The sequence below is a fragment of the Phaseolus vulgaris genome, chromosome 9 (assembly GCF_051622355.1).
Source record: "Phaseolus vulgaris cultivar YP4 chromosome 9, ASM5162235v1, whole genome shotgun sequence".
NCBI lineage: Eukaryota > Viridiplantae > Streptophyta > Magnoliopsida > Fabales > Fabaceae > Phaseolus > Phaseolus vulgaris.
In genome coordinates this window covers 16,979,022-17,123,200 of record NC_143506.1, presented here as the reverse complement: position 1 = coordinate 17,123,200, position 144,179 = coordinate 16,979,022, and the positions used below count along the sequence as shown (strand labels likewise).

The 144,179-nt window shown below is 35.3% G+C and overlaps 9 protein-coding genes, 1 long non-coding RNA gene and 1 pseudogene across 15 annotated transcripts; 4 read left to right on the top strand and 7 right to left on the bottom strand.

Annotated features, from left to right (window-relative positions):
- The first annotated feature begins 62,460 nt into the window (after positions 1-62,460).
- Positions 62,461-67,637, top strand: LOC150025198 (uncharacterized; annotated as a pseudogene).
- Positions 67,638-82,026: 14,389 nt separating this feature from the next.
- Positions 82,027-87,877, bottom strand: LOC150025197 (uncharacterized). The gene is made up of 3 exons (XR_016515894.1): positions 86,857-87,877; positions 86,649-86,710; positions 82,027-86,324 (listed from the first exon to the last, which is right to left on the bottom strand). It is a non-coding gene; the product is annotated as an uncharacterized LOC150025197 (long non-coding RNA).
- Positions 87,878-88,295: 418 nt separating this feature from the next.
- LOC137822935 (UPF0481 protein At3g47200) lies at positions 88,296-90,097 on the bottom strand. The gene has a single exon (XM_068627961.2). The coding sequence runs from the start codon at positions 89,809-89,811 to the stop codon at positions 88,531-88,533; it is 1,281 nt and encodes a 426-aa protein (XP_068484062.1). The 5' UTR covers positions 89,812-90,097; the 3' UTR covers positions 88,296-88,530.
- A 2,080-nt stretch (positions 90,098-92,177) lies between these two features.
- LOC137822246 (UPF0481 protein At3g47200) lies at positions 92,178-98,707 on the bottom strand. Its single transcript, XM_090295663.1, has 3 exons — positions 98,646-98,707; positions 94,999-95,067; positions 92,178-93,303 (listed from the first exon to the last, which is right to left on the bottom strand). Exons 1-3 carry the CDS (start codon positions 98,705-98,707, stop codon positions 92,178-92,180), a joined length of 1,257 nt encoding a protein of 418 aa, XP_090151789.1.
- Positions 98,708-99,861: 1,154 nt separating this feature from the next.
- LOC150025196 (UPF0481 protein At3g47200-like) lies at positions 99,862-101,612 on the bottom strand. Its single transcript, XM_090295404.1, has one exon. The coding sequence runs from the start codon at positions 101,524-101,526 to the stop codon at positions 100,267-100,269; it is 1,260 nt and encodes a 419-aa protein (XP_090151530.1). The 5' UTR covers positions 101,527-101,612; the 3' UTR covers positions 99,862-100,266.
- Positions 101,613-106,396: 4,784 nt separating this feature from the next.
- Positions 106,397-108,092, bottom strand: LOC137822245 (UPF0481 protein At3g47200). 2 transcript variants are annotated; one of them, XM_090295971.1, is made up of 2 exons: positions 106,652-108,092; positions 106,397-106,568 (listed from the first exon to the last, which is right to left on the bottom strand). In XM_090295971.1, exon 1 carries the CDS (start codon positions 107,897-107,899, stop codon positions 106,661-106,663), a length of 1,239 nt encoding a protein of 412 aa, XP_090152097.1. In that variant the 5' UTR covers positions 107,900-108,092; the 3' UTR covers positions 106,397-106,568; positions 106,652-106,660. The 2 variants fall into 2 exon arrangements, with proteins under 2 accessions (XP_090152097.1, XP_090152096.1); XM_090295970.1 differs by having other exon boundaries at positions 106,397-106,545; positions 106,652-108,067.
- Positions 108,093-112,429: 4,337 nt separating this feature from the next.
- On the bottom strand, positions 112,430-114,853 carry LOC137820034 (tail fiber). Its single transcript, XM_068623808.2, has 3 exons — positions 114,720-114,853; positions 113,759-113,990; positions 112,430-113,066 (listed from the first exon to the last, which is right to left on the bottom strand). Exons 1-3 carry the CDS (start codon positions 114,818-114,820, stop codon positions 112,770-112,772), a joined length of 630 nt encoding a protein of 209 aa, XP_068479909.1. The 5' UTR covers positions 114,821-114,853; the 3' UTR covers positions 112,430-112,769.
- Positions 114,854-115,043: 190 nt separating this feature from the next.
- On the top strand, positions 115,044-118,568 carry OCP3 (overexpressor of cationic peroxidase 3). The gene is made up of 4 exons (XM_068623807.2): positions 115,044-115,530; positions 115,665-116,048; positions 117,154-117,462; positions 118,188-118,568. Exons 1-4 carry the CDS (start codon positions 115,351-115,353, stop codon positions 118,326-118,328), a joined length of 1,014 nt encoding a protein of 337 aa, XP_068479908.1. The 5' UTR covers positions 115,044-115,350; the 3' UTR covers positions 118,329-118,568.
- A 2,776-nt stretch (positions 118,569-121,344) lies between these two features.
- CESA1 (cellulose synthase 1) lies at positions 121,345-127,678 on the top strand. The gene is made up of 14 exons (XM_068623806.1): positions 121,345-121,811; positions 121,984-122,179; positions 122,271-122,449; positions 122,778-122,895; positions 122,982-123,171; positions 123,554-123,820; positions 123,924-124,269; positions 124,446-124,583; positions 124,666-124,791; positions 125,236-125,448; positions 125,564-125,828; positions 126,009-126,205; positions 126,325-126,675; positions 126,792-127,678. The coding sequence occupies exons 1-14, from the start codon at positions 121,728-121,730 to the stop codon at positions 127,374-127,376; spliced, it is 3,255 nt and encodes a 1,084-aa protein (XP_068479907.1). The 5' UTR covers positions 121,345-121,727; the 3' UTR covers positions 127,377-127,678.
- A 1,630-nt stretch (positions 127,679-129,308) lies between these two features.
- On the bottom strand, positions 129,309-133,093 carry LOC137820747 (adenine nucleotide transporter BT1, chloroplastic/mitochondrial). Of its 5 annotated transcripts, none has more exons than XR_016515512.1 (4): positions 132,195-133,093; positions 131,443-131,567; positions 130,110-130,271; positions 129,309-129,995 (listed from the first exon to the last, which is right to left on the bottom strand). XR_016515512.1 is itself a non-coding variant. In XM_090295158.1 (4 exons), exons 2-4 carry the CDS (start codon positions 131,446-131,448, stop codon positions 129,522-129,524), a joined length of 642 nt encoding a protein of 213 aa, XP_090151284.1. In that variant the 5' UTR covers positions 131,449-131,567; positions 132,195-133,035; the 3' UTR covers positions 129,309-129,521. The 5 variants fall into 5 exon arrangements, 3 of the variants coding, with proteins under 3 accessions (XP_090151284.1, XP_090151283.1, XP_068481084.1); XR_016515513.1 differs by having other exon boundaries at positions 131,443-131,561; positions 132,195-132,951; XM_090295158.1 differs by having other exon boundaries at positions 132,195-133,035.
- Positions 133,094-138,562: 5,469 nt separating this feature from the next.
- Positions 138,563-140,770, top strand: LOC137821350 (EG45-like domain containing protein 2). The gene is made up of 3 exons (XM_068625900.1): positions 138,563-138,840; positions 139,054-139,333; positions 140,489-140,770. The coding sequence occupies exons 1-3, from the start codon at positions 138,735-138,737 to the stop codon at positions 140,493-140,495; spliced, it is 393 nt and encodes a 130-aa protein (XP_068482001.1). The 5' UTR covers positions 138,563-138,734; the 3' UTR covers positions 140,496-140,770.
- Positions 140,771-144,179: the final 3,409 nt, after the last annotated feature.

Below are 144,179 nucleotides of genomic sequence, written 5' to 3'. Positions count from 1 at the left end.
AGAAGACATAAAATAAAGATGAGGCCCAAGCCCAAAGCCCAAGCCCAAGAAGGCCAAAGCCCAATAAGCCCAAGTCCATCCCATGAGGGGCAAGGCCAAGCATTAAATAAAAGAGCATCATTTGATTTACTCTTGTAAGAGGTGTGGATATTAAATAAAGAAGTGTGAAAATGTAAAATAAAGTCACATTATCCATGTGACTTAGGAGAGTAGGTGTAGGTGTAGTTTTTTTAGGAGGTGTCATAGTAGAAAAAGGTCACACCTCCCATGTGACTTGTTTTTGGTGGGAATTTCAAATGAGTTTTATTTGAATTTTCCCACCTATTTTCTAGCACCCTCACACTATAAATAGAGGTGTGGGCTCTTGTAAAATTCAGATTGGAAATTAGCAATAGAGAAACTCTACTCAATTTGAGAGAGAATTTGTGAGAGCTTGTCTTCTCCTACACCTTGTCTTATCTTGAGTGCATTTGGTTCTCTCAAGTGGCGGCACTAGCTCACTCATCTTGGAGCCTTCATCCTCTAAGTGGCGTGATCATCAAACCAAAGCATCCATCTCCATAAGTTCTTCTTTCTTTCATCTCCATTTTATATGAAGCTTAAACATGTCTTAGTTTCTTTTGTTCGGTTCATCTTCCTTTCCTTGCACTTTTGTTCGGCTGTTTTCATTTGATTCTGTTTTAATCCAGTTCAATAGCTTCTTTTCATAATTCTGTTCGGTTCATTTGCTTTCTTAAGAGTTTTAATCGGTGTCTTTACCTTTTTACACAATTTGTTCGATTCAATTGACAATAGATGGCTCCTCCATATGAGTTTGGTGTTTGGTGCAAGTCTTGGTGAGTTCTTGAAACATAGAACCTTGATCCAATTCTATTATAAGTGCCTAAGCTATCTCCAACTCAAGTTGAGTCCATAGAATGTCAAAGAATCATCTCTTCTTTGCTAGTGGATTCATATCATGTGGTAGCAGGTTGCAGGTAGTAGGTTGCAGGTAGCAGGTTGTAGATAGCAGGTAGGAGGTGGCAGATACAAGGATGCAGGTAGCAGGTTGCAGGTTTTAGGTAGCAGGTTGCATATAGCGGGTTGCAGGTAGCAGGTAGCCAGTTGCAGGTAGGAGGTAGCAGGTTACAGGTAGTAGGTTGTAGGTACCAAGTGGCAGATAGCAGGTAGCAGGTAGCAAATTGCAGGTAACAGGTAGTAGATAACAGATAGCAGGTGGCAGGTTGCAGGTAGCAGGTAGCAGGTTGCAAATAACAGGTTGCAGGTAGCAGGTTGCAGGTAACAGGTTGCAAGTAACAAGTAGCAGGTTGCAGGTAGAAGGTTATAGATAGCAGGTAAGAGGTGGCAAATACAAGGATGCAAGTAGCAGGTTGAAGGTTGTAGGTGGCAAGATGCATATAACAGGTTGCAGGTTGGAGGTAGCAGGTAGCACGTAGCCAGTTGGAGGTAGCAGGTAGCAAGTTACAGGTAGCAGGTGATAGATAGCAGGTTGCGGGTAGCAGGTAGCAGGTTGCAAATAGCAGGTAGCAGGTAGTAGATAGTAGGTGGCAAATAGTAGGTTGCAGGTAGGAGATAGCAGGTTGCAGGTAACAGATAGAAGATAACAGGTAGTAGGTGGCAGGTTGCAGGTAGCAGGTAGCAGGTTGTAGGTTGCAGGTTGCAAATAGCAGGTTGCAGGTAGTAGGTTGAAGGTAGCAGGTTGCAGGTTGCAGGTATTAGGTAGCAGGTAGCAGGTGGCAAATAGCAGGTTGCAGGTAGCATGTTGCAGGTTCTAGATAGCAGGAAGAAGGTGGCAGGTAGAAGGTTGTAGGTACCAGGTAGCAGGTTAAAAGTAGCAAGTTGCATTTAGGAGGTTGTAGGTAGCAGGTAGCAGGTAACTCATTGCAGGTTGCTGTTTCCAAAAAGCATATACCAAGTAGAAGGGTGCAGTTACAACACAACAAGTTGCAGGTAACACATTGCACGTAGCGGGTTGCAGGTAGCAGGTTTCAGGTAGCAGGTTGCGGGTAGCATGTATGAGGTATCAGGTATCAGGTAAAAGGTTGAAGGTAGCATATAGTAGGTAGAAGGTTGCAGGTAGCATATAGTAGGTAGCAGGTTATAGGTAGCAGGTAGCAAGTTGCAGGTAGCAAGTTGCAGGTAGCATTTTGCAGGTAGTAGGTAGCAGATTGAAGGTAGTAGGTAGCAGGTAACAGGTAGAAGGTTAAAGGTAGCAGGTTACAGGTTACAAGTAGAAGGTAGAAGGTTGCAGGTACCATGAAGTAGGTAGTAGGTAGGAGGTAGCAGGTAATAGGTAGCAGGATGCAGGTAGCAGGTTGCAGAGAGGAAGTTACAAGTAGCAGGTTAAAGGTATCACGGTGCAGGTAGCACGTAGCAGATTGCAGGTAACAAGTTGAAGGTTGCAGGTAGTAGGTTGCAGATTGCAGGTAGCAGGTAGCAGGTTGTAGATAGCAGGTAGGAGGTGGCAGATACAAGGATGCAGGTAGCAGGTTGCAGGTTGTAGGTAGCAGGTTACATGTAGCAGGTAGCCAGTTGCAGGTAGCAGGTTACAGGTAGTAGGAGGTCAGGTACCAGTTTGTAGATAGCAGGTTGCAGGTAGCAGTTTGCAGGTAGCAGGTTGCAGGTAGGAGGTTGCAGGTACCAGGTAACAGGTAGTAGATAGCAGGTAGCAGGTGGCAGATAGTAGGTTGCAGGTAGCAGGTAGAAGGTTGCAGGTAACAAGTAGTAGATAACAGGTAGCAGGTGGCAAGTTGCAGGTAGCAGGTTGCTGGTTGAAGGTAGCAGGTTGCAGGTATTAGGTAGCAGGTGGCCGATAGCAGGTTGGAGGTAGCAGGTAGCAGGTTGTAGATAACACGATGCAGGTGGCAGGTAGAAGGTTGCTGGTACCAGGTAGTAGGTTAAAAGTAGCAAGTTACATTTAGCAGGTTGCAGGTAGCAGGTACCAGGTAACTCGTTGCAGGTAGCAGGTTCCAAAAAGCATATACCTGGTAGTAGGTTGCAGTGTCAACATAACAAGTTGCAGGTAACACATTGCACGTAGCGGGTTGCAAGTAGCAAGTTTCAGGTAGCAGGTTGCAGGTAGCATGTGTGAGGTATCAGGTACCAGGTAAAAGGTTGAAGGTAGTATATAGTAGGTAGACGGTTGCATGTAGCATATCGTAGGTAGTAGGTTACAGGTAACAAGTTACAGGTAGCAAGTAGCAAGTTGCAGGTAGCAGGTAACAGATTGGAGGTAGTAGGTTACAGGTAGTAGGTAGTAGGTAGCAGGTAGAAGGTTGCAAGTAGCAAGTTGCAAGTAGCAGGTAGAAGGTAACAGGTAGCAGGACGTAGATAGCAAGAAACAGGTGACAGATAGAAGGTTGCAGGTAGTAGGTTACAGGTAACAAGTTGCAGGTATAAGGTAATAGGTATCAGTTGCAGGTAGCAGGTAGCACATAGCAAATTCCAAGTAACACATTGCAGGTTGCAGGTAACTCGTTGCAGGTAGCAAGTTGCAGGTACCACATAACAAGTTGCAGGTAACACATTGCAGGTAGCAGATTATAGGTAGCAAGATTCAGTTAGCAGGTAGCAGATTGTAGTAATAGGTAGCAAGTAGTAGGTTGCAGGTAACATGTATTAGGTAGCAGGTTACAGGTAGCATATAGTAGGTAGAAGGATGCATGTAGCATATAGAAGGTAGCAGGTTGCAAGTTACAGGTAGCAGATTGCATCTAGCATATAGAAGGTAGCAGGTTGCAAGTTACAGGTAGCAGATTGCATGTAGCAAGTTGCAGATACCAGGTTGCAGGAAGCAGGTAGTAGGTTGCAGGTAGCAGGTTGTAGATAGCAGGTTGTCGGTAACAAGTTGCAGGTAGTAGGTTGTAGATAGCAGGTAGCAGGTGGCAGATACCAAGTTGCAGGTAGCAGGTAGCTGTTTGCAGGTAGCAGGTTTCAAGTAGCAGCTTGTAGGTAGGAGGTTCCATGTTGCAGGTAGCAGGTAGAAGGTAGAAGATTGCACGTACCATGAAGTAGGTAGTAGGTAGCAGGTAGCAGGTGGCAGATACCAAGTTGCAGGTAGCAGGTAGTTGTTTGCAGGTAGCAGGTTTCAAGTAGCAGCTTGTAGGTAGGAGGTTCCATGTTGCAGGTAGCAGGTAGAAGGTAGAAGATTGCACGTACCATGAAGTAGGTAGTAGGTAGCAGGTAGCAGGTTAGAGGTTGCAGGTAATAGGTAACAGGTTGCAGGTAGCAGGTTGCAGAGAGCAAGTTAGAGGTAGCAGGTTGCAGGTAGAAGGTTGCAGGTAGCAGGTTACAGGTAGCAAGTTGCAGGTATCAGGTTGCAGGTAGCACGTAGTAGGTAACAGGTTGAAGGTAGCAGGTTGTTGATAGCAGGTAGGAGGTGGCAGATACAAGGATGCAGGTAGCAGGTTACAGGTTGTAGGTAGCAGGTAGCATATAGCAGGTTGCGGGTAACAGGTAGCAGATAGCAGGTAACCCGTTGGAGGTAGCAAGTAACAGGTTACAGGTAGTAGGTTGCAGGTAGCAGGTAGCAGATAGTAGGTTGCGGGTAGCAAGTTGCAGGTAGCAGGTTGCAAGTAGCAGGTAGTAGATAACAGGTACCAGGTGGCAGATAGCAGGTTGCATGTAACAAGTAGCAGGTTGCAGGTAACAAGTAGTAGAAAACAGGTAGCAGGTGGAAGGTTGCAGGTAGCAGGTAGCACGTAGTAGGTTGTAGGTAGCAAGTTGTAAATAGCAGGTTGCAGGTAGCAGGTTGCGGGTAGCAGGTTGAAGGTAACAGGTTGCAGGTAGCAGGTAGCAGGTAGCAGGTAGCAGGTTACAGGTAGTAGGTTGCAGGTATTAGATAGCCGGTAGCAAGTGGCAGGTAGCTGGTTGCAGGTTGTAGATAGTAGGAAGCAGGTGGTAAGTAGAAGGTTGCAGGTACCAGGTAGCAGGTTAAAAGTAGCTTGTAGGTAGTAGGTTGGAAGTAGCATGTAGCAAGTAGCAAGTAGAAGGTAACTCGTTGAAGGTAGTAGGTTGTAGGTAGCAGGTTACAGGTAGTAGGTTGCAGGTAGCAGGTGGTAGATAGTAGGTTGTGGGTAGCAGGTTGCAGGTATCAGGTTCCAAATAGTAGGTTGTAGATAGCAGGTTGCAGGTGGCAGATAGCAGGTTGCAGGTAGCAAGTAGCAGGTTGCAGGTAACAGGTAGTAGATAGAAAGTAGCAGGTGGCAGGTGGCAGGTTGCAGGTAGGAAGTTGCAAGTAGCAGGTAGGAGGTAACAGGTAGCAGGTCGTAGATAGAAGGAAGCATGTGATAGATAGAAGGTTGCAGGTAGCAGGTTACAGGTAGCATGTTGCAAGTATAAGGTAGCAGGTAGTAGGTTGTAGGTAGTAGGTTGTAGGTAGCAGGATTCAGTTAGCAGGTAGCAGACTGTAGTAACAAGTAGCAAGTAGGAGGTAGAAGGTTGTAGGTAGCATGTATGAGGTAGCAGGTAAAAGGTTACAGGTAACATATAGTAGATAGAAGGTTGCAGGTAGCGTATAGTAGGTAGCGTATAGTAGGTAGCATATAGTAGGTAGCAGGTAGCAAGTTACATGTAGCAGATTGAAGGTAGCAGGATGCAGATACCAGGTTGCAAAACGCAGGTAGTTGGTTGCAGGTAACAGGTTGAAGATAACAAGAGTCAGGTAGCAAGTTGTAGGTAGCAGGTAGTAGGTTGTAGATAGCAGGTAGCAGGTGGCAGATACCAAGTTGCAAGTAGCAGGTAGCAGGTAGCTGGTTGCGGGTAGAAGGTTCCAGGTAGCAAGTTGCAGGTAGCAGGTTCCAAGTAGCAGGTTGTACGTAGGAGGTTCTATGTTGTAGGTAGCAGGTAGAAGGGAGAAGCATGAAGTAGGTAGTAGGTAGCAGGTAGCAGGTTACAAGTAGGAGGTAATAGGTAGCAGGTTACAGGTAGTAGGTTGCAGAGAGCAGGTTACATGTAGCAGGTTGCAGGTAGAAGGTTGCAGGTAGCAGGTTACAGGTAACAAGTTGCAGGTATCAGGTTGCAGGTAGCACGTAGCAGGTAGCATATTGTAGGTAACAGGTTGCAACTAGCAGGTTGCAGGTAGCAGGTTGTAGATAGCATGTAGGAGATGACAAATACAAGAATGCAGGTAGCAGGTTGCAGGTAGCACGTAGCACGTAGCCAGTTGGAAGTAGCAGGTAGCAGGTAGCAGGTTACAAGTAGTAGGTGGCAGGTAGCAGGTAGTAGATAGCAGGTAGCAGGTGACAGGTTGCAGGTTACAGGTAGTAGGTTGCAGGTAGCATGTAGTAGATAGCAGGTAGCAGGTGGCAGGTTGCAGGTAACAGGTAGTAGGTTGCAGGAAGCAGGTTGTAAATAGCAGGTTGCAGGTAGCAGGTTGCAGATAACAGGTTTCACAAAGCAGGTTGTAAATAGCAGGTTGCAGGTAGGAGGTTAAAAGTAGCAAGTTGTAGGTAGTAGTTTGCAGGTAGCAGTTTGCAGGTAGCAGGTTGCAGTTACAATATAACTAGTTGCAGGTAACACATTGCACGTAGCGGGTTAGAAGTAGCAGGTTTCAGGTTGCAGGTAGTAGGTACCACGTAAAAAGTTGAAGGTAGCATATAGTAGGTAGAAGGTTGCAGGTAGCATATAGTAGGTAGTAGGTTATAGGTAGCAGGTTACACATAGTAGGTAACAAGTTGTAGGTAGCAGTTTGCAGGTAGCAGGTAGCAGATTGCAGGTAGAAGGTTGCAGGTAGAAAGTTGTATGTAGCAGGTAGAAGGTAACAGTAACAGGTTGTAGATAGCAAGAACCAGGTGACAGACAAAAGGTTGCGGGTAGCAGGTTACAGGTATAAGGTAGCAGGTAGCAGGTTGAAGGTGTAGAAGGTAGTACATAGCAAGTTCCAGGTAACACATTGCAGGTTGCAGGTAACTCGTTGCAGGTAACAGGTTGCAGTAACACATTGCAGGTAGCAGGTTGCATATACCAAGTTGCAGGAAGCAGGTAGTAGATTATAGTAACAGGTAGCAGGTAATAGGTAGAAGGTTGCAGGTAGCATATAGTAGGTAGAAGGTTGCAGGTAGCATATAGTAGGTAGCAGGTAGCAGGTTACAAGTTGCAGATTGTAGGTAGCAAGTTGCAGATACCAGGTTGTAGGAAGCAGGTAGTAGGTTGCTGGTAGCAGGTTGTCGGTAGCAAGTTGTAGGTAGCAGGTAGTAGGTTGTATATCAGGTGGCAGATACCAAGTTGCAGGTACCAGGTAGCATGTAGCAGGTAGCAGGTTACAGGTAGTATGTTACAAGTAGCAGGTAATAGGTAGCAGGTTACAGGTAGTAGGTTGCAGAGAGCAAGTTACATGTAACAGGTTGCAGGTAGACGGTTGCCTATTATTAAATTAAGTGCATATAATTGCGTACAATATCGTATAATAATTGCATAGAATAATTACGTATAATTTGATAATTATTATTTCCTTAATGAGACACTTTTGATTTATTTGCTATGTTGTTTGAAAATTTATACAATTATAATTTATTTATATATTTGTTATTGAATATAATAAAAATTATTATTTTAACATGAAATTATTGATCATAACATGTTTTTTTTTTTAATTTTTATCTTATGTAAAAAAATATTTCTTATTAATATATTTCTTATTGAATATAATAAAAAGTATTATTTTAAGATTAAATTATAGATAATATCATGTTTTTTTTTTAAGTTTTATCTTTGTAAAAAAATATGTAATAATTATTTGAATGCGTACAAATGTGCGTATGAATATTTTCATTATTGTATAGAAATGAAGATGAGACACAAATATATACAAGTGTATGGAGACTTTGTCTCTCCAAATTACAAGCTAATTAGGTAGAGATCCACTAAACTTGGGATTCTATCATTATTAATATAATTGCGTACATTATCGTATAATATCGTACAATAATTGAGTATATATTTTTTAATCATTATTTCCTTAATAAAACACTTTTGATTTATGTGCTATGTTGTTTCAAAATTTATGCAAATATAATTAATTTATATATTTATTATTGAATATAATAAAAAGTATTATTTTAACATCAAATTATTTATAATATTTCTAGTAACTCTTTTTATGCATTACCATATTTTGTAAAAAAAATATTTAATAAATTTTTGGATGCGTACAAATGTGAGTATGAATATTTTCATTATTGTATTGGAATGAAAATGAGACAAAAATATATACAAGTGTTTGGAGACTTTTCCGCTACAAATTACAAGCTAATTAGGTAGGGATCTAGTATTCATGAGAACGAATACAATATTAATTGCATATAATTGCAAACAATGATTGTGTATAATTTGATAATTATTATTTCCTTAATGAGAAACTATTGATTTATTTGGTATGTTGTTTCAAAAAATATCCAATTATAATTTATTTATATGTTTATTATTGAATATAATAAAAATTATTCTTTTAACATGAAATTATTGATATCATGATTTTTTTAATTTCTATCTTTTGTAAATATTTAATAAATATTGGAATGCGTACAAATGTGAGTATGAATATTTTTATTATTGTATTGGAATGAAAATGAGACAAAAATATATACAAGTGTATGGAAACTTTCTCTGTCCAAATTACAAGCTAATTAGGTAGAGAGCCACTAATAATGAGATTCTATCATTATTAAATTACTTGCATATAATTGCGTAGAATATCGTAAAATAATTGAATACTATAATTGCGTATAATTTGATAATTATTATATCCTTAATAAGCACTTTTGATTTATTTGCTATGTTGTTTTAATTTTTATTAAATTCAATAATAAATATATAAATAAATTATAATTGCATAAATTTTGAAACAACATCGCAAATAAATCAAATGTGTCTAATGAAGGAAAAAATAATTATCAAATTATACGCAATTATTATATGCAATTAGTGTACAATGTTGTACGCAATTATATGCTATTAATTTAATAATGATAAAATCTATTAATTACTTGATCCCTACCTAATTAGCTTGTAATTTGGGGAGAGAAAGTCTTCATACATTTGTAGGTATTTGTGTCTCATCTTCATTCCAAAGCAATAATGATAATATTCATACTCACATTTGTGCGCATCCTAATATTTATTAAATATTTTTTAAAAAAAATTTAAAAAATTTTAAAAAAACATGACATTATCAATAATTTGATGCTAAAAAATAATTTTTATTATATTCAATAATAAATATATTAATAAATAATAATTTCATCAATTTTGTTTCTTATCTTCATTATAATACAATAATAAAAGTATTGAGACTCACATTTGTACGAATCCAAATATTTATTAAATATTATTTTACAAAAGATAAAAATTAAATAAAAAACATGACATTATCAAAAGTGACTTATTAAGGAAATAATAATTATCAAATTATACACAATTATTGTATAAAATTATTTTACGATTTGTTTTATCAGCAATCATTTATTTTACGATATTGTACGTAATTATATACAACTTATTTAATAATGATAAAATTCTATGATTAGTGTATCTCTACGTAATTAGCTTGTAGTGTGGAGAGAGAAAGTCTCCACACACTTGTATATATTTGTGTCTCGTCTTCGTTTCAACACAATAATGAAAATATTCATACTCACATTTGTACGCATCCAAATATGTTTTAAATATTTTTTTAGAAAAGATAAAAACTTAAAAAAAATGATATTATCTATAGTTTGATATTAAAATAATACTTTTTATTTTATTCAATAATAAATATATAAATAAATTATAATTGTATAAATTTTGAAACAACATAGCAAATAAATCAAAAGTTTCTCATTAAGGAAATAATAATTATCAAATTATACGCAATGATTGTATGCAATTATTGTTTAATATTGTACGCAATTATATGCAATTAATTTAATAACGATTGAATTCCATGATTACAGCATCTCTACCTAATTAACTTGTAATTTGGAGAGAGAAAGTTTCCAAACACTTTTATATATTTTTGTCTTATCTTCATTCGAATACAATAATGAAAATATTCATACTTACGTTTGTACCGCATCCAAATATTTATTAAATACTTTTTTTACAAATGTAAAAAATTAAACAAAAAAACATGATATTATGAATAATTTGATGTTAAAATAATAAGTTTTTATTATATTCAATAATAAATATATAAATAAATTATAATTACATAAATTTTGAAACAACATAGCAAATAAATCAAAAATGTGTTATTAAGGAAATAATAATTATCAAAGAGCACATGCAAAAGGCTATGAGGTTAAGTAATTAGCAAATATGTTGTTTTGGTATCTAAATTTCTTCTCTATTTTGAAGTGAACCTTGAAGGTGAAACTTCTGAGTTGGTCAAGTCAACTCAAGAGTTGAACAATGGATCACTCAGCAAAATGGGTTTTACCAAAGTAGGTGGTAAATGGATTAGTAAGGATGGTGACCTTGGTGCCTCATCTAGTGGTGCTACTGATCTTGAACAAGATGAACCTGCTGACATGAATGTTCAACATGAAGATCCACCTGAAGATTATCAAGATGTTGGACCAAGTGCTGGTGTTGGAAATCAAGAAGAAAGGATGCAAACCATGTCTCCTTTTGAAAGACTCATGGTGAATAGGCTTGATAGCTTTGTTGAAAATCAAAGAAAGCTCCATGATCTCTGTGTTAGTATGTTCCAGAGGATTGACAACAGGTTTGACAACATGGATGCACGCTTCATGACTCTAGATGAACAGATTGAAGTTGTCCAGAATCAAATATTTGATCTTCAGTTTGTTGATGATGATGAATGAAGAAAAACAACCGGTTGATTTATCGGAACAACCGATTGTTTTTTGTGGTTATATCTGGTGTTTTAAATTTTCTTTCCTTCTACTGTTACTACTTTAATTTTGATGTCATCAAAACAATATATTGTTTTGTCTCTTCTCTTTATCTATTTGATATAGGGGGAGATATATGTTGTGTTTATTAAATTTCTGTTTTTTAGTTGTTAAAACAGTTTGGATGAGTAATATTTGTTTATGATATTTAGCTTTGATCTTTAAATCTTATATTTGTGCTAACCAAATATTAGAAGTTCTATGATTTGTTCAAAACTGTATCTTGCAGGAATTGCTTCAGATTCAATCAGGTACAACACAAGCATCAGGGATTTGTCTTCATCAAATAGGGGGAGATTGTTGAACCAAGTGGTGTTCAAGCTTTGAAGAATCCAAACCCTTTGAAGGATGTTGAAGCCTTGACTGTGCTTGTTGTTGCTGTGCTGGTTTAGTCTAGTTCTAGGGTAGTTTGAATGTTGTAATCCACCCCTTGATCGAATCTAAAGCATAGGCATTCTCAATCTTTGTGAAAGTAAAATGTTTTTAAACTAAGTTAAAACAACCGATTGTTTTGTCGAAACAACCGATTGTTTACACTTAGATGTTTTGAGAAAAGATTTGAAAACTGCTTTTCAGATGGTTAAGCTGTTAAAACCAAAACAACCGATTGATTCGAGGAAACAACCGATTGTTTGTTTTGGGACCATAACATAAAAACTGTTTTATCTTTGACTGAGCTTTAAATGATTTAACTGCTTACGCTTCAGTCATTAAATGCTTTGACCAAAATTTTTTAATGCAATTTAAGAGTTTGATAACAAACTACATCTTTGAGTAAATTCAGAAAAACAGATTTGAGAATCAATCTTTGACAAGATTTTTGCTAAGAGTTTTTGAGTTTTTCAAAGAGCTGAGATTGCTGAAAGTTTGTAATTGATCAAAGTTTGTGGAATAGGATTCTGTTTGTATTGATTTCAGATTATGTTCTGTAACAAGTGTAATCCTTGTACTGTGTGAAACAAGTTTCGTTTCTGTGTTTGCTGAGATTGGTTGTATGTTCTTGAGGGGATCAAGATCAGCAATCTTAGTGTTGGTGTGTTGGCCAAGAAGAGTGTGTGTCTTGAGGTGTTCAAGGTCACTTTCTTGGTTGTGGTGTAAGTGATCAAGTTGTGATTGCTTAGTGGATTTCCTCAGGGTTTCTGAGAAGATTGGATGTAGCTCTGGGTTTGGAGTGAACCAGTATAAACATCTGTGTGCAATCTCTCTTTCCCTAACTCTTTAAACTTATGTACAAATATATCACTATAGTGCCTGTTGACCCACCCATATAATATATTATCAGTATTCCTGTAGCAGACCTTACTAATCTTAGAGTACGCCCACTATAGTGCCTGTTGACCCACCCATATAATTCATTACATATAATTGCGTACAATATCGTACAATAATTGTGTATAATTTGATAATTATTATTTTCATAATAAGATACTTTTTTATTTATTTGATATGTTGTTTCATAATTTATGAAATTATAATTTATATATATTTATTATTGAATATAATAAAAAAGTATGATTTGAACATCAAATTATTGATAATATCATTCTTTTTTAATTTTTATGTTTTGTACAAAAAATATTTAAAAGTTATTTGGATGGGTACAAATGTAAGTAAAAATATTTTCATTATTGTATTGGAATGAATATGAAACACAAATATATACAAGTGTATGGAGACTTTCTCTCTCCAAATTAAGTAGAGATCTACTAATCATAGGAGTCAATGTTAAATTAATTGCATATAATTACGTACATTATCGTACAATAATTGTGTATAATTTTATAATAACACACTTTTTTGATTTATTTGCTATGTTATTTCCATATTTATGCAATTATAATTTATTTATATTTTTATTATTGAATATAATAAAATGTATTATTTTAACATCATATTATTGATAATATCATGTTTTTTTAAAAAAATTTATCTTTGTAAAAAAAATATTTAATAAGTATTTGGATGCGTACCAATATGAGTATAAATATTTTGATTATTTTATTGGAATAAAGATGAGACACAAATATATACAAGTTTGTATGGAGACTTTCTCTCTACAAATTACAAGCTAAATAGGTAGAGATCGACTAATAATGGTATTATATCATTATTAAATTAATTGCATTTAATTGCGTATAATATCATATAATAATTTCGTATAATTTGATCATTGTTATTTCCTTACTAAGACACTTTTAATTTATTTGGTATGTTGTTTCAAAATTTATACAATTATAATTTATTTATATATATATATATATATATTATTGAATATAATAAAAATTATTACTTTAACATCAAGTTATTGATAATATCATTTTTTTTAATTTTTATCTTTTGTGAAAAAAATATTTAGTAAATATATGGATGCAGACAAATGTGAGTATAAATATTTTAATTTTGGTGTCTGCAGTGTTGCTCCCACCCGGAAAACAATTCTTTTCCTGTCGAGCAAATGGAGTATAACTCTTCCGTAGTGTCATTGTTGCTGAAATACCTCCTTGAACTCTTATCGTATATTTGAAGTATATTAGTTCAGAATTGCCTTTTCTAAAAAGTTATGTGAAAATTTTTGGCTACCATGACTGACTCTCAGTTTTGCTAACAGAGTTGTGGCTTTTCCTCTTTTTGAACTAACAGGAAAGTCTCCCTCATAAATAAAATCATATACGTTATAATAAATAGAATAGTGGGTTTCATCCGGTGGATGTGGGTAAAATATGTGTACAAATATATCACTATAGTGCCTGTTGTCCCACTCATATAATATATTATTAGTATTCATGTAGTAGACCTTACTACTTTTCTTCCCCAATATTATAATGGTTGATCTTTGTCTAGATTTCAAAAGCACTACTCATTTTTTCTTCTTTTAAGGGTTGTTGTCTCATACATTCCTTGTGGCAAAAACTTCTGAAGTGATACATCTTCACCGAATTTTATGAAAAGACAACTACAAAAAAGCAACCCAATTTGTTTAAACTTGAGGCAACAATTAATCATGAGATTCTATCATTATTACATTAATTGCATATAATTGCGTAAAATATTGTACAATATTTTTAATTTGATATTATTATTTTCTTAATAAGACACTTTTGATTTATTTTCTATAGTGTTTCAAAATTTATGCAATTATAATTTATTTATATATTTATTATTAAATATAATAAAAATTATTGTTTTAACATCAAATTATTGATAATATCATGTTTATTTTTAAGTTTTATCTTTGTAAAAAAAATATTTAATGAACATTTGGATGCGTACAAATGTGAGAATGAATATTTTCATTCTGGTGTCTGCAGTGTCGCTCCCACCCGGAAAACAAATCTTTTCCTGACGAGAAAATGGAGTATAACTTTTCTCCAATGTCATTGCTGCCTAAATACCTCCATGAACTCTTATCTCATATCTGAAGTACATTACTTTAGAATCGCTTTTTCTAAAATGTTTAGGGGAAATTTTTTACTACCATATGACTGACTCTCAGTTGTGCTAACATAGTAGTGGATTTTCATCCTTTTTGAACTAAGGGGAAAACCACCCTCATATACAAAATCATATATGAGAATCTGGAATTTCACCCTGTGGATGTGGGTGAAACTTGTGTACAAATATATCACTATAGTGCCTGTTGTCCCACCCATATAATATATTATCAGTATTCCTGGAGTAGACCTTACTAATCTTAGACTTTTCTCCCCTAATGTTAAAATGGTTGATCTTCATCTTCGTCCAGATTTCAAAATCTATGTTAATTGGATCCTTACCTGATTAGATTGTAATTTGGAGAGAAAAAGTCTTCACACACTTGTATATATTTGTGTCTCACCTTCATTCCAATTCAATAATAAATATATTCATACTCGCATTTGTACGCATCCCAATATTTATTAAATATTTTTCTGACAAATGATAAAAAAAAACATGAAATTATCATTAAGTCTCCACACACTTTTATAAATTTGTGTCTCATCTTCATTCCAACACAATAATGAAAATATTGGTACTCACATATAATTGCGTATAATTTGATAATTATTATTTCCTTAATAAGACACTTTTGATTTATTTGCTATGGTTTTTCAAAATTTATGCAATTATAATTTATTTATACCTTTATTACTGAATATAATAAAAAGTATTATTTTAACATCAAATTATTGATAATATAATTTTTTTTAATTTTAATCTTTTGTAAAAAAAATATTTAGATGTGTACAAATGTGAATATAAATATTTTCATTATTGTATCGGAATGATAAGTAAACATAAATATATACAAGTGTATAGAGACTTTCTCTCTCCAAATTACGAGTTAATTAGGTAGCGATCCACTAATTATGAGATTCTATCATTATTAAGTTAATTGCATATAATTGTGTACAATATCGTACAATAATTGCGTATAATTTGATAATTATTATTTCCTTACTAAGACACTTTTGTTTTATTTGCTATTTTGTTTCAAAATTTATGCAATTATAATTTATTTACAAAAGTTTTATCTTTTGTAAAAAAAAAATTAATAAATATTTGAATGCATATAAATGTGAGTATGAATATTTTTATTTTGGTGTTTACAGTGTCGCTCCCACCCGGAAAACAGATCTTCCTGGCGAACAAATGGAATATAACTCTTTTCTAAAAAGTTTTGGGGATATTTTTGGCTACCATGAATGACTCTCAATTGTGCTAACATAGTAATGTCTTTTCCTCCTTTTTGAACTAAGAGGAAAGCCTCCTCATAAATAAAATCATATATCTTATAATAAATAGAATCTAGGGCTTCACTCTGTGGATGTGGGTGAAACCTATGTACAAATATATCATTATAGTGCCTGTTGTCTCACCCATATAATATATTATGAGTGTTCCTGTAGTAGACCTTACTAATTTCAAAAGCATTACTCAATTTTTATTCTTTTAAGGGTTGTTGTCCCATACATGCCTTGAGGCAAAATCTTCTCATGCATAGTATTCACATCTGTCACTAGTTCAGTTGTATAAGTTTAGAACCATGTGGTTTTGAAGGAACTATTGCCCTAAAAATTTCGTTTTCGTACTAAATAATAGTAAAATGATTTAGAATACAATTTGGGATAACAAAAAGTGGTACCCTTGATTTTGAGGCATATGGTTCATGAGAAAATAATGCATATGTGCAGAGTAATGCACCAAGAACATGTATTGGAATGAAGATAAGACAAAAATATATACAAGTGCATGGAGACTTTCTATCTCCAAATCAAAAGCTAATTAGGTAGGGATCCGCTAATCATGGGATTCTATCACTATTAAATTAATTGTATATAATTGCGTACAATATCATAGAATAATTAGGTATAAATTGATCATTATTATTTTCTTATTAAGACACTTTTGATTTATTTGCTATATTGTTTCAAAATTTATAGAATTATAATTTATTTATATATTTATTATTGAATATAATAAAAGTATTATTTTAACATTAAATTATTGAAAATATCATGTTTTTTTTTAATTTTATCTATGTAAAAAAAATATTTAATAAAGATATGGATGTGTACTAATGTGAGTATGAATATTTTTATTATAGTATTGGAATGAAGATAAAACACAAATATATTCAAGTTCTAGGGAAACCATATTTCTGGTAACCCTTTATATGCATTACCATATTTTGTAAAAAAATATTTAATAAATATTTGGATGCGTACAAATGTTAGTATAAATATTTTCATTATTGTATTGGAATGAAGATGAGACACAAATATATATAGAAGTGTTTGGAGACTTTCTCTTCCCAAATTACAAACTAATTAGGTATAGATCCACTAATCATGAGATTTTACTATTATTAAATTAATTGTATAAAATTACGTGCAACATCGAACAATAATTACATATAATTTGATAATTATGATCGTTTTAATAAGACATTTTTTATTTATTTTCTATGTTGGTTCAAATTTTAAGTAAATATAATTTATTTATATATATTTATTATTGAATATAATAAAGAATATTAATTTAATAAATATTTGGATGCGTTCTAATGTGAGTATGAATATTTTTATTATTGCATTGGAATGAAAAAAGACACAAATATATACAAGTTCTAAGGAAACCATATTTCTTTATAACCTTTATATGCATTGTCATATTTTGTAAAAATAATCTTTAATAAATATTTGGATGTGTACAAATGTGAGTATAAATATTTTAATTATTTTATTGGAATGAAGATGAAACACAAATATATACTAGTGTATGGACACTTTCTCTCTCCAAAATAAAAGCTAATTAGGTAGAGATACAATAATCATAGGAGTCTTTCATTATTAAATTAATTGCATATAATTGCGTATAATATCCTACAATAATTGCGTATATTTTGATAATTATTATTTTTATAATATCACACTTTTGATTTATTTGTAATGTTGTTTCAAAATTTATGCACTTATAATTTATTTATATATTTATTATTGAATATAATAAAATGTATTATTTTAACATCAAATTATTTATAAAATCATGTTCTTTTTTTAAAATATTATTATTATTGTATTGGAATGAAGAATAAAAATAAATACATACAAGTGTACGGAGACTTTCTCTCTCTAAAATAAAAGCTAATTAGGTAAAGATCCACTAATCACCGGAGTGTATCATTATTAAATTAATTGAAAATAATTGTATACCATATCCTACAATAATTGCATATAATTTTGTAATTATTATTCCCTTAATATGACACTTTTGATTTATTTGCTATGTTGTTTCCAAATTTATGAAATTATAATTTATTTATATAGTTATTATTGAATAAAATAAAAAATATTATTTTAAAATCAAATTATTGATAAAATCATGTTTTTTTTTAAGTTTTAACCTTGTAAAAAAAATATTTAATAAATATTTGGATGCGTACTAATGTGATTATGAATATTTTTATTATTGTATGAAAATGAAGATGAGACACAAATATATACAAGTTTTAAGGAAACCATATTTTTTGTAACCCTTTGTATGCATTATCATATTTTGTCAAAAAAATATTTAATAAATATTTGGATGTGTATGTGAGTATAAATATTTTAATTATTGTATTGGAATGAATATTAGACACAAATATATACAAGTGTATGGAGACTTTCTCTCTCCAAATTACAAGCTAATTAGGTAGAGATCCACTAATCATAAGATTCTATCATTTTTAAATTAATTACATATATTTGCGTATAATATCGTATAATATCGTACAATAATTGCATATAAATATTTTTATTGATAAAATAATATTTTTTGAAGTTTTATATTTGTAAAAAATATAATTAATAAATATTTCGATTTGTACAAATTTGAGTATGAATGCTTTTATTATTGTATTGTAAATGAAGATGAGACACAAATATATACAAGTTATAAGTAAACCATATTTCTTGTAACCCTTTATATGCATTACCATAAAAAAAAATATTTAATAAATATTTGGATGCGTACAAATGTGAGTATAAATATTTTTATTATTGTATGGCAGTGAACATGAGACACAAATATATACAAGTGCATAGAGACTTCCTCTCTCCAAATTACAGTTTAATTAGGTAGAGATCCACTAATCATAGGAGTCTATCATTATTAAATTAATTGATAATTGCATACAATATTGTACAATAATTGCGTATACTTTGATAATTATTTCCTTAATAACATAATTTTGATTTATTTGCTATGTTGCTTGATTTATTTTGATACAATAATTGCATACAATTTTGATTTATTTTGATTTATTTCTTTGATAATATTGTACAATTATAATGTATTTATATATTTATTATTTAATATAATAAAAAGTATTATTTTAACATCAAATTATTGTTAAAATCATGTTTTTTTTTAACTTTTATCTTTGGAAAAAAATATTTAATAAATATTAGAATGTGTAATAATGTGGGTATGAATATTTTTATTATTGTATTGGAAAGAAGATGGGACACAAATATATACAAGTTTTAAGGAAACCATATTTTTTGTAACCCTTTATATGCATTATCATATTTTGTAAAATAATATTTAATAAATATTTGGATGCATACAAATGTGGGTATAAATATTTTCATTATTGTATTGCAATGAAGATTAGACACAAATATATATAAGTGTATGGACACTTTCTCTCTCCAAAATAAAAGCTAATTAGGTAGAGATACACTAATCATAGGAGTCTTTTATTATTAAATTAATTGCATATAATTACATATAATATCCTACAATAATTGCGTATATTTTGATAATTATTATTTCTTTAATATCACACTTTTGATTTATTTGCAATGTTGTTTCAAAATTTATGCACTTATAATTTATTTATATATTTATTATTGAATATAATAAAATGTATTATTCTAACATCAAATTATTGATAAAATCATGTTCTTTTTTTTAAATATTATTATTATTGTATTGGAATGAAGAATAAAAATAAATACATACAAGTGTATAGAAACTTTCTCTCTCTAAAATAAAAGCTAATTAGGTAAAGATCTACTAATCACCGGAGTGTATCATTATTAAATTAATTATAAATAATTGTATACCATATCCTACAATAATTGCATATAATTTTGTAATTATTATTCCCTTAATATGACACTTCTGATTTATTTGCTATGTTGTTTCCAAAAAAAAAAATTTATCTTTGCAAAAAAATATTTAAGAAATATATGGATGCGTACACATGTGAGTATGAATATTTTTATTATTTTATTGGAATAAAGATGATACACAAATATATACAAGTTCTAAGAAACCACATTTCTTGTAACCCTTTATATGCATTACCATATTTTGTAAAAAAAATATTAAATAAATATTTGGATGCGTACAAATGTGAGTATAAATATTTTCATTATTGTATTGGAATGAAGATAATTATACGCAATTCTTGTACGATATTATAAGAAATTATATGTAATTAATTTAATAATTATAGAATTTCATGATTAAAGGATCTCTATCTAATTATTGATAATTGTAATTTGGAAAGAGAAAGTCCCCATACAAAATATGTTAATGCATATCAATTTATACGCAAATATTTTACGATATTTTACGCAATTATATGTAATTAATGTAATAATGATAAAATATCATGATTATTGGATCTTTACCTATTTAGCTTGTAATTTGGAGAGAGAAAGTCTCCATCAACTTGTATATATTTTGAAATCTAGACGAAGATTAACCATTTTAACATTGGGAAGAAAAGTGTAAGATTAGTAAGGTCTACTATAGCAATACTAATAATATATTATATGGGTGGGACAACAGGCACTGTAGTGATAAATTTGTACACAGGTTTTACCCAGGGTGAAACCCCAGATTCTATTTATTATTATTTCCTTAATAAGACACTTTTGATTTTTGTGCTACGTTGTTTCAAAATTTATGCAATTATAATTTATTTATATATTTATTATTAAATATAATAAAAAGTATTATTTTAAAATCAAATTATTGATAATATCATTTTTTTTAAGTTTTAGCTTTTGTTAAAAAACTATTTAATAAATATTTGGATGCATACAAATGTGACTATGAATATTTTCATTCTTGTGTCTGTAGTGTCGCTCCCTCCCCAAATCTCTTCCCCAATTTCATTGCTGTCGAAATACCTCCTTAAACTCTTATATCATATCTGATGTATATTAGTTTAGAATTGACTTTTCTAAAAAAAAATTTGGAAATGTTTGCTGCCATGACTGACTCTCAGTTGTGCTACAATAGTAATGGCTTTTCCTCCTTTTTAAACTAAAAAGAAAACCTCTTTCATAAATAAAATCATATATACTATAATAAATAGAATCTAGAGTTTCACACTGTAGATGTGGATGAAACTTATGTACAAATATATCACTATAGTGCCTGTTGACCCACCCATATAATATATTATCAGTATTCTTGTACCAGACCTTACTAATCTTAGACTTTTCTTTCCCAATGTTAAAATGGTTGATCTTCGTCCAAATTTCGAATTCTTGTACCAGACCTTACTAATCTTAGACTTTTCTTTCCCAATGTTAAAATGGTTGATCTTCGTCCAAATTTCGAAAGCACTACTCAATTTCTCTTCTTTTAAGGAATGTGGAAACAGTCCCATACATGTATTGTGTCAAAATAATATCATATTTAATAAATATTTGGATGTGTACTAATGTCAGTATGAATATTTTTATTATTGTATTGGAATGAAGGTGAGACACAAATATGTACAAGTCCTAAGGAAACCATATTTCTTGTAACCCTTTGTATGCATTACCATATTTAATAAATATTTGAATGCGTACAAATATGAGTATAAATATTTTCATTATTGTATTGGAATGAAGATGAGACACAAATATATACAAGTTTATGGAGACTTTGTCTCTACAAATTACAAGCTAATTAGTTAGAGATCCACTGATCATGGATTCTATCATTATTAAATTAATTACATATAATTGCGTATAATATCATATATTATTGTACAATAATAACGTATAATTTGATAATTATTATATATTTAATAAGACACTTTTGATTTATTTGCTATGTTGTATCAAAATATACGCAATTATAATATATTTATATAATTATTATTGAGTATAAAAAAAATATTATTTTAACATCAAAATATTAATCATATAATTTTTTTTTTTAATTATTATCTTCTGTAAAAAAAATATTTAATATATATTTTGAGGTGAACAAATGTGTGTAAAAATATTTTTATTATAGTATTGAAATGAAGATGAGACATAAATATATACAAGTTCTAAGGAAACCATATTTCTTGTAACCCTTTATATGCATTACCATATTTAGTAAAAAAAATATTTAATAAATATTTGGATGCGTACAAATGTAAGTATAAATATTTTCATTATTGTATTGGAATGAAGATGAGACACAAACATATAGAAGTTTAAGGAGACTTTCTCTCTCCAAATTACAATCTAATTAGTTAAAGATCCATTAATCATGAGATTATATTATTATTAAAATAATTACATATAATTGTGTACAATATTGTTCAATATTATGTAATTATTGTACGCAATTATATGCATTTAATTTAATAATGATAGAATCCCATGATTACTGTATCCCTACCTAATTAGCTTGTCATTTAGGGAGAGAAAGTCTCCATACACTTGTATATATTTTTGTCTCATTTTCATTCCAATACAATAATGAAAATATTCATACTCACATTTGTGCGCTTCCACATATTTATTAAATAGTTTTTTGCAAAACATAAAAATTAAAATAAACATGATATTATCCATAATTTTATGTTAAAATAATAATTTTTATTATATCAATAATAAACATATAAATAAATTATAATTGCATAAATTTTGAAACAACATTGCAAATAAATCAAAAGTGTCTTATTAAGGAAATAATAATTATCAAATTATACACAATATATTGTACGCAATTATACGTAATTAATTTAATAATGATTGACTTTTATGATTAGTGAATCTCTACCTAATTATAACTTACTTTAATTTTAATTATTGAATATAATAAAAATTATTATTTTAACATCAAATTATTGATAATATCATGTTTTTTTTATTATCCTCTTTTAAAAAAAAATATTTTATAAATATTTGGATGTGTTCAAATGTAAATATGATTATTTTCATTATTGTATTGGAATGAAGATAAGACACAAATATATACAAGTGTTTGGAGACTTTCTCTCTACCAATTAGAAGTTAATTAGTTTGGGATATAGTAATCATAGGAATCAATCATTATGAAATTAATTGCATATAATTGCGTAGTATATCGTACAATAATTGCATACAATGATTGCGTTTAATTTGATAATTAGTATTTCCTTAATGAGACACTTTTGATTTATTTGCTATGTTGTTTCAAAATTTATGCAATTATAATTTATTTATATATTTATTATTGAATATAATAAAAAGTATTATTTTACCATCAAATTATTGATAATATCATGTTTTTTTTTTAATTTTTATCTTTTGTTAAAAAATATTTAATACTAATTGGGCTGTTTAGTTTTAGTTGTCTTTTGATAAATTTCGGTGAAGATGTATCACTTCAAAAGATTTTGCTAGTAGACATGTATGGGATAGTTCCCACCGTCTTTAAAAGAAGAAATATTTATTAGCTCTTTTGAAATTTATACAAAGATCAACCATTTAAACATTGGGGAAGAAAAGTCTAAGGTTAGTAAGGTCTACTACAGGAATGGAATACTGATAATATATTATATGGGTGGGACAACACGCACTATAGTGAAACAACGGAGAGTCAGTCATGGCAACCAAAAATATCCCCAAATTTTTTTAGAAAAGGTTATTCTAAAACTAATATACTTCTTATGTGAGATAAGATTTCAATGAGGGGGGGTGAATTGACCTTTAAAACTTTCTCGCAGAAACAATGTTTAACCCAGTTTTACAGAAAATAAATCGATTTATGTGAAAATGAACAAATTTATTTCAGCACTGTTTTTCTGTTTGAAGCGCTTTTAATACAACAAGGTTAATCACAAGATTATGCAGTGAGAGTTTCCAGATGCACACACACAGATATCAGATTTGAAAAACAGTGAAACACAAAACAGCAAGCTTTAATTTCAAGCAAGTGATTAAGATTCAATTGATAGCATGCTAGTTAATTGAGTGACCTTTGCAAACAGCCTGTTCCAATGGCTTTTAATAGACTATGAGTGTTCTTCTTGATGTCAAGCAATTTTCCAGAAATTAAGAACAATGAATCACAGAACAGCAAGCTTCAACTTTAAGCAATTGTTTAAGGTTCAATTAATAACATTGACAGTTTCTTGAGCAGCCTATCACAGTCAATCTGTTCCAATGGCTTTTAGCAGATTTTATATGTTCTTATCAGATTAAAACAACTTTTTCAGAAATCAAGAACAGTATGCACAGTGCCCAGAAAGAACAGATTTATTTTCAATTGAACAGATTTATTTCTTTGCTGTTTTATCAATTATGCAGAAACGAAATTGCAGAGAGTGAGAGAGAATGAACACAAGCAATTATCCTGGTTCACTCAACCTGAGCTACATCCAGTCTTCACCAACAACAGGTGGAAATCACTAACACACAGTACAACCAAGTACAATTCCCACTGTTCTTGAAACCTACAAGAACTTAGGTACTCTTGCTGAAAAAACCTATTTCAGCATACACACACACCCACTCTTCAAGAACACCTATCAAGAAGAGTGTTCAACCAAACTATTACAAGAAAGAGATGTGAAACGACTACACCTGATTGAGGATACACAGATCTGCCTTAAACCAGTAGGCAAGATTGCTAGAACAGTAGCTGCACCTCACACCAAGCTTTTGGAACCAAACCAAGAACAAGCACTTTGTGATTTTTGAAATCTTTGAAGAAAAAATGCTAATCCTTTGAAAACACTTAACTCTCTGCTGTCAAAACTTGTTTTTGCAAATGTATGAATTGTTTGAATCGTTATTTAACTCAGAAAACAAGTTTTCATTTTATAGAAAACCAACTTATAACAGATTTTTGAAAAACAGTTAAAGCTGTTATAAAATGAACAGATTGAAAATAAAATGAACATTTATTTTCAAAAGCAGTTAGAGAATTTGTTAAGTGAGGAGACTTAGTCAACCATTCTGGTGCTGAGATAAAACTGAAAAACGTTTAAGCTTGACATGGCACCAGAGACAAAAAGAATCTATTCATTTACAGATGAACAGATTCATTTTTCAAAACGAAAACAGAGAAAGTTTAACTATTCAAAACTTAGTCGTTTTGAAAAGAAGAAGACTTAGTCAAAATACCTGATGCACAAAATCTAATTTTTACAAGACTTAGCCAAGGCATCAGTGAAAAAAATGAATCTGTTTATTTAGAAAAGAACAGATTTATTTTTATGCAGTAACCGTGTTTTTGTGTAAAACATGTGAAAAACAGTTTAAGAAAACTTATGCTTGTTCTTATCACATGGCCAGTGGTTATGAGGTGAGTTACTCAGCAAAAAGCCACTCTTAGACAACCTCTAAGCACTAACTAAGACATACTTACAGCAAAGCAAAAATACACATGAAATGTACATAGAAGTCTTCATCAAACACTACATATAGGTCTTCATCAAACACAATCTAGAAGGGGCAGCAACCATCTTCAACAATCTCCCCCTGTTTGATGGAGACAAATCCCCATAGCTAACCTCATAGCTTTGTTGCTTTAAGTACCTGCACTACACCAGATTTTAAGCCTGCACCAGATTTTAAACCAGAAAAAAAAACAGCAGTATTGCATAACATAGGTGCAGAATTAACTCCCTGTTTCTGCTAGCTTCACCTAGCATGGTGAGCTATTTTTCTCCCCCTTTGGATTCATCAAACAACATATAAGCATAGGGAATAAAGGGATATAAGGCAGAAACCACAATCATAATAGTTCAGAAACAGAAAACCAAATTGTTCAACATTACAGAAACTTTAAAACTGATAAAGAAAGCATTAAAAATAGAAAACTACTGATCCTTGTAGTAAAGCTCTGCAAGTTGTGCCTGAACCCCTTCAATCTGATTATCAAGGTGTTGGAACCTTGCATGAGTAGTCTCAAAGTGTGCCCTTTGTTCTGCAAACATGACATCAAGACGGTACAACACTTGCCTCTCAAACATAGACATTGGTTCTCCACGGTATTCTGGACTTTGATAGGCAACTATGGCATTTGCAGCAACTTCCTCATGTTCAGATTGGGCAGCAGGTGAGTCATCATCCATAGGAATAGCTTCATCCTCATCCTCATGTTCTGCTTGAGTGTCCTTCTCCTTGAGAACCACCCACTTGTTTTCAATTTTGTGAAAACCCATTTTGGTGAGAGTTGAAGTCTCAATCTCACTTACAGCTTTAATAGGGTCATTTCTGTCATTTGTAACATCAACACCAAAGTAATCAATTAATTTGGAAACAAGAATAGCATAGGGAAATCTGTAATCAGCCAACCTTTTTGACTTGAGCATGTGTTCATTGACAATGAACACCCAATTTACCTTAATCTGGTTCATGATGCAATATAGGAGAATGAGATCCTTTTCATGTAAGACAGCATGGTTTGTCCCTCTAGGAATCAGTTGCCAAGCTATGATGTATGCAACTAGACGTGGAGTGAGGTTCAAATGCCCTGCATGGAACCTGTTTATACTCTCTGTAGGATTCTTCATGCAACTCTTATAATATTGCAGCTTGTTGAATTCTGAAATTCCACTGGTATTTCCTTTCCCTACTTTTAGTCCAGTATATTTTATTCCAGCCACAGAATTCCACACCTCACTTGTGATCTTCATCTTGATTCCTTTCACATAAGAGACAACATTCTTCCCATCCAATGTGAGGTTAGTATAAAACACCTTAACCAAGTCAGGATAAACATTACCCGTTAATTCCAGCATCTTTTTCAGTTTCTGGTGCTTCAACACAGCCCTTGTTTCTACCAATTTTTCAGATTTCAGCCAGTTGAAATCTAGCACCTTGGGTATGTTGATCTGCTTCCTGCTTGTCTCGTGAATGTAGGCATTGATGCCTTCTTCATTTCCAGCGAACCAACCTTCTAGTACTCCTTGAGAAGTGGTTTGCTTTCCCTTGCTTTTCTGTTTTTGTCTTAAAGACGAAGCCATGTTTGAACCTGAATTCTTTTCTTGATTTCAAATGGTGAGAATAGAAAGAGAATGGCCAATGTGGGTAGCAAGTATTCACACAGATTTATAGCAGAATAAATGGATTGATATGGCAGTTATGAGTGGATATGCATGAAGATAATATGCTCTGAATTTGTGCAGAGAATCTTTGAAAATATGCACCAAATATTTAGGGTCACGATGCATACACTCAAATTCTTATTGAGCACCCAAACCATCAAATCGGTTACATAACCATGACCAAAACCGTCAAAGGTACAGAGGTTAATGCCCACTAAGTCAGTCAAGCAGTCAAAGATCAAAATTTCTCTTTCCTAGTCATCAATGCATATCAGTGCAGAAAATAAACACATTTAATTGCGAATAAACAGATTTAATTTTTTACTGCTAGGTACAATTGACACTTATAATACCCAATTCATTAAGCAGAAAATTAAACCTATCTTTGGCTAATGGTTTTGTGAACAAATCAGCAAGTTGTAAATCAGTACCAATGAACTTAATATCACATGTTCCATTAGATATGTGTTCCCTTAGAAAATGATGCCTAATTTCAATGTGTTTGGTTCTTGAATGCATGACAGGATTTTTGGTTAAGTTGATTGCACTTGTATTGTCACACAGCAGAGGTATATGGTTAAGTAAGATACCAAAATCATTCAATTGTTGTCTTAGCCATATAGTTTGAGCACAACAACTCCCTGCTGCAATGTATTCTGCTTCAGCAGTGGAAAGAGCTACACAAGCCTGCTTTTTGCATTGCCATGAGATCAAGCTTGATCCAAGCAAATGACAGGTTCCACTTGTGCTCTTCCTGTCAATTTTGCAACCTGCAAAATCTGAATCAAAATATCCAGTTAAGCTTAATGAAATTTTACCTGGATACCACAAGCCAACTTCTTTAGTTCCTTGCAAATACTTCAAAATCCTTTTGACAGCATTGTAGTGTGATTCTTTAGGAGCAGATTGAAACCTTGCACACATGCACACTGCAAACATTATATCTGGCCTGCTGGCAGTAAGATACAGCAGTGATCCTATGAGTCCTCTGTATTTGGTTTCATCAACAGAAATTCCAGCTTCATCATGATCCAAATGACAGCTTGTTGAGAAGGGTGTGCTGATTGGTTTACACTTGTCCATTTCAAATTTCTTCAGCAGATCCTTGCAATACTTAGCTTGACTTAGGAAAATGCCATCCTTGAGTTGTTTGACCTGCAAGCCTAGAAAATAGTTCAGCTCACCCATCATTGACATTTCAAACTCACTCTTCATGACTTTCACGAAAGCTTCACACAATTCTCCATTGATGTCATCCACATATACTTGTACTAGAATTGAGTCATCTCCTTTCTTCTTAATGAACAAGGTCTTATCTGATGTGCCTCTGTCATAGCCTTGTGAGGTGAGAAAATCACTTAGCCTCTCATACCATTGCCTAGGAGCTTGCTTGAGTCCATAGAGAGCCTTTTGGAGTTTGAACACATATTCTGGATGTTGATGGTCTTCAAAACCTAGTGGTTGTGAAACAAATACTTCTTCATTTATATAGCCATTTAGAAAGGCGCTTTTCACATCCATTTGAAATAGCTTGAACCCTTTGATGCAGGAAAAGGCAAGCAGCAGTCTAACAGCTTCTAACCGAGCCACTGGTGCATATGTCTCATCATAGTCTATTCCTTCTTCTTGATTGTACCCTTTAGCTACAAGCCTAGCCTTGTTTCTGGTGATCACTCCATGCTCATCCATCTTGTTTCTAAATACCCATTTTGTTCCAATTACATTCATCTCTGGTATTCTAGGAACAAGAGTCCAGACCTCATTAAGAGCAAACTGATTCAGTTCCTCTTGCATAGCTAAAATCCAGTTGTTGTCCTTGAGGGCTTCATTCAAATTCTTGGGTTCAACTTGAGATACAAAGGCCATTGCTTCACAGAAATTGTTCAAGGATTTTCTAGTTGACACTCCTTTCTCAATGTTCCCAATGACATTATCAAGTGTTAAATCTCTTGGGGTTTTCCACTCTTTTGGCAAACCTGCAGCTGCAGTAGATTCTTGTATAGCATGTGTATCAGTAGTATCAAAATGAATTGATTCATTTTGATTTAAAACAGATTTAAATTCATTACTGTCAAGGTCATCAGCAGTTTTAGATAGGCTATGATCAGTTTCATCAAAAACAACATGCATTGATTCTTCTACTATAAGCAACCTTTTATTGAAGACTCTATATGCATGACCATTCAAAGCATAACCAATGTGTACACCTTCATCAGATTTAGCATCAAACTTACCAAGATTTTCTTTGCCATTACTCAATACAAAACATTTACACCCAAATACTCTAAGGTGGCTTACACTAGGTTTTCTGCCCTTATACAGTTCATATGGGGTTTTCTTAAGAATTGGTCTTATTAAGGTTCTATTTAAGACATAACCTGCAGTATAAACAGCATCAGCCCAAAAATACTTAGGAAGCTTAGATTCATTTAACATAGTTCTAGCTAGTTCTTCTAGTGATCTATTTTTCCTTTCAACTACACCATTTTGTTGGGGTGTCCTAGGGGTTGAAAAGGTGTGAGCTATCCCATGCTTCTCACAGAACCTCTCAAACTTAGCATTTTGAAACTCTCCCTCATGATCACTTCGAATAGATTTTATGCAGCAACCATTTTCATTTTGCAGAATTTTTGCTAATCTCTTAAAGGCAGAATAAGCATCATGTTTATGTGCAAGAAATAGAGTCCATGTAAATCTAGAGAAATCATCCACAACAACTAAAGCATACAAATTTCCAGCCAAGCTAGCAACTCTAGATGGACCAAATAAGTCCATATGTAACACATCCAATGGATTTTTTGTAGAGACAATATCCTTTAACTTGAAAGAGGATTTGATTTGTTTACCTTTCACACAAGCATCACAAAGCCTGTTATCCTGAAATTTAATGTTAGGTAAACCAGAAACTAAATCTTTAGATTTCAATTTATTCAAGTGATTTGTGTGTATGTGAGCTAACCTATTGTGCCACAACCAAGACTCATCACTTCTGGACAGCAAACACTCATTTGAAGAGTTAGTTTCCATGATATTCAGCAGATATATGTTATTCACTCTCTTACCAGTAAACAGTACCTTACTAGATGAATTACTTGATATTGTGCAGCCTTTTGACTCAAAATTCACTTTGTATCCTTTGTCACAAAGCTGACTTATGCTGAGAAGACTATGCTTAAGTCCTTCTACATACAGCACATTCTCAATGGTTGTTGAGTTCCCTGTTCCAACAGTTCCTCTACCCAAAATCCTCCCTCGGTTATTATCACCATAGGTTACATGTCCTTCTGCTTTGAGCTTTAAGCTGGTGAACTTTGTAAGATCTCCAGTCATATGCTTGGAACAGCCACTGTCCAAGTACCACTGGTTTTTCTTGCTTCCAATCTGCAAAACAGAATAAAAAATATACAAATGGTACCCTTTTCAGTATAGGGTCCAGCACAGATTAACACCTTCTCTTTGGCAGCCATTTAGCTAAGTTCTTAGGAACAAGATGCTTTCTAGCAATGCAAGACCTAGATGTATGACCAGATTTCATGCAGTAAAAACAGGTTACATGAGATGCCTTTTTGCCACTGTTAAAAGCTGAAAAAACTGATTTTGCTGGAACAAAAAAACTTGAAAGCTTTTTGACATTGGTTGTATTTCCAGGGGTATAACCAAGTCCATTCTTATTGAAAACAGCATTCTGTGATCCAAGGAGAGACTCAAGGTTTTCTCTTCCCTTGGTGAAATTGGAAAGGGTTTTCAGCAAATATTCCACTTGTTTTTCCAATCTTTTGCAGTTTTCACAGTTTTTAATAGAGACATGCAAGCAAGTCAGTTCAAGGCTTACCAAATCTGTTTTGGCCTTATGCAATTCTTCCTCAAGTGTTTTTACTTTAGGTGCAAGCACATTATTTACCTTTTGCAGCTTATTACATATTACAGCTAGCCTATTTGCTTCATCATGTGTTTCCTTGAAGGCAGCAAGCAAATCATCATAGTTATCAGAATCAGCAGAAAAATTACTTACTGAATCAGAACTTGACTCCTCATCCTTCATCATGAAGCACAGATTGCTTTCCTCATTCTCAGTTGAAGAGCTGCTGGTTGAAGACACTTCATTTTCCTCCCATGAGATATAAGCTCTTCTTCCCTTGTTCCTTTCAAATTTCTTGCTGGCAGATTTGTCCCTTGTTTGATTGTCTGGACAATCTGTTTTGATATGCCCTGTTTTGCCACATCCAAAGCAAGTATATTTAGAGGAATTTGAATCATTGGGTTTAGGATACCTTCTTTTCTGCTGGTTCCTATTTTTGCTTTTCTTCCTCAGGAATTTGCTGAATCTTTTTGTAAGAAGGCTGATTGTATCATCATCTTCAGCATCTTCTTTTTCTTCCTTGATCTCATTCAGTTCAGTTGCTTTCAGTGCAAGGCCTTTGGGTTTTCTCTCTGTTGTTTCCTACTCTTTAAGTCTTTTAAGCTTTAGCTCATGCTCCATCAGCTTTCCAAACAGTGCAGCAGTTCCCAACTTTGACAGATCACGGCTTTCAGAGATAGCTGTCACCTTTGGTTGCCAGCTTCTGTCGAGGCACTTCAATATCTTTATGTTGAGTTCCTCTCTGTCAAACTCTTTTCCCAAGCCAGTGAGGTGATTCACAATATGGGTGAATCTTTTTTGCACATCAGCAATGCTCTCCTCGGGTTGCATTCTGAACAGTTCATATTCTTGGATGAGCGCATGTTTCCTTGACCTTTTCACATCTTCAGTGCCCTCATGAGTCACTTCTAAGACTTCCCACATCTCCTTAGCTGACTTACATTGAGATATCCTGAAGAACTCATCCATTGTCAATGCAGAGGTTATGATGTTCTTGGCCACAAGATCATGTTGAGCCTTCCTCCTTTCGGTCTCATTCCATTCTGATCTTGGCTTTACCTTTTCTTCATCCTTGACAACCTGCATTGGCACATAAGGTCCATTGACCACAGCTTCCCAAATTAATGCATCAATGGATTCCATGAAAATTCTCATTCTAACTTTCCAAAATGCATAATTCATTCCATTAAACATAGGTGGTCTATTTACAGCAGAACCTTCAGCAAAAAGCACATTGAACTCAGACATTATTACAAACAAACTTGATTAAAATACAAGTCCTAGCTCTTGATACCAATTGTTGGGTTTAATAGTGCCAAAGTTCAAGAGGGGGGGTGAATTGACCTTTTAAAACTTTCTCGCAGAAACAATGTTTAACCCAGTTTTACAGAAAATAAATCGATTTATGTGAAAATGAACAGATTTATTTCAGCACTGTTTTTCTGTTTGAAGCGCTTTTAATACAGCAAGGTTAATCACAAGATTATGCAGTGAGAGTTTCCAGATGCACACACACAGATATCAGATTTGAAAAACAGTGAAACACAAAACAGCAAGCTTTAATTTCAAGCAAGTGATTAAGATTCAATTGATAGCATGCTAGTTAATTGAGTGACCTTTGCAAACAGCCTGTTCCAATGGCTTTTAATAGACTATGAGTGTTCTTCTTGATGTCAAGCAATTTTCCAGAAATTAAGAACAATGAATCACAGAACAGCAAGCTTCAACTTTAAGCAATTGTTTAAGGTTCAATTAATAACATTGACAGTTTCTTGAGCAGCCTATCACAGTCAATCTGTTCCAATGGCTTTTAGCAGATTTTATATGTTCTTATCAGATTAAAACAACTTTTTCAGAAATCAAGAACAGTATGCACAGTGCCCAGAAAGAACAGATTTATTTTCAATTGAACAGATTTATTTCTTTGCTGTTTTATCAATTATGCAGAAACGAAATTGCAGAGAGTGAGAGAGAATGAACACAAGCAATTATCCTGGTTCACTCAACCTGAGCTACATCCAGTCTTCACCAACAACAGGTGGAAATCACTAACACACAGTACAACCAAGTACAATTCCCACTGTTCTTGAAACCTACAAGAACTTAGGTACTCTTGCTGAAAAAACCTATTTCAGCATACACACACACCCACTCTTCAAGAACACCTATAAAGAAGAGTGTTCAACCAAACTATTACAAGAAAGAGATGTGAAACGACTACACCTGATTGAGGATACACAGATCTGCCTTAAACCAGTAGGCAAGATTGCTAGAACAGTAGCTGCACCTCACACCAAGCTTTTGGAACCAAACCAAGAACAAGCACTTTGTGATTTTTGAAATCTTTGAAGAACAAATGCTAATCCTTTGAAAACACTTAACTCTCTGCTGTCAAAACTTGTTTTTGCAAATGTATGAATTGTTTGAATCGTTGTTTAACTCAGAAAACAAGTTTGCATTTTATAGAAAACCAACTTATAACAGATTTTTGAAAAACAGTTAAAGCTGTTATAAAATGAACAGATTGAAAATAAAATGAACAGATTTATTTTCAAAAGCAGTTAGAGAATTTGTTAAGTGAGGAGACTTAGTCAACCATTCTGGTGCTGAGATAAAACTGAAAAACTGATGTGATTCCAATAGCCACATAGAACAAGATTCTTGACACTTTGAGGAATCACCTTGAGCTGGAAAATGTAGAGGCACTTTCTTAGAAGTTGGATCATAGTTCTAAGATCAAGAACTCACCAAAACAAGTACCAAATCCCAAACTCATTTGGATGAACCAAATATTGTCAAATTGAATCAACAAAGGAGAAGGAAAAGAACAAACCGAACAGAATTGAACTTCAAAACAAAAGAACCGAACAGAATTTAAAAACTAAACAGAAAATAGGTGCTGGAAAATTAAAGGAACCGAAACAAAAACAACTCAAAACTCAAGGCAATAAGAACAAATTGAAGAAGAAGAAAGGAAGGAGAAGAGAATGCTCATGAAGATGGAGGAATGGTTGGATGATCACGCCACTAGAAGAATGGATGCTCCTAGATGAGTGTGGAAGCCGCCACTTGAGGAAACCATGGTCCTTCAAGATAAGACTAGAGAAGAAGCTCAAAGCTCTCCAAATGCTCACTCCAATTTTGAGTATAGTTTCTTTAGATAAAATTCAAATCTGAATTTTACAAAGGAAGCACCTCTATTTATAGCCTAAGGTGCTGAAAAATAGGTGGGAAATTTCAAATAAACTCATTTGAAATTCCCACCAAAAACAAGTCACATGGGAGGTGTGACCTTTTTCTACTATGACACCTCCCAAAAACTACACCTACACCTATCTACTAATACACCCCCCTAAAGGTCCTATTTAAAACCTAAAAGATGCTATAACAAAAGAGGTTTCTAAGGTTTCCCTCTAAGCACCTTCAACTAAAGACACTACAAAAAGAGAAAATAAATGTCCTCTTGCTCCCAAGGCTTTGAACATGCTTCTTGTAATCCTTTGAGGTGGACTTTGACCTCCATGGGCATCCTCCATTTGTGCCTCCACCTCTTCTTGAGCTTGATGAGTGGCCTCCATGTTCTCTTGGGCTTGATCTCCATCATACTCCCCGAGTTGGAGAGAATTCGACCACGAATTCTGGAGACCTACAGAAAAAGGAGTTAGATCGCTGACATTAAAAGTATGACTACCTAAGAATGTATCAGGCATATCTAACTCATAAGCATTGTCATTAATCCTCTTGAGGACTTGGAAAGGTCCATCCCCTCGAGGCATTAGTTTGGACTTCCTTTGAGTAGGAAAACGATCCTTCCTCAAGTGAAGCCAAACCCAATCGCCCTCATCAAACAACAATGCTTTTCTCCTCTTATTGGCAAGTTCAGCATACTTGCCAACCTTCTTCTCAATTCTCTTCTTGATGTCTTTATGCAAAGTTTTCACAAAAGAAGCCTTTTCATCCCCATCTTTGCACAAGACATCGTCAAGAAGGGGAATAGGAAGAAGATCAAGAGGTGTTAGGGGATTAAACCCATAGACCACCTCAAAAGGAGAATGGGAGGTGGTAGAATTTACTACTCGGTTATATGCAAACTCAACATGGGGTAGTAAATTCTCCCACACTCTAGGATTCCCCGAAATAAAGCATCTCAATAGTTGTCCCAAAGTTCTATTTACCACCTCGGTTTGACCATCGGTTTGTGGGTGGCAAGTGGTAGAAAATAAAAGCTTAGTTCCAAGCTTGCCCCACAAGGTCTTCCAAAAGTGACTCAAGAACTTAGGATCTCTATCGGACACTATAGACCTAGGAATCCCATGCAAGCGAACCACTTCTTGGAAGAAGAGGTTTGCAATGTGGCATGCATCATCCACTTTGTGGCAAGGAATAAAGTGAGCCATTTTTGAAAAACGATCCACTACCACAAAAATGGAGTCCTTTCCCTTTGATGTCTTGGGTAAGCCTAAGATGAAATCCATAGATATATCTACCCAAGGCATTGAAGGGATAGGAAGAGGAGTATAAAGACCATGGGGATGCATTTTAGATTTAGCTTTGCGGCAAGCTATGCATTTATCACACAAACTATGAACATGTTTATGCATATGAGGCCAAAAGAAATGTTCATGCAACACATCCAAAGTTTTAGCAACCCCAAAATGTCCCATTAAGCCCCCCTCATGAGCTTCTCTAACAAGAGATAATCTAATAGAGCATTGGGGAACACAAAGACGTTTTCCTTTAAAAAGAAAGCCATCTTGAATAAAAAAATCTTTGTGTCCTCCCTTAAGACACTCTTGATAGAGGAGAGAAAAATCAAGGTCATCATGATAAAGTTCCTTAATGTGATCAAAACCAAGATATTGAGAGGTTAAAAGATTTAGCAAGGTGTATCTTCTAGAAAGAGCATCCGCCACAATATTTATTTTGCCTTGCTTGTGTTTGATCACATAAGGAAATTGCTCAATGAATTCCACCCACTTAGCATGCCTCTTGTTAAGTTTGTTTTGGCTTTTCAAATATTTAAGAGATTCATGATCACTATGTATCACAAACTCTTTGGGAAAAAGATAGTGTTGCCAAGTAAACAAAGCCCTAACAAGTGCATATAATTCCTTATCATAGGTGGAATAGTTGAGATGACTTCCCTTCAATTTCTCACTAAAATAGGCTATGGGGTGGCCCTCTTGAAGGAGAACAGCCCCAATACCTATGCTTGAAGCATCACACTCAATCTCAAATGTCTTAGTGAAATTAGGAAGGGCCAAGATGGGAGCATTAGTCAATTTTTCTTTCAAAGTATCAAAAGCATTTTGTTGTGCTTCTCCCCAATGAAAGACCACATCCTTTTTCACTATGTCATTGAGTGGTGCGGCAATGGTACCAAAGTTTGGGACAAATATTCTATAGAAAGAAGCAAGCCCATGAAAACTTCGGACCTCATTCAAAGATTTCGGTGTAGGCCACTTTTGAATGGCCACCACCTTGGTTTTGTCCACATGGACCCCTTTACAACTCACAACAAACCCTAGGAATTCTATATGATCAAGAGCAAACATACATTTAGCAAGGTTAGCATACAAATGTTCCTTCCTAAGGGTTTCCAAAACTTGCCTAACATGCAACCTATGGTCATTCAAAGATAAGCTATAAATGAGAATGTCATCAAAGTAAACCACAACAAACTTACCAATGAAAGGTCTAAGAACATGATGCATGAGGCGCATGAAGGTACTTGGTGCATTAGTTAAACCAAAAGGCATAACTAACCACTCATATAAACCAAAGTTGGTCTTAAAAGCCGTCTTCCATTCATCACCCGGTTTGATACGGATTTGATTGTAGCCGCTTTTAAGATCAATCTTTGAAAAGATTTTTGAACCATGTAATTCATCCAACAAATCATCTAATCTAGGTATGGGATGCCTATACTTAATGGTTATGTTATTTATGGCCCTACAATCCGAACACATTCGCCATGTGCCATCCTTTTTTGGCACTAAGATGATAGGCATAGCACAAGGACTCATGCTATCTTGCACCCACCCTTTTTCAATCAAAGCCTCAACTTGTTGGCGAATTTCCTTGGTTTCACTTGGATTGGTCCTATATGCGGGACGATTTGGTAAAGAAGAGCCCGGTATCAAATCAATTTGGTGCTCAATCCCTCTCAAAGGTGGAAGGCCATTTGGAGGATCTTGAAACACATCTTTGAACTCTTCTACCAAATTTTCCAAGCAATGAGGACTATCAACAAGTGTTTCTATGCTAAGAGTTCTAGGGATGGCTAAAAAAAGAGGATGATGAGCCACTATTTCCCTTTCAATGTCACGCCTAGACACAAGGAGTGTAGGCTTAGAACTCTTATCTTTTTTATCTTTTTTATCTTTTTCACTCTCCCTCTTTTTCTTCATGATAACTTGGTCCTCATGGACTTCTCTTGGAGAGAGAGATTTTAAAGTAACCTTGTGACCATGGAATTCAAAAGATAATTTGTTGGTAAAGCCATCATGTAAAACTTTTCTATCAAATTGCCAAGGCCTTCCCAAAAGAACATGAGTGGCTTCCATGGGCACAACATCACATAATACCTCATCTTTGTATTTTCCAATGGAGAAATGGATGAGGACTTGTTTATTAACAATTATTTCTCCTACTTCACTAAGCCATTGTAATTTGTAGGGCTTTGTATGAGAGATAGTAGGCAATCCAAGCTTATCTACTACTCTTGTACTAGCCACATTTGCACAACTACCCCCATCCACTATCAAGGAACAAATGTTGTTTTGAATAAGACATCTTGTATGGAAAATATTTTCCCTTTGACTTTCATCAAAAGGTTGTGAAACTTGTCCAAGAAGTCTTCTCACAACTAACAAGTCCCCTTCAAGTGGACATTCACTCTCTTCCTCACTAGATGCATGAGAATGCAATGAATGCTTTGAAGAATCCGAATCATGCTCACTAACTACAATGCCCTCATGCATGTACATACTTCGTTTTGAAGGACAATTTGCAGCAATATGACCATAACCCATACATTTAAAGCATTTAGTGTTAGATGTTCTAGTGGGAGACTTAGGTCTAGATGTTGATGGCTTAGATTCCTTGGGTTTGAAAGAAGAATCTTTGGAAGGATGTTTTGAAAAAGAAGTTTTGTTTCTCCAAGACTTGGAGTAGTATCCATTATTGGAAGCATTTTTAAAAGAGTTTTTCTTAGCAAGTTGGGCTTCCACCTTCATTGCAAGATGAACTAAAGAGCCCAATGATGAATACTCTTGTAACTCAACAATGTCTTGGATATCCTTCCTAAGACCACTCACAAACCTAGCAACCATGGCTTCTTCACTTTCTTCTAATTCAATTTTAAGCACAAGCGTCTCAAGCTCCTTATAATATTCATCCACATTTAGCGTGCCTTGTTGAAACCGTTGGAGTCTCAACATGAGGTCTTTCCTAAAATGTGGGGGCACAAACCTAGCGCGCATATGATCCTTTAAAGAGTTCCAAGAGTCCACGGGAGGACCCTTGTGATAGATAATGTCCTTTACAATCCCATGCCACCATTTCATGGCATAATCACTAAACTCTAGGGTGGCTAGCTTGAGCTTATGCTCATCTTGGATCTCATGGATCTCAAAAATTTGTTCACACTTAGCCTCCCAATCTAAATACACATTTGGATCACTAGAACCATTAAAACAAGGTAGTTTGACCGAAGGAAGCTTGGACTTTGCATCATGGTAGAAGCCATTGCCGTAGTGAATTCTTTCCCCTTGGTGATGATGTCTTTGTCCATGGACTTGGGGTGGAGGTCTCCTTCTCCTATGCTCATCTTCACGGCCAACATCATTTGAAGAAGCTCTTGAAGATGGTCTATGAGAATGATGTCCATCATGGATAGAAGGAGATGGTCTAGTTTGTTTGACCTCCATCTTTTGCAATTTCTCTTCCAACCTTCTAATTGTTCTTTGAGCTTCATGTAATTCACCAAGAATTGAAGCTTTGGAAGGAGAATTCTGCTTGGAGGATGCATCACTTGAAGATCCAGCCATTTGTAATTAAAAAACAGCAAACACACAAAACAGCAAACAAGTTAAAAATTAGCAAAAACAGTGAGCTTTCCAATTGAAACTGCCGAAGTGAATTTAAGGCTGAAAAGATATCACTCTCAAAGAAATAATGTTCTTGCACCAATCTGATCTTGAGGCCTTGGAATCCTCAAATGAAATATGTCAAAGCAAGCACACCAATCTTAAGAGCAAACCACCACAAAACCAATGAAACAATAAAGACAAACAAGAAAAGGTATAAGCAAGGAAAGGTAATTGCAAAAGGAAAACTATGTGTAAGACAAACTCAAAGAGTAAGAATGAAAGACAATCAAGAAAATAAAGAACTCAATGAGAAAAGTAGGCACACAAAAGAATACCTAAGGAAAAGCACTAGAGTAGATGAAGAAAACAAAAAAAAAATTTAGCTACTGGAAATTTTTTTTTAATGCAAACTGTGTTTGATATTCACTGATTTAACTGGAACGTTGTAGAGCGAACTGGATTATGAAATTTATACCACAGAAACTTCAAGATGTTAACTCAAAAATGGCACTGGAATCAATTAAAAACAGTAAGCCAATTGAGAGAAATAAATTTTTTAAAATCACTGCCAGATTACCGTATTTTTTTCGGCAGGAATGTACACTTTTTTTATTTTATTTATCATTTTTTGTGTACTTCATATTTTTGAATGATTCTTTTTTCTATTCTTTTCTAACACTTTCAATATCTCAAATCCAGAATTTCAGAATTTTACAGTACGTAAATCAATTGCAATAAGGAAAAACAGTAAGCACTTTTTTCAGAAACAGAGGAATCCTAATAGGAATAAAAAAACAGGATGATGAACTAGCAAAGACATAATAGAAAATGATGTATTGGAACTTGTATAGGTCTAGAATACAAGTATGAACTCAATGCTAAAAAGAAAATGCTCAAAGGATCAACATCAATTCAGAAAAAATATATGACACCAAAGCAAGAAACAATCAAAACAATAAAAGTACTACTAGAAGTAATGACATATATGGAATAACATGACTAAGACAAAACTTAACAAGATTCAAAAATTAAAAGACACAACACAAATTGTAACAAGTGGAAGGAAGCTTAAGGTAAACTCTAGGAAGGATAATGCCATTCCAAAAGAGCAACCATACTCATAAGAATTATGAGTGCCATAAACCTTTCCACAAACACTTGGAGCAAAAGAAAAACAGCAAGAATACTCAATTAAAATTCTAAAACAGAAACTTAAATTGCAAGAAAAATTAAAGAGCTCTTGAAATAAAGTGCACACAACTCAACAATTAAACAAGAATGAACCTAAGACTCATGATACCACATGATGTGAATGTAACTACAAGAACACATGATTCTTGACATTCTTAGGAACAACTTGAGCTGGATTTGAAAGGCACTTTACTTTAGAATTGGATCAATGTTCTAAATTCAAGAACTCACCAAAACAAGTACCAAATCCCAAACTCATTTGGATGAACCAAATATTGTCAAATTGAATCAACAAAGGAGAAGGAAAAGAACAAACCGAACAGAATTGAACTTCAAAACAAAAGAACCGAACAGAATTTAAAAACTAAACAGAAAATAGGTGCTGGAAAATTAAAGGAACCGAAACAAAAACAACTCAAAACTCAAGGCAATAAGAACAAATTGAAGAAGAAGAAAGGAAGGAGAAGAGAATGCTCATGAAGATGGAGGAATGGTTGGATGATCACGCCACTAGAAGAATGGATGCTCCTAGATGAGTGTGGAAGCCGCCACTTGAGGAAACCATGGTCCTTCAAGATAAGACTAGAGAAGAAGCTCAAAGCTCTCCAAATGCTCACTCCAATTTTGAGTATAGTTTCTTTAGATAAAATTCAAATCTGAATTTTACAAAGGAAGCACCTCTATTTATAGCCTAAGGTGCTGAAAAATAGGTGGGAAATTTCAAATAAACTCATTTGAAATTCCCACCAAAAACAAGTCACATGGGAGGTGTGACCTTTTTCTACTATGACACCTCCCAAAAACTACACCTACACCTATCTACTAATACACCCCCCTAAAGGTCCTATTTAAAACCTAAAAGATGCTATAACAAAAGAGGTTTCTAAGGTTTCCCTCTAAGCACCTTCAACTAAAGACACTACAAAAAGAGAAAATAAATGTCCTCTTGCTCCCAAGGCTTTGAACATGCTTCTTGTAATCCTTTGAGGTGGACTTTGACCTCCATGGGCATCCTCCATTTGTGCCTCCACCTCTTCTTGAGCTTGATGAGTGGCCTCCATGTTCTCTTGGGCTTGATCTCCATCAAAAACGTTTAAGCTTGACATGGCACCAGAGACAAAAAGAATCTATTCATTTACAGATGAACAGATTCATTTTTCAAAACGAAAACAGAGAAAGTTTAACTATTCAAAACTTAGTTGTTTTGAAAAGAAGAAGACTTAGTCAAAATACCCGATGCACAAAATCTAATTTTTACAAGACTTAGCCAAGGCATCAGTGAAAAAAATGAATCTGTTTATTTAGAAAAGAACAGATTTATTTTTATGCAGTAACCGTGTTTTTGTGTAAAACATGTGAAAAACAGTTTAAGAAAACTTATGCTTGTTCTTATCACATGGCCAGTGGTTATGAGGTGAGTTACTCAGCAAAAAGCCACTCTTAGACAACCTCTAAGCACTAACTAAGACATACTTACAGCAAAGCAAAAATACACATGAAATGTACATAGAAGTCTTCATCAAACACTACATATAGGTCTTCATCAAACACAATCTTGAAGGGGCAGCAACCATCTTCAACAGCCGGTTGCAGGTAACAGGTTGCAGGTAGAAGATTGTAGGTTGCAGGTTGCAGATAACAGGTAAAAGGTAGGAGGTTGTAGATAACAGGTAGCAGTTTCAGATAGCAGATAGCAGGTTACAGGTAGCAGGTTGCAGGTAGCAAGTTCCATGTTGCAGGTACCAGGTACCAGGTTGTGGATAGTAGGTAGCAGGTAGCAGGTTGCAGGCTGCTAGTTGCAGGTAGCAGGTTGCAGGCAGCAGGTAGTAGGTTGTAGGTTGCTAGTTGCAGGTAGTAGGTTGCAGGTAGTAGTTTGCTGGTAGCAGGTTGCAGATAGCAGGTAGCAAGTTACAAATAGATAATAGCAGGTAGCAGGTTACAGGTAGCAGGTAGCAGGTTGCAAGGTACCAGGTTGCAGGTAGCAGGTTGTTGTTAGTAGGTAGCAGGCTGTAGGTAACAAGTTTCATATTGCAGGTAGCAGGTTGAAGGCAACAGGTTGCAGGTAGAAGGTTGCAGGTTGCAGGTAGCAGGTAGCCGGTTACGGGTAGCAAGTTGCAGGTAGCAGGTTGCAGGTAGCAGGTTGCAGGTAGCAAGTAGCAGATTGCATGTAGCAGGTAACAGGTTGCAGGTAGCATGTTTTAGGTTACAGGTAGTAGGTAGCAGGTGTCAGGTAGCAAGTTGCAGGTAGCAGGTAGCAAGTTGTTGGTAGCAGGTAGAAGGTAGCAGGTTGCAGAGAGCAAGTAGCAAGTTGGAGATAGCTGGTTGCAGATAGCAAGTAACAGGTTGTATATAGTAGGAAGCTGGTGGCAGATAGAAGGTTTTCGGTAGCAGGTAGCAGGTTAAAGGTAGCCAGTTGCAGTTAGCAGGTTGCAGGTAGCAGGTAACACATAACAAGTTGCAGCTAAAACATTGCAGGTAGTAGGTTGCAATTAGTAGGTTGCAGATTGCAAGTACCAGGTAGTAATTTGCAGTTACCACATAACAAGTTACAGGTAACACATTTCAGGTAACGGGTTGAAGGTAGCATGTTTCAGTAGTAGTTGCATGTAGTAGGTAGCAGATTGCAGGTAGTAGGTTGTAGGTTGTAGGTAGCAGGTAGCAGGTAGCAGGTTGCAGGTAGCAAGTAGCAAGTTGCAAGTTGCAGGTAGCAGGTTGTAGGTAGCAGATTCCGGTAGCAGAGTCAGGTAGCAGGTTGTAGATAGAAGGATGCAGGTACCAGGTAGCAGGTTGCAGATAGAAGGATACAGGTAGCAGGTTGCATGTATCAGGTTCAGGTAACAAGTTGCAGGTAGCAGGTAGCAGGTTGCAAATAACAGGTATCAGGTGGCAGATAGCAAATTACAGGTAGCAGGTAGCAGGTTGCATGTAGTAGGTTGCAGATAGTAGGTAGTAGGTTGCCGATAGAAGGAAGCAGGTGGCTGATAGTAGGTAGCAAGTTGAAGGTATCAGGTTGCAGGTAGCATGTAGCAGGTTGCAGATAGCAGGTAGCAGGTAGCAGGTAGCATGTAACAAGTTGTAGGTAACAGGTTGAAGATAACATGTAGCAGGTAGCAGGTGCAAATAGCAGGTAGTAGGTGGCAGATAGCAGGTATCAAGTAGCAGGTGGCAGATAGCAGGTGGCAGATAGTAGGTAGCAGGTAGCATGTAGCAAGTTGCAGGTAACAGGTTGCAGGTAGCAAGTAGCAGGTAGCAGGTTACAGGTTATAGGTAGCATGTAGCAGGTGGCAGATAGCAGGTAGCAGGTAGTATGTAGCAAATTGCAGGTAACAGGTTGCAGATAGCATGTAGCAGGTAGCAGGTAGCAGGTGGCAGATAGCAGGTAGCAGATAGCATGTAGCAAGTTGCAGGTTAGAGGTTGCAGGTAGCAGGTTACAGGTTATAGGTAGCAGGTAACAAGTTGCAAGTAGCAGGTTGTAGGTAGTATGATGCATGTAGCAGGTTTCATGTAGCAGGTAACAGGTAGCAGGTAGCAAGTAGCAGGTAACAGGTAACAGGTAACAGGTAGCACATAGCAAGTTGCAGGTAACACATTGCAGGTACCAGGTTGCAGGTAAATTGTTGCATGTAGCAGGTTGCATATAGCATGCAATTATCACATAACAAGTTGCAGGTAACACATTCAAGGTAGCAGGTTGCAAATAGCAGGTTTCAGGTAGCAGGTTTGATATGATTCCAATAACACAATAGGGATATTCTAAGGACATGTTATGGATTCAACCTGAGTTGGAATATGATTAGGCACTTTTTAAGAATTGGATCAATGTTCTTAACATTCAAAAACTCACCAAAACACAAGTACCCAAGCCTAACTCACATAGAAACTCAAGAACACAACATATAGCAATTATACCTATGGAGGATGTGACAAAAATAGCAAACCAATTTGCACCGATTAAAATTGAATATGGTTGTAGGTAGCAGGTTACAGGTAGCAAGTTGCAGGTAGCAAGTTGCAGGTAGCAAGTAGCAGATTGCAGGTAGTAGGTAGCAGGTTACAGATTATAGGTAACAGGTTGCAGGAATCAGGTGTCAGGTAGCAGGTAGCAGGTTGCAGGTAGCAGGTTACAAGTAGCAGGTTGTAGGTAGCAAGTTCCATGTTACTGGTAGCAGGTTGTAGGTTGCAGGTAGTGGATTATAGGTAGCAAGTAGCAGGTTGCAGGTAGCAAGTAGCAGGTAGCAGGTTACAGGTAGTAGGTTGTAAATAGCAAGTTGCAGGTAAAAGGTAGCAGGTAGAAGGTAGTAGGTAGCAGGTAGCAGGTAGCATGTTGCAGGTAGCAGGTTGCAAGTAGCAGGTTGCAGGTAGTAGGTAGAAGGTAGCAGGTTGCGGATAGTAGGTAGCAGGTTGCAGATAGCATATAACAGGTAGCAGGTTACAGGTAGTAGGTTGCAGGTAGGAAGTTCCATGTTGCCTGTAGCAGGTAGCAGGTTGTGGATAGCAGGTAGTAGGTTGCAGGTAGCAGGTTGGAGGTAGCAGGTTGCAGGTAGCAGGTAGCAGGTTGCAGGTTGCTGTTAGCAGGTAGCAGGCTGTAGGTAACAAGTTTCATGTTGCAGGTAGCAGGTTGAAGGGAGCAGGTTGCAGGTAGAAGGTTGCAGGTTGCAGGTAGCCGGTTACAGGTAGCAAGTAGCAGATTGGATGTAGCAGGTAGCAGGTTGCAGGTAGAATGTTATAGGTTACAGGTAGCAGGTGTCAGGTAGCAGGTTGCAGTAGCAGGTAGCAAGTTGTTGGTAGCAGGTAGTAGGTAGAAGGTAGCAGGTTGCAGAGAGCAAGTAGCAAGTTGGAGATAGCTGGTTGCAGATAGCAAGTAACAGGTTGTATATAGTAGGAAGCTGGTGGCAGATAGAAGGTTTTCGGTAGCAGGTAGCAGGTTAAAGGTAACCAATTGTAGTTAGCAGTTTGCAGGTAGCAGGTAGCACATAACAAGTTGCAACTAAAACATTGCAGGTAGCAGGTTGCAATTAGTAGGTTGCAGATAGCAAGTACCAGGTAGTAATTTGCAGTTACCACATAACAAGTTACAGGTAACACATTTCAGGTAACGGGTTGAAGGTAGCATGTTTCAGTAGTAGTTGCATGTAGTAGGTAGCAGATTGCAGGTAGTAGGTTGTAGGTTGTAGGTAGCAGGTAGCAGGTAGCAGATTGCAAGTTGCAGGTAGCAGGTTGTCGGTAGCAGGTTGTCGGTAGCAGATTCGGGTGGCAGAGTCAGGTAGCAGGTTGTAGATATAAGGATGCAGGTAGCAGGTAGCAGGTTGTAGATAGAAGGATACAGGTAGCAGGTTGCATGTATCAGGTTCAGGTAACAAGTTGCAGGTAGCAGGTAGCAGGTTGCAAATAGCAGGTAGCAGGTGGCAGATAGCAAATTACAGGTAGCAGGTAGCAAGTTGCATGTAGTAGGTTGCAGATAGCAGGTAGTAGGTTGCTGATAGAAGGAAGCAGGTGGCTGATAGCAGGATGCATGTAGCATGTAGCAAGTTGAAGGTATCAGGTTGCAGGTAGCATGTAGCAGGTAGCAGGTGGCAGATAGCAGGTAGCATGTGGCAGATAGCAGGTAGCATGTAGCAGGTGGCAGATAGCAGGTAGCAGGTAGCATGTAACAAGTTGCAGGTAACAGGTTGCAAATAACATGTAGCAGGTAGCAGGTAGCAAGTGGCAGATAGCAGGTAACAGGTGGCAGATAGCAGGTATCAGGTAGCAGGTGGCAGATAGCAGGTAGCAGGTAGCATGTAGCAAGTTGCAGGTAACAGGTTGCAGGTAGCAAGTAGCAGGTAGCAGGTTACAGGTTATAGGTAGCATGTCGCATGTGGCAGATAGCAGGTAGCAGGTAGTATGTCGCAAGTTGCAGGTAACAGGTTGCAGATAGCATGTAACAGGTAGCAGGTGGCAGATAGCAAGTAACAGGTGGCAGATAGCAGGTAGCAGGTGGCAGATAGCAGGTAGCAGGTAGCATGTAGCAAGTTGCAGGTTAGAGGTTGCAGGTAGCAGGTTACAGGTTATAGGTAACAGGTAACAAGTTGCAGGTAGCAGGTTGCAGGTAGTATGTTGCATGTAGCAGGTTTCATGTAGCAGGTAACAGGTAGCAGGTAGCAAGTAGCAGGTAACAGGTAGCAGGTAACAGGTAGCACATAGCAAGTTGCAGGTAACATATTGCAGGTACTAGGTTGCAGTTAACTCGTTGCATGTAGCAGGTTGCAGATAGCAACTACCAGGTAGTGGGTTGCAATTATCACATAACAAGTTGCAGGTAACACATTCAAGGTAACGGGTTGCAGGTAGCAGGTTTGATATGATTCCAATAACATAATAGGGATATTCTAAGGACGTGTTATGGATTCAACCTGAGTTGGAATATGATTAGGCACTTTTTAAGAATTGGATCAATGTTCTTAACATTCAAAAACTCACCAAAACACAAGTAACCAAGCCTAACTCACATAGAAACTCAAGAACACAACATATAGCAATTATACCTATGGAGGATGTGACAAAAATAGCAAGAACAACCAATTTGCACCGATTAAAATAGAATATGGTTGTAGGTAGCAGGTTACAGGTAGCAAGTAGCAGATTGCAGGTAGTAGGTAGCAGGTAGCAGGTTACAGATTATAGGTAACAGGTTGCAGAAATCAGGTGTCAGGTAGCAGGTTGCAGGTAGCAGGTAGCAGGTTACAGGTAGCAAGTTGTATGTAGCAAGTTCCATGTTACTGGTAGCAGGTTGTAGGTTGCAGGTAGTAGAGTACAGGTAGCAAGTAGCAGGTTGCAGGTAGGAAGTAGCAGGTAGCAGGTAGCAGGTTACAGGTAGCAAGTTGTAAATAGCAAGTTGCAGGTAAAAGGTAGCAGGTAGAAGGTAGTAGGTAGCAGGTAGCAGGTAAAAGGTAGCAGATACCAGGTTGCAGGTAGCAAGTCCATGTTGTAAGTAGCAGGTAGCATGTTGCAGGTAGCAGGTTGCAAGTAGCAGGTTGCACGTAGCAGGTTGCACGTAGCAGGTAGAAGGTAGCAGGTTGCAGATAATAGGTAGCAGGTTGCAGATAACATATAACAGGTAGCAGGTTACAGGTAGCAGGTTGCAGGTAGCAAGTTCCATGTTGCCTGTAGCAGGTAGCAGGTTGTGGATAGTAGGTAGTAGGTTGCTAGTTGCAGGCAACAAGTTGCAGATAGCAGGTTACAGATAGAAGGTTCCAGGTTACAAAGATAAAACTTAAAAAAAAAACATGATTTTATCAATAATTTGATGTTAAAATAATACTTTTTATTATATTCAATAATAAATATAAAAAAAATATAATTGCATAAATTTTGAAACAACATAGAAAATAAATCAAAAGTGTGTTATTAAGGAAATAATAATTATCAAATTATACGCAATTATTGTATGATATTAACATAGGGGAAGAAAAGTCTACGATTAGTAAGGTCTACTACAAGAATACTGATAATATATTATATGGGTGGGACAACAGACACTATAGTGATATATTTGTACACAGGTTTCACCCACATCCACAGGGTGAAACTCCAGATTCTATTTATTATAACATATATGATTTTATTTATGAGGGAGCTTTTCCTCTTTGTTCAAAAAGGAGGAAAAACACTACTACGTTAGCACAACTGAGAGTTAGTCATGGCAGTAAAAATATTTCTCCAAATTTTTTTAGAAAAGGTGATTCTAAACTAATATACTTCAGATATGAGATAAGTGTTCAAGGAGGTATTTCGACAGCAATGACATTGGGGAAGACTTATACTCCATTTGCTCTTCAGGAAGAGATATGTTTTTCGGGTGGAAGCGACACTGCAGGCACCAAACGAAAATATTTATTCTCAAATTTGTACGTTTCCAAATATTTATTAAATATTTTCAATAATTTGATGTTAAAATAATACTTTTTATTATATTCAATAATAAATATATAAATAAATTATAATTGCATAAATTTTGAAACAACATAGAAAATAAATCAAAAGTTTCTTATTAAGGAAATAATAATATCAAATTATACACAAATATTGTACGATATTTTACGCAATTATATGAAATTAATGTAATAATGATAGAATCTCAAGATTATTGGATCTCTGCCTAATTAACTTGTAATTTGGAGAGAGAAAATCTCCATAAACTTGTAAATATTTTGAAATCTGGACGAAGATCAACCATTTTAACATTGGGGAAGAAAAGTCTAAGATTAGTAAGGTCTACTACAGGAATATTAATAATATATTATATAGGTGGGACAACAAGCACTATAGTCGTATAGGCAGTATCAATATTTTCATTATTGTATCAATATTTTCATTATTTGCATCTAATTGCGTAAATTATCGTACAATAATTGCGTATAATTTGATAATTATTATTTCCTTAATGAGACACTTTAAATTTATTATAATTTATTTATATATTTATTATTTAATATAATAACAATTATTATTCTAACATGAAATTATTGACAATATCATGTTTTTTTTAATTTTTATCTTTTGTAAAAAAAATATTTAAAAAATATTTGGATAAGTACAAATTGGAGTATGAATATTTTCAATATTGTATTGGAATGAAGATGAGACAAAAATATATACAAGTAACAATTATTATTCTAACATGAAATTATTGACAATATCATGTTTTTTTTAATTTTTATCTTTTGTAAAAAAAATATTTAAAAAATATTTGGATAAGTACAAATTGGAGTATGAATATTTTCAATATTGTATTGGAATGAAGATGAGACAAAAATATATACAAGTGTATGAAGACTTTCTGTCTCCAGATTAGAAGGTAATTAGGTAGAGATTCACTAATTATGGGATTCTATCATTTTTAAATTAGTTGAATATAATTGCATACAATATCGTAAAATAATTGCATACAATATTAAGACAATTTTGATTTATTTGCTGTGTTGTTTCAAAAATTTATGCAATTATCATTTATTTTTATATTTATTATTGAATATAATAAAAAGTATAATTTTAACATCAAATTATTGATAATATCATTTTTTTTTAGTTTTTAACTTTTGTAAAAAAATATTTATTAAATATTTTGATGCGTAGAGATGTGAGTATGAATATATTCATTATTGTATATGAATAAAGAAAAGACACAAATGTATAAGAGTAGACGAAGACTTTCTCTTTCCAAATTACTAGCAAATTATGTAAGGATGCAATAATCATGAGATTCAATAATTATTAAATTAATTGCATATAATTGCATACAATATAGTACAATAAATGCATACAATATTTGCGTATAATTTGATAATTATTATTTCCTTAATAAAATACTTTTGATTTATTTGCTATGTTGTTTCAAAATTTATGCAATTATAATTTATTTATATATTTGTTATTGAACATAATAAAATTTATTATTTTAACATCAAATTATCCATAATATCATGTTTTTATTTTTATTTTTTACTTTTGTAAAAAAAAATATTTAGTAAATATATACAAGTTTTTGGAGACCTTATCTTTGCAAATTACAAGCTAATTAGGTAGGGATCATGTAATCATGAGACTCAATCATTATTAAATTAGTTGCATATTACGTTTAATTTGATAATTATTATTTACTTAATATCACACTTTTGATTTATTTGCTATGTGTTTCAAAATTTATGGGATTCTATCATTTTTAAAAAGCATATTAGTTCAAAATAGTCTTTTCTAAAAAGTTTTGGGGATATTTTTTACTACCATGACTGACTCTTAATTGTGCTAACATAATAGTTTCTTTTACTTTTTTTTGAACTAAGAGGAAAACATCCCTCATAAATAAAGTCATATATCTTATAATAAATAGAATCTAGGGTTTCATTCTTTGGATGTGGGTGAAACCTATGTACAAATATATCACTATAGTGCTATTGTTCCACCCATATAATATATTATCAGTATTCCTGTAGTAGACATTTCTAGTCTTAAACATTTCTTCTCCAATATTAAAATGGTTGATGTTCCTCCAGATTTCGAAAGCACTACTCAATTTTGCTTCTTTTTAGGGTTGTTGTCTAACACATGCCTTGTGGGAAAATCTTCTCATCCATAATATTTAAATTTGTCACTAGTTCAGTTGTATAAGTATTAAACCATGTGATTTTGAAGGAATTAGGTATGGATCCACTAATCATAAGATTCTAACATTATTAGATTAGTTGCATATAATTGCGTACAATATTGTACAATATCGTATGGTAAATGCATATAATAATTGCGTATAATTTGATAATTATTATTTTCTTAATAAGAGACTTTTGATTTATTTTCTATGTTGTTTCTAAATTTATGCAATTATAATTTACTTATATATTTATTATTGAATATAATAAAAATTATTTTTTTTAACATCAAATTATTGATAATATCATGTTTTTTTTTAAAGTTTGATCTTTGTAAAAAAATGATTAATAAATATTTGGATGCGTACTAATGTGAGCATTAAATTAATTGTATATAATTGCGTGCAATATCCTACAATAATTGCGTTTAATTTGATAATTATTATTTATTTAATATCACAGTTTTGATTTATTTGCTATGTTGTTTCAAAGTTTATGCACTTATAATTTATTTATATATTTAATATTGAATATAATAAAAGTATTATTTAATAAATATAAGGATGGGTACAAATGTCAGTAGAAATAATAATTAGGAAATTATACGGAATTATTGTACGGTATTTTTCACAATTATATGCCTTTAATTTAATAATGATAGATTGCTATGATTTGTGGATCTCTACCTAATTAGCTTGTAATTTATATATATTTGTGTCTCATCTTAATTCCAATACAATAATGAAAATATTGATACTCACATTTTTACGCACCAAGATATTTATTAAATATTTTTTTACAAAAGATATTTTTAAAAAAAAACATGATACTATCAATAATTTGATGTTAAAATAATAATTTATATTATATTCAATAATAAATATATAAATAAATTATAATTGCATAAATTTTGAAACAACATAGCAAATAAATCAAAAGTGTCTCATTAAGGAAATAATAATGATCAAATTATACGGAAACATTGTATGCAATGAATGTGTGATATACCCAATTATATGTAATTATTTTAAAAATGATTGAATCACATGATTATTGGATCACTGCCTTTCATATTCATACTTACATTTGTACGCATCCAAATATTTATTAAATTTTTTTTTTTTACAAATTATAAAGAAAAACATGATACTATCAATAATTTGATGTTAAAATAATAATTTTTATTATATTCAATAATAAATATATAAATAAATTATAATTGCATAAATTTTGAAACAACATAGCAAATAAATCAAAAGTGTCTCATTAAGGAAATAATAATGATCAAATTATACGGAAACATTGTATGCAATGAATGTGTGATATACCCAATTATATGTAATTATTTTAAAAATGATTGAATCACATGATTATTGGATCACTGCCTTTCATATTCATAGTTACATTTGTACGCATCCAAATATTTATTAAATTTTTTTTTTTACAAATTATAAAGAAAAACATGATACTATCAATAATTTCATGTTAAAATAATAATTTTTATTATATTCAATAATAAACCTATAAGTAAATTATAATTGCATAAATTTTGAAATAACGTAGCTAATAAATCAAAAGTGTCTCAATAGGGAAACAATAATTATAAAATTATACACAATCATTGTATGCAATTATTGTACAACATTGTACGCTATTATATGCAATAAATTTAATAATGATTGATTTCCATGATTACTATATCCCTACCTGATTAGCTTGTAATTTATATAGAAATAGTCTCTAAACACTTGTATATATTTTTATCTCATATTCATTCCAATACAATATTGAACATATTTATACTTACATTTGTACGCATCTAAATATTTATTAAATGTTCTTTCTACAAAAGAAAAAAAATTAAAAAAAAATAACATTATCAATAATTTCATGTTAAAATAATAATTTTTATGATATTCAATAATAAGTATATAAATAAATTATAATTACATAAATATTGAAACAACATAACAAAAAAATCAAAAGTGTCTTATTAAGGAAATAATAATTATCAAATTATACACAATTATTGTATAAAATTATTGGACGATATTCTACGGAAATATATGTAATTAATTTAAGAATGATAGAATCTCACGTTATATGTCATGTTTTTTTTTTAATTTTTATCTTTTTAAAAAAAAATATTTAATAAATATTTAGATGCGGACAAACGTGAGTTTGAATATTAAAATGAGACACAAATATATAAGTTATAAGGAAACCATATTTCTTGTAACCCTTTATATGCATTACCATCTTTTTCTATTTCTTTTTGTTTAAAATTATTATTTCTAATTAATAAATTTTCTCTTTCGATGTGCAGCTTTAACTAAAACTGCTTCTTTTCCTGCACAATAGAATTAATAGTTTATATTTAGTTATGAAAGTAATTATAAAATTTAATATTTCAAGAAATCAGAAAATGTAACCTAACCTTGAATTCTATTATTGGCCTGATTTTGGTGTCTGCAATGTCGCTCCCACCCGGAAATAAATCTCTTCCTGACGAGCAAATGGAGTATAACTCTTCCCATTGTCATTGCTGCTGAAATACTTCCTTGAAATCTTATCTCATATATGAAGTATATTAGTTTTAGAATAACCTTTTCTAAAAAAATTTGGGAAAACTTTTGGTTGTACAAATATATCACTATAGTGCGTGTTGTCTCACCCATATAATATATTATCAGTATTTCATTCCTGTACTAGACCTTACTAACCTTAGACCTTTCTTCTCCAATGTTTAAATAGTTAATAATTTTTTCTTTTTTAGAGGCCGTGGGAACTGTCCCATATATGTCTACTAGCAAAATCTTCCAAACACTTGTATATATTTGTGTCTTGTCCTCATTCCAATACAATAATGAAAATAATAATTTTTATTATATTAAAAAATAAATATATAAATAAATAATAATTGTATAAATTTTGAAAAAACATAGCAAATAAGTCAACAGTGTCTAATTAAGGAAATAATAATTATCAAATTATACGCAATTATTGTATGCAATTATTGTACGCAATTATATGCATTTAATTTAATAATGATAGAACCTCATGATTATAATTTATTTATATATTTATTATTGAATATAATAAAAATTATTATTTTAACATCAAATTATTGATAAAAGTTTTTTTTTTAAGTTTTATCTTTGTAAAAAAAATGTTTAATAAATATTTGGATGCGTACTAATGTGAGTATGAATATTTTTATTATTGTATTGGATTGAAGATGAAACACAAATATATACAAGTGTATGAAAACTTTCTCTCTCCATATTAGATATTAGAAGCTAATCAGGTAGAGATCCACTAATCATATGAGTATATTATTATTAAATTAATTGCATATAATTGCGTACAATATGTTACAATAATTACGTACAATAACCTACAATAATTGCGTTTAATTTGATAATTATTATTTTCTTAATAACACACTTTTGACTTGTTTACTATATTGTTTCAAAAGTTATGCAATTATAATTTATTTATATATTTATTATTGAATCTGATAAAATGTATTATTTATGTTTTATCTTTGTAAAAAAATATTTAATAAATACTTGGTGTGAACTAATGTGAGTATGAATATTTTTATTATTGTATTGGAATGAAGATGAGACACAAATATATACAAGTTATAGGAAAACCATATTTTTTGTAACCCTTTATATGCATTACCATATTTTGTAAAAAAAATATTTAATAATTATTTAGATCGGTAGAAATGTGAGTATAAATATTTTCATTATTGTATTGGAATGAAGATGAGACACAAATATATACAAGTGTATGGAGACTTTCCCTCTCCAAATTAGAAGTTTATTAGGTACAGATCCACAAATCATAGGAGTCTATCTCTATTAAATTAATTACATATAATTGTGTATCAAATCCTACAATAATTGTGTATAATTTGATAATTATTATTCCCTTAATATGACACTTTTGATATATTTTCTATGTTGTTTCCAAATTTATCCAATTATAATTTATATATTTATTATTGAATATAATAAAAAGAATTATTTTAACATCAAATTATTGATAAAATCATATTTTTTTTTAGTTCTGTCCTTGTTAAAAAATATTTAATAAATATTTGGATGCGTACTAATGTGAGTATGAATATTTTTATTATAGTATTGGGATGAAGATAAAACACAAATATATTCAAGTTCTAGGGAAACCATATTTCTGGTAACCCTTTATATGCATTACCATATTTTGCAAAAAAAATATTTAATAAATATTTCAATTCGTACAAATGTGAGTATAAATATTTTCATTATTGTATTGGAATGAAAATGAGACACAAATATATACAAGTGTATTGAGACTTTCTCTCTCGAATTTAGAAGCTAATTAAGATCCACTAATCATAAAAGTCTATCATTATTAAATTAATTGTATATAATTGCGTGCCAAATCATATAGTAATTGCGTATAATTTGATCATTATTATTCCTTTAATTTGATACTTTTGATTTATTTGTTATGTTGTTTCCAAATTTATGCAATTATAATTTATTTATATACTTATTATTGAATATAATAAAAAGTATTTTTTTAACATCAAATTATTGATAAAATCGTGTTTTTTTAAGTGTTATCCTTGTAAAAAAATATTTGGATGCTACTAATGTGAATATGAATAATTTTATTATTGTATTGGAATACAAGTTCTAAGGAAACCATATTTCTTGTAATCCTTTATCTGCATTACCATATTATGTAAAAAAAAACATTTACTAAATATTTTTGGATGCTTACAAATGTGAGTATAAATATTTTCATTATTGTATTGGTATGAAGATGAGACACAAATATATACAAGTATATGGACACTTTCTCTCTCCAAATTAGAAGATAATTAGGTAGCGATCCATTAATCTAAGGAGTCTATCATTATTAAATTTATTGCATATAATTGTGTACAATATTTCACAATAATTGCGTACAAAATTCTACAATAATTACGTATAATTTGATAATTATTATTTGCTTAATATGACACTTTTGATTTATTTGTTAGGTTGTTTCCAAATTTATTAATTTATAATTTATTTAAATACTTATTATTGAATATAATCAAAAGTATTATTTTAACATCAAATTATTGATAAAATCATATTTTTTTTTAGTTCTGTCCTTGTTAAAAAATATTTAATAAATATTTGGATGCGTACTAATGTGAGTATGAATATTTTTATTATAGTATTGGAATGAAGATAAAACACAAATATATTCAAGTTCTAGGGAAACCATATTTCTGGTAACCCTTTATATGCATTACCATATTTTGTAAAAATAATATTTAATAATTATTTGGATGGGTAAAAATGTGAGTATAAATATTTTCATTATTGTATTGGAATGAAGATGAAACACAAATACTTACAAGTGTATGAAGACTTTCTCTATACAAATTAGAAGCTAATTAGGTAAAGATCCACTAATCATAAGAGTCTATCATTATTAAATTAATTATATGTAATTGCATACCAAATCCTACAGTATTAATTATATATAATAAAAGGTATTATTTTAAGATCAAATTATTGATAAAATTAGTTCGAGCATGCGCTGCTCGACATCAGCCCGGGCCCGCTCGACTCAATACCAACTTTGGCCCACTCGGGTCGACATTGGCCCGGGCCTGGATGACTCGACATTGACCCGGGCCTGGATGACTCGACAATGGCTTGGGCCCGCTCTGCTCGACATCAGCCTTGGTCTGGTTGTCTGGATATCGGCCCGGGCACGCTCGACTCCATATCGAACCCGAAAGACTCATCTCGACATGGGCATGGACCGGCTCGAGTAGACATTGGCCCGGCCAACTCGGCTCGATATCGGACCCGGCTAACTCAATATCAGCCACTCAGCTCGACTTAGCCCAGGGTTGACTAGGCTCGACTTTGGTCTGAAACGACTTGGTCGACTTTGGCCCATACCGACTCGATTCGACTTGGGCCCTAACAACTCAGGTTTACGTGGACTTGGGCCGACTTGACTCAACCTGGGCCCGGATTGTCTTGGTTCAACCTGGATCGCGCCATGTCAAAATCCAACCCAGACGACTCGACATTTGCACGGGCCTGGACAACTCGACATCAGCCCGGGCCCGGACGACTCAACATCGGCCCAGGCCCGGACGACTCAACATTGATCTGGGCCCTCTCGGCTCGACATCGGCCCAGGCCTAGACGGCTACTCATCAGGCCCGGGACCATACAACTCTACATTGGCCCGGTCCCGTACGACTCAACATCGGTACGGGCCCGTACGACTAAACATCGGTACGGGCTCATACGACTCGACATCGGCCCGGGCCTGTACGACTCGACATCGGCCCAATCCCGTATGACTCAAAATCGTCTTGGGCCCGTACGACTCGATTACCTCCAGGCCCGTATGACTCGACATCGGCTTCCGCCCATTCGACTCGACATCGGCCCGGGACTGTAACACCCAACATCGGCCCAGGCCCGTACGACTCGTCATCAACACAGGCTCGTACGACAGGAGATCAGCCCGAGACCGTACGACTTGAAATCGACACGGGCCCGTATGACTCGAGATTGGCACGGGCCCGTACGACTCGACATCGGCCCGAGCCCGTACGACTCGCCATCGGCATGATCAGATTGACATTGGCCCGGGCCCGCTCGGCTAAATATCAACCTTGGCCCGCTCAAATATAAATCGCCTTCGGCCCGGGCCCATACACTCGACAACGACCCGAGCCCGATCGACTCGGCATCAATTCGGGCGTGCGCTGCTCGAAATCAGTTCGAGCGTGCGCTGCTCGACATCAGCCTGAGCCCGCTCGACTCAATATCAACTTTGGTTCGCTCGGCTAGACATTGGCCCGGGCCTGGACGACTCGACAATGGCTTGGGTCCGCTTTGCTCGACATCAGCCTTGGTCTGGTTGTCTGGATATCGGCCCGAGCACGCTCGACTCCATATCGAACCTGAAAGACTTATCTCGACATGGGCATGGACCGGCTCGAGTAGACATTGGCCCCGCCGACTCGGCTCGATATCGGACCCGACTAACTTAATATCGACCACTCAGCTCGACTTAGCCCAAAGTTGACTAGGCTCGACTTTGATCTGAAATGTCTTGGTCGACTTTGGCCCATACCGACTCGATTCGACTTGGGCCGACTTGACTCAACCTGGGCCCGGATTGTCTTGGTTCAACATGGATCGGGCCAGGTCAAAATCCAACCCAAACGACTCAACATTTGTGCGGGCCTGGACAACTCGACATCAGCCCGGGCCCGGACGACTCAACATCAGCCCAGGCCCGGACGACTCAACATTGATCTGGGCCCTCTCGGCTCGACATCGGCCCAGGCCTAGATGACTAGACATCAGGCCCGGGACCATGCAACTCTACATTGGCCCGGTCCCGTACGACTCAACATCGATACGGGCCCGTACGATTCGACATCGGCCCGGGCCTGTATGACTGGACATCGGCCCAGGCCCGTATGACTCAAAATCGTCCCAGGCCCGTACGACTCGATTACCTCCAAGCTAGTATGACTTGACATCGGCTTCCGCCCATTCGACTCGACATCGGCCCGTGACTGTAACACCCGACATCGGCCCAGGCCCGTACGACTCGTCATCAACACAGGCTCGTACGACAGGAGTTAAGCCCGAGACCGTACGACTTGAAATCGACACGGGCCCGTACGACTCGACATCGGCCCGGGCCCGTACGACTCGACATCGGCGTGATCAGATTGACATTGGCCCGGGCCCAAACACTCGACAACGACCCGAGCCCGATCGACTCGACATCAGTTCAGGCGTGCGCTGCTCAAAATCAGTTCGAGCGTGCGCTGCTCGACATCAGCTCGGGCCCGCTCGACTCAATATCAACTTTGGTTCGCTCGGCTCGACATTGGCCCGGGCCTGGACGACTCGACAATGGCTTGGGCCCGCTTTGCTCGACATCAGCCTTGGTCTAGTTGTCTGGATATCGGCCCAAGCACGCTCGACTCCATATCGAACCCGAAAGACTCATCTTGACATGGGCATGGACCGGCTCGAGTAGACATTGGCCCGGCCGACTCGACTCGATATAGGACCCGGCCAACTCAATATCGGCCACTCAGCTCGACTTAGCCCAAGGTTGACTAGGCTCGACTTTGATCTGAAATGTCTTGGTCGACTTTGGCCCATACCGATTCGATTCAACTTGGGCCCGGACGACTCAGGTTTACGTGGACTTGGGCCGACTTGACTCAACCTGGGCCCGGATTGTCTTGGTTCAACCTGGATCGGGCCAAGTCAAAATCCAACCCAGACGACTCGACATTTGCTCGGGCCTGGACAACTCGACATCAGCCCGGGCCCGGACGACTCGACATTGATCTAAGCCCTCTCGGCTCGACATCGGCCTAGGCCTAGACGACTAGACATCAGGCCCAGGACCATACAACTCTACATTGGCCTGGTCCCGTACGACTCAACATCGGTACGGGCCCGTACGACTCGACATCGGCCTGGGCCTGTACGACTCGACATCGGCTCAGGCCCGTACAACTCGACATCGAACTGGGCCTACTTGGATCGACATCGTCCCGAGCCCGCTCGGATCTTCATTGGCCTAGGCCCGCTCGACTCAACATCGGCCTGGACCCGCTCGGCTCGACATCAGTTTGGGTTCGCTCCGCATGACAATGGCTCGATCCCGCTCGATTTGACATCATCCCGGGCCTGCTCAACTTAACATCGACCCGTGCCCTCTCGGCTCAATATCGGCCTTGGCTCGCTCAGCTCGAAATCGGCCTTGGCTCGCTCAGCTCGAAATCGGCCTTGGCCCGGACGACTCGACATCGGCTTGGGCCCGGACACTCAACAACGACATGGGCCCGAACGACTCAAAATCAATTCGTACCTGCTCTGCTCGACATCGGCCCTGGCCTGCTCGGCTCAACATCTTCTCGGGCCCACTCAACTCAATATCGGCTTTGGCCCGCTTGGCTCGGCATTGGCCAAGGCCTGGACGGCTCAACAATGGCTTGGGCCTGCTCGGCTCGACATCAGCCTTGGCCTAGTCGTCTGAATATCGGCCCGAGCTCGCTCGACTCCATATCGAACCCGAAAGACTCAGCTCGACATGGACATGGACCGGCTCGAGTAGAAATTGGCCTGAGCCAACTTGGCTCGCAATCGGCTCCGACCGACTCGGATCGACTCAATATCGGCCACTCGGCTCGACTTGGCCCAGGGTTGACTCGGCTTGACTTTGGTCTGGAACGACTTGGTCGACTTTGGCCCATACCGACTCGATTCGACTTGGGCCCGTACGACTCAGGTTTACGTGGACTTGGGTCGACTTGACTCAACCTGGGCCCGGATTGTCTTGACTCAACCTGGATCGGGGCAAGTCAAAATCCAACCCAAAATGCAATTTAGATAATCCAATTCATATCTAATCCATATCCAATTAAGTTGATGAATTTAAAATCCAAAAATATGGATTTGAATTTGAGATAAATCCATTTAAAAACTAATATGGATTTAGATAATTAGTATTGGATTTTGTAATTTGGATTTTTTTTCCTACCTTACTCTTTGTATATGCTCCAGCAACCCCATGAAGTGGATCATAACTTCAATAAAGTTAAAGAAATTTACTATAATGTTTGGGATTAAAAAAGCTAAGAAAAGTTCTATATCACAGTTTTAAACATCATCCCCAAAATATACTACCAGAATGTGAATAGGGGAGAGGACTGCAGTGTCCTGATAGATTCAAAATCAACAGTTAACCTGCAAAATTTCAAGCATGGGGTAAGAAAGGATTGAATCAGTAGAAGCATGTATGAATATAGAACATTTAAATATCTTATTAAAATAAAAAAAATTGCGTGTTGTAAGAACAACTGCCTCATATGTTATACCTAACTGGATACTCAAAAAGGAAAAGGCAGGAAAATCTATTAAAAGAAACTTATACAGCTAGACGAATTTAAACATTTTCTTCTTTCAATGTTCTCCGGTTTTGCTACTCAATTGATAGTTGTCATCATGATATGACGTGACTTAAGAAATCCAACTGCATAAAAATTATTGGTATTGATGCAGAGTGTACAACGAAGTTGTAAAATCTTACTTCTATTTTATATAATCACTTGCTGAATCAAAAACCTCAACATCAAATGGTCCTTCAGGGCTTGTAAAATTTGTAACACCTGTTGTTGTGGTGATATCCACCAGGGTAAACAATCAGAGAATGGGAAAATTAGGTTAGATTGAACAAAAAAAAAATACCTTGATTAAAAACAAGGTGATATAAATAAAGAAAAGGGGAAAATTTGTAGCCAGGTCTTGAGCAGTACATCTGGAAGATATGCAGCAATCAGGTACTCCTTAATTGTTGTAGTGAATTCATATATCTTGTTAGTAATTCCCTCTGGTGCAGGTCCACCGTTTTCCATAATCCCAAAATCCTACAACATGGAAAAAAATGACAGTTACAATGTTAGGAAGAAAATAAGAATAGGAAAATGAAAGGAAAGGTGTACCATAGGAGAAACATTAGGAACCTTACATAGGAGAAACATTAGGAACCGTTAAGGGAGCGGTTAGTGGTTAGTGGGGGGTATGGTTGGTCTTTAAATAAAGACCAACAGGTTTTGGGAAAGGGGACTTTTGAGAGGATTAGATTGTGTCAACAGGAATAGTCCTGTGAGAAAGGGAAGTTGTTCCCTTTTTTGAAGGTTTGACTTCCTGTAACAGTGAATCTCAATGAACAGAGGAATTCTCAGCATCCTCTCTCTATCTTTGTGTGTCTCATTTTTTCTTTTTCTGGGTTCCTAACATACAATCATTTGGAGTTAATTTTACAACCAATTATATCTCAGTAGTATAATACCACCCAAGGGAGAAACTCCCTTCCACTCCTACAGTTACCTTTGGAAATATTGACCATGCTAACTTAATTATGTCTCGTTGATATCTAAGAAAAACTACAATTTTAAAACCACAAGACTATTTTTAGGAAGGGACAGTCTGGAATATTTTCATGGTTACATAAAACACTATGTTAATGCTCACATAGATGAAGCTTGTCACTGAACTCCTCCCTGCATTTTAAAAATAATAGTGTAATTACATGTTTCCCTGCTATTTCTTGCTTTTGGTTTTTGACTAATAACTAATCATTTTAGTTTCTAAAATTAATTTTTATCTGAATAAACTCACAAAATTAATGTTTTTTAAATTATAAATTTTGAATGTGTTAAGAAGACATTAAAGGCCAAAAAACACTTTTGAATCCTATACTATCTAATAAGTACTTTCATTATTTATTATAATTCTCCAATCTTGTTTTATTCCATGATATTTGTCTACTAGTATTTCCTAACTCACATCAAAATACATACTATAAAAAAATCTTATATACATGTGTGTAGTTTATCATTTCTATATAAATATAAACATCATCAACCTTCCAAGCCACACGTAATGAATTCATAGTTATAGCTATTTGCTTGAGTAGAACCTGCATAATCACCAACCTTCGCATCCACACGTGAGCGCATTCACTGAACTTCATGCACGCCCATCATTCCTCAGTGACGAGTAATCTTGGAAGAACTAAATTAGTAAGCCATTGAAACATTTTTCAGACAAAAGGAGTGCCTGCAATAGAAATTGAAAAGAATAACAAAAGATGAACTTACCAGGTCTTTGGGGGAGAAGATGGACACTCTATTTTTGTATTACTTGCAAGATAGAACAAACGGTTTGAACCAAAGAGAGAACAAGAATAACAATTGCTGCAATGGTAGCTACAATTTGCCAAGGACTTCTACAATAATCACGCCTCAGAGTTGACTTCAAATTATTCCAAGGATTTTTGTGAAAGGCACTCAAGTCTTGACAGATACGAAAGTAATCCAAACTGAGAGTTGATTCCGTTACATTTTGCATAAGAGCATTAAACCTTTTAGCCACAGAATAAGTATCTCCTAGCCAGTTAACCAGTACGATATTGTACGCAATTAATTTAATAATGATAGAATCTCATGATTACTAGATCCCAACCTAATTACTTGTAATTTAGGGAGAGATAGTCTCCATACACTTGTATATATTTGTGTCTCATCTTCATTCTAATAGAATAATGAAAATATTCATACTGACATTTGGAGGCATTCAAATATTTCTTAAATACTTTTTTTTATCCAAGGAAGAAGGTACGTCATTATCTACAGTATTCCAGCCAGCCGAATACGATACCCCACTAACTTGAGCGTTGGAGTGCCATCTGCAGGTACCCCACCCGCCTGAGGAGTCATCCTACGAGAAGAACCGAAGGAGGAAGTGAAGCACGACCGACCGAGTGACATCCGAAGACAATAGTTCTCCCAGTCCCCAACCTAGTTCGAGAACAATTGGCGCCCACCGTGGGGCCGAGGAGAGCCAGCAGCAACCACAACAGTAGATGGTATCAACCCGCAGCATGGCAAGCATGACCGAAGCAGATCAAACAGCAATGATGATGGCCCTTCAGAAGGAGCTAGCAGAGATGAAGAAGGCGCACGAGGAAACTGCTAAGAAGAATGAGGAGGAGATCAAAAACCTCCAAGAAGAGAACAAGCGGATGAAGAGACTGGTCGAGGGGGTGCCATCCCTCGCCATGACTAATCAGGCCGGCAGGTCCCATGCCACCGGGGCCGGCGTCCAGGCCGAGAAAGACACCAAGAATGACTTCACTCTGGAAATGGATGGGGAGTCCCATCCCAGCAAGACAATCAACACTACCGCTCCAGCGGGTCCGGACCGACGCCATCCATTCACCGACCGTGTCATGGAAACCCCCTTGCCAGACAAGTGGAAAGGCTTCAACAGGGATCGTTATGATGGGACGACCGACCCAGATGAACACGTGGACGCGTACACGACCCACATGAGCCTGTACACCACGGACGACGCAGTATTCTGTCGAGTCTTTCCAACCTCTCTAAAGGGCAGCGCTCTGAGCTGGTTCACCAAGCTCCCAGCACACTCTATAGACTGCTTCGAAACCCTGGTAGCCAAGTTCGACGTCCAGTTCGCAACAAGCCGCCCCCACCATCTGACATCCATAGCCCTGGTCAGCATTCGTCAAGAGAAGGGAGAGTCCCTCCGAACGTTCATTGACCGGTTCAGCAAGACCGCTATGAGCATTCGCAACCTCAGCCCTGAGGTGGCGATGCATCACATGCTGACCGCCCTCAGACCCGGCCCATTCGCCAACAGCCTGTGCATGCAGCCTGCTACCAACCTGGATGACCTTAGACGCCGAGCGGCCAAATTCATGCAGCTGGAGGAACTTCGTGAATTCAGAAACAACGCCCGAGCCGAGGCAAGCGGGGAAAAGAAAGAAGACAGAGAACGGCAAGGAAGGTCCCGAACCGGTCGGGACCAAAAAAGGGACAATCGCGGACCCCGCTTCTCCCGCTACACACCTTTGAACGCGGAGAGGAGCAAAATTTTGCAAGAGGCCCTGAGCGCCGAGCTAATACCACCGCCCCGAAGGGCCTTGAGCCCAGAAAATGCCGACCGCAACAAACGATGCCGGTACCATAAGAATACCGGCCACTCTACCGAAGAGTGCCAAGCCCTGAAGGACAAAATTGAGGAACTTATCCAAGCCGGGCACCTCAGACGCTTCGTGCGTGGGACCCGAGAAACGCGCCGCTCCCCATGCAAGGAGCAAACGGTTAGGAGAAGAGACCGAACTCCCCCAGGCCCACGAGAGGGCGACAGGCGGGGAGACCGACGGGGACGAAGAGACGACCCCCCACAAATCGACACTCGCAAAGGCCGAGAAGTGATTAACACCATAGCCGGAGGGTTCGGTGGCGGAGGCAGTACCAACAGCGCGCGCAAGAAGCACCTTCGCGCCGTCCACCAAGTAAATCTCGTCTCCGCCCGACCAAGGATGCCACCAATCACGTTCACAGACGAAGATTTCAAGGGGATAGACCCAACCCAGGACGACCCCATGGTGATATCGGTCGATATCGATAACTTCACGATCAAAAAGACCCTCGTGGACCAAGGGAGCTCGGTCGACATATTGTACTGGAAGACCTTCAAAGCCATGAGAATACCGGAGGAGGAAATGATGCCCTACAACGACCACGTAGTCGGCTTCTCAGGGGAACGCGTAGGGACGAGGGGTTACATAGAGCTGTACACAACGTTCGGCCTGGAAGGGGCCAGCAAAACCCTCAAGATCAGATACCTGGTCATAAACGCCAACACGTCCTACAACATCCTCCTCGGCAGGTCGTCCCTTAACAAACTTGGAGCGATCGTCTACACACCCCACCTAGCAATGAAGTTCCCTTCCCTCTCGGGCGACATCCTGACCATACATGTAGATCAAAAGGTCGCCCGAGAATGTTACGCCGAAAGCCTGCGAGTCGAGCCCACACAACAGGGGCCCAGCAGCAGCCGCTCGCCTAGGTGAAAGATAGCCGGTCGTGGAAGAAGCCCCGCCGGCACTCACCCCAACCAAAGAAGGGCATCACCATGGCAGATCTAGATCCCAGGGAAGTTGAGCCAAGACTTGAAGCCAAGGACAAGCTGCGTCAAGCCGAACTCGACGGGGAGGATCGGTATACAAGCATAGGCACGGCAATGGCCGCCGCCGATGCGGACTTCGTTCACCAAACCCTCAAAAGAAACGTGGACCTCTTTGCTTGGACGACGGCCGATGTACCAGGAGTCCATCCGGACATCATCACCCATCGCCTCTCGGTATATAAAGAAGCCCGCCCGGTCGCGCAAAAGAAGAGGAACCATGGAGAGGACAAGCGGCTGGCCGCCAGAAGTGAGGCCGAGAAGCTCTTGAAAGCCGGCTTCATAGCCGAGGCACGATACTCCACTTGGCTGGCCAACGTCGTAATGGTTAAAAAGTCAAGCGGCAAATGGCGGATGTGCGTAGACTACAAAGACCTCAACAAGGCGTGCCCCAAGGACTCATATCCCCTTCCCAACATCGACCGGCTCGTAGACGGAGCGGCCGGCCACAAGATATTGAGTTTCTTAGACGCCTACTCCGGCTACAACCAGATCAACATGCACCATAGCGATAGAGGTAAAACGGCCTTCAAGACGGACGGTGCAAACTACTTTTACAAGGTTATGCCGTTCGGCCTAAAGAACGCCGGGGCTACCTACCAGAGGCTCATGGACAAGATTTTCAAAGGGATGATTGGCCGAAGCGTAGAGGTGTACGTGGACGATATCGTGGTGAAGTCCGATTCGTGCGGCCAACACATCAAAGACCTGCAAGAAGTCTTCGACGCCTTAAGAAGGGTCAACATGCGCCTTAACCCCGAGAAGTGCGCGTTCGGCGTTGAAGGCGGCAAATTCCTCGGCTTTATGCTGACCCACATAGGAATCGAAGCGAACCCCGACAAGTGCAAGGCCATAACGGAGATGAGAAGCCCGAAAAACTTGAAAGAAATTCAACAACTGCTTGGCCGGCTGACAGCACTTTCCAGATTCGTACCCCGCCTAGCCGAACGGATCAGGCCGATAGCCACAATGCTCCACAAAACTTCTAAATTCAGCTGGAACGAGGAGTGCGAGCAAATCTTCGGTCAGCTCAAAGAATTCCTATCCTCGCCGACCGTCATCCAAAAGTCCCGCCTAGACCTACCCATAGTAGTCTACCTAGCAGTATCGGAGGAAGCGGTCAGTGCCGCCCTCGTCCAAGAGGTGGACCGCGAAGAACACCCGGTATACTTTGGCAGCCAGACGCTCCATGCAGCCGAGACCAGATACCAAATGATAGAGAAGGTGGCACTGGCCCTGGTGCTGACAGCAAGGAGAATGCGCCCATACTTCCAGAACCACGAAATCAGGGTAAGGACCAACTATCCCATATACAAAATTTTGTCTAAACCCGATCTTGCAGGACGAATGATAGGGTGGTCGGTCGAGCTTTCAGAGTTCGACATCAAGTACGAACCGAGGGGTGCCATTAAATCCCAATGCCTAGCGGATTTCACAGCCGAGCTCCCCAGGAACACAGAAACCTCAGCCAAATGGGTCCTTTACGTGGACGGCTCCTCCAATAAAACGGCCTGCGAAGCCGGGGTCGTCCTCGAAGGGCCTGGGGACTTGCTGATTGAGCAAGCCCTCCAGTTCTCCTTCAAAGCAACGAACAACCAGGCAGAATACGAGGTCATACTAGCCGGCCTCAACTTAGCGAATGACCTAGGCGCGCGAGAGGTCGCATGCAAGAGCGACTCCCAGTTGGTCGTCGGCCAAATCAAAGGAGAATTCGAAGTCAAGGAGCCCCTCCTCCAACGATACTACCACACTGTCCGTAACGTCATGACCAAATTCGACGCGGTGGCGGTCCAACACATACCACGGGAGGAAAACGAACGTGTCGATGCACTCTCTCGCCTGGCATCTACGAAAAAACAAAGCCACCACCGATCGGTCGTCCAGGTGCGACTAGCACAACCGAGTGTAGGTGACGCCGAGTGCATGACAATCACCGAGACCCACACATGGATGACCCCAATCACTCAGTACTTGGAGCACGGGACATGCCAACCGGGGGAAGAGAAGAACATCAGACGGCAGTGCGCCCGGTACACTATGATCGGTCAGGACCTATACCGAAGGGGGTACTCAACGCCACTCCTAAAGTGCCTCACCAACGAACAATCCCAATACGTGCTGCAAGAAATCCACGAAGGGGCGTGCGGAAGCCACTCCGGAGCCCGAACGATGGCAGCCAAAATAATCCGCGCAGGGTATTATTGGCCGACCATCCACGGAGACAGCGCTGACTACGTCAAGAAATGCCAAAAATGCCAAGAGTTTGGCCCCCTCCACCACCGAAAACCAGAAGAACTGCACAGCATGACATCACCCTGGCCGTTCGCCATGTGGGGAATGGACATCATCGGCCCATTCTCACCAGGCAAAGGCCAGACAAAGAATCTGCTGGTCGCGGTAGATTACTTCACCAAGTGGATCGAGGCCGAACCACTAGCCACAATCACCGCCCGAAACGTCCAAAACTTCGTGTGGAAAAACATAGTATGCCGGTTCGGCATACCACACTCAATAGTCTCTGATAACGGTCGGCAGTTCATCGATCAAGGCCTCATGACTTTCTACGACGACCTCGGCATCAAATCTCTCACAAGCTCCGTCGAGCATCCACAGACGAACGGACAAGCTGAAGCGGCCAACAAGGTTCTGTTGAACGAGCTAAGGAAGAGGCTCGGCACTGCCAAGGGAAGATGGACGGAGGAACTGCCCGAGGTCTTATGGGCATACCGCTGCACCCCACAATCCACCACACAAGAAACCCCTTACAGCCTCACGTACGGCACCGAGGCCATGATACCAGTAGAAGTCGGGAAGCCATCCATCCGACGCCAACTCTTCGACTTATCCCTCAACAAGGAAAGTCTGGCGGTCGGCCTCGACCTCTTGAACGAGCTTCGAGATAAGAGCAAGATACGAGAAGCGGCATGCAAGCTCCGAGCGGCAAGGAGATACAACTCAAAGGTCCAGCCCAGAAGCTTTCAACAAGGTGACCTCGTCTGGAGAATGCGCAGCAACGCTAGGAAGTCGGACGGCAAGTTCTCATCAAATTGGGAGGGACCATTCTGAATCCGAGAAGTGGGAGAAGGGGGAGCTTATCACTTAGAACACCTATCGGGAAAAATTGTACCTAGGACGTGGAATGCCACGCACCTAAAGTTTTATTTCAGCTAAAAACATGAATAAAATATACGCACTCTTTCCTCGCCCGGCCGGTCCATCGGTCAGAGAGGTTTTAACAAGGCGTTTCATACATAAGTGTATACAATGAACGACAAAAATGGTTCGGCCAGGATGTAGCCTTAATCGGCATACCCTCCCGTCACATGCACGGTTCGGCCAGGATGTAGCCTCAACCGGCATACCCTCCCGAACCCGTACCCACTCGGCCAGGACGTGGCCTTAATCGGCATACCCTCCCGTCACATGCACGGTTCGGCCAGGATGTAGCCTCAACCGGCATACCCTCCCGAACCCGTACCCACTCGGCCAGGACGTAGCCTTAATCGGCATACCCTCCCGTCACATGCACGGTTCGGCCAGGATGTAGCCTCAACCGGCATACCCTCCCGAACCCGTACCCACTCGGCCAGGACGTAGCCTTAACCGGCATACCCTCCCGAACCCACTCGGCCAGGACGTAGCCTTAATCGACATACCCCCCGAGACATACACAACGATCGGCACAAGTCCGCCTAAAATAAACGCCTAAATCGAATTCGCTAAAAGGACGGCCGACTTACCGAACTCCGTTACAATCACTTGGTTGATTTTAGTCATCACAAGTTACTCAATTTATTACATCTACCGACCGGTTGTTCCGTTCTTTTTACTTTGTTAATTTTACGATTTAAGTTTAACCATTCCAGCCCATTCGGCTCGTAAAGGCTCGATCGTCCAGAAAATGTAGAAACAATTAAAGAAGGAAACTTATATTAAATTGAAGATAGGTGGGGGCCACACCCCGGCCCCAAGGGTCCAAAATTAAAGCTGACCGCCTAATCTACGATATTCAACACCTCATTAGAGGGATCAGCTTCAACTTCTTCAACAGGAGGAGGACCGGCCGCTGCAGGGACCAAACGGCCATCCACAACTTCCATGTCTTGGTTAAATTGACCAGAAGGAGGTGGACCGCCATACAGCACCTCGGCCTGTCGGACGGCAAGATCAAAGCTCTGGCCGATGAGCACGATGGTGTCCTCCATGGTCTTCAGAACTTCAGCCTCCGCCGCCATCTTGGCCTCGCGCTCGGTCGCAGCTTCCTCCTCCCTTAGGGTGGCCCGACGGTCGGCCGCCTCCAATGCCTTGCGAAGGAGAATAACCTTCGCAGCTTTGTCGGCGTCGGCCTTCTCCAGCTCGGCCAACCTATTCTGGCGCAGCTCCAGCTCGGCCGCTTGCGCACACAACTTCTTTTCGTAAGTTGTGTTGGCCTCCACGGCCTGTTTTAGGTTGTGCCCGGCCTCCTGGAGATCGTGCTCGAGGCGCGATATGTCCTCGACCCGGTTCCTCCGAGCGTCCGCCCCCCGGCGGGCCAAAAATAGACCCCGGCAGATCATCTCGATGCCGCCGTCAAGGAGGTCGTCGTCGGGGACCGACCGGATCTCACCCTCGATGTTGGAGGGCAGTTTGAAGCTCACGGTCCTTGAGAAGGACCGGTCGTCCCCAACCAGCGCGAGCATTGATCCGCCCGCAGTGGCCAAAGGCACCGCCACCCCCGTCGGAATAGGGCGGTTAAAGTCGTCAGTAGGGGGGGCAGTCGGCCTAGAGGACCGCGCTGGAGGAGGAGTGGGCATCTGACCCACCGCCCGAACGGTTCGGGCAATATTGTCGCCATCGCGGCCACGCTTCTTGGAGGGGCCACCCTCCTCCGCCCGGGGCCTGGCACTGGTGGCCCCCCTCTTCTCGTTCAGCTTGTTCTTGAACGAGTGCAACATCCCAACGGCTTGGAGGATTTCTCTCTTTGCGATTTCTACAAACCAAACAGAGAACAGTCAGTCAGAACAAAGCGCAGAAAATAACAAGACTAAGTGCATGGAAAAGAGCATACCCTCGAAAGCCTCCGCGTGATCGGTCGCATTGTACAGCGACATGAGCGGTCGTGCGGGGAGCTTCCTGGGGAGACTATCAAATAAAGCAAAAACGAGCCGCTCATGCTCGCTCGGATGCACCGGCCTCGGCCAATCCGTTATCTTCGTCGGACTCCTCGACCAAAAAAGAGGGAAACGAGACCGATCAACCTCGTCAAAAAAATAACGTGTTCCGGCCGGCTCCACGTACACTTTAAAGAACTTCTCCTTGAAGTTCTTATAAGAGGCCGTGAAGGGCTTAAACAACACGTTTCCCGCCCGACTGACCAGCGATTGCCAACTGGCAAGCTTGGCCGGGTACGATGAATAAAAATGAAGAAAACAGGAGGGAAGAGGGCGCAACCCAAACGTCCGGCAAACAATGCGAAACGCTTGCATCGACGCCCACGAGTTGGGATGAAGCTGAGTCGGAGCCACGTTCAGCTCCTTCAGAACCCCGGCCGTAAAGGCATCAAAGGGGAGAGTGATGAGAATCAACTAAAGGTGGCTTTTTATAATGAAGAACAAGATCATTCGCCTTCACATTTAAAGTTTTTCTTGTTAATCTTTGCAAAAGATGAAGGCCAAAGCCCACAAAAGCCCAAAGACCATCCCATGAAGGGCAAGGCCAAGTTTTAAATAAATATTGTTTAGAAAGGTGCTTAGAGGGAAACATTAGAAACCTCTATTGTTAAAGCATCTTTTAGTCTTTAGTTAAGAGTCTTAGGGGGGGTGTATTAGTAGATAGGTGTAGGAGTAAATAAGGAGGTGCCAAAGTGAGAGAAAGGATCACACCTTCCTCATGCCTTGTTTTAGGCGCAAATTCTAGAAGCTTTTTGGGAGGGAGTTTTTTTTGAATTTGTGTAGCTTACATTTCAGCACCTTAGGCTATAAATAGAGGTGCTCTCTTTGTAAAATTCAGATTTGAATTTTATCTAAAGAAACTATACTCAAAATTGGAGTGAGCATTTGGAGAGCTTTGAGCTTCTTCTCTAGTCTTATCTTGAAGGACCATGGTTTCCTCAAGTGGCGGCTTCCACACTCATCTAGGAGCATCCATTCTTCTAGTGGCGTGATCATCCAACCATTCCTCCATCTTCATGAGCATTCTCTTCTCCTTCCTTTCTTCTTCTTCAATTTGTTCTTATTGCCTTGAGTTTTGAGTTGTTTTTGTTTCGGTTCCTTTAATTTTCCAGCACCTATTTTCTGTTTAGTTTTTAAATTCTGTTCGGTTCTTTTGTTTTGAAGTTCAATTCTGTTCGGTTTGTTCTTTTCCTTCTCCTTTGTTGATTCAATTTGACAATATTTGGTTCATCCAAATGAGTTTGGGATTTGGTACTTGTTTTGGTGAGTTCTTGATCTTAGAACTATGATCCAACTTCTAAGAAAGTGCCTCTACATTTTCCAGCTCAAGGTGATTCCTCAAAGTGTCAAGAATCTTGTTCTATGTGGCTATTGGAATCACATCATGTGGTATCATGAGTCTTAGGTTCATTCTTGTTTAATTGTTGAGTTGTGTGCACTTTAATTTCAAGAGCTCTTTAATTTCTTGCAATTTTAGTTGCTGTTTTAGAATTTTAATTGAGTATTCTTGCTGTTTTTCTTTTGCTCCAAGTGTTTGTGGAAAGGTTTATGGCACTCATAATTCTTATGAGTATGGTTGCTCTTTTGGAATGGCATTATCCTTCCTAGAGTTTACCTTAAGCTTCCTTTCATTTGTTACAATTTGTGTTGTGTCTTTTAATTTTTGAATCATGTCAAGTTGTGTCTTAGTCATGTTATTCCATATATGTCATTACTTCTAGTAGTACTTTTATTGTTTTGATTGTTTCTTGCTTTGGTGTCATATAATTTTCTGAATTGATGTTGATCCTTTGTGCATTTTCTTTTTAGAATTGAGTTCATACTTGTATTCTAGACCTATACAAGTTCCACTACATCATTTTCTATTATGTCTTTGCTAGTTCATCATTCTGTTTTTTTATTCCTATTAGGATTCCTCTGTTTCTGAAAAGAGTGCTTACTGTTTTTCCTTATTGCAACTGATTTACGTACTGTAAAATTCTGAAATTCTGGATTTGAGATATTCAAAGTGTTAGAAAAGAATAGAAAAAAGAATCATTCAAAAATATGAAGTACACAAAAAATGATAAATAAAATAAAAAAAGTGTACATTCCTGCCGAAAAAAATACGGTAATCTGGCAGTGATTTTAAAAACTTTATTTCTCTCAATTGGCTTACTGTTTTTAATTGATTCCAGTGCCATTATTGAGTTAACATCTTGAAGTTTCTGTGGTATAAATTTCATAATCCAGTTCGCTCTACAACGTTCCAGTTAAATCAGTGAATATCAAACACAGTTTGCATAAAAAAAAATTTTCCAGTAGCTAAATTTTTTTGTTTTCTTCATCTCCTCTAGTGCTTTTCCTTAGGTTTTCTTTTGTGTGCCTACTTTTCTCATTGAGTTCTTTATTTTCTTGATTGTCTTTCATTCTTACTCTTTGAGTTTGTCTTACATATAGTATTCCTTTTGCAATTACCTTTCCTTGCTTATACCTTTTCTTGTTTGTCTTTATTGTTTCTTTGGTTTTGTGGTGGTTTGCTCTTAAGATTGGTGTGCTTGCTTTGACATATTTCATTTGAGGATTCCAAGGCCTCAAGATCAGATTGGTGCAAGAACATTGTTTCTTTGAGAGTGATCTCTTTTTTTCAGCTTCATTTCACTTCGGCAGTTTCATTGCCAAAGCTCACTGTTTTTGCTAATTTTTAACTTGTTTGCTGTTTTTGTGTGTTTGCTGTTTTTTTAATTACAAATGGCTGGATTTTCAAGTGATGCATCCTACAAGCAAAATTCTCCTTCCAAAGCTTCAATCCTTGGTGAATTACATGAAGCTCAAAGAACCATTAGACGGTTGGAGGAGAAAATGCAAAAGATGGAGGTCCAACAAGCTAGACCATCTCCTTCTATCCATGATGGACATCATTCTCATAGACCATCTTCAAGAGCTTCTTCAAATGATGTTGGCCGTGAAGATGACCATAGGAGAAGGAGAACTCCACCCCAATTCCTTGGACATAGACATCACAACCAAGGGGAGAGACCTCACTATGGCAATGGCTACTACCAAGATGCAAAGGCTAGGCTACCTTCGGTCAAGCTTCCTTGTTTCAATGGCTCAAGTGATCCTAATGTATATTTAGATTGGGAGGCTAAGTGTGAACAAATATTTGAGATCCATGAGATCCAAGATGAGCATAAGCTTAAGCTAGCCACCCTAGAGTTTAGTGATTATGCCATGAAATGGTGGCATGGAATTGTAAAGGACATTATCTATCACAAGGGTCCTCCCGTGGACTCTTGGAACTCTTTAAAGGATCAAATGCGCGCTAGATTTGTGCCCCCACATTTTAGGAAAGACCTCATGTTAAGACTCCAACGGTTTCAACAAGGCACGCTAAATGTGGATGAATATTATAAAGAGCTAGAAACGCTTGTGCTTAAAATTGAATTAGAGGAAAGTGAGGAAGCTATGATTGCTAGGTTTGTGAGTGGTCTTAGGAAGGATATTCAAGACTTTGTTGAGTTACACGAGTATTCATCATTGGGCTCTTTAGTTCATCTTGCAATGAAGGTGGAAGCCCAACTTGCTAAGAAAAACTCTTTCAAAAATGCTTCCAATGATGGATACTACTCCAAGTCTTGGAGAACCAAAAATTCTTTTTCTAAACATCCTTCCAAAGATTCTTCTTTCAAACCCAAGGATCCTACGCCATCTACTTCTAGGCCTAAATCCCCAATTAAATCGTCTAGTCAAAAGTGTTTTAAATGTTTGGGATATGGTCACATTGCTGCTAATTGCCCTTCTAAAAGAAGTATGTACATGCATGAAGGCATTGTAGTTAGTGAGCATGATTCCACTTCACCTAGGCATTCTTCACCTTCTAGACCATCAAGTGAAAATGAGAGTGAAAGTCCTTGTGAAGGTGACTTATTGATGGTAAGACGTATGTTGGGCACAATTCCAAAATCTTTGAATGATACTCAAAGAGAAAATATTTTTCACACCCGATGTCTTATCAACAACAAGTTATGTTCCTTGATTATTGATGGGGGAAGTTGCACTAATGTGGCTAGTACAAGAGTTGTGGAGAAGTTAGCCTTACCCACTATCTCTCATACCAAGCCCTACAAATTACAATGGCTTAGTGAAGTAGGTGAAATCATGGTGAACAAACAAGTCCTCATTAACTTCGCTATAGGAAAGTATAAAGATGAGGTTTTATGTGATGTTGTGCCCATGGAAGCTTCTCATCTTCTTTTAGGAAGGCCTTGGCAATATGATAGACATATTTTACATGATGGCCTATCCAATACAATGTCTTTTTCCTTCCTAGGGCGCAAGGTTATATTAAAACCCCTCTCTCCCAAAGAGGTTCATGAGGACCAAATAAAAATGAAAACTAAAAGAGAAAATGAGAAAGAAAAAGAAGTAAGTACTACACCGAGTCACACCATTTTCTCCTCTAAATCCATCATGTTGACTCGTGCTATACCTCAAATGGACCCTCCAAGGTCTTCTTCTTCTTTATCTTTTTCATTACCCAAGGTTCCTATTTCAACACCACCTTGGTTAAAATATGTTAGGGATGATTTTTTCATACCTCCTAATGGGTTTCACCATTTAAGAGGTCTTTTTCCAAAAAATATCATCATTCCCAAACAAATTTTTCCAACTTGGTTGATTCATAGGACCTCCTTTTCTGCAATCCCTTTGATTCCCTCTACTCAGTCATGTATTCCTTTTTCTTACTCTTTTGATTGTAAAAGTGCACTGACTTTGTTATATGCAGGGATTCAGAATTCGTGGGCGAATTCTCTCCAACTCGGGGAGTATGATGAGAATCAACTAAAGGTGGCTTTTTATAATGAAGAACAAGATCATTCGCCTTCACATTTAAAGTTTTTCTTGTTAATCTTTGCAAAAGATGAAGGCCAAAGCCCACAAAAGCCCAAAGACCATCCCATGAAGGGCAAGGCCAAGTTTTAAATAAATATTGTTTAGAAAGGTGCTTAGAGGGAAACATTAGAAACCTCTATTGTTAAAGCATCTTTTAGTCTTTAGTTAAGAGTCTTAGGGGGGGTGTATTAGTAGATAGGTGTAGGAGTAAATAAGGAGGTGCCAAAGTGAGAGAAAGGATCACACCTTCCTCATGCCTTGTTTTAGGCGCAAATTCTAGAAGCTTTTTGGGAGGGAGTTTTTTTTGAATTTGTGTAGCTTACATTTCAGCACCTTAGGCTATAAATAGAGGTGCTCTCTTTGTAAAATTCAGATTTGAATTTTATCTAAAGAAACTATACTCAAAATTGGAGTGAGCATTTGGAGAGCTTTGAGCTTCTTCTCTAGTCTTATCTTGAAGGACCATGGTTTCCTCAAGTGGCGGCTTCCACACTCATCTAGGAGCATCCATTCTTCTAGTGGCGTGATCATCCAACCATTCCTCCATCTTCATGAGCATTCTCTTCTCCTTCCTTTCTTCTTCTTCAATTTGTTCTTATTGCCTTGAGTTTTGAGTTGTTTTTGTTTCGGTTCCTTTAATTTTCCAGCACCTATTTTCTGTTTAGTTTTTAAATTCTGTTCGGTTCTTTTGTTTTGAAGTTCAATTCTGTTCGGTTTGTTCTTTTCCTTCTCCTTTGTTGATTCAATTTGACAATATTTGGTTCATCCAAATGAGTTTGGGATTTGGTACTTGTTTTGGTGAGTTCTTGATCTTAGAACTATGATCCAACTTCTAAGAAAGTGCCTCTACATTTTCCAGCTCAAGGTGATTCCTCAAAGTGTCAAGAATCTTGTTCTATGTGGCTATTGGAATCACATCAGAGAGAGACATGCAGGTCCGCAAAAAGACAACCATACATGAAGAAAAAGGGGGGCTCGGTAGATGACCGCTCCCTATACACACGATCTTCCAAAGAGCAAGGGCCGAACGCCAACAGAGATTCCTCGGTCGAAGCCTTCAAAACAGGAACCTCGTCCAAAAACTCGGCGACAGAAGCGTCGGTAAGAAAAGAGGACGACACCTCACATACCCGGGGATCTACCCAGGCCGGCCCCACATGGGGTCGCGGCCCCTCAAAAGGGGACGAACGATCCAACGCGTTACCAGCGTCTTCCCTCACCAACCCTGGAGAAGGGACCCTCTCCACGTCCCCGACCGGGGAGGCCCGGCCGGAGGAAGAAGAAGAAGAAGAGGAAGAAGACGAACAAGCGGGGGGAGACTCGGCAAGAGCAGACATGACTAACCTTTGGACGAACGAAGAAGGCAACTGAGATCGGTCGGATTGATTCGAGGAGTCGGAGCTCAAGCAAAGATAAAGCGTAAAACATCACTGTTCCCAGCCCCTATTTATAGCCCGGGAGGACCTCGGAATCCCAAACGTCGCAAGAACCTCAACCGTTGGATTCGCTTGATCCAACGGTTCGCATCACTTGGCGCCCAGAAAAACCCCTCATTAATGCGCGTCACGTCAATCGCTCAGGCGCCCCCAAACATCACTTCACTCATCATTACACCGTCCGCCCGGGACCCATTCGTCAGACTCTTCGGCTGTACCACCTCTCGAGCCTGGGAGGCAACTGTACTGGGATGACCGACCGGTCATGTGACCCAGTCAACCCATGTGTCAAGACCATACTTTAAGGTACGAGGTCGACCATGTGTCACACGTGGCCGACCGACACAAGGTGCTCAAGTCAAAGGTTGACCCAATTAACGAAGGTTAACCTATGGTTAGGAAACGACCTAATCCAACCCTAATCGCTAAGTAACCCCCTAATCCGGCCCAACAGCGAGGGCCCATCAAGGTAATATAAATATCACGCATTTCAAGGAAGAAGGTGCGTCATTATCTACAGTATTCCAGCCAGCCGAATACGATACCCCACTGACTTAAGCGTTGGAGTGCCATCTGCAGGTACCCCACCCGCCTGAGGAGTCATCCTACGAGAAGAACCGAAGGAGGAAGTGAAGCACGACCGACCGAGTGACATCCGAAGACAATAGTTCTCCCAGTCCCCAACCTAGTTCGAGAACAAGAAACAATTAATTTACTTAATTCTCTTTAAATGAAAACAATTATAGTAACAAACCTTGGTCTCTACTCTTGAAAGCTAGGGTCCTTAAATCAAAATATGAGTTTCGAATGGTTTATAGATCGTCATCTCTTTGGCCTGGAATTAAGCAGTTTTATTCTACTATACTTGATTATACTTCTTGGACTGTTGGTACAAGTTCTCTTGTTAATTTTTGGAATGATAAATGGTGTGCTACTACTTCTTTAGCAAATATTGCAGGATTATCTGATGGTGCTAGTATTCCGGATACAGTCTCTCAGTTTTGGACAGGTAGTGATTGGAATATTCCATTGTCTTTACAGCAGATGCCTCATCTTTTTAGTCATATCATGGTTAGGGCGGTACAGGATATTCCTAATTGGATTCTAGATGAGTCTGGTCGTCTCACTCTTAAATCAACTAGGACTTTTTTCTTGGATCCAGGGGTTTCCTGTGGTTGGGGTAAATTTATTTGGTCTTCATATATTCCGCCTTCCAAAACTCTTGTCCTTTGGAAAGTTTTTCATGGGCGGCTTCCTACATATCAGCATATTCAAAATAAAGGTTTGCATATTTGTTCTATGTGTACGCTTTGTGAAAAACACGAGGAATCTATTCAACATTTATTTTTTGAATGTGCTAATGATTTGCGTATTTGGAGTTGGGTTCAACACATTTTTCCTACTTATCATTTCTCTAATATGGATGATCTTCTTTCTTTTATAAGAGTGATGGTAGTCCGTTGGTTAAATTAATTAAGCTAGTTGTGATAACTTTTTCTATTTGGATGATATGGCGTATGAGGAATTATGCTCGTTTTCAGGATAAGATTGAGGTTTCTAGGGCTATTTTGGTTATTAAAGACTTAACTTGTCTAGTGGTAATTCGTCCAAAGCTTCAATGAAGAATGATATGTTTGATTTCAATGTGCTAAAGTTTTTTGGTATTAACACTCATACTGGTAAAGTTCTACGTCCTCTTCCTGTTAGATGGGAGTTTCCTTCACCAGGCTGGGTAAAAATTAACACTGATGGGGCTACTAGGGGATATCCTGGTCTTGCTACTTGCGGAGGTATTTTTCGTGGGAGTATGGGGGAATTTATTAGAGCTTTTTCTGCGTTTCTTGAAGTTCAGACTGCTCTGGTTGCTGAGTTTTATGGGGTTATACATGCTACGGAGGAAGCTCAAAAGATGGGGCTTACTAATGTCTGGCTGGAATGTGATTCTGCTTTGGTTTGTGCTGCGTTTACTGCTAGGACAAATGTTCCTTGGATGCTTCGTAATCGATGGAATGCTTGTCTTAATTACTGTGGGAAAATTAGGTTTACAGTTACTCATATTTCGTGAAGGAAATACGTGTGCTGATAAGTTGGCTAATTTAGGATTTTTCATAGAGAACCTTTTCTTTGGTATAACAGGCTTCCACCTTGTCTGTTCTTATAATTCTTTATGAATAGGTATAGTCTACCTATGTATCGTTTTTGTTAACATATGGGTTTTGGTCTAGTCCCCCGTATTTTTGTATATATTTTTTTTTGTTTAATAATTTTTTTTCATGTGATGGTAAATGATTGTACTTGAAGTGTCAGCCTAGCTGAAATCTTAAGTGGCATAGTAATACCTAACATGAAAGCTTTTATTTTAAAAAAAAAATATTCTATCCACTGAGAAAAAAAGTGGGATGGCAGACATACCCACCTCACCCCACTTATGTAACTAACTCAAAAGATATAAAAAAAAAAATTAAAAGTTAACTTAAAGCTTTTTTTTTTCAAACATCATCATGAAGTGGTATAATTATGCATTGTTAATTCTAAAATTAAATAGACAAATCTAATTCCTAAGTGCATGTTTATATTAAAGTTGACAAACTCAAGTTTAGGGTAAACTTAATTTCGAAAACTGAATTTGCAGAAGCAACATGTGCTTTGCTTCTGAAGTTTTAAATTTCTACACAAAATTTTAACGTAAAAGTATATTTATTTAGCGTAGCAAAATACATCAGGGAACAAAAATTATTTTTCAAACTGATTTAAAAACTAAAAATTAAAGAAAAAATAAAATAATAACCGCTTTACTAATAGTTAATATATTTTATTAATTTTATATATCTCATGTGTAGAGAAAATAAATAAACAAGATAAAAGGGAGAAAAACATTTTAAAAAGAGTTATATTTTATTAATCAGATACCTATTACATACGAGTAATATTGAATTTACAAATTCTACATACGATTCTCTATATTTATGTGATAATTGTTTTTAGACTTATATGATAATGGTTTTAAACTTATATCTATAAGTATATATAAACCTATATATATAACAAATTTTCTATTATAACTACTTTTTTTTATATACAATTTTTTTTTTATTTTATCTTATTTAATATATTTTATTTTATTAATACAATAAAGTATTTTATCATTTAATATAAATTATTTAAAAAATATTTTTTTTTAATTTTTTAAATTAATATTAATATATGATTTTTATATAACTCCTCATTGTTTTCTTAATTCTTTATTTTTTAAAACAACAAAAGAATATACTCTCACACATTTTCGCACTAAATCTTACATATAAAATAAAATAGCATATACTTTTAATCACTTTTTGCACTCTATTGTTTGCTGCATGTAGGATATATTTCTATAATCGTAAAAATTGAGTAAAAGAGAAAAATATGGATATAGAAAGACGTTGATTTCCACTAGAAGTAAGTTACTGTGATTATATTCTGATCTCAATACTCAATACTCCCCTGCAAAAGCTTAAAGTGAAACTCTTACATAACTTGTTGGAAAAAAAAAATGGAATGATAACATAAACAAAATTGAAAAAAAATATATTGATAACTCTTAAATCACCTCACACTACCCTTCTAGTTGTTTTTAATGTTCTAGATGTTCTTGTTAGGAAGACATGTATATAGTGTAATTGTTAAACCACGTAAATATAACTATTTTCCTAACTTTTAAGTGTATAGAATGATAAAGCTCTTCTGTTGATTTCAGTTTAGATGCAGTAAAACCACAAAACAACAACGTTGTAGCTAAGCAATACATTAAATCTTAATTTGCAGCACAGACTAGTAGAACAACACTGAACTTCAGGAAAAGACTACAAGAATCTGTAGAACATCTAGATAAGAAAACCATCGAAACATTTTCAGAGAAAAGGAATCGAAATTCAAGAAAGGCGAGTGGAGAACAAAGCCTGGTTTGATAATATCATATCAAGAAGATTAGGTAATGGGGGCAAAAGTAAAATTCTAGTGGGATAAATAAGGTACATTCATAGACAGTTTCTTCAAATTGTATATAGGGTCAATACAACAACATGAAGTAAGTAACATGAGAAGTTGGGTGGGAGACTCATGGGAATGAAGAACATGTTGGTGTAGGGAGTTGTTTGCATAAGAAAATCCTCTCTTACAGTTGAGATGGTTGGATGAAGAAAAGGTACAAAACAATGTGGAGGAGGATAAATGGTGGTGGAGGGAGAAGCATAATGAAGTTTGAAACAGTTGAAAACAGGGAGACAGTGCTAACGTCCCTCTAAATATCATTTTCTTCACTTGGAGAATTATTAGGAATACTATCCACAAAAGTCAATTTGAGAAAAAGGAACATAATACAATTACAATCCGAGTAGTTTTGGTTGTTTTGTCAAAGAAAAAAAAAACATAATACGATACAAAATCCAATCCATAATTATCCAAATCTATATTAGTTTTAATCTATTTAAATAATTTATTTCAAATTCATATTCATATTTTTGGATTTTAAATCCAATCCATTTAATTGGATGTGGATTAGATATATATATTGGATACATTTTTGGATTATCCAAATTACATTTTGGGTTGGATTTTGACTTGACCCAATCCAGGTTGAGCCAAGACAATCCGGGCCTAGATTGCGCAAAGTCGACCCAAGTCCACGTCGAGACGAGTCGTCCGGGCCCAATTCGAATCGAGTTGGTATGGGCCAAAGTCGAACCAAGTCATTCTGAGTCAACCTTGGGCCAAGTCGAGTTGAGTGACCAATATTGAGTCGACCAGAGTCGGTCGGAGCTGATATCGAGCCAAGTTTTTTCAAGACCAATGTCTAATAGAGCCAATCTAGGCCCATGTCGAGTCATCTGGGCCTGGGCTGATGTCGAGTCGTCCGGGCCCGGGCCGATGTCGAGTCGTCCGGGTCCGGACCGATGTCGAGTCGTTTGGGCCCGAGTCGATGTCGAGTCATCCGGGCTCAGGCCGATGTCAAGTCGAGCAGGTCCAGGCCGATGTCGAGCCGAGCAGGCCAAGGTCAATATTGAGACGAGCGGGCTCGGTCCGATGTAGACCCGAACAAGCCCAGGCCGAAGTCGAGCCGAGTAGTCCAAGGTCGATGTCGAGCCGAGCAGGCTTGAGCCGAGCGAGACCAGGTCGATGTTGAGTTGAGCGAGCCCAGATCGATGTTGAGTCGTTCAGGCCTGAGCCGATGTCGAATCATCCGGGCACGGGCTGATGTCGAATCATCCGGGCACGGGCTGATGTCGAATCATCCGGGCACGGGCTGATGTCGAGTAGTTCGAGCCCGGGCCGATGTTGCGTTGAGCGGGCCAAGGCCGACAATGAGCCGAGCGGGCTCAGGCCGATGAGTCGAGCAGGTCCGGGAGCTAGCCCGGGCCGATGTTGAGTCGTTCGAGCCCATGTCGATGTCGAGCTGAGCGAGCCAAGGCTGATATTGAGTCGAGTGGGCCCAGACGGATGTTGAGCCGAGCGGGCCCGGGTTGATGTTGAGCCGAGCGGGTCCGGGCAGATGTCAAGCTGAGCGGGCCCAGGCTGATGTCGAGCCATTCGGGCCTGGGCCAACATTGAGTCATCCAGACCCAAGCGAATGTCAAATCGTCCAGTCCCAGGCTGATGTCGAGTCGTTCGGGCTCGAGCCGATGTCGAGCCGTCTGGGCTCGGGTCGATGTCGAGCCTTGCAGTCCCAGGCCAGTGTTGAGCCAAGCGGTCCCGAACCGATGTCGAACCAAGTGGGCTCGGACCGATGTCGAACCGAGTTGAATCGACTTAGGCCCAGTTAATTTGTAATTGACAAAGTGGATTTAATCTAATTAACAAAGTGAATTTAATTTAGATTTAATTCACTTTAAATGGATTTTAAAAAAATCCAAATAAATTTTGATATAGTTAAAATGGATATGGATTTTAAATCCAATCCATTTATTTGAATTTGATTGGATCTATATTGAATTTTGAAAAATTCAATCCATCCATGAGCACCCTAATGATAATGCAAATCTATGTTGAGAAAATAATGATACAACTTGGTGATGGTTGGAAATGTCCCTCTATAATTAAAAGAAACAATTTATATGGAATGAGAACTAAGAAGATGATTTATTCCATGGTCTTGAAATTATTTCTTTAACTCTTGGCTCTTGAGAACGTACACATTCATCTATGGAAAGATGAAGACCATTTAATATCTCCTTACATTTTTTATAGAAAAACCTCAATCTTATACTATAAATATGAGTTTGAGGTGGTAAGAAAGATATGTAAAAGTAGAGAAAACCAAGTTGTAAGTTGAACCGCGGTAAGACAAGGCAATGGCAAGAAAAAAAAAATTGTACCATTTGATTAAAGTAAACACAAGAAGCATATATATAAAATATATATAAAGACGATAACCATCTAATCTATAATTATTCATTATTTCTAACATCCTAAATTAATGGTTAGATTGACAACAAGAGAATAGGACCTTAGGTGTATAATTCAATAAAGAGCTTTCTTGTGCTCCAAGCTCATCCACAAAAAAGAGCGGGTCCGTACGACTCGACATCGATTCGGGCATGTACGACTTGAGATTGGTCCGGGCCTATACGATTCAAGATCAGCTTGGGCCTGTACGACTCGAAATATGCTCGGGACCGTACAACTCAAGATCGGTCCGGGCCAGTACGACTCGACCATTGGCCCGGGCACGCTCGGATCGACATCAGTCTCGGTCCGCTCGACTTAACATCGGTCCGAGCCCGCTCGACTCAACATCGACCCAATCCCAAACACTCGACAACGACCCAGGCTCGTACGACTCGACATCGGTCCTGCCCATATGACTCGACATCGACCCGGGACTGTAAGACTCGACATCGACCGGGCCCGTAAGACTCGACATCAACACGGGCCTGTACAACTCGAGATCGGCTCAGGACAGTACGACTTGAAATTGACACGTGCACGTACGACTTGTTTGGGCCAATACGACTCGATATTGGCCGGGCCTATACGACTCGACATCGGCCCGATCGGATCGACATTGGCCCGGGCCCGCTCGGCTCAATATCGGCCTTGGCCCGCTCAACTCGAAATCGCCTTCAGCCCGGGCCCAGACACTCGACAACGACTCGGGCCTGATCGACTCGACATCAGTTTGGGCCTGCTCTGCTCGACATCGACCTCAACCCAAACGACTCGACATCAGTTCGGGCCTGCTCGGCTCGACATCAACTTTGGCCTGGTCGTTCGGATATCGGCCCGGGTCTGCTCGACTCCATATCGAACCCGAAAGACTCAGCTTGACATGGGCATGGATCGACTCGAGTAGACATTGGCCTGGGCCAACTTGGCTCGATATCGGCCCCGGCCAACTCGGGTCGACTCAATATCGGCCACTTAGCTCGACTTGGCCGAGGGTTGACTAGGCTCGACTTTGGTCCGAAACGACTTAGTCGACATTGACCCATACCGACACGATTCGACTTGGGCCCAGACGACTCAGGTTTACGTGGACTTGGGCAGACTTGACTCAACCTGGGTCCGGATTGACTTGGCTCAACCTTGATCGGGCCATGTCAAAATCCAACCCGGACGACTCGACATTTGCTCGGGCCTGGACGACTAGACATCAGTCCGGGCCCAGACGACTCAACATCGCCCACTAAGCTCGACTTGGCCCAGGGTTGACTAGGATCGACTTTGGTCTGAAACGACTTAGTCGACATTGGCCCATACCGACACGATTCGACTTGGGCCTAGACGACTCAGGTTTACGTGTACTTGGTCCGACTTGACTCAACCTGGGCCCAGATTGTCTTGGCTAAACCTGTATCGAGCCAAGTCAAAATCCAACCCACACAACTCGACATCGGTACGGGCTCGTACGACTCAACATCGGTACGGGACCGTACGACTCGACATCGGCCCGGGCCTGTACGACATGATATTGACACGTACGACTCGAGATCGGCACGGGCCCGTATGACTCGAAATCCACCTAGGCTCGTACGACTCGACATCGACCCGGACCTATACGACATGATATCGGCCAGGGACCGTACGACTTGAAATCCACCCGGGCCCGTACGACTCGACATCGGCCTGGGCCCGGGCCCGCTCGGCTCAATATTGGCCTTGTCCCGCTGAGCTCGAAATCGGCTTCGGTCCAGATGACTCGACATCGGCCCGGGCCTAGACACTCAACAACGACCCGGAATCGAACGACTCGACATCAGTTCGGGCCTGCTCTAATCGACATCGGCCCGAACCCGCTCGGCTCATTATCGGCTTTGGCTCGCTCGACTCGACATCAGCCTTGGCCTGGTCGTCTGGATATCGGCCTGGGCCCGCTCGACTCCATATCGAACCCGAAAGACTCAGCTCGACATGCGCATGGACCGGCTCGAGTAGACATTGGTTTGGGCCAACTTGGCTCGATATCGGGCTCGGGCGACTCGGGTCGACTCAATATCGACCACTCAGCTCGACTTGGCCCGGGGCTGACTCGACACGACTATGGTCCGAAACGGCTTGGTCGACTTTGGCCCATACCGACACGATTCGACTTCGGCCCGGACGACTCAGGTTTACGTGGACATGGTCCGACTTGACTCAACCTGGGCCAGGATTGTCTTGGCTAAACCTGGATCGAGCCAAGTCAAAATCCAACCCGCACGACTCGACATCGGCCCGAGCCCGTACAACTCGACATCGGCCCGGGCCCGTACGACTCGATATTGGCTAAGGCCCGTACAACTCGAGTTCAGCTCGGCCACGTAAGACTCAAAATCGACCCAAGCCCGTACGACTCGAGATCGTCCGGACACGTACAACTTGAAATTGACCCGGGCTCGTACGACTTCAGATCGGCTTAGGCCCATACGACTCGACATCGACCCGAGATCATACGACTCGACATCGACCCGAGATCGTACGACTCGACATCTGCCCGGGCCCGGACGGCTCAGGTTTACGTGGACTTGGGTCGACTTGACTCAACCTGGGCCCGGATTGTCTTGGCCTAACTTGGATCGAGCCATGTCAAAATCTAACCCGGACGACTAGACATCGGCTCGGGCCTGGACGACTCGACATCAGCCTAGGCTCGAACAACTTAACATCGGCCCAGGTTCGGACGATTCGACATTGACCTCGATCCTCTCGGCTCGACATCGGCCCGGGTCCAACCAGCTAGACATCAGGCTCGAAACCGTACGACTAAACATCGGTACAGGCCCGTACGAATCGACATCGGCCCGGGCCCGTATGACTCGAGATTGGCCCAGGCCCTTATGACTCGAGATCAGCTCGGGCTCGTACTACTCAAAATCGACTTGGCCCGTACGACTCGAGATTGTTCGGGCCCGTACGACTCGACATCGGCCCGGACCTGTACGACTCCATATCAACTCGGGCCCATACGACTTGACATCGACCCGAGACTGTACGACTCGATATCGGCCCGGGCCCGTACGACTAGACATTGGCCCGGGCCCGTATCACTCGACATCGATCCTGGCCCGTACGATTCGACATCGAACTGGGCCTACTCGGATCGACATTGGTCTGAGCCCGCTCGGATCGACATTGGCCCAGACCCGCTTGACATCAGTTCGGGACTACTCTGCTCAACATTGGTTCGGGCCTGCTCGGCTCAACATCGGTTCGGGCCTGCTCGGCTCGACATCGGCCCGGGCCTGCTTGGCTCAATATCGGCTTTGGCCTGCTCTACTCGGTATTGGCCCGGGCCTGAACGGCTCGACAATGGCTTGAACCCGCTCAGCTCGACATCAACCTTGGCCTGGTCGTCCCCCGGCCCGCTCGACTCCATATCGAACCTGAAAGACTCAGCTCGACATGGGCATGGACTGGCTCGAGTAAACATTGGCCTGAGCCAACTTAGTTCGATATCGACCCCGACTCGGATCGACTCAATATCAACTTCTCAGCTCGACTTGACCCAAAGTTGACTCGGCTCGACTTTGATCCGAAACGACTTGGTCGACTTTGACCCATACCGAATCGATTCGACTTAGGCGCGAACATTTTCTTCTTTCAATGTTCTCCGGTTTTGCAACTCAATTGATAGTTGTCATCATGACGTGACTTAAGAAATCCAACTGCATAAAAATTATTGGTATTGATGCAGAGTGTACAACGAAGTTGTAAAATCTTACCTCATCTATTTTATATAATCACTTGCTGAATCAAAAACCTCAACATTAAATGGTTCTTCAGGGCTTGTAAAATTTGTAACACCTGTTGTGGTATTATATGTAACACCTTTTCATCTTCTGTAAAAAAAATAAAAATAGTTATTATATTATCACTTATCATTGGGTCATACAACATGAAAAAAATGAATAGGGTACAATTTTGTTTCAAGTCATTTGTAACTCCGTGAAACATAAATTATATTGATCTCAGCCAATGTAAGTCAACCTCAAACAAATCAAGTGGCCAAGCTACAGGCTAAATGTCAGTAATATTAGTTCATATTTCTGAAATAGAACGGGAGAGAGATCCACACATTAAATTACTATACTGGATATAATCATACTCATTAATATAATTTATCTCATCCAGAAATAATTAAAGTGACACAAAGTAATTCTCACCTCATCAGGACCACCGAGATTGTGACTTGCTGTCAGTATAAATGCATCTGTTGCCTTGGATCCTGTATAGAAAACAAAATTTAACCACTATTTTTACTTTAATTCAGCAGAAAAAATTTGTTACCAGATGTTCTTCCACTATGAATATCATGTACCATATTCAAAGAACCATAATAATGAGAACCAAACTGTAGAAAACATTACTCACATCAGCTCCAACTCTTTCACGTATGACAGCGGATACAGCAGGAGTTGAAAGCAATCCATTTTGACCAATTCAAACACGTCTTACACCATTTGCTGCTGACATTTAGTTATAATCTGCAGATTCATTAAGATCATTAGCGATGTGCAAGAACAATATTGACACTAGAAGACAAATATGTTCTTTAGCATGAAACCAATATCCACTCTGTGTCCTCCCATATAATAAAGTCGTAAGTCGAGAGTTATTGAACCAATGGTGTACTGAGTTAAAGAAACAAAATAAGTCTTTTCCAGAGTATAAAACTTTGAAGCTGGAAAATGATATTTTGATTTCTATCTCCTTGTTATCATAAGATCCGAACCTGTACACTTTCATTTGTTTAATTAAAAAAACTAGTATATTTCAAGGCCGAAATCATAAATTATATCCAAAAGACCAGAAGTGGTGAAGTCAGATTAGTCCAAATGCCTGCCTAGGTTAGATGTAGAACAAATCGAATTAAACCGAAAGAAAAAAAATCTCAATTTCATCGAAAAAAATTGTAAGGCTTCAAAGCAACGCAAATTAGAAGTTTTCCAAAGAAATGTTACCATTTTGCCAGCACTTATAAAGTAATTTGATAAACCAAATACTTCAGATACCAAGAAGACTACACTAAAAGCAACAAAATGGACAGTGGAAAAGTACCTGAATAGCTTCCTTTGAAAAATAATGACCATCACCAAATACAACTACTGTTGCATTGCACCGACAATAATGGAAGAAACAGCTCCCACAATCTTACAGTATAATGAAACAAGAAAAAGAAAAAGAAAACAGTTTCTGAAAATATGTGATGAATCCCTATCTTTTTTTGTCATGAGAAAAAGGCATATTCATTTCTGGCGCAGTAAAGCTGATAATAATATTTCACTACCGTGAGTTTGAAGCAAAGTAAAAAAATTGAAGGATTCCCACCTGACTTTTTTTCTCAGTTAATGCAGCACTCCGTTCGAAATTTGTATATAAAAATCCACACGTAACCCATGCTTTATATACTGTATGTAATTTTCGACAGATAGAAAAATGGTTATTTAAAATTTACTTGCATAACTAAATAATTATTATTGGAATTGGATGTAATAGATTTGAACTCAGAAGTATTTTGACGATATTCTATATATAATAATGTACTTCGTTGGATGTTTTCTCATGACGTGATAAGAGGTTGAAAATTTATTTTATGAATGACACAAAGCCATAAAATATAAGACACAGTGGGTTGCAGAGGAAACAAACCACCAAAGAAAAATGTTAATTTGATATTGCAGATCTCTTCATTAAAGTTTACATTTCAACAAAATTATTTAGCTTTTCAAGTTGTTATTTGGTGGAGGTTATCAATTTATCAGCACTCAAGAATGAAATTAAATTAACTATATCAGAACTCTGGAGTCCGATTGAGATTAATTACATCAGATTATATCATGTTCTGCATAATATACTTTAAGAGCATCACTAAGCAATCATAAGAATAATCAGTTACAACACTCAAATTGAGGAAACCATTGAAACATCTCCAGACAAATAAATGGAAACAGGAGAAATTGAAATGATAATAAATAAAACTCACAACAATTAGCATGCAACAGTAACTGAATTTACCAGGTCTTCCAGGGGAGGGGAGGCATAAATTTATTTCTGTGGTAGTACACTCAAAACAGAACAAACTGTTTGAATGACAGAGAGAATAAGGAGAACAATTGCAGCAGTGGTAGCAGCAGTTTGCCAAGGACTGTTACAATAATCACGTCTCAGAGTGGACTTCAACTTATTACAGATATTATCATAAAAATGGCTCAAGTCCTCGCTGAGGGTGTAGTAGTTACAATTGATGTCTGACTGTGAAATATTTTTGGCAAGACTATTGAAGAGATTAACCACAGTTTCAGTGTCCCCTGTCCAATTCACCAGTACTTTCTGTTGGACCAGTGTCTCCACATCTCTGCTGGTGTTTATAAGGAAGTCCAAAATAACAACGTAGTCTGTAATGAAGGATTCATGAGGATAGTGACACTGCTCCAGAGCCACCATATTCCGAAACAAAACTTCAGTGCGGTCTTCCACTTTCAACTGCGGCATTTGAAGAACCCCTCCTGAAAATTTCAAGTCTAGCAAACAGTCACTTTCAAGAACCTTAAATTTCACCCCTGCTTCTGACAATTCACTAGCAGTATGAACATGTTTCAGTAAGTCAAAAGTCCTTTCTGGTCGTCTCTCTGGAGGATGTTGCAAGTGGAAAGTTCTAACTAGATCCGTGAAGTGACTTATGCTAATACTATCATCACGGAAACTCAAGTTAGGACTGTTGTAAAAGCCAAAATATTTAAATGTAAGTTCAGAAAATGAAGGAATGTCATTGTTACCATCAGAAGAGGTAGTGGTGAAAGATTGAGTGAAAAGATGGTTAAGAACATAAAATGGAAGCTGGTTCTCAAATAACAACAAATCTACTGCTATAGTGTCCTCTATCAAGGGAATTGAAAGAAAGGTGCCCTTCTCTATCTCTTCATGATAGCCTTTCCAGAAAAGCTCAAATATAAAACCAGAATCCACCAAGATTATTTGGACCAGTTCCTCCTTCCTGAACTCAAGGGTGTCTGAATAACAGCGGCGAAAATCAGGCTCTATCTCTTCTATGTAGCGGATCCAGTTGTCCAAACTTGTTTTGGTTCGTTCAAGAAATGCCTTGCAATAAATAAGTTTGTGTCTTTCCATGCTTTGAAGGCGAGGATGGGTGTTGTGGTGAAGAGGGCCTATAGAAACAATCTTTGGGGTGTATGCATCTTCATTGTGTTTGCGGATATCAAAGGGCACTCTGTATATGCTACACCCTTCAGTTACTGCTGGCCCTACCCCCTCCAGCTTCTTCCTAATATCGATCACAACGTCCTTCTGCTCCTTGTTGTTCGTCATTCTGGTAACCTAATATGTCCACAAAAGAAAACCCTGGGGAAAATGCAGAAACCTTCCAATTTCTGGATATTACTCAAGATTCGATTTAACAGTAGTGATTGAGATATATGAGTGAAAAATATAAGCATGATAGATGATGTGTGATAGAAAAAGAGAACTAGAGAAATGGGTGATCGATGTGGTTGAAATGTGATGAGCAAAGATGGAATAATGTAATCCGATTCCTTTCTTTCCATGAAATTTCGAGTCTTTGCCACGAAAGTTCTTGTTCTTGCTTGTTGCGTTTCCTGAGAGAATCGGCATAATGAAACTCATTTTGTGAGGCAAGCTTGCTTATCACATACCAATATCTAATATACTTTTTCTATAATATTCGTAATTACACCAGCTTTCTAACTCCTTATTAGAAGTCATCCAAAAATTATATTAAAATAATTAAGTATTATTTAACTAAATTAAACACTATTTTATAAAATTAAAAATATTATTGATATTTAAAATAAAAATTTATAAAATAATTTTTATAAATTTTAAAGTTTTTGTTATTTATATTATAAATTAGTGTTTATTATTCTTTCATAAATTAATTTAAAATGTAGCTAAAATCTTCCTAACTAATTTAGATACCAATTTAGAAACTATTTTATAATTTTTTATTAATAATAGAAATCACTTTATATATGAATAATTTTTTAATTTCTAAAATAATACCTAATTTAGTTAATTTAGTGATTAATTATTTTTTGTCTCTAAACTTGGTTGTTATTTAATTATTTTATGGTAGTATTAGTTCAAAGGTTACCGTTACATACAGATGACAATGCGGGTTGGTCCGTTTCGTATAGACTCGTCCCGTATTTTTTCCACAAAATGCAAGCTGGGTTGGCCCCTGCCCCAGATAGAATATGCAAACTTTTTCTAACCCGTCCAACATAAGGGTTGGCCCACGAGCTTGCGGTTCAGCCTGCATAAGAAATATTTTTTTTAAATTAATAAAAAATAATTTTTTAAATAATTTTTTTGAATGAATTTAATTTTTTTATTTAGATGCATTAGGTAAATGATCTCATAATATTATTCTCATGACACATATATTATTAAAAATTTTTGGAATGTGAAATGTGAGGTTAGATGAAAAAAATATGGGAGTGCAGAAAAAAAAATTACATTTTTAAATTATGTGATTCATGCGGATTAGCTCGTCCTGCTATGCACTTGGTTCGCGTGGATTGTGGATTATGCAAGACGGGTCTATGCAAACCAATGGGTTAGAATAGACCGTCCACCCCGCATTTTTCTCAACGGGTCGTGTAGTGGCCCACACAACCCTCCCCGCTTTGTTATCCCCATATGTTTAACATCTTAGATTTTTATATAAAAATTAGAATTAAAATGATCTCATCCTTTATCTTTTTGTGTTTATTTTTAGGTGTTATTATATATTTTTTTATTAAAATATAAATTATGATTTTAATGGTTATAATATTTTTGGTTAAAATTATTATTAATTTTTTATTTATTATAAATCATATTTTTTTAAAGTAAAACTTGAATATAATAATTTGTCGTAACATATAATATAGTAAAACTTTAAGCTTCAAAATGTGACCTTTAATTAACTTATTTTTACTATCTTTTTTAATTTTTATCTTTCTTATTTTGAATGTTTGTCCTTGAAAAGACAAGCAAATGACATTGGCAATAGTTAAATTAAAAAAAAATATTTAAATTTTTGTAATTAAATCTTTATACAAAGATATACTAACTTAATATTAATTAAAGAATGATCTCTAATCAACTAATAACTAATTATTTTAGTTTTTAAAATTAATTCTTATATGAATAAACTCACAAAATTAATGTTTTTTAAATTATAAATTTTGAATGTGTTAAAGAAGATATTAAAGGGAAAAAAACACTTGTTAATCCTATACTATCTAATAAGTACTTTCATTATTTATTATAATTCTCGAATCTTGTTTTATTCCATGATATTTGTCTACTAGTATTTCCTAACTCATATAAACATACATACTATAAAAAGGGTCCTATATACATCCGTGTAGTTTATCATTTCTATATAAATATAAACATCATCAACCTTCCCAACCACACGTGATGAATACATAGTTATAGCTATTTGCTTGAGTAGAACCTGCATAATCACCAACCTTCGCAGCCACACGTGAGCGCATTCCCTGAACTTCATGCATGCCCATCATTCCTCAGTGAGGAGTAATCTTGGAAGAACTAAATTAGTAAGCCATTGAAACATTTTTCAAACAAAAGGAGTGCATGCAGTAGAAATTGAAAAGAATATAACAAAAGATGAATTTACCAGGTCTTTGGGGGAGAACATAAACACTTTATTTTTGTATTACTTGCAAGATAGAACAAACAGTTTGAACCAAAGAGAGAACAAGAATAACAATTGTTGCAATGGTAGTTGAAGTTTGCCAAGGACTTCTACAGTAATCACGCCTCAGAGTTGACTTCAAATTATTCCAAGGATTTATGTGAAAGGCACTCAAATCTTGACAGATATGAAAGTAATCCAAACTGAGAGTTGATTCCGTTACATTTTGCATAAGAGCATTAAACATTTTAGCCACAAAATCAGTATCTCCTAGCCAGTTAACCAGTACTCTCTTTCGAATCAGTACATCCACGTCTCTGCTGGTGTTTATAAGAACGTCCAAAACTTTAGCATAGTCTGTAATGTAGGATTCGCTAGGATAGTGACATTGCTCCAAAGCCACCATGTTGCGAAACAAAAGTTCAGTCAAATCATCCACATCCAATTGCGAGATTTCAAAAACCCCTCTTGAAAATCTCAACTCTAGTAAGCACTTACTTGTAGTCTTTACCTTAAACCTTACTCCTGCTTCTGATAACTCGGTAGCACTAGGACAGTTTTCAACTAGGTTGTCGATCCTGGACGGTCGATTTTCCTCAGGATGTTGCAAGTGAAAAGTTATGAGCAGATCCCTGAAGTGTCTTATTATGCTAACGTTTCCAGAACTCAACTTAGATGTATTGTAATAGCCAAAATAGTTAAACGTAAGCTGAATAAAGGAAGGGATGTTATTGGTAGTAGTAGAGAAGGAGAGACGGAAGAGGTTGTGAAGAACAGGAAAAGGAAGTTGGTTCTCAAGTAACAACAAATCTAGTCTTATATGAGTGCTCAACCAAGGTATTGAAAGAAACGTATCATCCTGAGACTTGTTATCATCATGGTATCTCCAAAAGAGCTCAAGTATAAAGCCGCAATCCACAAGAATGATCTTGACCAGTTCCTCTTTGTTGAACTCAATTGCTTCTGAATAACAGCAACGAAATTGAAGCTCCACTCCTTCTACGTAATGGATCCACCTCTCCAAACTTGTTTGTGTTCGTTCAAGAAAGGCTTTGCAATACATGAGTTTGTGTCTTTCCATGGTATGGAGACGAGGGTGGCGGTTGTGGTGAAAAGGACCTATATGATTTATTTTATTTAATTAAACAATGACTTAAGCCTGAGTTAGAATAATCCAACAATAATAAAAATCAAATAAAGGTGAATGTCGACTCGTTTGATGTGCAAGGAAATATTATGTTGAAAATTACATGGATTTGATCGATTCTAGATTTTCATTTGCGTTGATATCCTATTGAGTATTAATATTTTCATCAATATACTTGTTTATTTTCATTTTTCTCAAATAATTTGAAATATTTCCTTCTTTTTTTCAGAACAAACGCATGAGTTTATCTCTTTTCCTTTTTTTCCTCATTCTTCAGAGCAAAGTGTAGATTTTGTTTTTCGTTTATGTCCATGTAGATTTTGTTTTTCGTTTATGTCCATTTAAACGCGAGGTAAAACTTTCTCTTTTTTCTCTCTTTCTTTAAAGAAAACTATTATAGCAAGGATAACAATGATCACGGCCCACTAGACTTAAGACCCAACCAACATGGATGAAAGATTATATTATCTAAAAGGTTATGCTAGTTTTAATAATTTAAGTTTGTAATATGGAATCAGGGTCCAACTGCGTGTATCAGCCCAAACATAACCTATTTAGGTGCCAACCATAAATAATACATGAATGAAGTTTTCCCTTAACTCAAATAGTGTCTTTCCTAAGGATTCAGTATCACAAGCCTAACATTGGTGCTTTCATCGTCATTCCCCATGCCTCCCAAATCTCAATCTAAAGATCTTGATGAAATCTTCTAAGTCATCCAAGAACGGCTCTCACCTATGCAAGCTCAAATGGACGCCATCGAAACCCGACAAATGAATATCGAAGCCAAGAATGAATTCTTGCATTCATCACTCACATCCGTAATAGACAAGTTTCCTCTCTCCCACCTCCTAATATTCCCCACATAATTGTACACAGGATCAGTCCTACACTCAGTACCAAAACTAGCCTTGTCATTTTTGGAAATTGGGTTCCAGGATATTTATGGATTGATGGATTTGGAATGCATTTTTTTTTACTTGTGAATTGACGGATCCATAATGCATTTTTTTGACTTATGGATTAGTGAATCTGGAATGTATTTTTTGACTTATGGATTGTTGGATCCGGAATGCATTTTTAACTTTTGCAAACATCAAACATCAAAAGTCAAAAAATACATTATGGATCCACCAATCCACAAGTCAAAAAATACATTGTGGATCTACCCATTCATAAGTCAAAAAATGTATTCCAAATCCACTAATCCATAAGTTAAAAAATACATTATGTATCTACCAATTCATAGATTTCACAAAATCCACGTTTCAGAAACCTATAAACCCATAAAGGTGCCTTTTCAAACAAAAATAGCGTGATATTTTAAAAAATTAGAAATGCAAGAAGAAACATTTTTTTTAGCCATCTTAGCATGGGCAAAATCTAGTCAAACTAATAACATTTTTAACTTGGAAGTTTCTTCTTGCACCCTACATTTTTTTCCTGCACCTTACATTCTTTGAAATACCAAAATTACCCTTTCATAGTTTTATGTGATTCCAGCATAAGAATTTTGTAAGAAAAAGGAAATTCATAAAACAAAAAATCATTCCAAAATATCCTTTCCATAATAATTTTTTTTTTCATTTTCATATTGGTAAATCCATAATTAATAAAATGCGTTTGAGAAAAATATGTTCTGAAAATATTTTGAAAATAACAATCTAAAAATCATTTATTAAAAGGGGTAAAACAGTTTTTTTTTAAAATAATAAAATGAAAGAAGACATTTATTAAAGTGAAGAAGAAACAACTTTTATAAACCGAGAGTATTTTTTTTCCAATTTAGTATCGGTTTAACTAACAAAAACTTATTGTTTTTTTTTCTAATAACAATAGTGTTGTTGTGTTTGTCTAACTTTTGCATCCATTCTTGATTTTTTTGACACACGTTAATGTAGTGATCAATTTTTTTTTTTAAAACATTGAGTTTATTTTTAAAGTGTTACTGTCTTATATTTATTTTTATTAATTATAAAAAAATAATTTTATTTTTATTTTAACCTCTAAATTAATTATTGTAATTTTATATTATTATATAAATTGTTTTTTAAAGATGGTTCGTGTATCACACTGATTACATACTAGTTATATCAAAATCAAAATTAGTGCAGGGTTTACAAATTTTTAAATTACATTAGACAAATCTAATTCCTAAGTGCATGTTTATATTAAAGTTGATAAACTCAAGTTTAGGGTAAATTTAATTTCGAAAACTGAATTTGCAGAAGCAACATGTGCTTTGCTTCTGAAGTTTTAAATTTCTACACAAAATTTTAACGTAAAAGTATATTTATTTAGCGTAGCAAAATACATCAGGAAACAAAAATTATTTTTCAAACTGATTTAAAAACTAAAAATTAAAGAAAAAATAAAATAATAACCGCTTTACTAATAGTTAATATATTTTATTAATTTTATATATCTCATTTGTAGAGAAAATAAATAAACAAGATACAAGGGAGAAAAACATTTTAAAAAGAGTTATATTTTATTAATCAGATACCTATTATATACGAGTAATATTGAATTTACAAATTCTACATACTATTCTCTATATTTATGTGATAATTGTTTTTAGACTTATATGATAATGGTTTTAAACTTATATCTATAAGTATATATAAACCTATATATAAAACAAATTTTCCATTATAACTATTTTTTTATATACAAATTTTTCCTCATTTTATCAATAACTATTTAATATATTTTATTTTATTAATATAATGAAGTATTTTGTCATTTAATAAAAATTATTTAAATTTTTTTTTTAAATTAATATTAATATACGATTTTTATATAACTCCTCACTGTTTTTTTAATTCTTTATTTTTTAAAACAACAAAAGAATATACGCTCACACATTTTCACACCAAATCTTACATCTTAAATAAAATAACATCTACTTTTAATCACTTTCTGCACTCTATTGTTTGTTGTATGTAGGTTATATTTCTATAATCGTAAAAATTGAGTAAAAGAGAAAAAAGTGGATACAGAAATACGCTGATTTCCACTACAAGTAAAAGTAAGTTAGTGTGACTATATTCTGATCTCAATACTCAATCCTCCCCTGAAAAAGCTTAAAGTGAAACTCTTACATAACTTGTTGGAAAAAAAAATGGGATGATAACATAAATAAAATTGAAAAAAAAATATTGATAACTCTTAAATCACCTCACACTACCCTTCTAGTTGTTTTTAATGTTCTAGATGTTCTTGTTAGGAAGACATGTATATACTGTAATTGTTAAACCACGTAAATATAATTATTTTCCTATCTTTTTGTATAGAATGAAAAAGCTCTTCTGTTGATTTCAGTTTAGATGCAATAAAACCACAAAACAACAACACTATAGCTAAGCAATACATTAAATCTTAATTTGCAACAGAGACTAGTAGAACAACATTGAACTTCAGCAAAGGACTACATGAATATGTAGAACATCTAGATAAGAAAACCATCGAAACATTTTCAGAGAAAAGGAATCGAAATTCAAGAAAGGCGAGTGGAGGACAAAGCTTGGTTTGATAATATCATATCAACATCGTACGGGCCTGGACCGATCTTGAGTCGTACGGTCTCGGGCATATCTTGAGTCATACGGGTCCAGGCCGATGTCGAGTCGTATGGGCCCGGGCCAATCTCGAGTCGTACGTGTCCGGATTGATGTCGAATCGTACGGACCCGCTCTTTTTTTTGGATGAGCTTGGAGCACAAGAAAGCTCTTTATTGAACTGTACACCTAAGATCTTATTCTTTTGTCGTCAATCTAACCATTAGTTTAGGATGTTAGGAATAATGAATTATTTAGGGTTAAACGATTATATATATATATATATATATATATATATATATATATATTTCTTGTGTTTACCTTAATCAAATGGTACAATTCTTTTTATTTCTTGCCATTGCCTTGTCTTACCCGTGTTGAACTTATAACTTGGTTTTCTCTATTTTTACATATCTCTCTTACCACCTCAAGACTCATATTTATAGTATAAGGTTAAGGTTTTTCTATAAAAAATGTAAGGAGATATTAAATGGTCTTCATCTTTCCAAAGATGAATGTGTACGTTCTCAAGAGCCAAGAGTCAAAGAAATAATTTCAAGATCATGGAATAAATCTTCTTCTTATTTCTCATCCCATATAAATTGTTTCTCTTAATTATAGAGGGACATTTCCAACAATCACCAAGTTGTATCATTATTTTCCCAGCATAGATTTGCACATATTTGTTATCATTAGGGGTGCTCATGGATGGATTGAATTTTTCAAAATTCAATATAGATCCAATCAAATTCAAATAAATGGATTGAATTTAAAATTCATATCCATTTTAACTATATCAAATTTATTTGGATTTTTTTAAAATCCATTTAAAGTGGATTAAATCTAAATTAAATTCACTTTGTTAATTAGATTAAATTCACTTTGTCAATTACAGACTAACTGGGCCTAAGTCGACTCAACCTGGACGCGGACCAATCCGGTACAACATCGGTCCGAGTCCGCTTGGCTCGACATCGACCCGGGACCGCTTGGCTCAACATTGGCTTGGGACTGCAAGACTCGACATGGACTCGAGCCCAACCGGCTCGACATCGGCTCGGGCCCGAACGACTCGACATCGGCCTGGAACTGGACGATTTGACATCAGCCTAGGCTCGAACGACTCAATGTTGGCCTAAGCCCGGACAGCTTGTCATCTTCCTGGGCCCGCTCAGCTTGACATTTGCCCGGGCCCGCTCGGCTCAACATCCGTCCGGACCCACTCGACTCAATAGTCGTCTCTAAACTTGGTTGTTATTTAATTATTTTATTGTAGTTTTAGTCCAAAGATTACCATTACATACGGATAACCATGCGAGCTGGTCTGCCCCGTATAGGCTTGTCCCAAATTTGGCCCACAAAATGCAGGCTGGGTTGGCCCGCCTCATATAGAATATTCAGACTGACTTTTCTAACCCGTCTCGCATAAGGGTTGGCTCACGGGCTTGTGGGTCAGTCCGCATTTTTTTTTAAATTAATCAAAAATAATTTTTTAAATAGAAATTTTGAATGAATTTAATTTTTTTTATTTATATGCATTAGGTAAATGGTCTCATAATATTATTCTCATGACAGATATTATTAAAATTTTTGAAATGTGAAATGTGAGGTTGGATGAAGAAAATATGGGAGTGTAGAAAAAAAAATTCTACATTTTTAAATTATGTGGTTCATGCGGGTTAGCTCGTCTTGCTCCGCACTTGGTTCGCGTGGATTGTGGGTTATGCGAGACGGACCTATGCAGACCAATGAGTTAAAATAGACAGCTCACCCTGCATTTTTCTCAGTGGACCGTGGACTGCTATGCACAACCCTCCCCGTTTTGTTATCCATAGATGTTTAACATCTTATACTTTTTATAAAGTTTAGAATTAAAATGATCTCATCCTTTATCTTTTTGTGTTTATTTTTAGGTGTTATTATATTTTCTTATTAAAATATAAATTATGATTTTAATGGTTATAATGGTTATAATATTTTTGGTTAAAATTATTATTAATTTTTTATTTATAATAAATGTTAAATAATTTTTTTAAAGTAAAACTTTAATGTAATATATTTTGTAACATATAATATTGTAAAACTTTAAGTTTCAAAATGTGACCTTTAATTAACTTATTTTTACTATCTTTTTAATTTGAATGTTTGTCCTTGAAAAGACAAGCAAATGACATTGGCAATAGTTAAATTAAAAAAAAGAGTATTTAATGTTGTAATTAAAGCTTTATACAAAGATATACTAACTTAATATTAATTAAAGAAGATAGCTCAAGAAAATTCTTATTACTAATAATAATAATAATATTATTATTATTATTATTATTATTATTATTAATAAATTTGACTATAAGATATGTAAATTTAGAAGGTTATGAAGATTGTATCATAGTGTATGACTTTATCATTCAAATGCATTTATAGCTAATAAATCAATAATTATATACTAATACTACAATAAAATAACTAAATAGTAATCAAATTTAGAGATAATAAATAATTATTTAATATATTAACTGAATTATATACTAATTTAGAAAATAAAAAATTATTCATTTTTAAAAGAATTTGCATTATTAATAAAAAATTATAAAATAATTTATAAATTTGTATATAATTTAGCTACCTAAACTTTAAAGACTAATAATTTATATTATATTAGTCTTTTAGAGACTAATTTAAAATCTAAAATATTAATCACTAAAATTTTGATAGGTAATGGTTAGATATCAATTTAGAAATCATTTTATAAATTTGTATCAGTAATAAAAATTACTTTAAATATCAATATATTTCTTTTAGTTTATAGATTGATCTCTAATCTAATAAATTAATAACTAATTATTTTAGTTTCTAAATTTAATTTTTATCTGAATAAACTGACAAAATTAATGTTTTTTAAATTATAAATTTTGAATGTGTTAAGAAGACATTAAAGGCCAAAAACACTTGTTAATCCTATACTATCTAATAAGTACTTTCATTATTTATTATAATTCTCCAATCTTGTTCTATTCCATGATATTTGTCTACTAGTATTTCCTAACTCACATCAAAAATACATACTATAAAAAAGTCCTATATACATGCGAGTAATTTATCATTTCTATATAAATATATACATCATCAACCTTCCCAGCCACACATGATGAATTCATAGTTATAGATATTTGCTTGAGTAGAACCTGCATAATCACCAACTTTTGCAGCCACACGTGAACGCATTCACTGAACTTCATGCATGCCCATCATTCCTCAGTGAGGAGTAATCTTGGAAGAACTAAATTAGTAAGCCATTGAAACATTTTTCGGACAAAAGGAGTGCATGCAGTAGAAATTGAAAAGAATATAACAAAGATGAATTTACCAGGTCTTTGGGGGAGAAGATGGACACTCTATTTTTGTATTACTTGCAAGATAGAACAAATGGTTTGAACCAAAGAGAGAACAAGAATAACAATTGCTGCAATGGTAGCTGCAGTTTGCCAAGGACTTCTACAATAATCACGCCTTAGAGTTGACTTCAAATTATTCCAAGGATTTTTGTGAAAGGCACTCAAGTCTTGACAGATACGAAAGTAATCCAAACTGAGAGTTGATTCCGTTACATTTTGCATAAGAGCATTAAACATTTTAGCCACAGAATCAGTATCTCCTAGCCAGTTAACCAGTACTCTCTTTCGAATCAGTATATCCACGTCTCTGCTGGTGTTTATAAGAACGTCCAAAACTTTAGCATAGTCTGTAATGTAGGATTTGCTTGGATAGTAACACTGCTCCAAAGCCACCATGTTGCGAAACAAAAGTTCAGTCGAATCATCCACATCCAATTGCGGGATTTCAAAAACCCCTCCTGAAAATCTCAACTCTAGTAAGCACTTACTTGTAGTCTTTACCTTAAACCTTACTCCTGCTTCTGATAACTCGGTAGCACTAGGACAGTTTTCAACTGGGTTGTCGATCCTGGACGGTCGACTTTCCTCAGGATGTTGCAAGTGAAAAGTTCTGAGCAGATCCGTGAAGTGTCTTATTATGCTAACGTTTCCAGAACTCAACTTGGATGTATTGTAATAGCCAAAATAGTTAAACGTAAGCTGAATAAAGGAAGGGATGTTATTGGTAGTTGTAGAGAAGGAGAGACGGAAGAGGTTGTGAAGAATAAAGAAAGGAAGTTGGTTCTCAAGTAACAACAAATCTAGTCTTATATGAGTGCTCAACCAAGGTATTGAAAGAAACGTATCATCCTGAGACTTGTTATCATCATGGTATCTCCAAAAGAGCTCAAGTATAAAGCCGCAATCCACAAGAATGATCTTGACCAGTTCCTCTTTGTTGAACTCAATTGCTTCTGAATAACAACGACGAAATTGAAGCTCCGCTCCTTCTACGTAATGGATCCACCTCTCCAAACTTGTTTGTGTTCGTTCAAGAAAGGCTTTGCAATACATGAGTTTGTGTCTTTCCATGGTGTGGAGACGAGGGTGGCGATTATGGTGAAAAGGACCTATAGAAACAACTGTTGGGGTGTAGGCATCTTCCTTGAGTCTACGAATACAATAGGGCACTCTGTAGATGCAACACTCATCAGTTACGGGTGCCTCTGCCCCCTTCAGCATCTCCTTAAAATCCACCACAAAATCACTGTGGTTCATCATTCAAAGATATACATAAACCAAAACAAAGTTAAAGTGTGAAATTAAAGAGTTCAAAAAGGAGAAAAGATGAAATAGTATGTGAGGTGTTTGTTAAGCTTTTAACTTGTTAATGGTGAAATATTTAAGAACTTTTTAGATTAGTCAACTCTAATTAAGTAAGAACCAATTGATCAATTTTTTAATCACATGATATTATAATCTTACCAATTGGCCATTTTTTTTAATAGAAGATAGATAATGTATGTTACTAAAAACATTAACAAGTTATAATTGTTTAAATAGATTTTATATCTTCATTAATTTTGTGATCTTATCATGTACAAAAAAAAATCACTTACATATGAAAATTGTTAAAATGAGTATTTAACTTAATTTTGTGAATTCTATGACTAACTTTACAAGTTAATACTTTTGAAATATTTTATTAATAATTCTTAATTTCCTTCATGCTGAAATGAAGGAAACATAAGAAGAAAAAGTAGGAAAAAAAAGGAAACAAATAGGATAAAAGTATATATTGTTTGGTGAAAAGAAATGAAAAAAATAATTTTTAAAACTATTTCGTTTAGGAAAATATTATTGTTAGTAAGAATGAACAACAATAACATTTCTGTATAAATTCTTGCTCCAGGAAGAATGTTGTTACATGAGTCTAACAAATTTATAATATTTTTTTTACATTTCTACTTATCCAATTATTTAACATTTTTTTTTCTGATCCATCTTTTTATCTGATATCACCTTATTGTGCATTTTTTTATACTTAAGTCATTGATTAGGCTATTCTTGTGTTAGTCAAGTTGTACAGATTTAACAGTTAGTAATAGTTTAGGCATTTGTATTTTTAAATTATATATGTTAGACTATTATTTAGTATTTGCAATTTGATATTAATTGATAGTGATAATAGAAAGTCAATTGCTTCTAATAGTTTTATAATAATATTTTTATAATTTATTTTCTATCTACCGTATGCACGATTGATATAGTTGTGCAAAAATATTGTACATGTTGTGCTAGCGTTAAGGAATTTTTATTTTCTTCATATATCTAATCTCTATTGCTTTCACATTTTTAATATGATATTTTATGAATATTTTTTAACATAAAAAAAAAGGTTATGTGCTTTTGTTTCTTCTGTCTATAATTCTATCATAGTTTGCTTGAAAAATAAAAATAAGTTATTATCTATTAATAAATCATACTTTCAAAGTTCCATATTAAAACCAAAAAAAAAAGCATTTATATTTAAAAATAAATAAATTTTCATGGTGCCGCTTACATTGACATCCATCTTTTATGAGTAGCCAATTTGCACATTGCATATATAAAGTGAAGAAGTTCTGCAACTTAATTTTAAATTTAGTTTTTCGAAAACCGTTTTGAAATTATATGTTTGTCAGGGAATAATTATTCAGATTTCGAGTAAATTACACAACAAATTTTATGTCTCTCAGTAAATTTACTTATGCATCTATTGTTTTTTAAACATTATTAAGTAGACACAAGTCATCCGTTAAAATCTTATAATTTTATTGAGACTTCTAAATAATTAATTTATACTTATATCACTAAAAAAAAGTATGAGAATTAGCTGACGGGTAATGATTATCGAAGATTAGAGTGGTTAAGCCCACACTATCATCTTTCATAATAAAATATTACTAAAAGAAAATTTCATTCAATAAAAATAAAATATGACTTATTTTATTTAATTAAACAATGACTTAAGGTTGAGTTAGAATAATCCAACAATAATATTATGTTAAAAATTATATAAATTTGATCGATTCTAGAATTTCATTGTGTGAGTTGATATCCTGTTGATATCCTATTTTTTTTAAACAAACCCATGAGTTTATCTCTTTTCCATTTTTTTTCTCATTTATCAGAGCAAAGAATAGATTTTGTGTTTCGTTTGTGTCTAATTTACATGAGAGGTAAAATCTTTTCTATTTTTCCTCTTTCTTTAAAGAAAACTATTAAGACTCAACCAACATGGATGAAAGATTATATTGTCTAAAAGGTTATGTTAGTTTTAGTAATTTAAGTTTGTAATAGAGAATCAGGGTCCAGCTACGTGTATCAACCCAAACATCACCTATTTAGGTGATGCCAACCATAAATAATATATGAATGAAGTTTTCCCTTAACCCAGATAGTGTCTTTCATAAGGATTCAGTAGCGCAAGCCTAACATTGGTGTTATCGTCATTCCTCATGCCTCACAAACCTCAATCTAAAGATCTTGAGGAAATCTTCTAAGTCATCCAAGAATGACTCTCAGCTATGCAAGCTCAAATAGAGGCCACCGAAACCCGACAGATGAATATCGAAGCCAAGAATAAATTACTGCATTCATCAGTCACATCCGTAATAGACCAAGTTTCCTCTCTCCCACCTCCTAATATTCCCCACATAATTCCACACAGGATCAGTCCCACACTCAGTACCAAAACTAGCCTTGTCATTTTTGGAAATTGGGTTCCAGGATATTTATGAATTGGTGGATCTGGAATGCATTATTTTGACTTATGGATTTGTGAATCCGGAATGTATTTTTTGACTTATGGATTGTCGGATCCGGAATGCATTTTTTAACTTTTGCAAACATCAAACATCAAAAGTCAAAAAATACATTATGGATCCACCAATCCATAAGTCAAAAAATACATTATGGATCTACCAATTCATAAGTCAAAAAATGCATTCCAAATCTATCAATCTATAAGCTAAAAAAATACATTTTGGATCTACCAATTCATAAATTTCGCAGAATCCACATTTCAGAAACCTATAAACCCCATAAAGGTGTCTTTTCAAACATAAATAGCATGATATTTTAAAAAATTAGAGATGCAAGAAGAAACATCCCATTTTTTTAGCCATCTTAGCATGGACAAAATCCACTCAAACTAATAACATTTTTAACTTTGAAGTTTCTTCTTGCACCCCTACATTTTTTTTCCTACACCTACATTCTTTGAAATATCGAAATTACCCTTTCATAGTTTTATATGATTCCAAAATAGAGATTATGTAAGAAAAAATATTTTCGAAATAGAAAATTAAAAAAATAAATTATTCCAGAATATCCTTTCCATAATACATTTTTTTATTTATTTTCATATTGGTAAATCTATAATTAATAAAATGCGTTTCAAAAAATATGTTTTGGAAATATTTTTTGAAAAGAACAATTCAAAAATCATTTATTAAAAAGAGTAAAACTGTTTTTTTTTTAAATAATAAAATGAAGAATGACATTTATTAGAGTGCAAAAAAAACAACCTTTTATAAAATCATTTATTTTTTAATTAACATGGATTGAACTCACGTCATCTAACTAGTTCTAACTTTTTTTATCAATCTCATGTTAAGTTGTAGATGCAATTTGCTTTTAATAATCTTATAATGATGTTTTTATGATTTATTTTTTATCTGTGAATATGTATGGTGTAGTTAATTGTACTAAGTCATTGTACATTACACATGTAACTTTTTTTATTTACCTTTACCTATTGCTGTAATTTTAGGATAACTTCACATTCTCAGTTGACTAAATATTACGTGAATATCACTTTTTACTTATTGAATTTTACTATAATTTGATATTTTTTTAGAAAAATTAAAAGTAATATTAAATAAATATTAAAATAGTATATGAGAAACAATTAATTTACTTAATTCTCTTTAAATGAAAATATTCTATCCACTGAGAAAAAGTGGGATGGCAGACATACCCAACTCACCCCACTTATGGAAGTACTGACTAACTCAAAAGATATAAAATAAAAGTTAAAAAGTTAACTTAAAGCTTTTTTTTTCAAACATCATCATGAACTGGTATAATTATGCATTGTTAATTCTAAAAATATATAGACAAATCTAATTCCTAAGTGCATGTTCAGATTGAAGTTGACAAACTCAAGTTTAGGGTAAACTTAATTTCGAAAACTGAATTTGCAGAAGCAACATGTGCTTTGCTTCTGAAGTTTTAAATTTCTACACCAAAATTTTAACGTAAAAGTATATTTATTTAGAGTAACAAAATACATCAGGAAATTATTTTCCAAACTGATTTATAAACTAAAAATTAAAGAAAAAGGAAAATAATAACCACTTTACTAATAGTTAATATATTTTATTAATTTTATATATCTGATTTGTAGAGAAAATAAATAAACAAGATAAAAGGGAAGAAAAACATTTTAAAAAGAGTTATATTTTATTAATCAGATACCTATTACATACGAGTAATATTTGAATTTACAAATTCTACATACGATTCTCTATTTTTATGTGATAATTGTTTTAGACTTATATGATAATGGTTTTACATTTTATATTTATTCCTAAAAGGTCGATTACTCATTATAATTGTTTTTTTTAACAAAAATACTTTTCAATTTTACTCTTATTTAATATGTCTCATTTTATTAATATAATAAAATATTTTTTTTATTTTAAATTACTTAAAAAATAAAATTATTTTTAAATTTTTTAAATTAATATTAATATACAATTTTTATATAACTTTCCACACTCTTCCCTTAATTTTTTATTTTAAGAACATAAGATAAAAAATTTGCCATTTTCCACTAGTAGTAGTTAATGTGGTTGTCTCTCACAAGTTAGTGTGATTATATTGTGATGTCAATACTCAAACCTCCCTGGAAAAGGTTAAAGTGAAACTCTTACATAACTTATTGGAAAAAAAGGGATGAAAACATAAATAAAATTGATTTTTTTTTATTGATAACTCTTAAATCACCTCACATTACCCTTCTAGTTGTTTTTAATGTTCTAGATGTTCTTGTTAGAAAGACAAACCACTGTAAATATAACTATGTTCCTAACTTTTAAGTGTATAGAATGAAAAAGCTCTTCCGTAGATTTCAGTTTAGATGCAGTAAAACCACAAAACAACATCGCTGTAGCCAAGCAATACATTAAATCTTAATTTTCAGCATAGACTAGTAGAACAGCACTGAACTTCATGCATTTCCGTCATCCCATCCTGAAGAAGAAATCAGCAAAGGACTAAATGAATCTGTTAGAACATCAAGATAAGAAGACCATCGAAACATTTTCAGAGAAAAGGAATCAAAATTGAGAAGTCTTACTGTTCGGTGCTACAATGTTTGGAAGATAGAACAAACTGTTTCAATCAAAGAGAGAAAAAGGAGAAGAATTCCAGCAATGGAAACAGCAGTTTGCCAAGGAGTGTTACAATAATCCCGCCTCAGAGTGGACTGCAATTTGTTCAAAGGGTTTCCACAAAAAGCATTCAAGTCGCGGCAGAGAACAAAGTACTGAGAACTGAAATTTATATGTGTGATGTTTTTCCAAAGACTGTTAAACATGTTAGCCACAGAATCACTCTCCCCTAGCCAGTTAACCAGCACTCTCTTTCGAACAAGCAAGTCCACATCTCTGCTGGTGTTAACAAGAAAGTCCAACACAGCAACATAGTCTGTAATATAGGATTCTTCCGGATAATGACACTGCTCCAAAGCCACCATGTTCCGAAACAAACGTTCAGTCCAATCTTCCACTTTCAGCTGCGGGATTTCAAGAACCCCTCCACAAAATCTCAAGTCCAGTAAGCAGTCACTTTGGAGGTTCACCTTAAACTTCACACCTGCCTCTGACAACTCAGTGGCACTGGGAAAATGTATTATTGATTCATCAGCCTCAATCCGTGTTTGCAAAGGGTATTGCAGGTGAAATTTTCTTACCAGATCCGTGAAGTGCTTTATGCTAATATTTGAATATGCCAATCTGGATCTATTGTAATAGATGAAATAGTCAAAAGTTAACTCAAGAAATGAAGGGATAGGTGTGGAGGCGACGGAGAGATTGAAGAGGTTTTGAAGAAGAAAAAAAGGAAGTTGGTTCTCAAGAAGCAACAGATCTAATCTTATATTAGTGGTCAACCAAGGTTTCATGAGAAAGGTGTTGTTTTTCCCAGACCATTCATTGTAAAAGGTACACCAAAACAGCTCAAATATAAAACCAGAATCCACAAAGATGATCCTCACCAGTTCCTCCTTGGTGAAGTAAAGGGTCTCTGAATAACAGCTACGAAATCTGTGCTCCACTCCTTCTATGTACTGCACCCAGCTCTCCAAACTTATCTTGTATCGTTCAAGAAAAGCCTTGCAGTACATGAGTTTGTGTCTTTCCATGTTGTGGAGGCGAGGGCTATTGTGGTGAAAAGGGCCTATGGAAACAACCTTTGGAGTGTAGGCATCTTCGTTCAGCTCTCGGATATCGAAGGGGACTTTGTAGATGCAACACTCCTCTGTTACTGGAACCTTCGCTCCCTCCAGCATCGCCCTAATCGCCTTCACAACACCATCCTCGCCCATCCTTCTTCTACTAAGGTTAGATTCTGATACCAAAATCAACAAACTATTGCTATCAATTTTGCATCTGAAGGGAAATTATACCACCTATCACACAAATCCTCTCTTTCCATTCAATTTCCAACTCCCTTCACAGAAGTTTCATCCACTCTGCTTTACAGTAAAAATACAAATTTAACCTAAAAATATAATGGTTAAATAGTTCTGACTCTCCAACACATCGCGTTGAAAGCGTCAAGTACACTCAGAAAACATATTATAAGTGATCCGATAATGATCTGATAAATTCTAATAAATTCTTATTAGAATAGGCTAATATTTTATTAAAAAATGAATTTGTTTAACTTAACCTCATAAAATCAGTTTATAAGATGATATTTGCATTTACTTATATACATAAAATGTCTTCATATCTAATTGATGAGGGATCTCAAAACACTAGTTAAATGAACCACTTTATTCGATATTAAAAATTAATTAATAACATAAAATTAATGTATGAAGATAAAATAAGAAGATACACGAAAAATTAGTTAATATCATTTTAGTAATCATACAATAATTCATTACAAACACTATAATAAATATAATTATAAAAAATAAAGTATGTTTTTCTTTTAGTATATTAATCACACTTAAACATAACATTTACTTTCTTCATGAATAAAAAATGACAAATACGAGAAGAAAAAAAAAAGAAAAAAACATAACCTAGAAACAATCATCAGTTATTTAAATATTATTTATATCTGTATATTAATATTATGACTTTAGTACTTTATTTTTACTGAAGCTTGACTGTTTTGAGAAATGTGTTACTGGATACCCCCACACATTAGTGGAATAATGATATAATAAAGTCTGGCATCTAGTCGAGCTGATGTAGACATGTTGATGTTTTCTAAAACTTTTCACTCCAACTTATTTTATTATTTTTATATTTAATAATTTAATTTATATTTTATTTAAATAACTTGATTTGGTATATTATTATTATTTACGGTTGTAATAAGAATGTCAAATTAGAACAGTGGTGTCAAAACATTTTTACTGGGTAAGAGTAGAAAAAAAAAAAATAGACAGAAGAAGAGTAAAACAGAAGCTTCTTTCCAGAATACACAGATTTTCTGTAAAATGAAAGAATGAACTAAGAAATGGAATTAAAATTAGAATAAATTTTGTTTTACCGTCATTGTATATGTATATATCAGCGTCCTTCTTTTTCATAAGTTCTTTCGAACTCAAGTATATAAATAATGTTGCAAAATGTGTGGATAAGCTAAAAACAGTTATATTTATAGACAATTTTTGAGTTCCGTCATTTTATTTACCGAAATACAGTTGCTAACACTTGTTCTCTACAGTTCCAAAAACATTTGTTCTCTACCGTCAAATCAATGCAAAGCAAACCTATACTGTTAGAAGTTTGAGCCATGGGTGCCTCTGTGTTTCGTTTGGGCTTATGATCCAATGATGCTTCAGTAATGGTTGGATCACACAGCCCTCTAACATACGGCTTTTTCTTCCTGCACCTCCATATATTCTCCTTTCACCTCCTTAAATTTTCATATTTCCAAATACCTCTGTAATATTTTGGATTATATAATCTGAATTTTTTTTTTCAAATTTATAATTCGCTTTCGATTACATAATTCAGAAGTTTTTTTTCATATGCATAATTAGTTTCTGGATTATGTAATCTAAAAGTCTTTTTCAACTTCCGAATTACATAATCTTGAAGTTTTTTTTCAAATGCGTGTTTGGATTACATAATCCAAAAGCTCCTCTATAGGGATGACACAAGAAGGATAAAAAAGATATTTTCACGTTGGATATGGGGTGACAGAAGAACCTATGGAGGTGCAGGAAGAAAGTGTAAGGTACGAAACTTGTTTCCCTTAATACCTTATATATATTTTTATATCTTATGCTTCGCTTCGTAAATCATAAAAAGAATCAAATAGAGCAAGTAAAACAACAAGAGAGAAAGACAAAAAAAAGTATTAATGAAAAAAATATTTAGATAATAGATACTGTTGTTTAATCAACAATATCAAAGACAAACTCAAGAATATATGTAGACAATTACTTCCTCCACCCCCACAAAACTTGAACACGCGCCTGATTTTTATATGAAATGACAAAGATTTCCTTGAACAAAAGAGAGTAAAAATCCATATATATTATGGATTTATTTTTTTAATATATATTGGATTTTTATTTCTGAAATATTTTTTTTTAATTTTTGAGATTTATTTTCTAAAATATATTTCTAAATTTTGTTTTCTGAAATTTCTTTTTCCTACTGTATTTTTTTATTCCAGAATTGTTTTTCAGAATAGAATTTTCATTTTCCAATTCTATTCTTCTTTACTTTTCAGAATACAAAAATCTATTCTGAATTTACTTTTTTGAAATGTATTTTTTATTCTGAAATGGAGGGCAATTTTGACAATTTCAAGATGGATGGGTGTAGGTCACAATTTATAAGTTGCATAAAGAATTTGTCATATATATATATATATTTTAGCCCGCCATTCTGAGAATTAAATAGGGTTGATTAAGTTCAGGATTAATATGTCACTTCTCAATTTGGTCATCCAAAAACTTATTTGACATAAATAACCTTTTAGATGTCAAGATCCATAAACAAACTTAAATGAGTTCTAAATCTTGATATCGACACCATTTACAACACACCATTTTGAACATAAAAATTTAAAACTCATAACTCACTTCTAAAAATATTATCCAAAAACTTTAATAAAACATGAAAATCACCGTCTAGATATCTAAATTTAAAGTTTATAACCACTGGATTTCTACATCCGTTAGCTTGCAAATATGAAACTAAGAAGAATGTTGAATTTTAAATTTTATATTAGGTGATTATCTTAAATGATAAACAACAGCCATTAAATAGAAGTAAACTTCTTAGTGAGAATTAACATAATAAAAATTACGTAGCACACTGATATTTAACTTTCATGTGCATAAAAAATTAAAATATATAAACCCTATTTAATTATTTTCGGATGTCTGTGTGATACACATACACATCACAAATCAAGTTCACTATTCCACTTACTGGCATTTACAGCAGCTCTTACCGTCACTCTAGCAAGAGAATAATAAAGATAACAAGATTCGTCCAAATTTAATTTTATAGTTAGAAGTGTCAAATAGTGAAAATGAGTGAAGTGAATAATATAAAAAGAAAAATACCTGAAAATTTAGATTAAAATAATATTAAATTTTTGTATATATTAATACTCATCAGTTTTACATATTTCAAGTTAAATTCCGACTTTTTTTTATGTATCCACTAGAAAATGTTGATAGCTGTTTGCTATTAAATTACAACAGTTGTTGTATTATTTATTAAAAACTAGTACTCCTTCCGTTTTTTTTATAAGAAATAACTAATTTGTATTATTATTTAGCTAATTTGTGAATTTTTTCAATTATTATTATTATTAGTTGCTGAGGAAATATTCTCAAAAAAGGTGGAGGAATTGTTAAACTCCAACAACCTCAAGTTTCTCTTTCCTTGAACTTAATGTGGTATTCCACAATACACTGAATACAAAAACTACTACATAATTAGTTGCCTGTTGCTGATATGTTTATGCATCTATTTTATCGTTTAATCATAAAACAACAAAAATATGTACTGGAAACAGGAGGATGCCAAGTTGATGCTTGTCCTGGAGAATATTCAGTACTATTTGTTATGATATTTGCACACATACACACACAAAAGGAAGCAATCCATGTGCCTTAGAAAATATCATCATCCTCTGTATGTTTTTTATATTCTTTTTCTTTTCAATTATTTACCCAAATTCATTAAATTTAAGGCCATCATTGTCTTCTTGTTTTTGTTTGTTCAGCTACTTTTCATTTTTATTTTCTAGCAGGTGATTTTTATAATTCTATTTGTGATTCCTTTTGCTTCTGTGCTAGAGTATCTGTAGATGAGATATTTATTATATTATATCTGCTATCGAAGATTAAATGCAATCTTCAAGCTGCAGTTCACATTTGGCTTTGATTTCTATTGAGAAGTATACTTAATTTAGAGATAACCCTCGAGTGTAGGGCATGACTTTCTTCTAAACTTGGATTTAAATTACTGATTGTATTTGTTTTTCACTTGGACAATCTGATATTTCTTGGAAAAATTTTAAATACCATAAAACTTCTGTATGTCATAACTCGTGATCCTCATCAAATAAAAAACAAAAACATTTGTGTTTTACTATGTGAGATTATATAAGTAAATTTTATGTAGCTATACGTTTTCCATGGGAACAAACCCGAAATATTTGGTGGGGTGGCTTCAAAGTTACCAAATTGTAATTCGTTCCTTTTATGTGCTTCCACTTTAGTTATTTTGGTTGTTCATGTTCACGCCTCTGGTTTGCAAAAATATATCACTTCACTTTCATATACAAACAGAAACACATGAAATGGAATTACCAAAATGCTGCAAGGAATTGAAATTTATGGCATCACGAGATCAAACAAATCTTTGGAAGAATTCTGTATCTCTTTTTCAAAAACTACAACTACAATTCTCTCAAGACATTTCTTCCTATATCCACTCGTACAACAAACTATTCGCAGAAAAGACACTAAAAAATCACATCATTAGTTATTTATTCAAATAAAACAAACACTTGAATCAGTTGACTGATATCTATATTTATGAATAAGTTGCTAAGCCTCTTTCCCATCTACGGATCAACAAGCTCAATCAATTAAAAGGGTTATAGCAAAAAGAGTAATGATTCTGGAAAAACTGAACTAAAAGTTCCAAAATGAATTTGGTGGAAAGCGTACGATTTTAACTTGTCAACATGAGAATCGCCTATTTCAGCTTAGACTTGGATGATCTCTGAAGCGGTTTCGCAGACGACCTGACAGGGGCTGACCTAACAGCCTTCTTCACATCATACTTAACGGACGAGAAAGCACATAACAAAGCAATCACCATTGTTGGGTAGACGTACACAGCTTTTGAAGGATCAGAATTTACTGGTTTTCCTAAAATCCCTTCTTTGACCAATCCCCAAATTATAAGAAGGTTACCAAACATGCTCATTCTTCCAGGTTTCAAAAGACCCACAAGTGCTCCTGCCACTAAGAAATAGCTTCCCGCAAGAACCTGGAAAACAATTGATGTATATTTAGATGAAAAGTATCAACAGAAGCATAGAAACAGAAACCTAATGGAAATGGAATTGGGATACAAATCAAATAATTAAAAAATCCACACAGCATATGAAGGTATATCAAATTGCAAATAGACAAGAGTAACAAGGATCGATTATGGAGCACATTTAATGTGACTTTTAGGACCTAAAAGTATCAAAACAAACATAAAAACAGAAACCCAATGGAAAATGGACCCATGTACTACAATGAAATCAATTGATAAATCCACAAGGCAGATGAAGATATAACAATTTGCTAATAGACAAGAATAGCAAGAACAATGACGGCACACAATTTACATGACTTTTAGTAATAATGCCTCTTTAATTTATCAACAAAGTGTTCTCTTTAGCCAGAGTTTTTTTCATCTTCCTTGGATGGTAACTAAAACTTGAAATCTAATAATCAACTTTTATTTAGTGTTCAACTTAGCAAAGACATCTGTATTTCAATAGTAAATATTAACAAAGCCCACCAAAAATCCTTGACAAGAGTAACTCTCAAATTAGAAAAGATGGTCACAACTGGCAAGAACAAACAACTCCAGAAAATGAGAAAGTAGATTTAATTTAACTTTTAAGCCAAAACAAGATACCTCAACAACCAAAAGACAAAAGGTGTAGGGTGATTAAATTGTCTAACCTCCAAGCGTTGAAGATCAGTTACTGCAGAAGCTTCCTTCACACTGGTCAAATTATACAAGTCCAACAAACTGTCCCAACTTGGAACAGTCATGTTGTGGATGAGGCCGTTCACTGCAGCCCCTGGGTACAGAAGGCCCTTCACCACAACAGCAGGAAAGATTTCACTTGCAATTAACTGCGACGATGTGACATGCAAAGGGTTTGTACACATGCCAGATCTGCAACTCACCCTGTAAAAGGATAAATTTCAAACAAGCTCAGTGCCACAATTGTTTTTTACTAGTTTTTATATAAGAACTTCTAGAGCAAAAGAAAAGAAGAAAAATTGAAATTAGCTTCTTAATAGATTAAAATCAGTTTATGCATTTGTAGAAACTTTCTCATATAGTCACTAAATTCTAATTTTTAGCTTGTTTACAATCTAATCTTAGCTTCGCCTACCAAATTCAATTATCCACGTATTTACGAGTGTAAAGTTACTCCATCAACCAATTAGAAATCATTCACTATATCCCGATTAAAGTAAATTACACGATGATATTCGATCAGAGGATAGTGTAATAAAAACATTTTAGTACTAGTACATGCTAATTAAGCTATTTAACTGCCATATAACAACATAAATAACAAGGTTATTAGATCACAGAATAAACTAAGTAAAAATTTGGTGGCATGTGTGAAGATAACCAAAGTCAACCATCAAGCGATTAATGATTTTAGAGTTGATATTAACCTTTTAAGCACAAAGGCGGTTAGCATAAAGGGAAGAATCAATCAAATATCGATTTCTGTCTAATCGAACACAAACATTTTCCTTTTCTCTGTCTTTCCTAATCCCTCTTTCTAGTTTTTTTTTCTTGCGACGACCGTGGACAGAATTCAAGAGTTGGATGAAGATGATTTTGACAGTAAAGACAAAAATTGGGCATAACTTGGGAAGGAGTGGAGGTGGGGAGTACCTGAAAAGAGGGATCTGAAAGATGATGAGAAGGAACAAGATGCGAGCTGCTATTGTGGAAATGTTGTCGGTCCATTTCGACGATGCCGAGGGAGTTGCCATGGAGAGGGAGGATCTGAAGCTTCTAGACTTTGCGGAACCTCTTCCCCGTGGCAGCTATTAGCAACAGGGTATTCCTCTGTAATTTCCCCTCCTTTATGTGTTCTACTTCATTTTTTTTTCTTTTTTTTACGAAAATAAAATTATCAATTCCATTATTTATATCATTCAATCTGATTTACAACATTCCCACCTTTTTTATAATAATGATATTAGAATAATAATAATCACATAAGAGATAAGAATGAACTATACATCACTGGTCAAAATTTACTTATTAACATAAATTATAAAATGAAAATATATTATATTAGTATAATAATTCCAACATCATAAATTTAATGAAAAAAATATTTTGACTTGTTTTTTAAAAATATATCAAATTTGAAAATATCTAAAATAATGAGTAATAAATTAAAAAAATTATCGTTGGATAAAAAAATATTGAAAAAAGAAGATATATTCCAAAATAAAACTTGTAAAAAAATATGAAAGCCCTGGGAGGCAGTGGATAAACCCGGAAGAAGAGAAGGATGAGTGCGGCGTTTCAGTGTTTATGGGGTGCTCCGACTGAACCTTTCCTCGTACCTGTCCAATCCCTCACTCTTCCTTTCCATCGAAAACCATTTTTCTGCTCTGTTCCTCATTACTCTCCCGCTCGTAACCTCTCTTCTGTAATCGTTGCCGCTTCTTCCAAAAAGAAAAAAAACAAGGTCGTTTCAGCATCACAATATCTTTTCTGCTTCTGTATATTTCTCGTTTTTTTTTTTAATTCTCGATTCTAGCTTTTAGGTTTCTCTGTGCTCAGATTCACTGTCACTTAATTTTATCGCTTTATCTTTTGAAGAAAAAACTGTCTCGTCATCATGTCACTGAGGGCGGCGAGGAGGATATGGACGCGTTTGAGCTTCTCTTCAAGCAACTCGAACAAGATCTCAAACGCGGTGATTTGTCAGATGATGATGGCGAAGGTGGGATAACTGAAGAAGAGATGGCATTGCTTGAACGTGAGTTGGACAATGCCTTGGGGGACTTTGATTCAGAATTGTTGAACTCGGATGTAATCGACATTGAACTTGGTAGTGATCCAGAGAATGATGGTAATGGTGATGGTGGTGAGGGTGAGGGTGAGGGTGAGGGTGAAGATGGAGATGAAAAGCAACTGAACCTTAAGAATTGGCAGATGAAGAAATTGGCTAGAGCTTTGAAAGCCGGCCGCCGCAAAACAAGTGTAAGTGTTTGTTCACTATTTTAAGAAATTACCTTGTTCCAATTTCATTTTTAAGTGCTTAATTAGCTGACTATTAACCGATAAGGATGTGTTCTGGGGACCATAACTAAGGGTATATGGGATTGTTTTGGTTACCTTTGGCTGAGGTTAAGTGTTCTGATTTGTTCCCTACTTGAAGTGCTTCTATGATTTTTCATATGTGTTTAATAAATCACGATCAGTTTGGGAAAATGTCAATTATTTTATAAGCCTTTTATCCCAACATGGTCGCTAATAAGGTGCATCTGATTTTAGAGTCTCTTTTTAGTAGTCGGGGAAGGTAGAACTTAGAAGCTAACTATTGACTGATAAAGACGGGCCATGTCTGGTTGCTTGCTCCTTGAATGACCTGGATTATTCATTAAATGCACTTCATTCTAGTTACTGCTGAGGATATTAATTTAATTTGCAAACCCCTTAACTTCAGCCTGAAATTTTATTTTGCATTTTCATTGAAATATTCAGATTAAAATGGTGGGTTGAATTTTGCTAGAAAGGGAGCAAATTTGAAGGTAGTATATGTGTGTGTCCAAATGGTTAAGTTGTTGTGAAAATAGGAGAAAATCAGTAATCATAGGTGTGTCATGGACACTGTATTTAAGGATTATTTTGCCTTGGATAAATTTAATAATGCGAAAATGCCTTATGTTTTAATGGTGTTTTCTGGGAAATATCTTGGTTCACATGAAAAGTATTTCGTTAACCCAGTTTTCAAGGGGGAGGAGAAAGAAGAAAAAAGAAAAAAAAAATCATTTTCAGAACGCCCTCAAAACTTGTTGGGAAGACAAGTGAATAGGATTAATGGATCGGCCAAGACAGGATTAGACTAGATCAGTAAAATAAGGTTAGAGTATATTTGGTACAACCAAGTCAAAAGCTTACTCCTCCAAAGTTCTAGATACGATAATCTTTTCTTTGTTTTCTCGAGATCTTAAGGGTTAAGCGTACATGAGTGAATTCATTTTATTGTCATGCATACTTAACATGAAAGACACTGTTGCCGGAACCGTCCCTTATATCAATTTCAGGATTCCATCCCTCAAATTCACTTTTTGAATTACTGCAGATAAAAAATCTTGCTGCCGATCTTTGTCTTGATAGGGCCCTTGTTCTTCAATTACTTCGTGAACCTCCTCCAGATCTCTTAATGATGAGTCTAACTATACCTGATGAACCCACTACAACAGTAGTATCACTTGAAACTAAGCCCAGCGAGATTTTGCTTCAAGAAATAAGTATTGATCAAACTGAATCTGAACCCAAGGCTAATGTACCTATTCACACCTTGCAACGTAATTGGGATGCTCAAAAGCGATTGAAAAAGGCCCATGTTGACACTCTGGAGAGAGTTTATAGGAGATCAAAACGACCTACTGTAAGTAACTTTTATCATGCTTCTATATTATAAGTTTTGTGATATATGATGATCCATAACTACTTTTTTTCTGAGCTATTTTACTTCACTTTTCTCTTTTACTAGCAGTTATTCCCCTTGATTACAAAGTCTTAAGGGTGAAACTTCGAATAATACATGTTTACTAGTATATTGAGGTTTTATACAAAACAGTTAGATTGTATAAATTCAGTACCTTTGTGCTTTATGATTCTGTGTCATATTTTTTGTTTGAAAATCTCTGTGACATGTACTGCAACTACTAAAATGACAGTCAATAAATGACTCTAATTATCGGAGCTCAAGGTAAATGTTCCATTCATGTGAATATCTGAGAGATATAAACTTCATTCCTTCTCACACACACTGAAAGTCATTAAACACTACATATGCACAATTTCACTTGTTGTTACCTTTATTGGCACCAAATAAAGTAAAAAAAGGGGGCTGATGAAAAGAAAGAAAAGTCTTCCTAATCAAACTACTTTGTTTTCTAATTTTCATACTACGTACAAATATGATCTGCTGTCATTTGGTTTTGCATTAAAGTTTAACATAAAGGTGAATCTATTCTGACTAGAGGATAACATTAAAAACACCTAAACAATACACATAATTTTTTCATTATTGTAATCATTTCATAGTTTTCCTCAACGCATTTTGTTATATTTGATACCCTTATCTGTATGTCTTGAATCACAATGCAGGATGCAATGATCAGCAGCATTGTACATGTAACAAACATTCCTCGAAAAAGAGTTGTTAAGTGGTTTGAAGACAAGCGTGTTGAAGAGGGAGTTCCAGATCACCGTCTTCCTTACCAGCGCTCTGTTCCTGAAACTGCTTGAAGATTTTTGTCTTTGATTCTGTTTTTATGTTGCAAGATGTGTGACAAATCTTACAATTGTACAGAATATATATATTAGGTTTCACCAACTCTGGCAATGTTTTGGGATTTAGCCATGCGAGGATCAGGAATTAGAAATAGGACGAAAGTGACTGTTATAATACTGGCTATCGAGAATGGCGCTTCATTCCCACGTTGTCGTCCATTGCTTCCAATGTCAAATACTCAAAAGTTCAGAGAAGGGTTTCTCTGGTTCTGTTTTCTAATAGTCCTTTGAGAAAGATAATATAATTTCGGTAAATTACACAAACCTGAGGTAATCGAATTATGTCGAAATCCCAGTTTTTTTTTCTTACAATTTTACAGAGGTTACTTATTTGTATTAAAAGTATTACCTTTCTAATTTTTTTATATTTTACATGTAATCCTTAAATTTTAAAGACATCATAAATGAAGTTTTTAAATATGTTATAGGTGCAATTTCTTTTGAGGAAGAATTTTTAGAGAGTAATTTACTTTGATATGAAATGTTTTATAATAAAATATGTTGTGTTAGATGAATATTTTTTTTTAAAAGTTAAAGTAATTTTGATTATTTAAAATTAAAATATTTTAAATTTTACCTAAAAATTAAATATTTTAACTTTTTATAATTTTTATATCTTTAGTTTGACCTTATATGGGATATTGTCGGTTTGGTTTTTAGTATCAATGTCGTTTATCTCCAATGTTAATTCTTTTAAGTTAGTGTTATTCTTAGTTAGAAATTTTTTATATTAACAATGTTTTTTAACTATGTCAAATATATATATATATATTTTTAGATAACATTAAAAGGTTATTTTTAATCGATCTCATTCGAATTTTTTACCTACATTGATAAAAATGTAAATTAAAATTATTTTTCAACTAAAACATTATCAATGAGAGTTTTCTAGTCCAATAATTGTAGGAATGCAGTTAGGATTTGTTACCTACCAATAATTGTAGGAATATACCAGTTAGGATTTGTTACCTAGGCCAGTAAATTTATTTTTCTTTATTTTTTGGCTGATGTAAGTAAGAGTATGCAAGTAAGAGTTTTTTTTAGTCAATATGAAACTTTCCATAAATATTGACCAAATTATTTCAGTTAAAATATATAATAATAATTATTTTTCAATGTTTACATGATTTTTTTTTAATATTTTTACGTTGGAAAGTAATTAAAACACTGGATCCAAACCATTTAAATTAAATGTATTTAATTGTTTTTTTAAATTGTCAAAAATTCCATTTAGACACAATGTAGGTTTTGCATTAATTAACTTAAGGAAGTTTCACAATAGCTTTCACGTTTTCCAAGTCTAAGGGAGATTCTTTAATTTCTTCTTCAACTCAAAAATAAATTATTTACAAAACATATCAAAATAATTTATTTATTTCAATTTATATATAAATTCTTTTAAAAAAATTAATAGTTAAATTTTTAGATAATTATAATTCAAAAGCATGAAATATTTGTTGAATTAAAAACATGATTATCAATTACACATGTACTCTTTATAAGAAGACATTGTGATGATTAAAAAAATAAAATATATAAGTGTAATTTGAAAAATAAAAAAAGTCTAAAAAATAAATTTCTCATTGGATATATATAATCAAAGATCGTTTGAATCCTGAGGTTGTATCTAAAGTTTTATATTTATATTTTATTAAAAAACACTTTTTAACTTAATTCCTTTATTTTTTTTTTACTATATAAGGTCCTAAACATAATTGGATCGAGATAATAAATGAATATTTCAAGGCATAAATAAATATTTATTTATTAGAAGAAATTATTGATAACAATTATTAATCACAACTACTTTTTACTCATGTGATTTATAGTATTATTATAATCCTACATATGCTTCCAATGGACATATTTTTAAGGGTTTAAGTTCTTTGAATTAGTGTAAAGTGCAATTGCCAATAGAAATCCGAAAACAATGTTTTACCTAATGTTATGTAGAAACTCTAAAATTTTCAAGCAGCACTCGTTCAACACTCTAAAAATATGTATTTTTTTTTTAATTTTTTTTTTCAAACTTAAAATAAAACTGGTTTCAAATGGTTCGCAATTGGCTTTGTTAATAGCATTTTCTGACCACAACATGAATGGAACTATACACAAAAATATCAGTATTCGAAGTACACATTATGTGAAAATTTACTGTATACAAATATTTACTATTTATGCAAGTAACTTTTATTATTTAATTATGTTCCGATCTCAAGTCGGTTAATCGCTTTGGAGATTGGTGCTCCGTCACGGTCTTATCCTTAAAAGGCACTTCACTGGATTGAGGGGCTAAGGAGCCTCTTAAACCCCACGATGGATGCCAATGTTTCGACCTCAAGTCGGTTGGACAGCATCGCTAGATTCAATCACCGCATCCGAAGTATTATCTGGAGGTCGATGCTCTGTCATAGCTTTGTCTTTAAAAAGTGTTTCGGTGGGTTGAGAGAGGAGAAAGTATATAAACTGCCATTGACCTTGACTCTTGAGCAACGTGAGACTATATTGACGTACGAAACAAATTACATAAAAATGAAAATAATTTGGAGGTACCAGATTTTATTTATAAATATAAAAAAAAATAGGATATCAAATTTATAAAATATACTATTGTTTTAAAAAATATTTTTATTAATATATATATATATATTAGTAAATTAAGTTCTTTCGTATACTACTAAGCTCCGTCGTTAATAAAAATCGTAGAGATAAACATATATAATTTAATAAATTTATATATGAGAAAAGCGAATTGAAAATATAATTTCACTAGACACATTCTATTCTGTCGGTAGCTGATAATATTATTACAAGAAATTGAAAACAAAATAATGAGTGTTAGTTGTAACGGTCCAGTTATTATACATGTAACAGGGCATATCAGTAATTTGGTGGATGATGGAGGACATTTGTGAATGGCGTGGCACCGACAGCCGGTGAGAGGAAAACCGGAAGCACCCGGTAATAACTCGGACAGCCTGGTGCCACTTCAAGAAATATTCCACATGCCCAACTCCTCATCACTTCTTGTCTCTTTCCAGCGTTTAACACGTGTCTGCATGTGATTGGGTCTTTGAGAAGAAGCTAATGTTACGACTAAGCCGAAGCTCATAAGCCAGAGCTTAAGCGGCTTGGGAAGGCACCGGGAAAGGGTTCATCCGGTAGAGTAATAACCATAAAACAGAGAGTGAGAGCGTGTTGGAAGCTTAGCTAGCTGTAGTCTGCAAGTGAAGAGAGAGAGTGACAGAGATGGCGTATTGAATGGGCGAAGATTATCACGCTTTGCTTTTGCCTCCAAATTGATCTCTCTCTGCTCTGTCACGATCTTCGATCTGAAGCGCTTTCTCTGTGAAGATGGAAGCGAGTGCGGGAATGGTCGCAGGCTCGCACAAACGGAACGAGCTCGTTCGGATTCGCCACGATTCTTCTGACAGCGGGGTTAGTTAACTCCCACACTCTCGCTAACAATGTTGTTCTCGTTTTATGCTTCTGCATCAGATCTGATTTTCATTTGGAGTTCTTTGCCGTTCCTTAGTTCGATCTTCGAGTTTTATTTAATTAATTAAGAAATTGAATAATTCTCACTCAGTGTAACCCTCGTAATCTGCAGTCTAAACCCCTGAAGAGCTTGAATGGGCAAATCTGTCAAATATGCGGTGATACTGTTGGATTGACTGCGACTGGTGATGTGTTTGTTGCTTGCAACGAGTGCGCCTTTCCTGTGTGTCGTCCTTGTTATGAATACGAGCGAAAGGATGGGAACCAGTCTTGTCCACAGTGCAAGACTAGATACAAGAGGCACAGAGGTTTGTGAGCTTTTGTTTTGTTTTTTGTTTTTCGGTGACAGTGTTGTTGTGATTGAGTTCTGATTTGAATGAGTGATTGTGGAAATATCAGGTAGTCCTCGAGTAGAGGGAGATGAAGATGAAGAGGACTCTGATGACATAGAGAATGAGTTCAATTATGCCCCGGGAAAAGCCAAGGCCAGGCGGCAGTGGGAGGAAGATGCTGACCTTTCATCGTCTTCTAGACGTGAGTCTCAACAGCCAATTCCCCTCCTCACCAATGGTCAAACGGTAATAATACATTCCACTATTTTGTGGTTTCTATATGCCGATTGTACTTTAGATTTTGTCTGCATATTTATATTTTAGCTGGGTGCAACTGTGTGAGAAGTGAGAGAGATGCAGAAAAAGAAGGGTGGTAAGCAGAGATAGGATTTAGTGCTACGTTTTTTTAGCATTGTTGCCTGAACTTTGATCTCTCTTTTACTTGCTATAGTTACTTTTTCAAGTCTGTTGAATTGTCTGGTAATGCATTTGTTTTTATTTCTTCTGTTTTATTGATGGTCGGCGGAAGAGTAATGTAATCTTCTGATCACATTTTTTAACTTAATATGGTCAGATTTCCGGTGAGATTCCATGTGCCACACCCGATACTCAATCTGTGCGAACTACTTCAGGTCCTTTGGGCCCATCTGAAAAGGTTCACTCACTCCCCTATATTGATCCAAGGCAACCAGGTATAGAGTTAAAGAACCAATGCTACAATGCGATACTTAATGGTTACTATGAAATTTATATTCACCAACTCTTGTTATTACCACAGTTCCTGTAAGAATTGTGGACCCGTCAAAGGACTTAAATTCTTATGGTCTGGGAAATGTTGACTGGAAAGAAAGGGTTGAAGGTTGGAAGCTCAAGCAGGAGAAAAATATGGTTCAAATGACTGGTAGATATGCGGAAGGGAAAGGAGGAGATGTTGAAGGGACTGGTTCTAATGGAGAAGAACTCCAAATGTAAACAACTCGAACCATTTTCGTTGATGTTTAATGATTATAGATCATAACTTGGAAAGTATTGCAGAAATCTTTGCTAATGTAGGTTAGACACTTATTAATATTTCTTTGAATAACATTCAAGATCATTAAAAGGTGATTCACATTCTCTTCCTTAGGAAGATTGCATTTAGTTCCAGTCAGTATATAATAGATTAATAGTTTATTTGTGGTTGTGTCACAACATTTTGATTTTTTTAAAGTGTGTGTATGCTTGGGGCAAGATGGTTATAGATCTAGATTTTAAGTTCATGATTTGTGGGCAGAACATACAAGCTTTCAATATTTATGCAGTTTGGTTTCATTTCTTCTATTTTAAGTTAAATTTATTTTCTCCTGACAGGGTTGACGATGCTCGACAACCCATGAGTCGTGTGGTGCCAATTTCTTCATCTCAGCTGACACCTTATCGTGTTGTTATAGTACTCCGGTTGATTATTCTTGGCTTCTTCTTACAATATCGTGTAACACACCCTGTGAAAGATGCATACCCACTGTGGTTGACATCAGTTATTTGTGAGATTTGGTTTGCCTTATCCTGGATACTGGATCAGTTTCCAAAATGGTCTCCAATTAATCGTGAGACTTATCTTGAACGGCTTGCTTTAAGGTCAGGATGGCTCATTTTATTTGTCTTTTGTTGGTCTTTTTGCGTCTTGGTTTAACAATCATGTGGCTTTCTCTGTCACTAATCTTAGCATGCATTCTTTTAGATATGATCGTGAAGGAGAACCATCACAGCTAGATCCTGTTGATGTGTTTGTGAGTACAGTGGACCCCCTCAAAGAGCCACCTCTGGTAACTGCAAACACAGTGTTGTCTATACTTTCTGTTGATTACCCTGTGGACAAAGTTTCCTGCTACGTATCAGATGATGGTTCAGCTATGTTGACATTTGAAGCACTGTCAGAAACAGCTGAGTTTGCAAAGAAATGGGTGCCCTTCTGCAAAAAGCACAATATTGAACCAAGAGCCCCAGAGTTTTATTTTGCCCAGAAGATTGATTACTTGAAGGACAAGATTCAACCCTCATTTGTAAAGGAGCGACGAGCAATGAAGGTTGTTCTTTGAGTCAATTTTTTTCTGCTTCAAGTTAAATATTTATATCTAGACATTTTCATTGCACCAGCAAAGCACGTGGTTCTATAACTTGAGCATATACTCCCCTCCACCCGAGGCCTACGTTATGGTTCATGCGTTTTAGAAATTAAATATAAATATTTTTTTCTTATCAGAGAGAATATGAAGAATTCAAAGTACGGATCAATGCCCTTGTAGCCAAAGCTCAGAAGACGCCAGAGGAAGGTTGGACAATGCAGGATGGAACTCCTTGGCCTGGAAATAATCCCAGGGATCATCCTGGAATGATTCAGGTATTACCATTTTCTGCAAAGTGCATGTATAATCTTTTTTGCAGCTTTTATATTATCAAGCTGTAATATTTGTTATCTGCAGGTGTTTTTAGGTCATAGTGGAGGGCTGGATACAGATGGAAATGAGCTTCCTAGACTTGTTTATGTTTCTCGTGAGAAGCGACCAGGCTTCCAACATCACAAGAAGGCTGGAGCTATGAATGCATTGGTTTGTCATACTGAAGCTTCTTATTTTATGTTCTACGGATTTGCTGATTACTTTTATTAATGGCTTTCATCGACATCTTGTTTCACTCATTGAAGTTTATGGTTTTTATGTAAAGCAGTGAGTTTTACTTGTATGCTTGTGCCAGAACTAATATATGTTGAAAATAACCTACAAACTGTTGCTGTGATTCAACATGGCACAATGATACACTAACAACTGTGTGATAAGTTTTCTAATCTGCTTTAGGATGTGAACAATGTCGGTAGTTGATCATGTGGATTTTGTATGAGTTAATACAGGAAATTATTACTATTATTCCTTCTGCAAACCAGTTATACGTTTGATTTACTGTGTAATGCTTGGGTTGGTATGATATGGCTGAGGTTTTTATTTACTAGAAAAAATACGTTGAGCATATCTAACCTTGGTTTACATTGTGTGTAGATTCGCGTTTCTGCTGTCTTGACCAATGGTGCATATCTTCTGAATGTGGATTGTGATCATTATTTCAATAATAGCAAAGCTCTTAAAGAAGCCATGTGTTTCATGATGGATCCTGTTATTGGAAAGAAGACATGCTATGTGCAATTTCCTCAGAGGTTTGATGGCATTGATTTGCATGATCGATATGCCAATCGCAATATTGTGTTCTTTGATGTAAGTCTCACTTTAATTTGTGTAATTTTATTAGGTTTCAACAACGAAAATATTTTCTGCCTGCATTGCTGTCTAATGCCTTGGCTAAATTTCATTTCATTTTTGTACCTTTCAGATCAACATGAAAGGTCAGGATGGTGTTCAGGGTCCAGTCTATGTGGGAACTGGTTGTTGTTTCAACAGGCAGGCTTTGTATGGTTATGATCCTGTTCTGACCGAGGAAGATTTGGAACCTAACATTATTGTAAAGAGTTGTTGGGGTTCTAGAAAGAAGGGAAGGGGTGGGAATAAGAAGTACATTGACAAGAAGAGGGCGATGAACAGAACTGAATCTACAGTTCCCATATTTAATATGGAAGACATAGAGGAGGGTGTTGAAGGTATGCTACTATGGAAAAACTCTCTTGTTTATGCATGTTGATTTCATGTACTTTTATTGTCACCTGTATCCTATCGATTTTTATTGGTAATTTTCTCTAATTTGCTGTAGTTGCTCAATTATCTGAAAACAAGATAACAAATATCTTATCATTGGTAATATGTAATGTGTCCTTTTTCAGGTTATGACGATGAAAGGTCACTGCTTATGTCTCAAAAGAGCTTGGAGAAGCGTTTTGGTCAATCTCCGGTTTTTATTGCTGCCACTTTCATGGAGCAGGGTGGCATTCCACCTTCAACAAACCCTGCAACTCTTCTTAAGGAAGCAATCCACGTTATCAGCTGTGGTTATGAAGACAAGACTGAATGGGGCAAAGAGGTGAGCACGTCAATTTAGCATTGTGCTCTTAATTCCTGTCCTCTTGTATAGAGAAATGAGATGAAACATTAATGAGTAACTTGTTTAGATATTAATTAAACATTTTCTGGCTTCACCAGATTGGATGGATCTATGGTTCGGTGACAGAAGATATCTTGACTGGGTTTAAGATGCATGCTCGTGGTTGGATTTCCATCTATTGCATGCCACCTCGCCCAGCATTTAAGGGTTCTGCTCCTATCAATCTTTCAGATCGTCTCAATCAGGTGCTTCGGTGGGCATTGGGTTCAATTGAGATTTTCCTAAGCAGGCATTGTCCCTTGTGGTATGGCTACAATGGAAGGTTGAGGCCTCTGATGAGACTCGCTTATATTAACACCATTGTCTACCCCTTTACCTCACTCCCATTGATTGCTTACTGTACGCTTCCTGCGTTTTGTCTCCTCACAAATAAATTTATTATTCCTGAGGTAAACGATTTCTCTCATTTTTTGCTGATAAATTTATAATTCCTAATGGGATCTAATTGTGAATGTGAACCATATAAATTTTGGAAGTCCAATAACAATTGATTAATCTTTTGCAGATAAGCAACTTTGCCAGCATGTGGTTCATTCTTCTCTTCGTTTCCATTTTTACTACTTCAATTCTTGAGCTTAGGTGGAGTGGGGTCAGCATAGAAGACTGGTGGAGAAATGAACAATTCTGGGTTATCGGTGGGACATCTGCACATCTCTTTGCTGTGTTTCAGGGGCTTCTAAAAGTGCTTGCTGGGATAGATACAAATTTTACTGTTACATCAAAAGCAACGGATGAGGATGGGGACTTTGCCGAGCTTTATGTGTTTAAATGGACATCACTTCTCATCCCTCCTACAACGGTGCTTATTGTGAATTTGGTAGGGATTGTGGCTGGTGTGTCCTATGCCATAAACAGTGGTTACCAGTCTTGGGGTCCACTATTTGGCAAGCTGTTCTTTGCTATATGGGTCATTGCCCATCTTTACCCATTCTTGAAGGGTCTCTTGGGCAGGCAAAATCGTACCCCAACCATTGTTATTGTCTGGTCGGTTCTTCTTGCTTCAATATTCTCCTTGCTGTGGGTGAGGATTGATCCCTTCACCTCTGACTCCAACAGATTAACCAATGGTCAATGTGGCATCAACTGTTAGTTCTCTTACAAAGATTCATTTTGTGTTGGTATTCCCCTTTGGCTGGAGACACTCAAGGTTGCTGTCCGTGTATATAGCAAGAATTTTCAGCCTATCAAAGTTGTTTGGAGAATTGAACCCCTGAAATTGATGGGAATGTACCCTCTCTGTAGCATTCGTATTTCTATTGTTTATTTATCTACATGTTCCTTACAAGAATAGTAATGTTGAGGTGTGTGCATTATATTTTTTTTTTCCCACAAAATATAAATTGTTTATCGAATATTTATTGAAAGCGAACAAGGCGCTGTGTTTTTTGTTCATATACATGTCCTCTTATTTGTTGATTGTTCTCTATCTCCAAAAGCAGTACGAAGATATATGCAAACACATGGAAACCTCAGTTATTGTTTATATTCATTGTCTTCGGGATTGTAGTTAAAAGAATCAATGAATAAATGTTTATTGAAACTTACGATAGACATAATTAAGTATTATACTTTAATAAAAAAAATGCTTTAATTTTATAATCATAAATCCTCTATTCACTATTGCTTGCTGAAATTATTAAGAATAATAGATGTTGTCATGAATAGTGGGGTCGATTGTTAGAACCTGTGGCAATGAGAGGAAACAGTATAACAACCAGTTTGGAAAGTCAAGGTATATTGGCCGCTTTAAAATGTTTACTTTATGCCTTTGTTCTAAGGCTTTTAGCCTAACAAAAACCATTACCTTAGTTAGACTCGTTACGGTTAAAAATTGCTCGGGAAATCACGAGTTTTAAGAATGAGTGACTAAAGATGTAAACTAGTGAGTTTTCCTACTCCAAAGGAAGGACGGCACACTTTATATCTCGAGGGTTCATCGAGTAGTTGATGAAGATCACGAGCCAGAAGAATTATATAATGAGTATAAAAATGAATTAGAGAATTAAATCAGTATTACTTGTCAAATTAATTTGTAAACCTAGACTGAAATATTTTAATTTTTTTAAAATAAATAAAAGATGTAATTAATTATTGAATACTTTAATTAGTTAATATTTAACTATATTTGTGTAAAACATTAGATTTTTTAATACAGCAATATTTTTCTAAGAAAATAGTTTATGTGTATTTTTTTATTAGTAGATTAGTCTGAAAAAATTTAGATACTATTATGATAAAGTTGAAAAATAATTTCAACTTTTTTTAATACAAACAAAATTAATTAAATTATAAATTTGTTAAACAAATCAAACTCAAACTTAATGTTTTTTAAGAGATAAAACTCATGTTTTGAATTAAACTCGGTTAAATAAATGAGTGAAGTTTAAATCAAGTTATTTTACAATTCATGTCCAAGTTTCAAGAATTTAACTCAACTCGATGGGTTTCTAGCCTATTGATGACTACCAGTTCTAAAAATGCCTCAGGAGAATTTCATTGCCAGTATAATTTTATATTCTCAAGAATCATATTATTTGGAAAATATATTCAGAAATGATAAGCATTTATTTTGGTATTTAACAACTTTAGAAAAATTCATTTTAAAATTGAAAATTAAAATAAAATAAAAAAAGAAAGATGGAAGAATCATAGTTATTATATAGACACAGATATGTTAGCGAGAATTTAGCGAATAAAGGGAATCGCTTGCCGCAATCACAATTGGTCTAGGACTGCATAACGCGATTTTACTATTATTGGTTAACACTGTTCATGTTTAGACTACCTATTGCTTGCAGCTGGGAACTTTCCTATGCAACAAAGTAAATACATAAATTTGCACGAGTCAATTTTGTTTGACATTTAACTGCCAAAACTGAAATTGTCTTAGAATTCAGAGATTCTCGGAAATGGGAAGAAGAAAACATGCTGCATCAGAAGATGTCGCAGCTACGAAACATAGACCAGAAAAATAAAATGCTGCATATGCTAAAACAATTGATTTGATTAGAAGATGAACGCATTTAAATAGGTCAATAATCAGTTATTTGTAAAATTTCCAAGAATACACTACAACAGTTGTTTTTTATTTGACCATGAAGATGACAATAAAATGGGGAAAAAGTAAAAGGACAAAACCAATATTCCATTCTCAATTGCTTAAGTAAGCATGAACAGAGCAAAGCAGTTCCGGTTCTTGACCTCGATGGAAACAAAGTACTTAATTTGACAAATCCTAATCCTCCTCGTCGTTCTCTAGAAATACCCTCTTGCATGCTTCGTAGCACATGAAAGAGATTCCAGCGGCTGGTATCAACTTCATGCAACTAGGTACCAACCCTCTGTATAAACCTTGCATCCCTTCTTGTTCTAGTATGCATGCAAGGGCATGAAACACATCCTTGTAAACCTGCCTTCCACTGATGGTACCAAGCTGCATTTGCTTGCGAGCTACCTCCAATGGAAAAGTTGAACTACTTGAAATAGCACCAGCTACCGAACCGATCAAAAGGGTTTCAATATTCCCCACCTTCTCTTGTTTAAAAAATTTCTTGTATGCTTTCTTTAAAGTGTCATAGGCATAGTAATTGGCTGCAGCATAGGGGACAACTCCGATGAGACTGGCTGCAAGCCCACTGTAAAGTTCTGCAGGACCCTCTTCTCGAATTATTTTCACGAATGCATGAAGCAGACCATCATAAACATCTCTCTGCAAAATCATTAATCAAATTTTACTTTTTCTTTCATTTTCTCATAGGATGCTGAGATTCTAAAACACGTACATGGGAAAGCAAACATTTTTGTATCTTTTTTATGTACATACCTGGACAGTTAGTCGAGTCTTGACTAATTCAAGAGGATATGTACATATAGTTGAAGTCACTCCAGCACAGGCACCTGCAATCAATGATGCAGGAATTGGGAATTTCGACTTCTCCCCAGGCTTTGGGGATAGGTTCTTGTTCACTGTATCGAAAGTAAATAGCTGCAGCAATGGGTGAAAATATATTGAGATACATAAAAAACTATCATTTAGATTTGATAACTGATAGATTTTTAATGCTTTTGACATCTAGCAGTAAGATTTTTCCAACAGAAGATTAACAAGCAAAACAGGATTTATTTTTCTGTGCAAAATCAGATAGTATCATTGTCAGGTTCTTGTGCATGCAAAATCGAATCAGAGAAGGAAAGGTGAAGCAAATAAATGTTAAGTTTCTATGGTTTGGGAATTTTAAAATGTGATTTCAAGCCACTGTCGGATACTCCTTCAGTGCCAAAATGGATTTTGCACGAGTGTGGATTAGAAAATATTCCATGAAGAAACTAGTAACTTTAACTAAAAACCATGGTCATCAAAAGCCAAACTAATTGGCATCAATAGAACTGTTAAACATACAGATTCATGTGAATAAACGAAGAGGTAGAGACCTCATAGAAATCATTATGAGTGTGTTCGGACCGTTATGAAATGAAATCAATCTCATTTTCAAATGAAGTCCAAACATAAGATTGAATTTCTAGTAAATTAAAATCCCATATCTTTTATAAGGGTTTGGGAACAGAATTTGATTTCTAAATCAAATCAAAATCATACCATATTTTCAAATTCAGAAACAAGATGTATGGGAGTCAAAGTCCTTTGATTACAAGGGTTTGCCTGACTTCCAAAAGAATTGAATTCACAAGTTCACACGCTGAAATTTGCCAAAACTAAACTAAAGCATACTTGCACATTGAATTACCTGATGGGTCATTTAGCAACATAAATTGAGGCAAATTAAGTCACAGAACTGTTAGGGATTAAAAGGGTAAGGCAAATGTAAAAAATGCATTCGAATAAAACTTAAAAGTATTTGAATTCTGAGAGCAATAAACCACACTATTTTTCATGAAGATCACTCCAGAGAAAGAAACATGACCAAATGGTAGATTAAAACATCTAAAGAGAACTTGTCTCCAAAGTTCACAAGGGTGTATTCACCAGTGATTTAATTTATAGTAAATTGTAATCTTAACTCACCTAAAATTCAAGGTAAAACCATACTAGTTCACTTTACAGACATTGTCACTTTAGAGTAGCATTTTCAGTAAAGACTACATAAACAAATTATGTACAAGCAAAAATATTGGAGCGAACAGTTGAAGGCATATACTGTCATGAAAAGAAATGGTTGCACATAGTTTCAATGGGTAGATCTCTCGATGAAAACATTAAAAGGTGGTCTAGCACACGAGCCTCGTAAGAGGAGTGGTTCTTCTGCGAAAAAACCAACTGCACCTGAATTAGAAAACATCGCAGTTTACAACAGAAAAACAAAAGGACTTGAGGGATAAAGTGACATAAACGACCTATTAACATGTGTTTTATACTTATATTTCTGTTCAATCATGACCTTTACAATTGTATATCATAGCTAATCAGCAAATACCTAATAATCCCCGCACTCAATTTCTCTCTCAATATAAAAGTGATGCATTAAATTGATATTTGGGGCACGTGAAAGGGTTCATTGAGCTAGAAAATGAAACCTTTTTGGGCCATAAAAGGGTTTAAAACACTTAATTCGTTAATTCCTGGGAACTCCTTCTGAAACAACAACAAAGCTGTTTCTGTCCATGTCCTTAAAATAAACTTCAACACTCCTTACAGCAGCCGAAAATCCGATCCATGGTATAAACAAATGCACAAACCAAGAAAAAAGTAATTAAAATAAACAAAAACCCACTCTTGGTATCAAAACCAATGATCAAACAGCTGATAGACTAATTACAAGTGCAGGACATTTATATAAAATGACATCAATTGAGTAATCCAAGAGACCAAGAGAGAAAAAAAAACAAGCAAAGCATCAAACATCATGCATGATAAATGATACAAGATGCTGGAGAAGCATGTATACATTACCTCAATGGCCTTGCTAGGCGCAACCCGAATGACATTAACAAAATTACCCCTAAACAAGCCCTTCCAGCCATCAGTTTTCACGATATTGTGGAACACCTCAGTGGTGGAATGGTTACTACTCCCCACCATCATAAGAGTTCTTATAGTCTCCAAAGGCGCCACAGCAGTCCGAGACACAGCCCCAGCTATTGCCCCACTAAACAACCTTCTCAAAGCAGGGTTTTTTATCTTAAGCCGTAGTGAAACACCACCCTTTCTCTTCTTGCCATCGACCCTTTCTTCAACAACCTCATCTTTTCCCTGGTACTTGATGAACAGTTCATTGAAGGGGAACTTCGTGCCACCACTGTCGCGCGAATCAGAAGGGTCGCTCGGTTGCACGCCAACCCCCATTCCCATCTGACCAACACTGGCAAACAAGCCTCCGAACTGGTAGCACCTATCTTCGGATTGGAACCCCAGGCAGCTGACAGAGAAAAACCCATTACTTTTCTCTTCAACCAGTTGCATTCTCCTCCCACCCATCAGCCACAAAAACGGCCTGTGACTTGTGATAGGTTATAAAGATTTCTTTTTTCTTTCTGGTAGGGCTCAATGATGACTGTCCCTGGCTTCAGGGAGATGGTGAAATTGTCATTCTAAGGCAGAATCGATAGAAGAAGGTTGTGATGAAAAGTGGGAAAATGAATGAAGATGTTATTGTGTAGCGTGCCTCTTCTTCTCTACTTGGAACTCAATATCACACAATTTTAAATTTGTGTTTGTTTTTTGTTTTGTTGAATGCACTTGTTGTCCCTTGATGGGTTCAGAAGTTAGGTACTTGCTCTTGTTTAGTTGCGTTGTCGTGCCACACAATCATAAACATCGGTTTTGTACATACACAACTAACATAGTAACATACGCCATAGAAGAAAAAGAAAACATAGTAATATACGAATACATTGATGATTTTCTAATACGATAACTTTTAGTTAAAAGAAATAATAATAAATGTTTTTAATATTTTATTTTTCTAATATAGTCTTCTATTTTCTAATGAGAGTTCAATGGTATAGAATGGAATGTGTTGTAAAATGTTATTAATATTTTATTTTAAATAATAAAAATAGGATATATTGACAGAAATGTATTAGGAGAATATAAAAGAAATGTTGATAATATTCTTACTAAATTAATAATGAAAAATGCTTATAAAATCATAAAATATTTGTTGCCGTGACTCCTCGTGTCAATTTCTCAAAAGAGAATGTATTTTGACGTCGTTTGACTTGTTTTCTCCTATTATTGGACACTTTTTTATACTAATTAATTCTTTTTTATAAATTGCATTTTTAAAAAGAAAATATTACTTAATTTTTCTTATATATCTACGTTATTGTAGTATTATTTTAAAGTTTGCTAAAAAAAAAATTATTGACATTCTTATTGTTCGTATTAATTAATAAAAATGAAGTCTCTCATGTCTCACAATGGCTTTTTTTAAAAGTGCTTCTGCTATTATTGTCTAAGCATAATCCATTATTTTTTAATTTCTTTCAGAGAATTAATACAATTTTTTTAAGATGTTGTGTGCTGTATCCCTTATCTTCTTGGAACATGAGGAGTTTTACTCTTTGCAAATATCACAATCAAAATTGTTTTTTATTAATTAATTAATTGTTTTTTATTAATTAATTAATTGTTTTGTTTAGTGCAGGTGGCTCTTGGTGGGTTGAGAAGTTAGGTAAAGTTGCTCCTTTTTAAATCTTTGTGTACATCTCCCAGCTAATCCCAATCGGCTAAACCTAAATTTTATATATTTACACAAAAAGGGATATTCTTGTAGTATAGTATCCTTACACATTCAAATAAAAATATATTATCAATTTTTCTCATCGTTCATTCAAATTTATTATAAAATATGGGTATCTTTGTTATATAATATATCTTCCAATTTTTTTCATAATAGTTGTTTAAGTTTTTCCACTAAAACTAAAGAAATCAACTTTTTTACTTTTAATAAATTTTAAGTGAGCTACTTCTTTTTAATTTTTAATTTTGATATATATTTTCCTTTTTTCATCATAATTAATTTCTCTCTCATCATATTAATTAAATTTAGAGTATAATTGGAAATATATATATATATATATATATATATTGTCTTCAAATTTAAAGAATGATATAAAAAGGAACAATTTCTTTTAAAAAGATTATTTAGAAAGGTAATTATAATTGTCTAATATACAATCAGTTTTAATAGGGAGAAACGCTTCATAATTTACTTTTGAAAGCATTTTCCTACTATTGATTAAAATTTAATAAAAACAATGCAAGATTTCTGTAGATTGTATTTTTCATTTAATGAGACACTTACCATTTTTAAGTTATAATGTTTTTTTATGATAGCATAAAATATATTATCATAAAGTGTTAAAAGTATATATATTAAAGTTTAAAGAATATACTACTAATATCTTTATTCAATAAAAAAATGTGTTGAAAAGACACGATAAAGATTACTATTATGTTGTTATCGTCACTTATTACCAAAATTTAATAATAAAAAATCTCAATTTGTTGAAAGAGATTGGATTTTGACGTTATTCGACTTCTTTTCTTCTTATCTTTTTTCCGCGTCAGTGACATTTGCAATTATTGTTAATAAAAGTATTATTTGTAGTAACAACTGTGTTTTTTTCATCATTTTTAACTTGTCTTTTATATCATATTATACTATTTTATTTTTTACTACAATCTTATATTTATTCAAAATCTCATTCTTCTTACTACTATAGAAAAAATCCTCTAATTTTTAAGAGTGTTTTTTTCAAAAATTCTTATAAAAAACTTTGTTTTTAAGCATAATTGATTAAATAACAAAAAACTTATAAATGATCTCAAAAAATTAATACAAGAAGTGATAAATTGATTACTTGGAATAAATAGTTTTCTGAAAATAGCTTGAATGATTTTTCTTTCTTTTATGGTTCTTGAAAAAATAGAATAATTAATAAAATTCGCAATTGTTAATTATTTCGGTCTTCATTAATAGTATTTTTCAATTTAATATTTCTTACCACTTATAGTTTTCATATTAAAAAGTCCTTAACTTTAATGCGTATGAATGATCAGCGCCTATTGTAAGAAAATAATAATAATAATAATAATAAAAATATATATATATATAATTAAAGACGAAATATATTAATTCAATAATATTAAATATTAACGATATATTTAAATGAGTCTACCTATACGTAATTTCAACAAAATATACGAGATAAAAAATTTCTTACATTTTATAAAATTTAAAAATTAAATTTTTTTAGAAATTATGAAAAAAATTCTACAAATTAATTTATGCATACAATTATTTTAGTGTTTGAAAAAATCATTTAAATATTTTTCTTTTACTTCCTAATGTAAATACTTTTGGAGAATTTCAAATATGTCCTAAATTGATTAATTGTTAGAATTTAAAATATTGTTTTAAAATACATTTCTCCCATTTTTCTTAATATTATAAATATAATTTATAAAAATTGGTAGTAATTTTTACAAGACATTTTTTTTATTTTTATGAAATATAATTTTTGTTTTTCTTACTAGTATCTATTGAAATTATAAATACATATCATTAATAATAATGAAAATAAATAAAAATTATTGATAAAAAGAATATAGATATAATAATAACATTATTTTTTAAATGATAAAACAAATTGAATTAAGTATTTTTATCAATGATAAAAGCGATTTATATTAACGAAGAATATAGTTGATTATTAGTTTGAGAACCAGAATTTATGAAGTTGAATTAATGATGTGTTTTTGTCTAATTTGCTTTGAAGCAAACGCGTTGTTGCTTTCCATTGCAGAATTCAAATACTTTGTTGGAAAAGGGAAATAATTGGTTGCTTTGCGTTACAGAATCACTGCATATAATAGTTGTTTAAGATAATTTTTTTACTCAAATTAAAAAATATTAAATATTTTATTTTAATGTAACTTCAGATAAGTTAATTACTTGTTATAATTTTTTATTTTTAAAATAATTTTCATTACATAATATAAATAGAAATAAAAAAAATATAATTAAAAAGGTTATTTTATCTTAAAATTTTAATAGTAACAAATGAAAAACAAATATTTCTTAAAAAAGTGACTATTACATACAAATAAATGAAGTACAATTGAGGTCTTCACCGTTGACAAGTGGAAAACTCAAAAAAAAAAAAAACAGCTTATTAGAGTAGATTTGTGAAAAAAGTTTATTGAAGTTTGTAATTGATGTGATATTTGAAAATATTTTTTTAATTTTTTAAAATGTATAAAATGTAAGTTTACAAATTTGATAAAATATAAATTTAAAAAAAAAATTATTAGAGAATTTATTATAAAAAAATTTAAAATATATATTAGAATTAAAATAATTTAAAATAAAATATTAATATTAAATTAAATAAAAATATGTATTAATAATTAAAATTAATATTTTATTTATTATTTATTTTATTATAATATAAAAATTAATATTAATAATCAATAAAAAAATTATAAGTGTTATATATATATATATATATATATATTAGAATATAGTTTACAAACATAATTATATAAAATTTATTAATTTTTTTTTTAAAAAAGTGCCACGTCATCTTTCTCCACAAATCTTCTCAAAAGAAAGAGAAAATTTTAAGGTATGAAAGTTGCATCGTTTTTCGGGATTTTACTTTTTTTTCTTTTCGTTTTTCCAACTTTCGGCACTCTCCTCCTTTCTTTGCTTTTCCGCGCCTGGATACAAACAGGCCCTTAAAGATATATTTCTTCTCTCCCAAAGTTAATACACTTGAAGATTCTTTTGTTCATATTAAGAATAAGGCGGTCTCTGTACTACGAATATATGATCACTGTAATATAAGGTTTTCCTCCAAACTTCACTAGTGAAGGGAATAAGAGGGAATTAAAGAAGACAAAAAGTTGTAAAAACTTATTGAAGAAATTAATTGAAAAAAATAAGAGAAGACAAAAAGTTGTAGAAAGTGATTGAAGGTAGTGGTACAAGATTGCAAAACTATTAAACTAATCTTATTCATTTTGATTTACTTCAATAATATATATAATCAAATTACAATTACGGGAACCTATAAAATAAGAATACTAACGACCCTATAAATTAACCAATGCAATAATAAAGATATAATAGTTTAAAAATAATAAAATCAGAATTAAATAATCAAACGAATTCATGTGGAGAAAAAAAAGCGCATTGAAATTATAAAAATAAAGAAATAAAAAATTAATTAAAAGCAAGAAATGAGACAATAATATTTCTTCACAAAATATGTGAAGATTTGGAAGTGGTAACGGTTGAGATATATATATATATATATTAAATTTATTATTATTAAATATATTTTATAATTATTATGTAAAATAAATATTATATTTTTAAATTATTAATTCATTCATATTTATATTTATATTATAATAAAATAAATATAATTAATAATATAATATAAATAATAACTATTTATCAACAACTATTCCATTACTCACAAACTTAAATAAACTATTTTATAAATCTACTTTAACATAATCAAATCCAAAAAATCTTATTTTTTTTACACTCTCTTCTCTTAAATGAGTTCAAATTCCCTCTCTCAAATTCTTTCCCAATTCAAATACACACTAATTCCCTAATTGTTCTGTTGTTTTATTCGATCATCCAATTGCACAAATTTCTGACTCTATCAAGCAATTTGAAATTTGACATGTCTATAAATATTTGTTGTTTACATTGCTCAATAAAGAGAGGCTGAAATGCGAGTGAGAATATATATTTAGGATAACTGGTCTCAATCCAATAAACCGACTAACATATTTTGATAATTTTTTTAACTATTTTAATTAAATAAAACTGTAATTTGACTAGTCCCAATATCTTTGTTCCCATGTTGTGGCATAAAGCTTCTAGGGCGTCACACTCTGGTTTCTCATTAAAAAAGAGAGACATATCTTATTAAAAAAAAAATATCAGTAATGATAAGTTTAACATTCACATTTTTTTATACAAACATTACAATTTCTAATACTATTATTTTAATACTTTTTTATATTATTTAATTTTAAATTTATTTCTAAATAAAAAATTATATTCAACTCTAAATATTATTTGTGAAAGTGTATTTTTCATCATTGATTCACGCGACTATACAAATATAAACATGATGATTTTTAATGTGTCTTATCGTGATCCTTCTGTGAGTACCACTAAAATGAGAGTCAAATGGGATGTGCTACACGTGGGAAAACTCAGCCATACAAACCCCACAAACTTCATCTACAACCTTAAGTTCATTTAACCCACCTGTCATATGATTCTTGTCGTATTTCGTAAACTAATTGTTTTAATGCAAAAGCATCTTCTGATAAATATGAAAAGTTCTTACTCCATGGTTATAAATACCGAGAGCTAACACACCGGATTAAACGAACCACATTAAGCAAAACCTAGCTTCACTACTATCTTTTCTCCATTCATATTCCCAAACCATCATGAAGCTCTTTTCCTTTCTAATATTTTCAAGCCTATTGCTCAAACAAGTGAGCCTAGTTATGGGAGACGTTGGCACTGCTGCATCTTATGGACCACCATACATTCGTGAGTTAACATTAATTAATCATTCATTCTTCATTTTCCACGATCTAGATGCCTTTTAATATGAATCTGTGTTAATTACATGCATGCTTCCGAAACAACAGTGGAAAAATGAGACGCAAAAACATGCATTATTTGTATTTGCTTTCATAGTAAAACAAAACGACCGTAATTGTTTGGCTGTTGTTGTTGTTGCATGTTTGTTTTGGCATGCAGCTACTGCTTGCGGTGGAAATAGCGCAGGGCAATTTCCTCCTGGAAATCTATTTGTGGCTGTGAATGAAGGGTTATGGGACAATGGAGCAGCGTGTGGAAGGAGATACAGAATAAGGTGCATGAGTGGAAAGAATAGACCATGCAAAGGTGGCAGCATCGATGTGAAAGTGGTAGATTCTTGTCCAGGCTCACCTTGTTCTAACAGTCTCCTCATGTCAAAAGATGCCTTCGCAGCTATTTCGCACTTCCCTCATGCAAAAATCAATATTGAATATACTGAGTAACTCTCTTTCTTTTTCTTAACTTTCACTTTTCCCACCAACCATCTTCTTTTACTCGGGGTTTTGAACATGTGAATTTTTTTTTTCCATTTTTACTAAAATGGAGTGGCTTTAAAAAAAAAATTACAAATTTGTGCAAGCCGTTTTAATTTGTCACGACTTCTGTCACATCAATCCTGAAGTCGTGTCAACTTGACACGACTTTGTCCACGTCATATATATATATATATATATATATATATTAATTTTTTTGTAATTTTTTTATTTATATATTGAGTAGTAAGTTATGTAATGTTTAAAATTAATTTGATATATAATTTTTTAAGGGTGTTAGTTTAAAGCAATAAAAAAATGAATAATTGTGTATAGATCATGTTTGACGGTAATGTAATATATTAATTTGGTTATTAGATTAATAAAAAATATGAAAAACAAAAAAAATGTTCATATTGCAGAACCGAAGATCACAATAGAAGCAATTGTCTGCACAAACAAGCTTGATAATAAAATTTAATTTCAAATTTGATTACTTATTTCCTCATTTTCTTTACCTAAGTATTTATTCCTTCATAAAAAAAATTATTTATCAAATTAATTTCAAATATTCCATAACTTATAACTTTAATTATAATTAAATAATTATAATATATATATATATATATTTAAAAACAAGAATTTTTTTTAAAAAATATGACGTGAACAAAGTTGTACCAACTTGACACGACTTCAGGTTGACGTGGCAGAAGTCATGCCAACTTGACACAACTTCAGGCTGACGTGGCAAAGTCGTGTCAACTTGACACGACTTCTTACATATGAAGTCGTGTCAAGTTGGCACGACTTGCCTCAGATTTGTAAATTTTTTTACACAAAAAAAAGGCACCATGATAAAGAAACCCTTTTATTCACAATCAATTCACCTCATTCAACTTCACGCAATATAAAATCTCTCAACTTTTCTTCTTTTCAAATCAGAATGTTAACGTCAAAGAAAACATGATAAAGTTTCGTGTATTAAAAAATTTGTCAAAAAAAAATTAGAAAAACTAAATTATACTGTGCACGTTAAAGAAAAAAAAAGAAGTAAATTAAACGTTTATGTATGATCTTCTTGATCCTTCACGTAATCAATTTAGTTAATGCTGTTCACACAGGATATGACTTTCCAGTTCGACGCCATGTACCCTGAAGTGCACTACTCATATATAAACAAACATCTTCAAGGACAAGGAATACGAGGTTGTAATTTTGCTGAAGAATTTCTCAAACCAGAATGTGATGATGACATACAAAGTTGTGTGCTGTCTTAGAAAAGTTTATGTACTTGAAAGAATATTATCGACAGTAGCGTTAATAAACTCTTAATGTTGTTTAGTAAGCCAGATTTTACTTCTTGGAGACAAAACATTGATCTAATAAAACGCGATTTACCTGAACTTTTTGTTTCGATGATAAATTATAGTAAGTAGTTGGTCATGTTAATGAAATAGCATATCTAACGGTTAATGAACATGGTGTTGTTGTTTCTGGCGCTACCATGCAAATGCCGAAATGACTAAGTCGCTACAATATATTTGAAAAATATGAATATCCACAAGAATCTAAACTAGAGAACCAGTTAGCGTAATGAGACGACTCTAACTTGAAGGTGGCTTAGTTCCCAAGTTTAATGAACATGGTGTCCTTGTCTCTGATGCTACTGCTATGCCATTTTTTAGTAGCCTTTGTGCACTTAAATGAATTCAAATTTCAGTAAAAAATTATTTCTCTTCCTGTTTTCCAAAATTATAATATGAAGTAACTCAATTGAGTTATGAAACTTATCATAATTTCAATATGTATAAGAGGAATATAAGTTTATCCAAGATAGATAGAGAATAAACCCTAATAATTTTACATAAACATTAAACATATTCAAAGTATATAGGGTTGAAATGAATATATTATTTTGGGTCCAGAAATTATTAGTCATGATAACAAATTGAAGGTTAAGGATAAACACTCAGCATAATATACATTAAATCGTATAACTTTTGTTTTTGTGAAAAAAAATAAAAAAAATATGAAATAATTAAGAGAAATCAGGTGTATTGGTAAAGGTCGTACGACTAATGTCATGTCTCGGTCTCCATTACTGGATCGATCGAGATCGTGGTCCATATCAATGGATCGACCGACAACACGAATTCAATTATTCTCAAGCAGGATTAATCAAGTTAATCTGCAATTAAGAACTAGGTAATGCATCTTTAAACGTGGTCAAACTCCCCTAACCTGACCCAATAAAGAAAACTCACCAAAGGTAATATAAATAACACACGTTCCATGGTCCAGGTACATCATCTACGGTGGTGCTCTTGGAACCGAGCGTCGAATCTCTCTCCTGACTTGAGTGTCAGAGTGCCTTATGCAGATACTCTCTGAATCTGGACTACGAGAAGCGAGATGAGTAAGGTAAAGCTACAAGCTTGCGAGAAAGGAAACTGAAATACAATCTGACCAACCGAAGGTGAAAGAAGAATTCTCTCAATAGTTCTCTGGACCCAACCCTCATTCTAGAAGGCCATGATAAATAATATTTATAAAGATTTAATCTTTAAATAAATGGAATAACATTGTGTGGTCTGCTCCATACAGGAAGATCTTATAGTGTTTTTGTACGTGCAGACTCAAATAAGCCACAAAATGGCAGAATCCGTGAGTGTGCTGGTTAATCACATCATAACAAGCATGGTCAGAAAAAGAATTTCAGTTTTTCAATTCAAATGACATGTTCATCACTATTGTTTTTCGTTTAGTAAAATTATAGAATGGATTTAACTTAGGATTAGTGAAGGAAGATAAGGGTTAATTAATATTACAGTTGTCCACTGAGTCAACCCCATTTTTGGCAAGGTGTTTCAGTGGATACTGCATAATGGGTCGTCGCACACTTCACTTCAACCACCAGTGTGGGTTCAACAACCAATTCCCCTTGGATCATCAATGTCATTTCATCACTAATATAGTCATTTAGGAGTTGAGATAAAAAAAATAATTTAAATATAGTTTTTTTTCTTTTATTATTTTGAGATGTTTTTTAAAAATAAAATTTTAAATTTCAAAAAACAAATATTTTAAATGTAATTATTAACTTTTTTTTATCAATAATAAAGAATCAATAAATATGAATCACTTAGGATAGTCCAACCTTTATACAAAAAGTGCAAATTAATCTTTCCTAATGGCCAAAAACACTTTCAGCGGCCAAGAGAGCAACCCTCCTGATAAGAACATCAAAAACCAACAAAAGTAGGAACCCGCACGGTACAACATCAAGAAACCAACATCATACGCATCAAAGGGTTCAGACACCAGTCAGAGTAAGAGAACGAAACAAAGCGTGACATAAAAGAAATCTAAGACCAAACATTTACTTGAACCAGTACAAACAATTTAAACTCATCAATTACGCCCCTATTAAATATGACATTGTTCCTATATTTCTAAATTTCACTTACTACTCCAACCCAAATTGCTCCCCACACTTTATTAACTGAATCTGAACCATTGCACATCCTGAACTGTAAAAATTTTGAGAAAGAATCATTGTGAAACACAGACGTCGCTCCAAGTCAAGCTAATCTACATTTGAAAAACAAGTGAGAACAAGACTCATCATCGATTTCACACAAATTACACAAAAGATTTTCAACCACAATCTCACATCTTTTCAAATTAACCCTAGTAGCAATCTCATTCTCCAATTTCATTCTCCAAAAACATATATTATCTAAATAATGAGAATGATTGATACATAAACCACTTAGTTTTATATGTTGGACGCACGCTAGTGTTAGCATATATGAGAAGAAAGTGGTGGAGACGGAACTCATCAACTTTGTGCACTACAGGTACTTAGAATAACCCTATTCTGTAGTTAGTGGCTAAGTCTTATTTTTCAAGTGCTGCTAATATGAGGCGTCAGGCTCCACGCAATTTGTCTTTTCCTTCTTAATTTACCCATTATTTTATTATTTTATGCACAATCATGTAAAGTTCAATTTCCATTTTTAAACCAATCCTCACGTTCACACACTATTCTAAAAAGAGTGAATACCCTTATTTAAGGGGAAATTAATAACACAATGCACATTTCCTAAGTTGAGATATTGTTAATTTAGTTGACAAATTTCGTACCAATAGCATGTATCAAAACAAAAAAAAGAAATTAATTGAAAACTTAGTAGGTGTAATGCTTGCACACTTATATCGTATAAAGTATTTTTTTAATTTTTAATTAAGGTGAGATTTCACTCATATTCATTGGATAAGTTTTAAATCACTATAATTTATAAAATAAAATTTTTACTATTTATATCTTCAAAATATCTTGATTTATAATTTATTAGCATTTTACGTTGTTTCAAACATCTAAATTGTAATTTTTGGATATCTAGAATCTAAAGGCTAAAAAATTACAAATATGATAGTTTTTTCTTTTTCTTTTTGAAACAGTTGTATTGATAGGGCTCGTTTACCAGCTTTGAAGAAGTCTACGAGCAAAAATGCGCACGCGCAATCGCCCAAGCAGATAAGGATAAACCATATGTAACATCACATTATCATTTTTTATTTAGACTTAAATAACTTTCAAAATTTTACTTATTTTTCTTTATCATAACAACCGTATATCATAATAAACAATAATAAAGATTTAGAGTATGTTATATTTTAATATTTTTATATTATGTTATATATTTTAACTTAAGGATCACATAAATAATCCAGCTAGTTAAGGTAACGTCAGAAACTGAAATCAATTTTTTTAATTTGTTTGATATCTGATTTAAAACATAACCAAGA

Excerpts from the sequence above, each read along its gene's own strand:
- LOC137822246 (XM_090295663.1), bottom strand. The coding sequence starts at position 98,707 with ATGGATAACAAAACGGGGAGGGTTGTGCATAGCAGTCCACGGTCCACT. Across the intron at positions 95,068-98,645 it reads TCCACTGAGAAAAATGCAGG|TTGTTTCTTCTTCACTTTAA; the intron begins GTGAGCTGTCTA and ends GGTTTATAAAAG. Across the intron at positions 93,304-94,998 it reads AAAAAAAACTGTTTTACCCC|TAAAATAAATCATATAGGTC; the intron begins TTTTAATAAATG and ends TGTTTAATTAAA.
- CESA1 (XM_068623806.1), top strand. The coding sequence starts at position 121,728 with ATGGAAGCGAGTGCGGGAATGGTCGCAGGCTCGCACAAACGGAACGAG. Across the intron at positions 123,172-123,553 it reads AATGGAGAAGAACTCCAAAT|GGTTGACGATGCTCGACAAC; the intron begins GTAAACAACTCG and ends TTCTCCTGACAG. Across the intron at positions 126,676-126,791 it reads ATAAATTTATTATTCCTGAG|ATAAGCAACTTTGCCAGCAT; the intron begins GTAAACGATTTC and ends AATCTTTTGCAG.
- LOC137820747 (XM_068624983.2), bottom strand. The coding sequence starts at position 132,719 with ATGGGTGGGAGGAGAATGCAACTGGTTGAAGAGAAAAGTAATGGGTTT. Across the intron at positions 130,272-132,194 it reads CGCCTAGCAAGGCCATTGAG|CTATTTACTTTCGATACAGT; the intron begins GTAATGTATACA and ends CCATTGCTGCAG. Across the intron at positions 129,996-130,109 it reads AGACTCGACTAACTGTCCAG|AGAGATGTTTATGATGGTCT; the intron begins GTATGTACATAA and ends ATGATTTTGCAG.
- LOC137821350 (XM_068625900.1), top strand. The coding sequence starts at position 138,735 with ATGAAGCTCTTTTCCTTTCTAATATTTTCAAGCCTATTGCTCAAACAA. Across the intron at positions 138,841-139,053 it reads TTATGGACCACCATACATTC|CTACTGCTTGCGGTGGAAAT; the intron begins GTGAGTTAACAT and ends TTTGGCATGCAG.
- LOC137820034 (XM_068623808.2), bottom strand. The coding sequence starts at position 114,820 with ATGGCAACTCCCTCGGCATCGTCGAAATGGACCGACAACATTTCCACA. Across the intron at positions 113,991-114,719 it reads TTTCAGATCCCTCTTTTCAG|GGTGAGTTGCAGATCTGGCA; the intron begins GTACTCCCCACC and ends ATCCTTTTACAG. Across the intron at positions 113,067-113,758 it reads CTGATCTTCAACGCTTGGAG|GTTCTTGCGGGAAGCTATTT; the intron begins GTTAGACAATTT and ends ATTGTTTTCCAG.
- OCP3 (XM_068623807.2), top strand. The coding sequence starts at position 115,351 with ATGAGTGCGGCGTTTCAGTGTTTATGGGGTGCTCCGACTGAACCTTTC. Across the intron at positions 115,531-115,664 it reads CCAAAAAGAAAAAAAACAAG|AAAAAACTGTCTCGTCATCA; the intron begins GTCGTTTCAGCA and ends TATCTTTTGAAG. Across the intron at positions 116,049-117,153 it reads CCGGCCGCCGCAAAACAAGT|ATAAAAAATCTTGCTGCCGA; the intron begins GTAAGTGTTTGT and ends GAATTACTGCAG.
- LOC137822935 (XM_068627961.2), bottom strand. The coding sequence starts at position 89,811 with ATGACGAACAACAAGGAGCAGAAGGACGTTGTGATCGATATTAGGAAG.
- LOC150025196 (XM_090295404.1), bottom strand. The coding sequence starts at position 101,526 with ATGATGAACCACAGTGATTTTGTGGTGGATTTTAAGGAGATGCTGAAG.
- LOC137822245 (XM_090295971.1), bottom strand. The coding sequence starts at position 107,899 with ATGGGCGAGGATGGTGTTGTGAAGGCGATTAGGGCGATGCTGGAGGGA.